Below are 139,721 nucleotides of genomic sequence, written 5' to 3'. Positions count from 1 at the left end.
GGACACCCGCACGAAACGTTTCGGGCCGTTTCCGTAAATTGTAAAAATTAATAATTTGTAAAAAAATTAAAATTATTGCCCACAAATAAAAAAATCTAACTAGTTACCCATAAATTTTACATTCGCATTGCCCACAATACATCAAATATACTTATTTGTGTTGAATTATATTATATTTTTTTATATATTTATAAAATTTTAAATATTTAGTATATTAGAATGAATTATTTTGTTAATTATCATAAATATTTAGATAGTATTTTTATAAATATATCCTTATATTTTTGTTATTTACACGTTTCCCCCACGTTTCGTGTCCTCCATTTTGAAAAACTTTCGTTTCCCCGTGTCCGTTTCGTATCGTTTCCGTTTCCCGTTTCCGTTTCCGTGCTACCTAGTTACTTACCCATTCAAAGTGAACTTTACTTACGTGGCAAAATATATAAACCCAATTGTACGTCCTTTGTGTGTCGATTTTCAAAGGTATGGAGTAGTATTTTGTGTCTGTTTTTTAATGATATAGTTTTTCGTGTATATATCGTTTTTTTCTAGTCATTTTGTTTATGCGGTATTTTAATGTGGCAAAATTCGGTTTAGAAAATAATTTATATTAGCACGTAAGTAAATCTTCTCCCGGAATGAATGAATAATATTCCGCTATATCGAGAAAAAATATTAGGTTATCAAAATATAGCAAATGAAACGTTGGTTACCAAAGTGTAAAAGGCCAATAGTACTTCATTGGTGCAAAATATTTTAACCAGAACCTTTTGCGATTACGCTTGACTTTGAGGCTTCATATATAGTAGACATTAATAGTCAGTTTGTTGAAGATCAAATTGGAGAATGTTAACAATAAGTCATCAATTAGAGTTGCACGAAACATCAGAGGAAGAGATTGAAGAACAAAAATGAGACATCTTCTTCCTGTTCTTGTTCGAAAGGTCTCATCATTTTGATAAAATCGAAGCTTAGTTGTCAAAATGTAATAATTGTTGCATGGATGATTATGATTATGAAACAGCAACAACGTTAAAACATGTTCTTGACATGAAAATTGGGCGTTGTTCTTCAACAAGAAGGAGCTGACGTCACAAGTTCTAAGTCAATCGAATTTTCTATACGATTAAATCCCAGGTGAGGTCTAGTATTCTACCGCATTAATCGTTTCTTGATTAGTACGTAGATGCATTAATTAATTAATTAATTAGTTGGTCCATTAATTTAATTAACTCTATTTAGTCTCTTTTGCAGGCTTTTTGTCAAAGAATCGGAATTGACACTTTCAACATTCATAAAAGGTTAAATGGCATAGTCTACGGTACTAATTGGCTGGCTCAGTCATGTAATCTCTCCATTCCGTTTTATTTAATTGTCCATTTAGTCAAATATATTTGTCTATAATCAGTTGTACATTTAAAATTTTAAATTAACTTTAGCTAATTATCTTTCAAATTTATTCCTCCCTATAACTCAATTTATAAAACATTTATTATATAATAGGGTTATATTAGTATTTGCTTTTATAATTTAAAACAAAAAGCCCACTTTTTTAATATGTACAATTTTAAATAAATAGACAATTAAATAAAAACGGAAAAAGTATAATATAACGAACTATCAACCAACAAGTTTATGCTTTTCTAGATAAATGAGAAACATTGCTCCACAGTTTTGTAATTAGTCAAATAATCATGATTTATTTCAATGAGTAATGAGACAATAATTAATCCAAACTCGTCAACTTTGCTCATTAACAATTTTTATAAACCGAATCAGAAATCGAACCGGCTTTATTGGGGGTTCATGGTTTAACCGGGTTCAACCAGATTTTTAAATTATAATAAATATAAATTATTTAAATCGAAAATATATGTATTATAAATAAAAAAATATGATACAATATTTAAATTAAATTATCTATTAAATTTTTTTATATAAAATATAATTATAAATTATTCATTTTTAAGAATATATAGAATAATTTAAATGAGAAAAAATTAGTTTTTTATTTTGATAATAATAATTATTAAAAAAACTTAGACAATTAAAGTTTATAAATAAAAAATAAGACAAAATATTTAAATAAACTTAAAGTTTATAAATAAAAATATGACGGAATATTTAAGTAGAAGTAATTACTGAACGTGTGAAATACAATTATAATTGATAAAAGTAGTGTATATAGAATAATCATATTTTATGAGAAAGAAAAAAATATAACTTTTAAAAAACATAACTTTTAATTTAACATGTCATCATATTTTAATTTTATAATATTTTAATGTAAGAAATATAATTATAATTTATAAATAATAATATTCAAGAATATACACCAGAATTATTTTATATGAAAGAGATAAATATATTATTTTTTTAATTTAATAATTATCAATTATTAAATTAGAAATATAATATAACATTTTATAAATAAAAAAATGATAACATATTTAAATAAAAAACTTATAATTTATTTTTTATGAAATATTATATTAAATAATTAATATTTAAGAATATGTAACTGTATTAGAAAGAGTGTAGTTATATTTTTTGAGTAAAAATATTTATTAATAAAAATTAAAATGTCATATGAGAGAGAATTAGTGTCTGTAAGAATAATTATTGTGTATAATAATTTATATGAGGGAGAATAAGAGGCATATGGGTGAGAAAAAAATAAAGACGCATGTTAGGGACCACAAAATGTTTTTCTGTAAAAAAAAAGTGTTTTTTTAACCATTTTTTGGAAAACCGGATTCGGACGATTTTTATGCTAAACCCGATTTTTCCGTTTAAATCCGGTTTTTGACCGATTTTTGAGCATTTCGATTTTAATAAGAAACTGGACCAAACACACAGCCGGTTCTCGGTTAACCTAGTCCGACCGGCCGGTCCGGTTCGATTTTCAAAATATTGCTCATAACATAAGTTTTTTTCGACATGTTTGAATTAGATATTATTTTAGTTTTGAAAAAAATTAATTATTTATTTTACTTTTTTAGAAAATTTTGTTTTAAGTATCTTTTATTACCTCCGTCCCAAAAAAAATAGTTCACTTTTTTTTTTCACATAGTTTAAAAAACACAATTAATATTTTATTTTTATAATTTTATTTTTATTTTTCTTATCATACTCTTATTGAATGCTATGACTAACTTATGTTTTAGGATAATGGCATTAAATGGTAAACTTTAACCAAGACAACATAAAAAAAAATCTAACATTTTAAATTGTGATTTATTAGAAATATAGACAACTATTTGGGACAAAAAATATGGACTATTATTTTATAATGAGCATTTGTTATTGTAATCATTATACTATGTTTAGTATTTTATTTTACTTAATGATATTATGTTAATAATTAATATATAAATTACAACAATAAATTTTTTATTATTATAAATAATAAAATATTTATTTTTGTTTTTTATTAAAAGTGAAAATAAAAAGCTAAAATTTTAAAATACTTATATAGCTATTAAAGTATCAAAAATATAATTTTATTTTAATCTAATATTATTGTTTTGAAATTTAACAAATTATTAATAAATTATACTCCCTTCGTACCAGTAGAGTTGTCAACTTTGAGACATTTTTTTGTCCTAAAACTCTTGTCCACTTTAAAAAAAGTAACTAATTTTTATATTCAAATTTTTTATATTTCCCTATTAAAAATCCCCTAAATGAGTAAATTAAAATAAATTGTAAGTGGACCCTATATTAAGGGTATAACAAGAAAAGTAAGAATTTTTTTTATAAAATTCATAAACAGTAATTATTTTTTTAAACTCTGTGATAAAAGTAAAGTGGACAACTTTATTGAAACGGAGCAAATATTAAAAGTAAAAGTAAAAATTTTATTTTTGAGAAATTATTAATATAAACTAGTTAATTAATTAAGCAATTACATAGGCAGAAAAGAAGTATGACATGACAGTCTAAAATGCTGTCACGACTTGAATTGTCGATTACTAATCTTAATAAGTAAAAAAAATACATTACAACAGCCTAAGAGACTACCACGAGTTAGGTCGTTATAAATTACATGAGTCTTCATAACAAACATCGATGAAAACATTATGCATAATTGATCTAAGTTTGTTACGGTGTAGTATCTAAATCAACTATCTATATCAACATGTTGAACATACATAATTTGTATTTTATCAATTATTATATTTGAAGTTTATCTAACTGAGACTTATTTTGGTGAAACAATTAAAACTCTTAACTGCATCATTTATATATATCAATTGTAGTCGAGTCTGTTTAGTTGATCTAACTGAGACTGATTTAATTCAAATGATAGCTATTGAATGAACTTTTTTTTATACAATCCTTTTATATAAAAAATATTAATTAAATAAAAAAATTAACATTTGGAAAGCGACACCGTTTGTAAAACCTCGTCACTAAAACGTCCCACGTGTAGTTTAAAGTATTTAAACCACAAGCGGAATACGTATGAGCAGAGCCAAGCCCAAGGGCCCAACAGCAAACAACAACAACTGACATTTTCCATTTTGGTATTTATTAGTAATTCAAAATAATTACGAATAGACGCACCACCCATATGACCGTTGCCTCAACGTTAAAAAACAACAAAATATTTGAAAAAGTTGAGCTCCTTTTGCCCCTCCCTCCTACTTACCGTTGCCAACGGCAACTCACTAACCCTACCCCTCTCTCCTTCATCACCACACCAGCCATGCAAACCTTCAAAGAAATTCAACTCAAAATCTAACTCACTTTCCCAACCAACCCAAAATCCCTCATTTTCTTTCCTGCATATTTCTTGATTTTCGGTTCTTGATTCTTGATCGAACGGCTTATATTGGGTTTTGTAATTCTTGAATTTGCAGCTATAATTCAAGAACGATTTGGGGAGTTTTCTCTCGTTTCTTGATTAAACCAAATATTCAGGTCCTTGACTTCTTTATAAGCCATGGCGGCACTGGCACCTGGAATTTTGTTGAAGCTTCTAAATGGGATGAACACAGGGACAAAACCCACAAGTGAACACCGGAGTTCACTTCTACAGGTGACTGATATTGTACCAGCTGATCTTGACGAGAAAAATCTCTGGCCTAAACATGGATTCTACATTAAAGTCTCTGATTCTTCTCATTCAATCTACGTTAGTCTTCCTTCTGAGCAACATGATTTTGTTCTTAGTGACAAAATGCAGCTAGGCCAATTCATCTACGTGGACAAACTAGAGCCAGGGTCACCAGTTCCGGTTGTTAAAGGCGCAAAACCACTCCCTGGGAGACACCCTTTTATCGGTACACCGGAGCCGTTAATGGGTCTGAGAGAAAAGGGAGAGAAAGCTGAGCAAAGCCTTAATTTGAGAGGTTCAATTCACAGAAGAGGCTCTTGGGGAATTGGAGGGGAAAATGGGGTTTCGTCTCCGATGATTATAAAGCCAGTTCCTCTAGACTTTGAACAATGCACGCCGGTTAAAGAACGGATAAGCTTTGGAAAATCAGCTTCTCCGATGATTAGAGGGCGAAGTGCCAGTGCAGGAATTAGGTGCTCATTTGGCGGTGGTTTACTGCATAAAATGGGTGATGGAAAAGCAGAGAGCCCTGCAGCATTACTTAGAAAAAGCTGTGTTATGGCAACTTCTGCATCAAAATTTCCGAGAAGCAAAAGTGTGTGTGAACGTGAAGCTAGAATCCCAATTAGTCCCTTCAACTCATCTGTAGGTACATTTTCCTCTATTTATTTTTTTGATAATGTGATAGATTATGTACTGTTCGAGTCTTCGAGACTTCCAATTGTCTGAAGATGATAAAAATAATTGTTGCCTTATAGGAAAAGAAAGGTTCAACTCCACCGCCAAGTATGAGGAGTGGAAGGGTTGTAGCTTGCCTCAAAATGGGCGGCGGAGATTCGCTGAATTCCAACTCAAACCCTGCACCAGAATTCCAGTCTCAGTCTGGTAATACAGCTTCAGATGATAGCACCAGTTTGCCCTTCAGTTTGCCGGGAAAATTGAGCATACTTGGCAAGGTGAACTCAAAACTCCTAACATACATTTTAGGGAAAACTACTATCATTTCTCCATTTCTAGAATTAAAATTATGGTTTATCTTTAGGTATGATAGCTGAAACCTCTCACAAGTGGATTCCAGTTAAATGGAACTAAATTATCAAATATATTTTTAACCATACTTTTTAAGCTATGTAGCACGTACACCATATGAGGAAACGGGACATGGCAAAATAGTATTATATTTGAAGTTTCTTTCCCGAAACGCCAAGTTTCCGACACATTTCCGAAAAGGAAAACATTGATTGAATGAAATGTCATGCTACTTAGTTTGAAGTAAAGAGACTTTGTTGTTGCTTTGCTCTTTTTGCTAATTTTTCTATATAACAGGAAGCTGTGCAACAGAGAGAAACAGCTCAGAAAATAGCCCTTCAGGCACTAAGAGAAGCTCAAGCTACAGAATCTTTAGTTCGATCTCTCAAGTACTAATTAATTAAGCTTCTCTTATTCTTTATTATGATCTTTCTTGAATCTTGGTGTTGAATTTTGAAATTAAATTGAATTACTATTTGCAGAATGTTTTCAAATTTGAGCAAGTCAGCTAGACCAGATGCTCCAGCAACCTGTTTCGACAAGTTCCTAGAATTCCATAATCAAATTGTGCAAGCTGTTACTGATGTGGTCTCAATACAAGCAGCTACAACTTCAGCTTCTGAGATTGCACAGAATCTGAAGCTCGAACAACAAGATAACAAAAAGCTTCAGCCTGAAGAGGAATTTCCCATCTTACACGAAATCATACACAACTCTATGGAGAATCAAGCCAAGAATTCAGAACTAAGTTCGTCGAAAAGAAGAACAGCTTTATACAAATCAATTGCTACATTTCCTGAAAGGTGTGAACAACAGAAGGCAAATTTCGGAAAGCTCCTACGGTCAAGTACTACTATGCAAAAGGCGGAGCGAAAAGGTTCATCTACGCCGCTTGGAAAATTTCCGCTTGAGGCAATCAATGAGAATGATGAAAACAAGAAACCTGCAGGAAATTGCAGTTTAAGCAATACAATAAGATTGGGGAAACAGATTGAAAGTGAAGCAGGAAATTGGTTTATGGAGTTTATAGAAAAGGCATTGGAAAATGGCATGAAGAATAAAGCCAAAGCAGTAAAAAATGGAGATGGTGATGCTAAGAAAGTTCCCCAGTCTCTAATCCTGAAAGTAATGAACTGGGTTGAAGTAGAACAATGTGACAGCAGTAAACGGCCAGTTCATCCTAAGGCGGCGCAGATAGCGCGAAAACTGAGAATTAAAATGAAGAATCCTTGAAAAAAAGAAGAAATATATTTGCAACTTGCTTAAGCCATTGTTTTGTGGAAATTATTTGCTGAACTTGACATTATTTGCACGTATAAAGAAGTAGAATTGCTGCATTATTTATTGATTCACAAATGTATTTTCTTGCATCAAATTTCTGCTATAAAAACAATGTCTGATTGGGTTCCTGCTGCTGATCTGTACTATCTTCTCTATTTCATCTACTTCCTCACTCCTATTTATTTTTTCACCAACCAGTCTCATGAGTATATAAATAAGCTCATTAATAATGTGAGAAACATAAAATTTAATAATTTATCCTATTTCAAACCTTTGACATAGATTGAAAAATCTATCACCACCATCCATAAATATTACTAGCTACTCTCTGTCCTACACTCCAGCAGCATTTCTATATGAAAAATATATATATTTTAAAAATTTAAGTTATTATTGAGATATTATTAGATTCATTTGTTGAATTTTGTTTTTATAATATCTCAATATAATTCAATAAATAATTTATTAGATAAATATGTATTTGGAAATTTAATAAATATTTCCTGCAGTCTATAATATTTGCCTCTTCACTTTATAATTTTAAAAGAGAATTTATTGTTATTTATTCAAATCTATCTCTTATTAATTTATTGAAAAATAATAACAAAATAATTATAAATGTCAACAAAATTCTAATATAGGATTAATTAATAGATATATTTAAAAGTTGAGATATAGTTATTGTTTTTTAAATTTATATATCAAAAGTTGTCAATTTTTAGGACTTAAATAGCAATTTGCCCCTTCAACTTGTAAACAATGGGCAATTAACATACAAATTAATTTTGTTGGCAAATCAGTACACGAACTTGTTAATTATAGGCAATTAGCCCATTTTGGCAAATTAACTTATAAGTTAAGGGGGCAAATTGCCAATTTAAGAGACAATTAACTTACAAATTGAGGGTGCAAATTGCTAAAATGGGGTAAATTGCCCATAATCATTAAGTTTGTGTACTGATTTGCCCACAAAATTAATATATGTGTTAATTGCTCATTGTTTGCAAGTTCGGGGGCATATTGCCACTTAAGTCCGATTTTTAGTATTGGTAAATTTGTAAGCTTGGTTTTTGAAAACATGTGTTCTCCATCTTTGAGTTAATTAAGGTTTTGTTTTGATTTTCTTAATGGCTAATCCCCTTAAAAAAACCACCACCTTTTAACCCTAATTTAATTGCACTCTCACGTTGTAAAACTACCAATTTTATCCAAATTACGACCTTTCGCTTTCAATTGCACCCTCAAATTTAAAAATTCACAGCTTTTCGTTTCAATTACACCCTCAAACATCAAATTAACCTTTTTTCCAATACTTCAAAGTTTAGCAAATATTATAAATAGTCCTTAATGTTATTTTTAAAACAAAAATACCATCTTTTCTAAAAAAAATTAAATTAATAATACTTTATTTAATATCCACAACACAAAAAAAAAACGGGTTCGGCTTTTCTCGTCTTCTCCAGATCGTCTTCTCCAGGTGGAGAAGACGACGAGGAGAATGTCGTCTTCTCCAAATGGAGAAGACCACTCGTCTTCTCCTTCTGGAGAAGGCAAAGGTCTTCTCCAAATGGAAAAGACCAAATTCTTCTCCATTGGAGAAGATGAATTGTTCATCTTTTCCAATGGAGAAGTTTGTCTTCTCTGAGACGAACTCAGATCTGAGTTCGTCTCGGAGAAGACGAGTGACGGAATTTTTTGCCGGGTTGACAGTCGGAGTACGAATAGGCGATTGTGGAAATAAAAATTTTAAAATTATTTATTTGGGATAAAACCGATTTAATATATTGAAATTTTATAATTAATAAAAAAGATACTAATAATTTGTTAGCATAATATTATTTATATAAAATAAAAAATTAGTATTAAATTTTATTATTTTTGAAAGAAGTGTTTTTTTATTCTAAATATAACATTAAGCATTATTTAGAATACATGTTAAAATGTAAAGTATTTATTTAAATATTTTCTAATGAAAAGAGGTCGATTTGATATTTAAGGGTGCAATTGAAAGTCAAAGGTTGTAATTTAGGTAAAATTGGTGGTTTTGCAACGTGAGGGTGAAATTGAATTGGGCTAAAAAATGAGAGTTTTTTTTGAGAGGATTAGCCTTTCTTAATTCACTTCTATTTTTTTGTTTAGAAAAACAGTGGATCCATTGAAAAAGTAATTGCAGTAAAGCCGTAATCTTAATAAACCTTATTCACGCCGACATGTCGTTTTGATATCACCTCGCCTTAAGAATTTCTCTTCAAAGGTTCTCCTGATAAGCCCTAAAATCTGTAATTCAGCTCAATTAAACACAAATGGATCATCTTCAATCATACCAAAACGACGACGACTTAGACAACGATTCCTCTCCTTCCTCACCGGATTCGTCACCACCGCGTCTCCTCCCATCCAAATCCGCAGCGCCGAAAGTCGACGACACAACCCTAGCCCTAGCAGTAGCACAAGCCAATCAAATTCTTTCCAGACCAATAGATCCCGTACAACACGCCATCACTTTTAATCCTACCTATGACCAGCTCTGGGCTCCAATTCAAGGTCCCGCACATCCGTACGCCAAAGATGGAATCGCACAGGGCATGCGTAACCACAAGCTCGGCTTTGTCGAAGATGCGGCTATTGATTCATTCTTGTTCGATGAGCAGTATAATACTTTTCACAAGTACGGCTACGCCGCCGACCCGTCTGGTTCCGAAGGTAATAATTATGTTGGTGATTTAGATGCTTTAAATAAGAATGATGGTATTTCTGTTTATAATATTCCCCAAAACGAACAAAAGAGACAAAAGATTGAGAGGAAGAAAGAAAAGGAGAGTAATGAAAGTGCTGATGATAATGCTGTTGATAAAGAGGTGTTGAATAATCCTGCGAGTGATGTTTGGTTAGCGAAGAATAGGAAGAGTCCTTGGGCGGGTAAGAAGGAGGGTTTAGAGACGGAGTTGACGGAAGAGCAGAAGAAGTACGCGGAGGAGTATGCCAAGAAGAAGGAGGAGAAGGGAGCTAGTGATAAAGGAGAGGCTGTTGTTGATAAGAGTACGTTTCACGGAAAGGAAGAGAAGGATTATCAAGGGAGGTCGTGGATTGAGCCGCCGAAAGATGCAAAAGCGAGTAATGATCATTGTTATATTCCAAAAAGACTTGTGCATACTTGGAGTGGACATACAAAGGGGGTTTCTGCTATTAGGTTTTTCCCTAAAAAGGGGCATTTGATTCTTTCTGCTGGTATGGATAGTAAGATTAAGATTTGGGATGTGTTTAATTCAGGCAAGTGTATGAGAACTTACATGGGCCATGCTAAGGCTGTTAGAGATATTTCGTTTTCTAATGACGGGACTAAGTTTTTGTCTGCTGGTTATGATAAGAATATTAAGTATTGGGATACTGAGACTGGTCAGGTTATTTCGACTTTTTCAACTGGGAAGATTCCTTATGTTGTTAAACTTAATCCTGATGATGATAAGCAGAATATATTGTTGGCGGGTATGAGTGATAAGAAAATTGTGCAGTGGGATATGAATACAGGGCAGATTACTCAGGAGTATGATCAACATTTGGGGGCAGTAAATACTATAACTTTTGTGGATAACAATCGGAGATTTGTGACCTCGAGTGATGATAAGTCTCTTCGGGTGTGGGAATTTGGGATCCCTGTTGTTATTAAGTATATTAGTGAACCTCACATGCATTCTATGCCATCAATTGCAGTACACCCCAACACAAATTGGTTTGCAGCACAGAGTTTGGATAACCAGATTCTCATCTATAGTAGCAAGGAAAGGTTTCAGTTGAATAAGAAGAAGAGGTTTGCAGGGCATATTGTGGCTGGTTATGCTTGCCAAGTCAATTTCTCACCTGATGGGCGGTTTGTCATGTCAGGAGATGGTGAGGGCAAGTGCTGGTTTTGGGACTGGAAGAGTTGTAAAGTTTTCAGGACTCTTAAATGTCATGAGGGGGTGTGTATTGGAACCGAATGGCATCCATTGGAGCAAAGCAAAGTTGCTACATGCGGCTGGGATGGCTTAATTAAGTATTGGTAAGCATTATCTCATGCTCTAAATTTTCATGCTTAATCTGGTTGGATGTGTATCTTCTTGTATTGCTAATTTATATTCCCTGTCTACTTATTAATGCTGTCTTTGTATAGTGAATGTATCAATTCTGCGGCGCATATTGTCATAAGATTATAGTTAACAAACCTAAATTTAAAAAGGGTATTTGAATTTCAAGGAAATTGAATTGAAAGTTCTATAGTTGTCTTTTTTCTGCTTGGCTGTAAATCCGTAAGGTGGTTTTTAAAGATGCATTGAAGATTATTATCTATGGAAATCATGCATATGCCCAAGATTTTAAATATTTCATTTTCAGGAAAAAATGATATGAATTTGATGTTCACCTTAGCTTCCTTCTACTACTTAGTCCAGTTCTTTGTATTTGCTTAATTATTTATAGAGGAATGTTAGTTTGAAGCACCGAAGACAAATTCAAACACCTGCACTTGCATTTGTTTTAGTAGATAGCTTCAAGTTCCTTTCAAGTCTCGTATATTGTTAGCAGATAATGATGTACCCCTTGTTCACACTTTTGATTGTTCAATATCTACCCTGCCAATTTTTTTATGCTTAATTGTGCTGTATCGATTCTTGCCATATGTGAACCATTCTTTGGTTTATTCTCTTGTGTAATTGTGCTGCTAGATTTAGCATGCGTGATTACTTGTCATGTCTAGTTGAGTTGACCAGCCCAATGCTACTGCTTTCTACTAGTTTCATGTCTTGGCTGAATTCTAAAAATCAGTCACGCATCTGTAGCAGAAAATAGAATTTTAGGGTTCAATACTGATGTATTTATCATCAGGCATTATCTCCTGTAGTTGCGTATGAAAAAAGGAATTTGATCTGTTGTTTTATGAGATATATTTGGGAACGAGGGATGTATTTGTATTTGGTGGTTGATTCTGGACTTTCTATTTTATGTATGAGTTGGTATTATGCTTATGCTAATTGTTCTTGTGCATTGAATTGGACTTCTTAGACTTTAAAAAAATCAGTTCGAGTAACTTTTCTTATCTATTCAAGTGTTCAATAATCACCAATGCTTGCTTCGTTTCCAATTTATATAAAAAAGAAGAGCTGGTTTGTTTTTATGAATGCTTGCCTGCATTAATATATATGTGTTGGTTTGTGTTTTTTCTAAAAAGCTAACATTTCATCTTTGGCCGTCTGTTCTGCAGGGACTAATTTCTTATTTCGCACGTGGCCTGTTGCTTTCACAAGTTAAATGAGCATCGGCTCACATTAGTCGTCCAGATAGAGAAAGGACCATGCTGCTCAAAAGAGTACATGTTACATACAGAAATCAGGGCCGCCGTAGAGGAATCAAATGTTGTTCTTAGTTCTCAACTGAATTTTATGTGCCAGTTGGTGGAATTTAATTACTGTAAGATCTCATCATCTCACTGTATAATACATCAATTGCGAAGAACCTCGATTTGAGGTTTGGAATACTGTTAGTGTTAGTGATGTTAGATTTGATTAGAGATTACGTTTATCAATGAATTTTGCGAGCTAGTTTTGTTTTAAATGTTAAAGAGGCCTTCTCATGTTGTTTGCTGTAAAAGCATGAAGCCAAGCTCGAATGCTTGATGGGCACATTACTTAAATCATTTCTGAGTTATTTTGCTAATCCGTGGAGTATGCTGCTAATAGTTGTAGAACTGCCTGCAAATTTGAGTCCTGGTCCAATACACACCTGAATGATTTAATGGCATATATGATACGGGTAACGACTATATACACTTCAATAATGGTTTATACACTTTTTTTTATTGTATATTACCATCTTTTAATTAAAAGTAAATTATTATTATTAGGTTCTCCATATATGCCATAATTCACATTTTTGTTTTTTCTGTTTAAAATTCAAATGATAGTCTTTCATTTTTATTTTGGTCAACGATTTGGTCCTTCTGTCCACTTTTGGAGTTAGTCAACTGAGTTAGTCAATTGAGCCAAATGACTAAATTTAAAAGAACGACATGGTTTCCCACTTTTGAATCTGTCAATGATTTCGTTCCTTATATTTAACAATTAATTTTTCCCTAAATTCTTTACTTAGTTGACTAACACTGAAAATGCAATTGAATAATATAGTACCGGACGAGGGAATTGTATTAAGCATTATTTGTGCTTGTGCTCAATTAGGTGCTTTGGATAGTGATATTTGAGTTCATAGATTTATGGAAAGATTAGGATTGCATTGCAGTATCTATTAGATTACGGGTCTAATTGATATGTATGCGAAGTGTGGGAATGTGGATTTAGCTTAAAAGCTGTTTGATGAAAAGTCTCAGAGAGACAGTTTGTTGGAATGTCATGATTTCTGGTCTGGCAATGCATGGTGATCCAGTGGGTGCACTTAAGTTGTTTACGGAGATGGACGAGGCTGGGTTAAGCCGGATGATGTTACATCCGTAGCTATTTTTTCTGCTTGTAGTTATTCCGGCATGGCTTATGAAGGTTTAGGAGTGTTAGATAAAATGTGCAATGTGTATGGTATTGAGCTCAAGAGTGAACACTATGGATGTATGGTAGATCTTCTTAGCCGAGAGAGCCTCCTTGAAGAAGCGAAAGAAATAATCGAAAGAATGCCTACATGTAACAGTTCCTCTGAAGAAGCAGTAGGTTGGTGAGCATTGCTTAGTGGCTGCTGCAATCAGGGACAAGCCCAATGGCTGAGGTTGCAGCTGAGAAACTTGTGAAGTTTGCTCTGCTTTCAAATTTGTGTGCAACTACTGGGAAATACGAGGGATTTACAAGTTACCAGACTATAGTTCAATCAAAATTAATGGCATAAATCAAGAGTTTGTTGCAGGAGAGAAAACCCACAAACAATTATAAGCAGTGGAGCATAATGTTTGATCTACTAAATTAATCGACTAAATTAACACAAACAATAATTAAGAAGAAATATTAATTGCATTTATATAGCTTTCAATTCCATACAACTTGGTAATTATCTTTTGATATAGTAATAACTTAATGATTATTATTTTTCTCTCATTAGTTTCCGGTTCATAATTATTCTGAGTTTTGTGAGAGATACTTTTCCCTTGTCGTCCTCTTTGATCTTCAAGGTTGACAAGTCTGAAACGAAAAAATCAGACATTATATAAAAAAATTGCTATCTATACAAAATTATGCATGTAATTCATTAGGTTCAAATAGTTACCTAGCAAGTTATAAGTGATGAAGAAGATTTGAATTCACGACCTAACAGACGTTTATATCATTTGAGTACTGATAATTTTTGTGCAATATTTAAACATGGATGACTTCATAATTTGAGAAAATCGGTTCTCATATGAAAAATATTATTTTTATTATATTGGGCTCTTTTATCATTTATTTTTGTTTATTTCATGAGTAATTTATTCGGACACTTCTAATATTTATTCCTGAATCAAATGATACAGTTTTTAAATTTAAATTCTATTATTAGTTAGAGTGTTTTTTGAATGAAAAATCGGTAATATTCGCAGTTTAAAGAAAAAAAATAGAAAACCAACTTGTGAAATTTTTCTATGTAAATGATTTAAACTATTAATGAAGTTAATAAAGTATAGATTGTGGAAAAACGCTCTCCCCTCTCTCTCAAATAGAAACCCTAGCCGTCAAGCGTTTCTTCTTTTGTTTTTCGCTTCGGCTGCCGTCAATGGTTTATTTTTGCCGTTGGCGGTAGCCATTTCTTTTTTATTGCTTTAGAATAAAATAAATGACCGACTCCTTTTCATCTTTTTCATTTTGGTTGGTAAATCTATCGACGAGGCGCATCAATTTCAATATATATACAAATAAAAATCAGAGATGGATTAAGACCTTTCAAGATTGAAGATGAAATCGTTATAGGTTATATTAGTTTTTTTTTATAACTATTTTACAGCGATTGTCTTTCTTTTTTAAAAGTTTGCTGTTCTTTCTATATGAAAGATTTGTTGTTTTTTATGAAGAGTTTGTGAGTGTTCTGTTAGACAGAAAAGGATTGGATCTTATTGTGTTAGAGCAGTTATGTAATTTATTTTGTAAGGCGATCTGCGAATCAAGGTTTATATTTTGTTCCATGTCAGGTCATTAGAAACGGTTATACCCTTTCTGAATTCTTACACCTGTAATTGCTCTTTATTATTAATGAAAGATTTCGATTGTCAAAAAAAAAATTAATAAAGTATAAAATTTATATTAATTGGTAGCGGGCAGAAATTAATTAATACTATTATATCTTTTTTTAAATAGGTAAACTACGGTCTGGGAGAGTCGGGGTTAAACTCCCGACTGATAAGCTAATAAAATATAATTATTTATTTTATTTTAAAAAAAAATAAACAAAGAGTAACGGCAGATAATTATTGAGTTGATAAAAAAAACCAAGCAAATAATTATTGGAAACAGTAACAGCGTTTTCCGGCGACAGTGGAAGTGAAAATGGAGACGATGGGTTGCATATGGATGAGGCGACTGCGAATTTTAACTGCTACTGCTTCCTTTTCACTTCCTTTTCCTCACCTCTCTCTAAAACCACCTCCTCTCTTCTCTCCCCCGCCGCTTCTCGCTCCTGCTTTCTCTTCCACTCGCAGCTCCTTTTCCACCGCCGTCGCCGCAATTTCATCACCTCCACTTCCTCACATGGGTGTTCCAAAGCAAGGTGGAAAAGTAGTTGTTAAAGGAATGAGCTACCCTGAGCTTGAAGTATGTTTTAATTACCATGTTCTCTTTATTACGGCCCTTTTTGTAATCGACTTCGAAAATAAAGTAGAATTCTCTTTTTCTTATTGTTTGCCAGAACTGGGTTCAGTCACATGGATTCCGACCTGGTCAGGCTATGATGCTGTGGAAACGCCTTTATGGGAATAAGAACACTACTTTAGCGCATTCTGTCGATGAATTACAAGGTCATTGCTTGTCATTTTTTATTCAAAATGCTACTTATCTTTTGCTATGCGCTATTCAATATCTTACCTTGTGCAGGTTTGAATAAGGATTTTAAGAAAATGTTGGGTGAACATGCCGAATTGAAGGCACTTTCTTTGGAAGATGTTCGGACTGCATCTGACGGGACTAGAAAGGTAACACTAGCCATTATCAGTTCAATCTTTGCTCTCTTTTCTGTACCAATTTCTCGTTGTCTGTATAAATTTTGCAAACTGCATTATCTTCTCATTGATTTTGAAACTCGCAGGAGCTTGCAGATTTTATTTAGGTTGGACGATGAGCTCATAATTGAGACTGTTATCATACCTTGTGATAGAGGTAGGACAACAGTTTGTGTTTCGAGTCAAGTAGGCTGTGCCATGAATTGTCAGTTCTGCTATACTGGCAGGTCAGCCTCTTTACCGTCATTCTTTAGGTTTATTTTATTTTACTTATGCTCTTGTTTATTTGCAAGTCATGTGTTATAAGCTCATTCATCCAATCTGTAGGATGGGTTTGAAGAGACATCTGACCACTGCTGAGATTGTAGACCAGGTTGTATTTGCACAGCGTCTGATCTCAAGTGAAATCGGTGCCATCACAAATGTTGTGTTTATGGTAAGTGATGAGTAAGAGAGTCTTTCAGATTATAAATGCAGTTCCAATTAGCTTTGGGAAAATTTGACGCATTGCATCTTATAAATCTGCATCCAATTGAATAAAATTTCACTATTAGGTGTAGAATTAAGAGGTCTAACTATCTAAGAATTACTATTATTGCACTGTTTATCAACAAAAGGAAAAATGATGACTTTAATTATTAATTGTTACTAGATATTTCCTGGTCAGTGGAAAAATCATGTGTATGATTCTGAGAAATCAAGTACCTGTGGGCTGTGACCTCACTATTTGGTCGGAATTCCCATTCATCCATTGGACCACCCTATTATTCTATTACTTATTAAATACTGCATTGGCATCTATATTAACTAGCCGTATCCCTGCTTTCCCTAGTCATTCTCATTTTTCAATCAAGAAATGGAAGTTCAGTTTATCCGGTCTTCAAGTTCTTCCCATTTAAGAAGAAGATAAACTAATCCCTCTTCTATTTTCCATAGATACTTTGATAAGTCTGATTTATAAATGTTGGAACTGAATTATGTATTTGCAGGGAATGGGAGAGCCACTTCAGAATATTGAAAATGTCATCAAAGCTGCAGGTATAATGGTGCATGATCAGGGTCTTCACTTCAGTCCTCGCAAGGTCACTATTTCTACAAGTGGGCTTGTCCCTCAACTGAAACGCTTCCTTCGTGAATCCAGTTGTACTTTAGCTGTTAGTCTGAATGCCACAACTGATGAGGTATTATGTATTCACCTCTATTTTTGTTTGTTGGATAAAAATACACATTTTACGGATGTCTTTTTCACTATTATATATGAAGGTGAGGAACTGGATTATGCCAATTAACCGGAAGTATAATTTATGCTTGCTTCTTGACACCCTTCGGGAGGAACTACAGTTCAGGAATAACTACAAAGTTCTGTTCGAATATGTGATGCTTGCTGGAGTAAATGACAGGTTAGATAAACCAATTTCTTTCTCAATTTCTTCAATATTGGATATTCTTTTTTTGGGTTATTTGTTCATTGGAGTATACTTTTTGTGTTATTGACATTATATAATTGAAAAGCATGATTTTTCCAATAGAACACATTTAGGAATTTTGGTTTGATTGAAATAATTTGTTTGATCATTGAATAAGTTACAGGTCCATCATTGAATTATCATTCTGCACTAATTAAAGATCTCCATTTTTTAATTAATTTTAATTTACTACTAATAACCTCACAGCACTTAATAGATTTTTTGATAAAATATTGATTCATATACCTAGTTTAGTTGACTGTATTGCAATTTCCTATGTTTCACTAATCAGTAAATTTAATTAATTAAGTTGAAAGTGTTGTTTAGGCAAGTTTAGTGAAATTTTGTGCCTTATTTCATAATGGCAATATCAATTAATTTGATTTCAGCTATGAGGATGCCAAGAGGTTGATCAATCTTGTTCAAGGGATTCCATGCAAGATCAATCTCATTCAATTCAATCCTCACTGCGGTTCCCAGTTTATGCCAACCAGTAGAGAGAAAATGATAGAATTTCGAAATATTTTGGCAGAGGCCAAATGTGTTGTTTTCTTGAGAGACAGTAGAGGTGATGATCAGATGGCTGCTTGCGGCCAACTCGGCAAGCTCGGGGATCTTCAAGTTCCCTTGCTACGCGTTCCGGAGCAATTCCAAACAGCTGTAAACGCTTAATGTGATAAATTAGATTTATATTTGATACAACTAGAATAGGCTTGGCAACTTAATTATTAATTTGATACTGTTCTATTTACAATCGTATGATTCAATCTGAACTTTTGAGCTTAGGTATTTTATTACCTGTTTATGGAGTAGGTTTATTGATAGCCATTAGCAGATTTACAGTATATTTTACTGATATTCTTTATAGCAGAAGATAAGATGTATATTTGGGTAGTCCATTTGAATTTCAGTTGCAAGCACTCATATTGACTTAAATGGCAATATACCCCCTGAACTTGCAAGGAATGGGCAATTAACACATATATTAACTTCGTGGGTAAATCAGTACACGAACTTGATGATTATGGACGATTCGCCCTATTTTGGCAATTTGCCCCCTCAATTTGTAAGTTAATTGTCTCTTAAATTGGCAATTTGCCCCCTTAACTTGTAAGTTAATTTGCTAAAATGGGCTAATTGCCCATAATCAACAAGTTCGTGTATTGATTTGCCAACAAAGTTAATTTGTGTGTTAATTGCCCATTGCTTACAAGTTGAAGGGGCAAATTGCTACTTAAATCCACTCATATTTTATGCATTACTGGCCAATCTTATGAGACAATTATGTGAATCTATGAGATGCCCCCTCCGGTAAAAATGTCATGGTTTATATACATTTTTATTAAACTGTTCATATTAATTACAATTATTTCTATATTTTATTTATCATTGAGGAGAGGGCGTTTGTGGGATACTATTTTTTAGTTTCATTTAGTTATATATTGAAAGGGATGAATTTGAAAAAAAAAATTATCTTTTAATATGACAAATGTTATGAACCAATTTTTTTTAAATACGATAAATATTATAAATCGCGGGCGTAATTACTTGTAGGTTGTGTATTTATTTGCAGGATAATTTTAAATACAATAGATGTGCTATGTCATTCATTCGTGTAACAAACCAATAAGATGTTTGTAATATTAGAACATTGAATCATAAAAAGATAAATTATATTTTAATATTATAAATATTTATTAATTTGTTATAAAAATAATGAGGTACAACCGTTGAGTGAAATAAATAGTGATGTTTGAAAAGTATTAAATTGAATGAAATTTTAAAGAAATAATTTTAAAAAAAAAAATTGAACTGATTTAGACTTGTTTATTTTTTATTTATTTTTTGAAACTTTTAGACTTGTTTAGTTACTTTCTTGATTCGGTTATTTTGGTTCAGATTTGCACTAAAATTTTGAATTTATAAGCTGCATGGTTTTGGTTTGGTTTGGTTTAGCCTTGTGTTTTGGGTTTAATGGTAAAATTTTATGAGTCAGAGTTCTTAATTACTCTTTAAAGCATTTTCAGTTAATCCCCTTCTCCAAATTGAATTAAAAATTTAAAACCGTACACGAAATAAAGAAAGAAACATCCAGTTTGTTTGTTTTTTTTTTTTTTGAAATCCCAGATATAGGATTGGCTCGTGTATAGCACGCTCATGTAAGAGAATGATTATATTGTTTTGGTTTAGTTTTGGCGGCAGGCATCAGAGCACTTTCTTTTCATATAAAATGCCCTCTTCTTTGTTTCTCTTCATCCTCACGCAAACTGTAACTGCCTCTCCTCTGCTCTCATTTTCAAAACCCTAACTTCTTCCTTCATTTCTTCATTACTTAGCTTAGCTCAACCATGACAGCTGTTTCAAATGGACTGAACCACCACTGCGCTTCTTATCTCGACCGTCGATTCTCTAAGCAAGTTCGCGATAATGTCCATGGCTACATCTATCTGGATCCGGTATCGCTTTCCTCTTCTTTTTATTCATTACATTTCTTTCAATTTTACTGTCAACATTATACTATAATACTTGTTCCTATGTGTTTCTGAACTGGATTTTCATTTTTTTTCAATTGAGAACAAGTTTCAGTCTAATGCAAGGTTATAAACGTCATTGTTTGTAGATTCCGAGTAAATTACAAATTAGAACAGACTGAATCTGATGCTTCTATTTGTTAAGCATCTCAAACATAAAGCAATAAAGTCACGAGCATCTGAAATAGGAGAATCTAGACATAAATGTTAGTAACCTATAGGTCTTTATTGACGATATTCTATAATTTTAATTTGCAAAGTAATTGCGGTTTCTTTTAGTTAGTAAATTTATGATTAGTGCTATTCAATCAACTGACTTATTTTTCTTAACTCGTTTTGTTTATTTTTTTAGTATTTTCGTTAAGTTTTAGTTTCATTGACAGTATGATGGTGTGAATATTGTGATTGCTGGAAGTAATTGCTTTTTGTGTGTGTGTTATTTCAGCTTTTCCTCAAGTTTGTTGATACTGAAGAGTTTCAGAGGCAAGTCAGTTAATTGTTTCTCTTGAGGAGTTTTTCACTTGTTATCATATACTTGATTTCATCTTCTGATAAGTTTGCTACATGTTGCAGACTTCGTGATCTAAAGCAACTTGGTGAGTTTGATCGTTTCTAGATTAATTAATCTATATTAAGATACTATGGAGTTTTAATAATTTATAATTTCATTTTATATACATGTTTTACATTTCTTAATTAGCATCCAAGATTTTATTTATATAGTTTTGTTGATTGTTTGAATCCTTAATTTACATTGACCGTATGGATTATAAATCTGCTTAGAGTTAGAGATGGCCTTATTATGATTCTACATCTAGCGCCTTTCATGCTCTGCCTTTTTCTCTAAGTTTTCTGTAAATGCTACATGCATATTATCTTAAGCAATAAACAAAGGTGTAACTTCCGTTTCGTGTAAAAAATAGAGCGAAGATGTTAAAGCAGTTATTAGGGTTGAATTTTTGGTAGTAACAACTTGACAAAATTTTGGAATTTTTTCCCTCAAAAATCAGTACAACTTGATGCACCTTTCAGCAAATGTTGGCTGTCACTGATTAATACATTGCGTTACTGGTTTTAATTAGCTTTAACTCCTTTCCTGTTCAGAGCATCACAAAATTCATCTCTGTAGTGCAAAGATATCAAACATTGAACATTATTTTTATGAATTGGATGTAATTACTGAAGCAAATATACATCTGTGACTGTGCAGGTCTAACATACATGGTTTATCCAGGAGCTGTACATTCACGGTTTGAGCACTCACTAGGTGTATACTGGCTGGCCAGTGAAGCAGTTCACAAAATTAAAGCAAACCAAGTAGGATTATATCTTTTCCCTGGTGATTATCTTTAGGATTCATAATTATGAGAATGTTCATTAGGTGCATACTATCCTTGTAGGGCTCAGAGATTGATATTGATGACTTGGATATAACTACGGTGAAGCTTGCTGGTAATGAACTGTCCTTTCTTTTTTTTTAAACTGGAATTGTGCTTGGTATTGGATTGCTTTCTTCCAATTTATTCGCTTCCCAATTTTTGGTTTAGGACTATTGCATGATATTGGACATGGACCATTCAGCCACTTGTTTGAGCGCGAGTTTCTCCCGAGGGTTTATAATGGCCTTAAATGGTAATCCTCGCATCTTTTCTTGACTTCCTGTTTGACCATTCATCAGAAGTGAGGACTTAGGAGTGTTGTAATTTTTAACATTGTAATTATGTTGATGTAAAATCTTCCTTCCAGCCTAAAATTATAATATTTTAAATCTAAACTTCCAAAATTTAAATTGTTGTACAATCAGATCTATTTCTAGATATTTGATGATCATAACTTCTATTCCTGTAGTTAATAAAGCTTGTGGATTTAGTACATTCTGTTGAAATTCTTCTTATTGAATTGTTTTCCATTATGGTTCATTCATAATTGCTTGCAGTCATGGATATGTTTATTCCTTCTCATCAATTATTATCAGTTAATTTTTATAGCAGTCTTTTATTTTCCAGGTCTCATGAGGATATGTCTCTTAAAATGATAGACTTTATTGTAGACTCGCACAATATTGACATTGATCCTGAATGCTTGAAGAAAGCCAAGGTTGTACTTCTTTTGTCTTTTAAAAAATCTTTTTTGACATTCATTATAGCAGTGAAGTCTCTTAGCCTTTAAAACAATCAGTGAGGCCATAGGCATCCCAGATTGCAATTCTGTGTTTGTTCTTTCATCTTTATCAACACTCATGTGCTCCCTCGGTCCTTTTATAAAAAAAGTTTAAGTTGATAAAAATTTAAGTACTTTTCATTAATTTATATATTCTTTTAAATTATTTTTTAAAAGATAGAGTCATTCCATTATATATTAATAAGTACTCCCTCCATTCCATAGAGATAGAAAAAGGGAACCCTAAACAGAAGAACAATTCTGTCGAAAAGGGATAGAAATTTTTCTCTCTGTTAGTGACATCCAAAACAGAAGTTTTTATGCAAAAGAGATGGAAAGAGTATATGATGATATACATTGTTGTTCTCTTTGCAGAATATGGTCGTTGCTAGCACGGAACATGCTTCTCAAAAAGTAAGCCATCTGACATTAATCTGACGACTTCTTGTCTCTGGTTTACATCTCATTTCGTTTTGAATTTTTTTCCTTTGCAACATGCCTAAGTTTCACTCACTTCCTTTGTAGACTGTGAATAATGAAAAGCGATTCCTCTATGACATTGTTGCAAATGGTCGAAATGGAATAGATGTGGACAAGTTAGTTTGATCATTTATTTTCCTGGACTGTTTTTGCTTGTTATTTGTTAAGAATTTTGTGTATTCAGGTTTACTCCAATGCTGGTTGAAAACACATGTTTGGTTTCAGGTTTGATTACCTTGTCCGTGACTCCCGGGCTTGTGGTTTGGGGTGCAGTTTCCAATTTGAGAGGTATATACGATGATGATGTAAAGGGTTTACTTTCAAGTATTCTGTCCTTCAGAATTTATTTATAATCAAATAAATATCCATTAACAAGCTTCCTTTTTCTGTTCTATCATCCAGATTACTGGATACCATGCATGTTATAGAAGATGAGATATGCTACCGCGCTAAGGATTGTCAGTTTTCATTGAAGCTCTGTCTTATTTCAATGGTGGTAATCTTCTACTATCTAACTCAACAGTTGACATTATTTTCAGATCTCACAGTCCAAAAGTTGTTTGCTACTCGTGCTGATATGCATCGAACTGTCTATACACATGCAAAAGTAAAGGTGCAAATTTGTTTGACATTCTTTTCTCAGCAGCATAGTCCATTTTTGTTATCCAAATTAGTGATCGGAGTAAATCTGACAATTTAGCTATCAGGCAATAGAACTCATGGTTGTTGATGCTCTGTCAAAAGCGAATGATCATCTTGGAATTTCATCCTCAATTCAGGAGCCATCTGAGTTTTGGAAGGTTTTCAGCATAAACATTAATGAATTGGTGATCCTTTTAGTTCTATGTTTTAGAGGACTTAAATTTTCCTTCTAAAAACTGCAGATAGATGACTCTATACTGAAAGTTATTGAAACAAATCCCAGCCAGGAGCTGAAGGAAGCAAGAGAACTGATCCAGCGGATTAGAAGAAGAGATTTATACCAGGTAAGCTTATTCATTATGACAGGCAGAGGGTTTACGCATATTATACTCGAATAGCTTTTCAGCACATGAAGGTTGTGCATTGTATTATGCAGTTCTGCAATGAGTTCTCTGTTCCAAAAGACAAGCTAGAGCATTTCAAAGACATCACAGCAAAGGACATCATTTGCTCTCAGGTCCTAAAATGATACAATATTAGTTTTACTTTCCTCAGAGAAGCAGAATCATTTTCTCAAAATATCAACTTTATAAACCAGAACTCCAATGGCATTACACTGAAAGAGGACGATGTTGCTGTGAGCATTACTAAGATCGATTTGACGCGTGGAAGGAGCAATCCTCTTGAAAGGTAAATGGCTAGGACCCAAAGCGTTGCTCCATTACTTGTTTCTTTTTATGGATTTGCTTCTGCTCTTCTTAATTTGACAATAATTTGTCCTTCATGCATGTATTTTCTTATCCAGCGTCCAATTTTTCCAGGTACTAAGATCATTTCTACTGCTCTTTTGCCAATATAGATTTTTACAACTTGTGTGTATATCAGGATTATGAAAGCAAAGTGAAATTCCCAATAGAAAAAGATCTCATCAGTCACTTGCTGCCTTCTTCTTACCAAGATACGATAGTGAGGGTTTATGCTAAGAAGCCTGAGCTGGTCTGTGAAGAATATACTAATACATTGCTTGAATAAATTACAAATGTAGGCTTGCTGCAATCCAGTTAACCAATGTATGTGTACAATGCATGCAGGTGGATGCAGTTTCTGTGGCGTTTGAGAACTTTCAGCATAAGATGTATGGAATGACAGCCCAGGTGCATGCCACTCCTAACAAAAAGCGATGCAAGCGATTGATTTTCTCGTGATCTTTCAGATTTATCGCATTACCTCTCTATATATATACCCCTTTATGTTAGAACTTGTAGGTGTTAGTATCAATTGGAAAGCCTAAGCGTTAATGCACAAATCAGCAAGTGTATAAATTCACAAATTTTGCATGTGTGTTTGTCCCATGGTTGGGAGCCCTCGACGTGTACATGTTTCTCCAAACAGGCGTGGATTGGTCTACTGATAAAGATGAATTTGGGAGAGGAACAGAGTATTTTTTTTCAAGCTGCTATTCCTAACTGGCAAAGAGTCACTGATGAGATTAAGAACTCTTTATTTTTGCTGTTTGCTGATTTGTTTAGCATAGAGATTATGAGTGTGGATAAGGTGGGGAATCTTATATTTTGATTGTTTAATTGTAGTCAGTTAGGCTTGCAGGTGTTTTGTGTGTGCGCAGATGTACTATTGGTGGGTATGCTCAGCTCAGTTTTTGCAAATTATGTTCGTTAATGCAATTTGTTTACCTACAATTTTTTTTTAAAACTTGCATATCAAGCGTAAGGGACGATAATTATAACGTAAACTGTTATTTTTAAAAAAAGAATAACTATATAGTGGTGGATAAGATTGTGAGCAGGACTGATGCAGGCGAGTTCTCAAACATTGTTGCTGCCATTCGAGAGCTTATGAACCGTGACTGGGAGGTTCAGATTTTTCACATTTTCAGAGAAGCGAACTTCGCTGCGGACCATCTTGCGTCTCTGAGCAACGACAACTTTTTCGGGTTAATCTTTCACGATAACCCTCCCCCTAGCCTGGTTCCCTGGATCATGCATGATCTTCATGGGACTTCTTATATTAGAAGAATTGTGTCTTAAGTGTTTTTAGGCTTTGCCTCTCATCCTTGTACCAAAAAAAAAAAAAGAATAACTATTATTTGGTAAATGGATGATAAATTCTCGTAAGCAACTCATCATTTAAAAAAGCAATGCCAATTGATTTTTTTCTTCATAATCTCACTTCAAATTTCTTTTGAATTTGAGGCCATATATAAGAGATTCTTAAAACAATTTTTTTAAAAATGATCTAAATTTATTTGAATATGGTAGTAAAGTCGGCCCTCTAATAATTAATACATAGGGTGGATTAAAAATTTATTAATTATTAGACTTATTAACTTATTGAATATTATATAAAACGTAATATTAAAGTTGGTTCCCTAAAATTTTATTAATTATTAGAATTATTAATCTATTAAATATTAATTATTAGAGGGTCCACTGTACAACAATAAAACATCACATTTGTTTGTTATATGGATGATGTGGCATAAATATTGCATTGTATAGTTATTTCTTGATTATATTAATTTAAATCACTTGTAAAAAAAGATATATTGATTGAACAATTTATGATGTAAAGATTGATTAAACGTGGCCCTAACCCTAATCCTTTAAAAAAATGCAGTGCAAATTGATATGATCTGACTTCAAATTTGTTGTGCGCGTGGTAGTACATAGTTGAAGGAGCGAGTGGGCTTGAGGCTACACGTGACACGCAGTCCTTTTCCTAAATGCGACGCTTTGCAAGCTGAAACAAATTCCGGGAGCTGAAACAAAAAAGAAATACTGAGTCGATCATCGACATTGGTTTCCTTTTAACTATTTTTTTTGCTCTCCTTTTGCCTTTTCAAGTAACAAACGACCTTTCTCCTTCAACATTTGCTTATTCAGCAAGCTTTCCAATTCCATTACTTCCTGTGGTCAAATGACGTCAATTTTTGTTACTATTTCATTCTTTTTTTCTTATATTTTGAAATACAAAAATGATATTAAATTCTTTTTTTACTTTTTGCTCAGGCATCTTCTTCGGCTACTTCTCCAAGCTCTTTTATGGTTCACTTTGTGAGTATGGGATTTTCTCAAGATTTGGTGATTCGAGCCATCCAGGTTAATGGTAAACTCTCGTTTACTTCAACAAAACCTTTAATTGTTAATAGGGGAATCTGTTCTGGAATTTCTTTCGGCATACTCTGTGAGATATCTTTTTTATTTATTTCTCAACATACGCACATCCTTTTGTTTTTATAGCATGTAAAATGATATTTTCCTACTATGCTCAGGTAACCTCCTCGCCCAGATCTTCAAGCTCCAAGATGGTTCATCATTTTATGAGTATGGGATTTTCTAAAGACTTGGTCAATCAAACCATCCAAGAAAATGGTACACTAAGTTTTATATTTACGCCAACTTCCCCATTTCATCTTTTGAAAAAAAAAAAATCAGTTCTAACTTATTTCATTGGTTGTTAATAGGGGAAAATGAAGCATCTGTTTTGGATTCTCTTCTCACATATTCTTCAAATGTGAGTTTCTTTCGTTATTTCAATTCTATGTATGTATACTATGATACTCATTTCATGCAATTGGATATAGAATATAACATTACTACAACATTAGATGCTTGATGGACTGTTTTTCACAAATCACATGTTAGAGCAGTTCTTGTTTTTATATATTGGAGTCACTGTAAGGCATCTCCATATACATCCATATATTACCTTTCACATGCTTTCATGTAAGATTAGATGGTGAATTGGCTATGAATTACTTTGATAAACTTGCTAGAGAGTTATATGATTGTTGTCGATTATACTTGTGAAATTAATTGTGCAGCTTCTTGAGCCTACTACTGAATCTGAAGACATAACCAATTTTTGTCAGGATAATTTTGATGAAACGAATTCGTCTAGTATTGGCGTAAGTATTCTTTATCTTTTACATGATTTTCTAGAGAACTGGCTTTGACAACTTCATAGTTGTTAGAGGCGTGAGGTGCTCTTAGGCACAAAGAGATCTTAGTGCTCGAGGCGCGAAGGAAGGCACACAACTTTTGGATGTTATTAGATCCTAATGTACAAAAAAAAATTAAACTCACTATTATAAAATCAGCAACTAAATATCATATTGTTGAAGGAGCTGCACTAATCAATAGTGGAGAGGAGTGGCTGCTTCTCTTATTTTTCTTGGTGCATTATTTTCTTTCTATTTTTTGTATCGGCTATATACTTTAGGTTAGTTTTTTTAATATTTTTGAATAAAATCAAGTGTCAGTGGGTGTATAAAAAATTTAAAATAGGATTTTGAGATTGGCTGTTTTATTTAATTTTAAAGAAAGGCACGCACCTTTTGATCTGGGAATTTGAATCATGTCTGTAGAAAAATTTGAGTCTTTTTGCACCCGTTTTACGGGGACAAATTATTTTGCTTGGGAATTTCAGTTCCAAACGTATGTCAAGGGAAAAGAGTTGTGGGGACATCTTGATGGATCTGTTTCTAAACCAACAGATGTTACAAAAGGGGCTGAGTGGGAAATAAAGGATGCACGTATTATGAGTTGGATCTTGAGTTCTGTAGAACCTCGTTTTCTTTTGAATCTCAGGCCATATAAAACATCCAAAGCCATGTGGGATTACTTGAAACGAGTGTACAACCAGGATAATGCTGCTAGAAGATTTCAGTTGGAATTTGATATCGCCAACTACTCTCAAGGAGGCTTGTCTGTGCAAGATTATTACTCTGGCTTTGTTAACATGTGGACTGAATATTCAGATCTTGTGTACGCGGAAGTTCCTATGGAGTCGCTAGCTGCAATCCAAACAGTTCATGAAATCAGCAAGAGAGATCAATTTTTGATGAAATTACGTCCAGAGTTTGAAAATACTCGATCTAATTTGATGGGTCGATCTCCAAACCCATCTTTGGATGCTTGTTTGGGTGACCTTCTAAGAGAGGAGCAACGTGTTTTTACACGAGCAGCAATGGAACAACAAAGACCGATGGCAGATTCTCCTAATGTGGTTTATGCGGCAAATGAGAAGCAAAGAGGTCGAGACATGAGGAACGTTAAATGCTACAGCTGTAAAGAACTTGGCCATATTGCCACTCATTGCTTAAAGAAGTTTTGCAATTATTGCAAAGAAAAAGGGCACATCATCACAACATGCCGAGTTCGACCACCAAACAGAAATCATAGAGCTTTTCAGGCTACTTTCCAGAATACGGATGCAGATTGTACCACCACTATGCCTTCACAAAGTTCACCATCCTTAGCTGCTGATCCAGGTTCTCTCACAGCCGAAATGGTGCAACAAATGATATTTTCTGCATTTTCAGCATTTGGTCTTTCAGGTAATAAAAAATCTTCCTCCAATTTTTGGCTTTTTGATTCTGGAGCTTCAAATCACATGACCTATTGCTCCAAGAACCTTTCTAATGTCAAGAAAAATAATGGTAATATGGGAATTCAGACGGCAAATGGAGACTCTTTATCCATTACAGCCATTGGTGATGTCTCTTCTTCTCTAAAAGATGTTTTTCTAGCTCCTGCCTTGACTAGTAATCTTTTATCTATTGGACAATTGGTTGAGAATAATTGTGATGTTTTTTTTTCTGGAACTGGTTGTGTTGTGCAGGATCGGGGGTCGGGGAAGGTGATAGCAAAGGGACCTAAATGGGGGCGCCTCTTTCCTTTACACATACCAGCTGCTGTTCGTGATTCTAATTTCTTCTCTTTTGTTTGTACTTCTACCAAAAATCAAAGTCAGTTATGGCACAATCGATTAGGTCATCCAAACCCAAAAATCTTGCTTCATGTACTCAATTCTGGTTTACTTAATAATAGAAGTTTATGTTCCTCCAAAGATGTTGTGTTTGATTGTTCTAGTTGTAAGTTAGGCAAAAGTAAAATTCTGCCTTTTTCTGCTCATAGTTCTTTATCCACAAAATGTTTTGATCTAATTCATAGTGATGTTTGGGGCATTGCACCTATCATTTCTCATGCCCAGTACAAGTATTTTGTCACCTTCATAGATGACCACAGTAGGTTCACATGGATCTACTTTCTTCGATAAAAAAATGAAGTATTTAATGTGTTTAAGATTTTTCTAACATTCATTGAAAATCAATTTTCCACTTGCATCAAAGTTTTAAGATCTGATTCAGGTGGAGAATACATGTCTAATGAATTTCAAGAATTTTTAAAACCAATTGGTGTTAAGTGGAGGTGCCCAACCAATATATAAACACATGTCCACTCACACACACAACCAATGTGGGATTTCCCACTTTAACACTTCCCCTCACGCGTAGCGTGTACGGGCCGAGCAACAAAGTCCCCCCTCACATAAATCTCACGTGGGCCGGGCCAAACTCAAATTGTGTGAATGGACAAGGCTCTGATACCATGTTAGATTCCATCTTAAAACCAATTGGTGTTAAGTGGAGGTGCCCAACCAATATATAAACACATGTCCACTCACACACACAACCAATGTGGGATTTCCCACTTTAACATTTAGCCTCTCAATGTCTAGCACAAGGTTGTACATAGTATATTAACAACTATGGAAGGCATTTAGCCTCTCCAAGATACCATTTGTCAGTCACAAATTACAATATACTTCTTGCTCTTTCTGCTGGAACAGTTTTCAGATAATCTAAAACAGATTTGCTGGTCTGTAAATTTTCAACCTTTTAGAAGTCTTTATTATTTGTTTTCTATTCCATCCTCAGATAAACTCGCTGACTGATTCTTTAAGCTCCAAGTTGCTTCGTCTGTTTGTGGATATGGGATATTCTGAGAAGTTGGTGATTGAAGCAATGGAGGAAAATGGTAAACTATATTTTGCTTTAATCAAATCTTCACATTTTAGTTTTTTTTTTAAGAAGATTAAAGATGATTAAAGGATTTCAGCCCTACCTATGGTGACTTGTATAAGACAAGGTTGCTGAATGTTTTTGAAATTGTTTTTTTTTTTAAGTATAGCAAGAATAATTGATATAATTACAATGATACACTAATATAAATTTCCTATATTTGTAATATGAACATGATTAATTTTCCTTGATTGTAGGAGATGATTGATAAGATGATTGTTGATTTGTTTGACTGTCAATATTGGTAAGGATTTTCTGATTTGTATTGATATGGTTAATACGCCCCCGCAAGATGGACGTCCGATGCGTGAGTCCAATCTTGGTTCGTAACTCATGATATGAAGTCTTGTGCAGCGGTTTGGTGAGAATGTCAGCCAGTTGATCTTTGTTGGAGACATGTTGAATGTGAATTTGGCCGAGTTGAAGTTGTTCTTTGACGAAGTGGAAGGAGAGAGCCATGTGTTTCATTCTGGAGTGAAAGACTGGGTTCTTGGCATAAAGCGTAGCTGAAATGTTGTCACAGTAAATGGCTGGTGATTTGCTAACGATGATGTGAAGCTCGGTGAGTAGGTTGCGGAGCCAAAGTGTTTCAGTTGTAACGGAAGCGACAGCTCGGAATTCAGCTTCGGTCGTGGAGAGTGCTATACCCCTTTGTTTTTTGGAGGACCAGGAAATAGGATTGCGACCGAGGTAAATGATGTAGCCTGTTGTGGAGATGTAGTTGTCTTTGTCGCCTGCGTGATCAGCGTCACAAAATGCATGAAGACAAAGTGGTGAATTACGATGCAGTTGGATGCCGAAGGTTTGAGTCCCTTGCAAGTAGCGAAGTAGACGTTTCAAAGCGGCCCAATGAGTAGTTGTGGGGTGATGAAGAAATTGAGCTAAGCGGTTTAGAGCAAAGGCAATGTCGAGCCTAGTTAGAGATAGATATTGTAAGCTTCCGACTATGGCGCGATAAGTTGATTGGTCGTGAATGGGTAGATGGTCTTCGCGAAGCAGTGATGGAGAGGTAGCCATAGGTGTAGTATTTGGTTTGGCTTCAATCATGGTGTATTTGGTGAGGAGATCGTGAACGTATTTAGATTGGTTTAGGTGTAGGCCGAGTTCATTTGGTATAACTTCTAAGCCTAGAAAGTACGACAGTGGTCCAAGATCTTTTAAGGAAAATCGCTTAGATAATGTTGTAATAAACGTTTGTAGGTGTGTTAGATTTGGTCCGGTGATGATAATATCATCAACGTAAACTAGCATATAAATACAAGTGTTAAATACAAGTGTTTTTGGTTTGTAAAATGAATAAAGATGAATCTGAAATAGATTGTTTAAAACCTTGGGTAAGTAGATGGGTTTTTAATTCTGTGTACCAAGCTCGAGGAGCTTGTTTTAGTCCATAGATTGCTTTATGAAGTTTACAAACATAGTCGGGTTTTGATTGATCAACAAAGCCGGGTGGTTGAATCATGAAGACATTATCGGTCAAATTGCCTTGGAGAAAGGCATTGTTGACATCCAATTGACGAAGAGGCCATGACTTTGTAACAGCTAGAGATAAAATAAGACGAACAGTAGTTGGTTTTATAACAGGACTAAATGTCTCAGTATAATCGATACTCGGTCGTTGATGGAAACCCTTAGCAACAAGTCGGGCCTTGTGTTGTTTTAGGGTGCCATCCGGGTTATATTTGTTACGAAATACCCATTTGCAGCCAATGACATTTTGTGATTGAGAGCGAGGAACGAGGGTCCATGTGTGGTTTTGCTCAAGTGCTTGGTACTCGTCGTGCATTGCATTACGCCATTGGGGAAGTATTAGAGCCTGTTTTACGGTGTTGGGAAGATTGTCAGGAGACGGATTAAGGGTAGCAACTTTAGCGTATTTTGGATTGGGTTTACGAATGTTGTTGTTGAGGCGAGTAGTGACTGTTTTGGCAGGTGGCGGAGCAGTGGACTTGGGTAGAGGGCAGGTTTGGATGGGCTGTTGATGGATAGAGGTGGGGTCTAATAGGTTCGGATCCGAGGGCGAAGAGGGGTTGGATGTAGCTTGTTGGTTGGGAGAAGGATTTCGACGAGAGTAAACAATTGTAATGGGTGGTTTGGTGTGAGGTTGATCATTGACGGATGGGGTCGAGGGAGGTGCAGGGTTTGCGTTAGTAAGAATGGGTATGGACATGGTGCACCAATCATTATAATTAGTGTGAGGCGAAGGGGATGATGGTGGTACTGATGATTTACGAAATGGGTACTCGTCATCGACAAATTTTACATGTCTTGAAGTGTAAATGCGATAAGTTTTTGGGTCAAGACAATGGTATGCGCTTTGAGTGGTGGAATAGCCAACGAAAATGCATGAAATAGAGCGGTCTTCTAATTTATTCTTAGTATACGGTCTAAACCAAGGGTAACAAAGACATCCAAAATTATGGAGTTTTGTGTAATTGGGTTGTTTATTATGTATTACAGAATATGGTGAGTTACCATTTAAGGTTTTGGTAGGGAGTCGGTTTATAAGATAAGTTGCTGTACTAAATGCAAATGGCCAATAAGTGGTCGGAAGACCTGCGTGGTTTAGGAGAGCTAGACCGGTTTCCACAATGTGACGGTGACGCCTTTCGGCATATCCATTGTGTTCAGGAGTATGAGGTGGTGATGTAGAGTGGGATATTCCATTTTCAAGAAGTGTTTTATTTAATTTAATATATTCACCTCCATTATCGGAAAAATATGTCGAATCGGTTTTTGGAAATATTTTTCCACTAATGCCTTAAATTGAATAAATATTGTCGTGGTGTCGGATTTGCGTTTTAATGGATATAACCAAATATATTTACTAAAGTGGTCTACGAATACGATATAGTATTTGTAGTGATCTCGAGATAAGACCGGGCTGGTCCATAAGTCCGAGAATAAAAGATCAAGTGGTGCATTTGACTTTAGCGAAGTATTAGAAAAAGGGAGCTTTTTGCTCTTAGCAACACAACAAGAATGACAGTGTTCATAATCCAATATTGGTGAAGATAAATTTTTATTAATAATCTTAATTACATCATAAGATGGGTAGCCTAACTTATGATGCCAAGATATTGGAGCAGTTCCTTTGACAGCGGTTTGAGCAATTGGTTGTTGAGGACACCACTCGTAAATTCCTTGCTTAACTCGGCCCTGGAGCAGAATTCTCCCCGATGATATTGCCTTTAAACAAAACAAATCAGGTGAGAAAAGTATAAATGCATTATTATCTTTACATAATTGCGAAATTGACAGAATATTGCGTGAGATGGTTGGAACATGCAACATATTATTGAATTGAAGAAATTGGAGAGTAAAAGAACCTATATTTTCAATCGGGAGAGTTGAACCGTCTCCGATAATGAGATCGTCCAGTCCGGTATAAGGAGAATGAAAAGCTAAAGTGTCCAGATCGTGGGTGATATGATTGGTAGCGCCGCTGTCAAGCAGGAAGTTTGGGTTCGGTGGTGGTTGATTATAGCGAGTAGATGGTGGCGCCAGGAAGACAATGGTTGGAAATAAGGGGCAATTGGCAATGACATGGCCTGTTTGACGGCACCACTGACATCGCCCTTGGAAGGGTCGGGGATTTGGATGGTTGTGGGTGGTGGTTTGTGGGTAAGGAGAGTTGGGTTGGTGGCGGGAATAACTACGATTGTGGTGCTGGTTATTCTGGCGATATGCAGGATTCGCAGATGGGGTGAAATGATTGGTGGTTTCTTGGTGTTTGACAATCAGTTCGTGTTGAAGTAGTTTTTCATGTAATGCTTCAAAACTAATAGGTGTATCACGAGCTCTAATGGCATTGATGACGGGTTTATAGAGCTCATAGTTAAGGCCCTTTAAGACCTTGGAGATAATATCTTCGGGATCAAGGACTTTGCCCATAAGGGCGAGTTGGTCTACACACGCTTTAATCGAGTGCATATAGTCCGAGATGGTTTGATCCGTTGATTTAACAATGGAGTCAAATTTGTCTTTAAGTTGCATAATATGCGCACGCGAGGGGTTTGCGTAAGTATGGGCAAGGATGTCCCAAGCCTCCTTAGTGGTTTTAGCCCTTACAATTAAGGATTGGAGGGCAGAAGAGATAGTACCCATTAAGGCACCAAGAATCAGTCTGTCTTGCTTGAGCCAAGTCAAGTAGGCGGGATTGGGTTTTTCATTTGTCTCAGAGTCAAGGACGGTGGCAGGTGGTGGAGACTCGGATCCATCCAGGAAACCGAGTAAGCTAAGCCCGAAAAGTATATTTGTTAACTGAAAATGCCACGAGGAATAGTTAAGTGGTGTCAACTTAATGACATGGCTTAGGTTGAGAGCAGTTAAGGGTTTTGTGGTTTCATGTGAGTTGGGAATCAGAGTTTCTTGCACAGTGTTTGTCATGGTGGAACGGGGTTGAGGCAAGGGTGGGTTGGTGCGCTTGAAGGTGAAGCGTTTTGGTCGGAGGTTGTTTGTTGCGGATCGTTGATGGCGCTGTGATACCATATAAGACAAGGTTGCTGAATGTTTTTGAAATTGTTTTTTTTTTTTAAGTATAGCAAGAATAATTGATATAATTACAATGATACACTAATATAAATTTCCTATATTTGTAATATGAACATGATTAATTTTCCTTGATTGTAGGAGATGATTGATAGGATGATTGTTGATTTGTTTGACTGTCAATATTGGTAAAGATTTTCTGATTTGTATTGATACGGTTAATAACTTGAATCCAAGTACTATTGGTCTTAGGTGTGCCATTTGAGCTAATCCATCTTGTCACATTTTAGACTTAATTTAAACATTGTTTTTCTTTAATATAAATAGGTGAAGATGAAGATTCTATTCTCAGTTATCTTCTTACATACTCTGTAAGTCACAATCCTCATTTCTTATTTCTTAATTTACATCTACTTTGGAAATTTTTGTTTGGTGACAATCTGATTTTTGCATTGAAAACTTTCAAGGAGGATTTGCCTTGTAAAAAGAGAAAACTTCTGAATATTCAAAATTCGAATCGACAAGTGAATGTGGATATGCTAGTAGAAGACGGGTCTAATTCCATTAATATGCCTAATCCAATGGTCGGATTTGGAATTCCCGATAGACCATGTCAAAGAACAGAGAAAGTTTCATCCCCTAGCTAGAGGCCCCCCATATTTTTACTACGAAAATGTTGCTCTTACTCCTAAAGGCGTATGGAGACAAATATCCAGCTTTCTTACTGATATTCATCCAGAATTTGTCGATTCTCGGTATTTTTGTGCAGCCGCAAGAAAAAGAGGTTACATCCATAACCTTCCAATTCAAAACCGGTTTCCTGTTTTGCCAAGACAGCCACTCACCATACAGGAGGCATTACCTTCAATGAAAAAATGGTGGCCTTGGTGGGACGAGAGGACAAATGAACTGTCTTTTAACTACCTATGGAAGTGCCAAGCTTACACAAAGGATAAAGAAGGCCCTTGAAGGTTGTGATGGTGAGCCTACACCAAGTGCCAAGAATATGTTATGGAGGAATGTAGAAGATGGAATTTGGTTTGGTTTGGGAAAAATACGGCTGCACCTCTTGAACCTGATGAGATGGAGATGCTTTTGGGATATCCAAAGCACCATACCAGAAGTGGTGGTGGTGGTAGGAGTGACAGATATAAAGCTCTTGGAAACTTTTTTCAGGTCGGTGCATTTATTTATCTCTTCCTTGCTCTTCTTTTCTGTCATAATTCAAAGTAGATTCAAATTGAATGTAGGCTCAACTTGGATTTGCATATCGAAAAGTCAAGTTCGGTTGAACCCAATCCGAACCGTAAGTGATAGAAATAATAAAACCATAATTGGAATCAACTAAAAAGTTGAGCTTTTGAGTAAATAAGCTGTTTGGTATGGTATTAGAGCATCTATAATCAAAAGGTCTAGAGTTGGTAATTATCATTTAATTGAATATATTACTTGAGCATAAAAATAAAATGATTTTATACCTATTTACTCATACGCGTGCTGAAATGTGTTAAAACAATAAAATTATAGTTGAAATCTCACTTAAAAGCTTGAGATTTTGAATGGACTGATGATTTTATCATGTAGCTCTTGAGTTGAAATGCTTGAGCAAGATTTCTATGGAGCTAAATAGGGAATATAATAGGTGGTTGTCTAAACGTGTGTAAAAGGGAGTTGCTGTTACAGTCAATTGATGAAGTTCACACAGAAAAGATTAATAAATATATTTCAATTGTTTTTTTAGTTTTATGTCTTCAAATTTCAACTCGTAACCATCTCCAGCAAATCTAATCAAGTTGGAAGTTATGGTTTCAGGTTGACACGGTGGCATACCATCTTTCTCCCTTAAAGAATCTGTTCCCTAATGGAATTAATGTTCTCTCACTTTTCACCGGCATTGGTGGAGCAAAGGTGGCCTTGCATCGACTTGGGATACCGCTAAACAATGTTGTATCTGTTGAACTTTCAGTAGTGAACAGGTCTATTTTCAGAAATTGGTGGGAGAAAACTAATCAGAAGGGATCACTTACTGAAATTGAGGATGTCCAAAATGTAAATGCTGCTGATATACAAGAATGGATGAAAAAATTCGGTGGATTTGATCTTGTGATTGGCGGAAGTCCCTGCAATAACCTTGCGGGTGGGAATAGACACAGCAGGGATGGACTTGAGGGTGAACACTCTTCTTTGTTCTTTGATTATTATAGAATCCTAGAGCTTGTTAGGTCTGCAATGTATAACAGATGATACTTGCAAAATTTCAACTATACACAAAATTATGAGCAATTATGATTGAGTTTTAAAATTTTACAAGCAATGGAATTCTCTTGTATAATGTAGTTGTTCTTTACTATGTTTACCGTTTTAGAAGAAGAGATCAATCTTACCAAACTATGTTACCTGGTTTCCAAAATCAATACGCTTGACATGTTACTATTCTAAATTTACATTCAATTATAAATGAAAAATAAATCTTAATTTTAGTAGTTAAGTGAAGTAAACTCTTGGACTCTTGCAAAGGGAATAATATATAACTATGCAAATAGTCAAATTGAGATTGAATTACAACTCTTCATATCATGTGTTCATGACAATTAGCACTCTTTTAATACATGACATGCAAATAATCAAATTGAGAACAGATTACAAAACTGCTCTCGAGCCAAACAATTAATTCTTTCTTTATGTCCTTTTTTGCTCTTTTTTTTCTTCTGAAGTGTCCATTCTCTCAAGCCAGGCAATTCTTTTACTTAATGTCCCTACCTTTTTCTTCTTCTTCTTCTTCTTCTTCTTCTTCTTCTTCTAAAATGTCCCACTGCCACTTGAAGTTTCTTCTTCTTCTTCTTCTAAACTGTTCGACTGCCACTTGAAGGATCTATCGGATCATTAGTAAGTACCCGTGTTGTGTCAACAAGTGCGGGAGGGAAAATTGAGGACTTCAGGTAACGTAGTTACCAATAAGAGGAAAGCATTACACGGGAGCAGAATGCCAGCCATTTGATGAACTCTCATGTGACAATGGTATGAAGATGAAAGACTTGATAATAAGGTCATCAAGATTTGGGAAGTATTTGTTTGAAAGCTATTGAGAAGTATGTGCCTCCTGCAGTTTCCTTTCTGAAAATGAAATGAATGAGTATTCATATTTCATGTTTATGAAGTATAATTGATCACTTCACTTTCTACAGTCAGAATTCCTAGACTAAGCAGTCAATGAGCTGAATGAGCATTAAATTGATTGATTAGCATACTGGCATAGCATATTCAAAGTAACGATCAGCACCATATCTTACACTCTCTAAAAGGTATGGAATACGATACTGAATATCCTAAACTCGGTCAATATATGTAACCAATGAATAAATTACATACGTATGCATGATCCAAAAATTCAGCGGATCTGATTATTCAAAATTATTGAGGTGAGATAACACTAGTTTAACGGAAATAGCATTAGCAGCTGAGACTTGTCTAGAAAAAATAAAATAAATTAAAATAAACTTACAAGTGCGTAGCGAGATGAATTATGTCCATCGCAGGAGTTTGCACTATATTCTTCTTCTATTGTCAACTCGTGTTTTCTTCGGTACAGGGCCAGCTTGTAGATTTTCGGTGCTTGATTGAATCTAAAATAGAAGCCAACAAATAAGTTTTTTTCTTCCTTCAATAAGATTGAATAACAAAAGGCAATTGCAAGAATAGATGCATAATAATCACCACCTTATTGAGCTTTTCCCTGACCAAATTAACAGTCTGATTCATAGACTGGGAAGGAAAATATTCCTGCAAATGACCACAATATCAAGAATTTTGAAACGAACTAGCTACACGCATTCTCAGAATTTATAACACGATAGACCAGCTTAACAGCATTCCACTACATTGATAATTTAAGCAAGCATTCTCAAACCAGAAACAAGTAGTATATCTAAACATCCCACTGAAAGTAACGGTGAACCTGATTAGATGAAACCCGTGTGATAGGAGGTTCAATTAAAGTCGACTGATTATGTTGTGATCCTGCACGCTCCCTAAAGAAAAGTGAAATACAAGAGCTCACATCAAAATTCAATAAAATCAAAATCAAACCCGTTTAAAACCAATCTTTCTATACTAAGGAAATGGTATTAGTGACTCACACAGCTGAAAGCAATGAAGCTTCACTTGAATCACCTGAGTTGTGAACTGTAGGCCGCCCTTTAGATCTTCCAGCTAACAATTTAGACGAAGATACAATATCAAAACGCCATTCATCAAAAGAACAGTTATCGAAAAAATAAAGAAAAGGCGCTTACGGTTTAATCTCGAAAACACCTCCTTAATTCTGCCTTCTAACTTGTCCTTAGTATCAGAAACACTCTCAAATTGAGGCGCATAGGAGACCTGTAATTTATTCCCCATAAAAGCATACTCATCCAATTTTCTTTTTGCATACCTATATTCCAATTGAATCAAACCAAACTAAGAACAACTACATATTAAATTTAATACCAGACCATATTCCAATAAATAAATAAATTTGATTACCTGGCATTGCTGACCAGACAAAATTGAATCCAGTATACATCAGTAAATTGTTCACAATCTTCAGCATCCATTGGTTTAAAGCTACAAAATTGGAATAAAATCAAATATAAAGAAAATTAAAAAACAAACAAAATAATTTGAAGTTAAATGAATTACTCTTGAATGTCACCATAGGAGGCGAAAAGTTTCAACAGATCGTCGCCGCAGCCTACAGCTGGAACGTTTCTTACTATCAAATATCTGGACTCGTCGCACACTGTGTACACTCGAACCGCTGCTGCTTCGTCTTTGTATCTACGCATTTTCTCTTTCTAAAACAAACCCTAATTTTGGTTAGAGTAAAATTGATTTGGTTTTCTGATCAGCCAGCAATGTCGTTTCTTTGCCACATCTGTCGTTTACAAATGAGTTAACATTTGTAAACATATGCTCCCTCCATCGGTATTATTTCAAAAAAAATTATCTAAATTATAGATATTAAATATTTATTTTATTAAATAATTTTTAAATATATCCTCATTAATTATAGAAAATATTTTGAAAAAATAATAAAAATTACAGCTTGTCACTATATTAAATGAGGGTTACATATGATATTTTTTTTTATATATGAACTCACTTTAACCAAATAACATAAAAAAAATTAATATCTGTATTTGACCTAAAATGTCTATCAATCTAAGACGGAAGGAGTATTAAAAAAAGTACCTAGTATTATATATATTCATTTCTTATTTAAAAGAACAATTATAAATTTAAAAATATTTGTTTAATTCGATAAAATAAATTAACATTTGTAAAAGTATAATATTTACTTTATTATTATTTTGTTATTTATATTTAGCATTGTCTTTAATGTATTTAACTATGATTAATAGGAGTATAAATAACAATTAAATATTTAAACAATAAATAAAATGGATAGAATATATTTTCATAATTTTAGTGTTTACCCTAACATCTAAAAGGCTAAACAAGTGATGAGTTATAATTCAAATGATATAAACGTAAAACAACAAGCTGCTAGGTCGTGAAAACTGTTCTCTTCTCATAATTATAAAAAAAAAGTATAAACATACATTTCTCGAGTCATCCCTTTATTTTTTTTTCCGTTTAGAAAACTGTGAAACTTTAATAAGTTGGAGAAAATGGTGATTTTAAAAGCAAAGTTGTCTTATCTTGACAAAGATAAGTAGATGATGAAGATTCCTTAATTGATAATGTGGTACCTAATAATAATCAACTCCCACCATCCACACACACCCTCCAATATGCACATTGCACATGCACAAACACATAGATGGTATCACCAAAAGATAATCACTCAATTTTTGTTTCTTTTTTTTTTCTTTTAATGAAATAGAGTTACTTCTCATACAACTCATATTTCAACCATACCCCCCACAAACTTGCATATTTACCTCACAGCCCTCAGATTTTCATATTTTAGGACAAATACACTTGAACACTTGAAGTTTTGATCAATTGACATACTGGACAAACACCAATTAACATATCACATTCTCTACATAAACATAGATGCCTACATGGCATTAACAGCATGCACACCTCTTTTACTTTGCAAGCTCTACACATCATATGTCCTTGATGATTCCGTCCCACGGGTCTTCCGGAACCAACCGGCATGTTCAAGTAGTTGTTCGGGTCTATGTACGAGGCAGTATCATCGACCTCACTGTCTCCGAACCCTTCTTTCCCTTGCTCGGCTCCCTGGGAAATAGCTTGTTGAAGATTGTTTTTCAAAACGTTCACGACCGACTCATTGTACTTTGCTCTGTAATGCCAGTTCTGCGCTTCCATTGCCACCTGCTTTATTCTCTCCATCAATTCCTTGTTTTTACGGTTAACGTTCTCCAACTCAAGTTCTTTCTCCCGCATTTTCTTGCTTACGCCTTTCTCGATGGATGCAAGGAAGGAAGCCATATGTCTCTGCTTCATGTCCCTCACCCCCTTAGCCAAATGCTCCTCCTGTTAAAAGACAAGTGGATAATTAGAATGGTTATACACACGCAGTTTACAAATCGACCTATGGGAGAGCGGCAGCGGTTTTACCTGAATCTTTATATATTGATCAAATTCTTCCTTCTGCCGATCAAGCTCAGTCTTAATATTTTCACCGAGGGACATGAGAATTGATGGCGGCGCTGTCATGCTTCCACTTGCAGAAGTTACAGATGAGTTGCGCTCATCATCATCATAAGATAACCGTAACCCAGTAGACACAGCATTTGGGTTCGGAACACTCCCTGAGCGGTCAACTTCATCTTGACATATGTTATAATTTAAGGAAATCTGCAACTTTTGCTGTCTGCTGAAATCTTCTGCTTCCCTTCCTCTTTTATTGGGCCGAAGCATAGGAGTCATATGCTCGTTCCCAAAATAATTCACATGATCAACACTACATCCAGCTGGAACTGATACAAAATTATAATAGGTATCAGAACTATCCAATAAATTAGTATGAAGAAGAAAGGAAACTAATGGCAACAAGAGAGGGGCATATAAAATGGGGGCATAAATACATTTCAACAAAAAATCAAAACCAAATAAAATAATTTTTGGCTAAAACTCCTGTTTTCTTGCTATTTGATCCTCATGAAAGTAAAGATATCTTTGCAAGTTTTCATGAACAGTAAGTACCAAAGCAATGAACAAAACAATTCAGATAGTGTATTCAATTGCAAACAAAGAATTCAGATTTCTAGTTTAACAAACAATGTATAATTCACACTATCAATCATTCATGACATAAAACTGAGCGCACATACTGAAGCAAGGTACAGAATACCAAATGTTTATCATGACATAACCCAAATCAAATAAAATTTATGATGTATACAAATGCACATGATATCTCGAACACTTCTGAAACAGAAAAAAAAAGACAAAAACCTCATGTACCTGGAATAAACAGTAAATAAAGCATTAATGCGTCGATGAAATGAGACAAATGAACTCACAATTATTAAATAATTGAAGCTGATTTGAAGGGTTAGGTTGATATGGTATGCGATTATCGTCCACAAAAACAGGCAGCAGAGGATTACTGTTGTTGCCTCCCAACATTTCCTAGTTCACGACGAAATAAATAATTTCCCAAGAATGCAAGAATGGTACAACACCAGTATAAATATATCTGCAAATACACACTAAATATCATCATTCACAACAAAGTAATAGCAAATTTGTAATGATAACTAAAGCCTACTTAAAATCAAGTTTATCTTTAACAGCCTAAACTTCCAAAGTTCAAATCTTTAATAACATAATCAAAACTTTCAACGAATTCATCGGAACACAAGGAAGAAGCCTCATCAGTATCATCAATTGCAAAGCGCAAAACAATTGCCCCCAATTTAAATACGAACAAGGATTAAAACAAAAGTTCATGTACAACATAGGAAACAAACACAAATTCATAGGAAACTCCTAAATAGCATTACAACAACAATCCAATATAACTGAACCTTTGCATGATTTAGGAAACTAATACAAACTCCGAAAAAGGAACGTCGGGTTTTCACTTGATAAGGAACAAATATTGAAAAATTAAGATCATAATAATAGAAAAAAAGGGTTGTGTAGATATGCAAAATGATGTATCTAATTAAAAAGAGTCAACATGTGATGCTTAAAGGCTTCTTGTAATCCGATTGCTCAAAATCAAATGCCACAAAAGGTAAGATTTTTATGTTATTTGGATGATGATGATTACGACTAGATAAGGAAATGCAAGCAAAATTAAAAATATTTAGATCCCTACACATCAATCTATAAACTTTAATCAACCCAGAAGTTGTTTTATGTTTATGATTACCACCCAGAGTTAAAATATTTGCAATCAAACAAAAAATTAAAAAAAAATGAATCAAACCTTAATCTCACTTTTTTGAAGAGCACAAAAGCTCCGGCAGATCCAAAAGAAAATAGCAACATCCGATAAACAAAACAAGAAACCCAAAAATTACCTCAAGAAAACGTAAGGATGAGAGCGATGATGAAGGATCTAAAAGTGATGGGTTTTGGAAGAATGGAGAGTAACGGAAGATGGGAAATAATGAAGAAAATAAATGACTGACAACCCAAACCAAAGAAACAAAACAGTCTGCTGCCAAAAAATAATATATGGTAAGTGGGTAGTTACGCTAACTCTGTTTTTTTTTTTCGAATGGTAAAAAAACGGGGAAAAGCTTAAAATATTGGGTTTTGCATTTTTGAAATTTCTGGAATATTGAGATGAACAGAAAAAGGAACCACCACAAACAAAACAACCAACCAAAATCAATTACTCATTTTTCAATAATACTCTCCATTCAATTCTTTTAGTATTTCCCACTCACCTTCCATCACCTTATTATTCCCACCACCACCACCAAACTAGTATTCAAAATTACTACTTATTGTGCATTTCAAAAAATTGTTTTCATTAATTGTAATTTTATAACTAAAGAGAGGAATGTTTTTGGAAGAAATTGAACTCGCAAACTAACATTTGCTTTTTTCAATATGTATTTTATTTTTTGTTATAAGCATTTTTATTTATATTAAATTATACGTTTTAATTTTATTTTTCCTTTTAAGAATACTTGGGTGGGAGATGGAGGAAAATAAAGTTGTTGTGTATATCATGAGAAGGATGAGAGAATTAGATTACATTAATAATTTTGAAGAGTTTTTATTTTTCCTTTAGGTCACCATTTATAATTTAGTTGTCACATTCAAATAGTGAATTTTTTTTATATATTGATTACTGAAATTATATAGTGATAAACGGAATCAATTATACTATGCTTATGGATTTGGTATCTATTGTTATGCTAGATGCCTTCGTGGTGGCATCACATAGTTGGAAGTTTAGCATTAAGGGAGGTTATTTTTTTCTTCAATTTTTTTCTAATATTTCATCGTTTATTCTATTAAATTTTAAATCTTTTCTATTTATTTCTAATAGTCTAAGACATTGTACTTTTGTTCCATTTTGAATAAGGCACAGGTACTTTTTAAAATCAAAATTTTACATTTTTTTATCAATTACGGCCAAATTTTTTTATTTTTATAATTATGTCAAATTTAAAAGTTTTTTTTTCAATTATCTCTGAAATTTTAGATTTCATTTTTAAAAATTCAAATCTCTGTATATTTTATCAACTACAAATAAATTAATTTAAAAAAAATTGTCCAACTTTTAAAAAGAGTTACTATGAAAAGTTTGATCCCAATTGATAAAAGACATACATTTTTGAATTTAAAAAAAATGAAATTCAAGATTTCGGATATAATTAAAAAAAAATCTTTCAAATTGCAAATAATTATAAAAACTAAAAGACTTGATTATAATTGATAAAAGATGTAAGAATTTGAATTTAAAAAATAGTTTAGCCTTTGAATGATTGATTTAATTTTTATCTATTTTACATAAGTAGAATAATTAATATTTAATAAATTAATTAATTATATAAATAAACTAATACTATTTTTAGCCTTTGAATAATTTACATTTGTAATTTACAGGGCCGAAAGACTCGCGTAATGATGTGCCATTATCTTAAATTTTTTGAAAAAACTTGCTTAATCGAACGATATAATGTTCGACCAAGTAATATTCTACATTTCTAAAAAAAAATTCTAATTACTCCGCTCGCTAACATTTTATAATGAATAAAATTTCATCGATGCTCCATCCTTTAAGATGCTGAATATATTCATTAAACAATAAATCAATTATGAAATTCTGCATTTGGCAGTAATATGCTCCCTAATGTTAATTACACGCATTGAATATTATCCATTGTGAAAAAATGATTGTATAATCAATTTAGAATTCTAACTCAAACTTTCTATGTCAAATAAAAGACAAAGTATTTGGTGATTATACTAATGACATGTATATAATACACGAAACTACCTCTAATTTGCTAATAATTAAATCCATTGATCATTGCCTTCTTATATGGATAGTTGAAAATTTAATAGTATAAAATTTCATCTAAACACAACCAACTAAAATTTAGGGTTAGTTTGTCCACTTATACAAGACTTTAACAAATCTCTACGCATCGTTTTGTACTACATGCACGTTACCTCCTACTAAGCCCAACTTTATTTCATCCGCATAAATAATTAATATTCATTTTTATGTTTTCTTTTAATATATAAACATTATTAAATATCATTAGAACATCATGATTGTGATTGACACTAATATATAGGTGGATAAAAATCAAGTTCAATTATTTTTAAAAAAAACTTGATAAAATGGACAAAATATTTTAGGAATTTTTAAAATAAAATACAATCATAGATACTTTTTTTAAAAAATAAGAATAATTATTTTAATTCATTAAAAAAATTACATTAAAAATAGCTAAGATATTTTTAAAGTATTTATATACGAGAACCCTCGAAATATAATATTTCCTTTAGTTAATAGCTTATTTCATTTTTTTATTTTGTCATTTATAAAAAATAATATTAACTGTAATGTAATTTTAAGTATTATTTTTAACAAATAATCACTTCCATAAACATCATTTTATAATTGGCACATACGTTAATTAAATAATAATACGATTTTACATTACTATACATAAAAACTAAAACTTATATCATCAAGAGTTGGACTTTCTTAATTTAATTTTTTTCTAATTATTTACTTATTTGACAATGCTTTCTATATATATGTTCTGAAAAATTTAAATTTTTTTTGAGAAAATAACAATAAGAAAGGATGGATATTAATGAATATAAGGTGAGAATGATGAGAAGATGTTGGGGTGGTGGTCGGTACGAGGCCCATCATAAAAAAAGGGAAATTTAATAAGAAGCGGGAAAAGGAGATGGGATTGTGGGTCCCACTTTCTTGTTTGTTGGCGGGTAAATTTGGCGGGTAAGCAAAACGACAGAGTTTTATCGGAGACTCTTAATGAGAAGATGTCAAGCCATTAATTGATGTTCGTTCGTAGTGTGGTCCTTGACCATGATTCCCGGTTTTTAGATATTGGGTTAAGAAAATAAGATTAACAAATTCCATTACTATTATTGTTATTGTTATTTTTTAATAACTAGAATCGGAAAATTTGTGAGAGAAATTGAATCCATAATTTAACAGTTTATTGTCGAACATGAGATATAATGTATTGGTTTACTATTATTGTTATTAGGATTCCTAATTTTATTTTTATATTGGATGGTCATCATAACTAAAGTACATATCAATAAGTAGTGAGTGATGACTATAAATTACAGCTATATAATACAACAATCAATAACAAAAAGAAATCAAAAAAACTAAATAAATAAGAAAAGATAATCAATGATCGACAATAAATAAATGGTTGTCCATTTTATCTTATACTTTTGTTTTTAATAAAATTTAATGGTACTAAAAAATTATACTTCCTACGTCCCGTTTAAAAAGGAATATATTTCAATTTTTTTGTCCTATTTAAAAAAGCCAATTCATAATTTTTGTGCCATTTTATAAAAAGTTCTCTCTTATACCCTCATTTTCTCTTTTTATAGTTAAAGTTAAATACTATACACACAAATTACAAAACAATAATTAATAGGGATAAAATAGAAAAAGCCAAAATTAATTATTACTCCCTCCGTCCCACTCTAATTGACAAAATAACTATATTTCAATAACCAAGACAAGTTAATAAATGACATAGAAAATTATTTATATACCCTTCTATTGATAATGGAGCTAATTAATGCTATTAGTATATATTAGTCAAATTTTCATTAAATACTCACCATTTTCCATAAAAGACATGGTTTTAAATGAGGGTAAAGATGGAAAATTAAAGAATAAAATTATAGTTATGTTAGTTTTGTCAATTAGAATGGGACACCAAAAACTCCATATTTTGTCAATTAGAGTGGGACTGAGGGAGTATTTTCTTAATTTATGTGCATAAGGGCTATCCCTTCTTAAGTGGGACGGAGGAAGTATTAACTTAACACTCTGAACGTAATTCATTTTCAAAAGGTTTATTTTTTTTTATCTCATACAATAATTTTTATATTATTAGACAATGAAAGGTAATATATTTTTTTTTGAGAATATTGTACACATTAATTTAATATCATATACGTAATTCAGTATCTTGAAATTCTATGGGTGAAATTCTAATGTAGACTATGAAAATTGGTACCTGTAATCTCTTTGATACATGGATTGGATAGATATCAATAATACAAATACTAACTTTAAATACCATTTCTTTTTAAATTTAAAAGATAAAAGACGATGTCAATCTAGAATAAGTATTTACTAACTTTTATTAGTTTATAATAATGTATTTTCATCAATTGAATTTTTGAAGTTGGTGATCTTTGTTTTGATAATTTTTATTTATATTTTATAAACTAATTGGCAATGAGTATATTAATGTAAGATATGAATAAGTTTACACATTTGGCCAAATTTAATTGACCTCGTGACTTAAAGCCATCATTAACATGTAAACATGCATGCCTCCATTTTCGCCGGCTAATGGTTGAGATTTTTGATTTTAACATTTGTCTATAGCAATGTTTGGGAAGATATTACCTAAACCGGTTCATGAAAAATTCATAAACCTATGGTGTTAGAGAAATGAAAAAAAAAGAAAATAATGAAAAGAGAGAGAAAATTATATTAAATTTTTTAACACCTCATTGGATAGGTGCATGGAAAATTCATGGACCGGAATTAGGTACGAATTTCCCAACAATGTTTCTAACTAACATTTTACTTGATTATTATATATTTTCAAATTAAAGGATTTTAAATAAATAAAATTAATCACTTGATAAAAAAATCAGATTTAAAAATATATAAAAGTTAAAAAAATCATTATTTTTTAACACAAATCATTTGAAATTCATCTTTTGGATGGAATAAAAAAATTAAATTCATTTGAGAAATAAATAAATTAATAATCTATGATTTTAAATGTAATTTGACGATATAATCTTTAAATCCTTATATTTACATCATGTAGATTTAAAAATTCTCAATACAAATAGTGGATTTATGATATAAAATTATGGTCGTGGATAAAAATTAGGCTTAATCACCAAAAAACTCCCCACCTTTTAGTCCCTTTTTAAATGCATCCTAACGTTGCAATTTTGTTAGCTACACCCTAATGCGTACCTTTAGTTTTCAATTCCAACCTCAAGTACTAAATTGATCTCTTCTCAATTTGAAAAAAATTAAAATAAGTCATCCATTTTTAACTTTTTGTGTGGAAAAGAGTTCAAACGAATACTTTATAAGGGTTTTTATAAAGTTTTCCCGAGTGAAAAAGAGTCCAATTTGATTTTGAGGATGAAATTGAAACCCAAAGGTGCGAATTAGGGTGCAGCTGACACAATTGCAACATCATGGTGCAACTGAAAAGGGGTTAAAAGATGGGGTGTTTTTTGGTGATTAAGCCTAAAAAATATAAACTAAAATACCCATCCAATTAGATATTAACAATAAAATTTGGACAAAATATTTTAAAAACACTCATCTCCTTAGGGGTGAGCATTAAACGGTCAAAACCGAATAACCGAACCGAATTGAATTAATCAAACCGAAATATAATTTGAAAATATGGTTCGATTACGGTCCGAATTTTTAAAATTTTGACTATTCGGTTCGGTTTATGGTTTTTATAAAAAAATAACCGTAATAACCGAACCGACCGTATCTAAAAATTACGTTGTTTTAAACTTCCAAATACTCACATTTATATATTAAACTTGTTTAATTTTATAGTTTTATAATAAAAAACGATAAATATAGATTTAATTTAAAGCACATGTACTCTTTAGGTTAAATTTTTCCATTTTTTTTTAAAAAAAAAATTGTTTTTTTTTTCTTTCTAAAAACCATACAAAAAATATTACAGTTTTCGACCGAACCGAATCGTAATATTTCGGTTTGGTTAATACGGTTTTGATATAATTTGGTTAATACGGTTCGGTGACCGAAATTTTTAAAAAACCGAACGGTTTTGAATTTTTGGACGGTTCGATGACCGAACCGACTGTTGCTCACCCCTACATCTCCTAACCCTCCTTTAATTATACCATAATATTGTGAAATCGATCGTATCCAAAATTTTGTAAAATAGACTCTTTTTTACTCGAAAAATTAAAATTTAAAAAAATTTGTATGAATGAGTTATTTGAATTTTTACTTTAAAAAATTGAAATGAATGACTTATTTGAACTTTTTCCGAATAAAAAAAGGATCAGTTCAGTATCCGTGAGTACAATTAAAGTGAAAGGTGGAAATTTAAACAAAATTGGCGATTTTATAAGGTAATGATATAAATGAAAAAGAGTTAAAAATTGATATTTTTTAAAACAATTTGTCTAAAATTTAACTATGATAAAGAAATATTCAAAATTATTTGAGGTGAGATTAACTAATTTAACATCAAGCTAATCATTTTTTGGGTAGGTCAGAAGAAAGGCAATAATAGTCATGATATGTGGCATTAAACACGTCTATTGATATTGAATTGAATTGAAAACTTATTCAATTCAAAGCACTATTATTATTTAACTTATTCAATTCAAAGCACTATTATTATTTAAAACGATTCGTTTCTCGTGAACTCTTTTTCCACAATATTGGATTCAATTCAAAGATTTTCTTTATCTTTTTCATTATTTTCTCAATTTATTATTGTATGCAATATCTTATGAGTAGGGAGAACGCACGAATTAAAACGAAAACTACAAGTATCAGATTAACACCATTTTAATAAAATATAATAAGTAAATCTATATATTATTCTCATTTATAAAGTGAATAAAAAGCCATTTCAGTCTAAACAAAGTTATTTGGATACTTAAATTTACTAAGATAGGTTCATAAAAAATTATTTTGGCCTACTTTAATATATTTTAAAATAAAATAATAGACAAAAAATCAAAAATCACATCCAAGCATTTCAACTAAATTGACACCCTATTAACAAATACATTATTTTGCTCGCTATTAAAAATAAAATAAAAGAAAATAAAATAAAAGAGGAATACAAAATTTGAGGATTACAAAATAAGTAAATCGACAAACATGCAAATAAAACACACTAAACTTAATCGTAAAAAAAAAGGACACTCAAATCTCGGCAAAACAAAAATCAAAAGTTTAAAGCTAAAAACGAAACAATGTTGATCAAGTGACCAGAATAGCAGCTCATTGAACAAATGCAACTACCTCGAGCGTCAAGGATGTAAGAAGATGTCTCAAGGAGGAGGAGGAGCTCGACGAGATGATTCGAAGAAGTGAAACAGCTCGACGAGCCAATAAATCTATTATTTTTATGACCAAATTATCAAAAATTAAAGAACCTGTGAATGGAGAATAAAAGTTCTCACTAAAATCACCATTATCTAAATCGGATCGAGTCAAAATATATGCAACTCTGTTTCCCTTTTTGAAAATATGATACATGATCAATGTCATAGATTTAAGTAGTTAAAGAAATAGACATCAAAGAAAACCCTAGACATCAAAGATAAAAGAAAACATCAAAGATAAAAGAAAATATAAACCCTAGACATCAAAATAAAAAAAAATCCTAGCCGTCAAGCGTTTCTCCTTTGTTTTTCGCTTCGGCTGCCGTTAATGGTTTATTTTTGCCGTTGGCGGTAGCTATTTCTTTTTTATTACTTTAGAATAAAATAAATGACCGACTCCTTTTCATCTTTTTTATTTTGGTTGGTAAATCTATCGACGAGGCGCATCAATTTCGATAGATATACAAATAAAAAATTAGAGATGGATCAAGCTCTTTCAAGATTGAAGATGAAATCGTTATAGGTTATATTAGTTTTTTTTTTTATAACTATTTTACAGCGATTGTCTTTCTTTTTTGAAAGTTTTGCTGTTCTTTCTATATGAAAGATTTGTTGTTCTTTATAAAGAGTTTGTGAGTCTTCTGTTAGACAGAAAATGATTGGATCTTATTGTGTTAGAGCGGTTATGTAATTTTGATTTTGTTTTGTAAGGTGATCTGCGAATCAAGGTTTATATCTTGTTCCATGTCAGGCCATTAAAACGGTTATACCCTTTTTGAATTTTTATACTTGTAACTGCTCTTTATTATTAATAAAAAATTATTCGATTGTCAAAAAAAAAAAAGTAGTTAAAGACATTTAAGTAAGCAAACTTGAAGCTTTCAAAGGACATCCTGCAATCTAAATCGGAACATAACAACAACATAAAAATAATTCATAATCATCCAAAACTAACCAATCACACATATGTGGGGTTAAATGCTATGTTATCGAATTTTCAATTTATTTCAAAAAAATTATTTAACTTTTCAGAAAGATTACTGAACTTTAATTTTGTTTCAAAAAGGACATCGAACTTTGATTTATTTCGAAAAAGTTATCAAATTGTTCATTTATTACAAAAAGAATATCAAACATTTTTTTTAATTTTTAAAAAATACCAAAAGTTAATATTTTTTAATTATCTATATCACACAAGACAATTTTAGAATAATTATTTGCCACATAAACTACACGTGTATAAATTCTCAATTTAATTAAAAAAAAAATCTTTCATTGATCAAAAAAATTAATATTTAGTAACTTTTTAGAAATAAATAAAAGTTCGGTATCCTTTTGAAAATAAATTGAATGTTTAGTAATTTTTTTGGAATAAAATTTGATATCCTTTTTGAAAAAAATTAAACAGTCAGTAACCTTTTTAAAATAAATCAAAGTCCGATAACCTTTTTTTTTAAATAAATTAATAGATCAATAACTTATCAAGTATTTAACCCAAAATATATTTTTGTATTTTTAAGAGCACATACAAAGTAATCATGGAAATTTTATATCTAATGTCTTATATCAATTCTAATATATTTGCATTCAGAATCTATACGGTTGCTTATACAAAAGTTTAGAGATCAAAATAACCCTCTTAAGTGGTCGACCGACCGATAGTTGAAAGCTAGTGGAGGATTGCTAGAACTTGATGATCACAAATCATATACTTGCTGATGAAAATTAACCGGGGCATTATTTATGTTGGAATAATGCCTAGAATTTGCTATTAATCAACCATGCTATTTGAATTTGGCTTCTATTTGTAAACCTCCTAAAAAAACGTCACTTAACCTCTAAATTTTGCTAATTGAGCCAGTAAATTTCTTATGAACCAAAATACCTCTAGCGTCTTTATTTTATTGGTAAAATGTCACCACTATTAAAACCCGAAGGCCATGGCTTCTTAGGAGAAAGCGCTTGCTCGCCCTCGAAATGCGTTCAATTAAATAAAATCAACCCCAACCAATCAAATCTAACTCAATCCTATCTAATCTAACTACTCAACCCCTCACCGCCACCTACTGATTTCCGGCCGCCTCCACCCAGCGCCAACCCCAGATTATGATACATGTGAGGATTTTCAAAATAAGTTTGCTCAAACAAAACTTTATTATTAGAGAAATTATCGAATAAAAATAACCTGAAAAAAGTGAATGTATAATATACGTTTAAAGTATTGGGCCTTTCTTTACTCGAAGAAATTTTGGCTGCCCTTTCTTTAACCGTTTCCTTGACACTTCTGCTCTTACCCAATTAGAGTTTGTGGGCCCCACTTTTACTTGGAGAAGAGGTTCCCTTTTTCAACGCCTAGACAGGGGTCTCTGCAATCAGAATTGGTCGAAGGATTACCCGAATGCTATCATTCATCACCTCCCCCGTATTCATTCCGACCATAGACCCATTCTTATCAAGCTCAATTCCTCCAACCATATTGATACTGGGTAGAAGCATTTCAGATTTCTGCTCCTTGGATTGCTCACAAGGACTTCCCTCAAGTCGTTCAGAATTGTTGGAACAATACTTCTCCTCTTCAGGACAATATTAAAAATTTCATCATGAATATCAGTGACTGGAATACGAGTACTTTTGGTAATAGCTTCAGATAAAAGAAGACCATTCTTGCGAGGCTCAATGGTATTCAAAAGGCTCTGGAAAACCGTAACTCGGTTTTTTTGACTACTTTGGAAATTCAACTTCAAAAAAATCTTGATGAGCTTCTTTTGCGCGAGGAGGCTATCTGGTTACAGAAGTCGAGGTGTGACTGGATTATGTTTGGTGACCGGAACACTTCTTATTTTCACGCTAAAACCATGGCCAGAAGAAGGAAAAATCACATAAGTATGCTGAAGTGTCACGACCCGATTCCCGGATCGAGACCGGCGCTAGGGAATGGGAGTGGTTGCTCCAAAACCCGTAGCAAGCCTTAAAATAAAATCCATTTTTCCATTAAAAACGATTTAACTTTTCTTTAAAAAGTTTTCTCTTATAAATTTGTTTCGAAATTCACTATAAATTTTTCGCGGAATAAAATCATACATTTTAAATTCCGAAACGTAAACATTAGGTCAACCATTCCACGAGACCTCTTTTCCATTTTCACAACATGTCAACTTTTATAACCCTTTTTCAAACGTTTTTAGGGTAAGACATGCAAATCTCATTTATGCCACGTCGGGCCCACATATACATTTCGTCTCGATGCCAACAGTTTCTTTTACTGTTTTCCACCTTTATCTCGGTATCTCAAATACCCGAGAGGCATCGCAATATAACCATAACAAGCATGCATATATAAATATAATAATAACAAAGCGATGATAATTAAACAGAGTATTATCGTGGCAGTTCATCGCAAATTAAAGCATGCTAAAGAGTTCCGTCTAGCTAGACATTACTACTGCAGCGCTAAGATAGGAAAAATATTTACAAAATATCACATCGCCCAAAATAGAGACTTCATGAAACAAGAATATGAAGCCTCACCAAAATGACAGTCTACGTACCTGAAAAATTGGTACAACAACGGGGTCAGATTTACTGGTGAGTTGACATCTTACAAACACACATTAAATAGTTTAACTCGTTATAAAATAGATATATTTAAATATTTACTACCGGTTCAATCACAGAAACGTAAAGCTTTTGAAATGATATGTTATTTCTAATCCATATTCCTCTAAGTCTCCTTTCAGACTTAGATTAATAAACTAGTCGGCTGATCCCGTAGATTCACTCGACTCTAGTTTATTTTCCACTATCCTTTACAGTCCTAAACTTTTGTTTAGACTGTTCCCAACTTTTCTTATGAACTCAACGACCGATAACATTAAGTGTTCCATGACGCCGTTAGTTCTTAAATCAATCGGCCGAACTCTAACGTTCCGTCACCGTTAACTTGTTCGGGGTTCTAGACCGTCGTCTTAGAAGCTCTCCCGCAATGTCTGGACCGTCGTCTCAGACTTCTAGACCGTCGTCTAGATTCACACAGTATTTTCCACTTTACATAAAAATAAACATGCATGCAATAACTAGTGATCACATAGTCCTATTATAGCCCAAATAGGATGGCACGTTTCGTAGACTCATTCCATAATAATTTTATTTACTCAAAATAAATATACGATATTGATACAGGTCGATCTTTAAAGGGTCGCCCGTACTGTTTTTCCTGCACAAGTAACAAATATAAGCTCAAAGGACCTCAGGCTTGCTCAGCCTGAAAGCCACTCCGATGCTTAAGTCAGGGAGGGTTTTTTGGTAGGTAAATGAATGTAAGAGTATTTAAGTCTGATTTTGCTTACCCTTCTCAGCATTCGGTGGCTTCCTTTTATAATGAGTTCAAGGCGGTGGTTATCTGGTAAATCGTGGGTTTGCCCCACGATTATTGATAATGGTGAAGGCACGTTCCCGATTATCCCGGGTAGTGGGTGTCAGGGAACAGAGTGGATGAGGTCGCCTAGATGGCAGACCTGGATGAGTCCGCCCGAGACAGACATGGGCGATGGGAGATTTGGAGACCCGTTGGGCGAGCATAGCATTCGTTAGGCGATGCTTGGAGTTCGAATATTATTAGGTCGGTATCAGATGTCCCCCCCTTATAATCTTGCTAAGTCAAAGACTTGAAGCGCCAATTTTCAAAATTCGAATTTCCGAAATTTTCGAAACAATTTGAATTTCAAACGTTTCCTTCAACGGTTACGAATCTGAAGCGTTTTTTGACTATAAAAGAACGCGACTTTTGGTTTTCCATTGATTATTTCGAGGAGTTTCCTGCTGTCAAGCATTCGAGTGTATAAAAGAGGTACATATTCTTTAATTTAAAAGTTTTTTACTCTTAATTTTTCTCTCTGATTCTTTGTTAATTTTTCTCTCTGATTCTGTATTTCTGTTGACGTATTTCTCCAGCCAGGTTTTCTTCGAGTTACATAGCACCAGACTTTCTCTTTTAATCAGTAAGTGGCTTAGCTATTTTTGTTTGTCTTCTTGTTTCCTTCTTCTTGTTTGCCTTCAGATAGTATATTTTTAGGATGTCTACATTAAGGATTTCAGTGTCTTCCCCTTCTTCTTCCTCTTCTTCTGAGAGTTCTGCCAGTGACCCTACTTACCCTGCTCCTCTTGCCACCCTCGTTGAGTTGTCATCTGACGAGGAAGGGTTGTCTCAGAAGGTGATCCCTGATAGTGAGGAGGGTGTTGATGATAGAGGGCCAGAGGGCGAGGCTCCCCTTGAGGACGTTGGTGGAGATGAGGGCGGAGATGGTGAACTGGGTGATGACGAAGGAGACGAGGAGGATTTTGTTTTTAAAAGACGTAAAGTCTCCTCTGGGACATCTTCTAGTAATAAAAAACCCTTGTCTGAGTGGACCATCGATCTGGGTCAAGAGGTCCTTGTATGGATTAGGGCGAGGTACGAAATTCCTCCGTTCATTGGCCTTCGGATTCCATCTGAGGGTTCGGCTGTTAGCCAGGTCTTGAAGGATGACGAACAGTTGCTCTTTGTTGAAGATTTGGAGGCGGGTTTAAGGCTACCACTCGATCTCTTCACCCAAGAAGTGTTCGATAATTTTAAGATCCCCCTAGGTCAACTCCATCCTAACGCCCACCGTCACTTGACAGGAGTTTTTATTCGTGGACTCCAACTGAAGAGACAGGTGGGCTACGAGATTGTTAGGGCGATCTATTCTTTGGGGAGGAAGAAAAGCGATGAGTTCTTCTACTTGCAACCCGGAAGATCTCCCTTCACTGGCCTTCCCAATTCTTTGAAGCGGTGGAAGGGTTCCTTTGTCATCGCCAAGAAGGAAGGGGGTTGGGGTTCCATTCCGAATGTTTTTGTGGAAGGACCCATAAAGCTGGAAAAGGCGAACCTGAGCGAGGTTGATAAAGAGACGTTGCGTCTGCTTCGAGGTGGCGCTAAGGTGCACGTAGTGAATCTGATAGATTCCTACTTTGGCTGGGACCAAAGTGTTGCCTCCAAGAGAAATAAGAGAGTGCAGGGTGGAAAAAGGGGGAAGAGGAAGAAGAGTGAGGATAGGAGGGAGACATCGCCTGATAATGGAGACGAGTTCCCTGACATGGGCGAACCACTTCTTTCTTCCCCTCTTAATATTTCTTCTATGCCTCTTAGTCCTTCTGGTACCTTGTTTGTACCATGAAGCTTTTATTTCCTTTAATTTTTGTGAAGCGTTTTCTGAATCTTGTTTACTTTGATTTTTCAGTGCCGAACTTCAAGGAGCTTCAGCAGAAGGTCATGGAGGACAGGAAAGCTCGCCGGGAGGCTCGAGAGAGGGAGGCCCTTCCCCAGGCTATTCCCAAGCCGACTTCTGAGGCTAAGAAGGCGTCTGCCAAGAAAGGAGGCGATGTTCCTTCTACGACTGGAAGCAAACCCCCTTCTTCTCAGAAGGGTGATGAATCTGCCCCTACTCCTAGGGTGGTGCTGCCAGGCTTCCAGATAAAGGAACCTGTCACCAGCCCTCCTCCTCCTGCTGTTCCCTCTTACACCGGTAAGGGGAAGGATAAGATGGAGGTTCATGCGAAGGAGAAGCATGCCAGATCCCTTCCTTCTGCTCCCCAAACTGCCCCGGCTGCTTCGACCGGCAGCAAAAGGCGAGCTCCTTCTTCAGGGGGCGAAGATACTGAGGGGGAGGGACCCTCTATGAAAAGGCCTAAGAGGGATGTGATGGTGACTCAGGTCGACCTGCTCCTTCAAAAGTATGGGGCCGATGCTACTGTGCGTTGTCCTGCCGTTGCCCACGACATCTTCCGGGGTTCCTGCTGCCCTTCGGACGTTGACTATTATTTGAAGAGGCCGGACAACGTACTGATGGACGATTGTTTTTCCAACCTGGCAAAGGTGATTATTTTCTAACTTTATCATTTTGCCTTTTTCTTCCTGTTATGGTTACTTTCTAACTCAGTTTTATTTTATGTTTAGGTTGCCTATGCCATCCGTCAATACCGCTCCAACCGTCTTAACGACGATGAGATGCAGGTGAAGTTAAAGACGGAGTACAAGCTGCTGAAGGGAAAGTATGACTCCCTTCGCAGCGAACATGGCGGGTGCACTCAGAAGCTGGACTCTCTTCGTGCTGATGTGGATAGATTATCCAGAGAGAGGGAGAGTGCTGTGAAGCAGCAGCGTGTGCTGTCTGAGGAGGTCGCCCGCCTTAAGAAGGAAAATAAAAATCTGGCGGCAGAGGTGGTGTTGAAAAGTACTGATTATGACGATCTCAAGAAGGAGTTCGACACCACCGTCACGGCCCTTAACGATAAAGTCTCAGTTGCTGAGAAGAGGCTTTATTTGAAGCGGGGCAGGCTGATTCGTGAGAAGGAGAGGCGTCGCCGTAACACCGCCCAGCTAGCCAATGATCTGACTGACTTCACTGAAGCCATCGTGGGTACCTACTTGGAGCGTCATCCTGATGGGGACGTTGAATTCTTATATGGCTTTCCCGAGGGGGTTAACAGTGAGAGTGAGCCAGATTCTCCCCAAGACTTGTTTGTCTCCATCAAGTCTGAAAATGGTGGAGGTGCTGCTGAGGTTGCCGAACAGTCTGCCCAAGGGGTCCAAGAACCTGCCAAGGCTGGCGAGAAGCCCCTTGTTCCCGGTTTGGGAGGTAGTCCTGAGGAGAAGGACTTCGGCTTGCTTATATCTTCGGAGCGGCCTTTTGCTGCTCTGGACTTATTGGATCGGCCTTCTGATCTGGAGTCTATCCTTCCAGGGCCCGATCCTCTTAGTCTTGCCGATGTCCCTTCTCCCACCCGTTCTGGCAACATTCATGTCGATGCTTCTTCTTCAGCCAGGCGGGATTCGCAGGAGGGGCTATCTGTCCCAAATATTTTGGAGGGGAACAAAGAGGCTGCCCCGGAGAAGGTTGAGCCAGAGATCATCAAGCTTTAGATTCCTCTTTTTAGTTTTTGTATAGGAAGAATTTTCCTTTCTTTTTTTTTTTGTTATGTACTTTGTACATTTGTATCTTTTCTTTTGTTAGGAATTTTACTTTCCTTTGTAATTTTTGTGGGGCATTTGCCCTCTTTTTAATATATATCTTTTTTGCCTTCTTTATTTTTGAGACAGTTAGCTTCTATGTTCTCTTTATTTTAGGCGATATATATATTTTGACTGTGTATTTTCCTTTTTTGGGAATGAACTCGTCAGTTCTCCTCTTTGGAAATATTTTAAGTAATCAGTAACTATGGTAAAGAGACGATATCTGTGGAAATTCCTTGTCCGAGCAAGGGTAAATTAAAATACTTGCATAAATTCAAATACAATAATGTGATGAAATATCACTTGTAGAAATTGAAACACAATGCTGTGATTAAACATCACTTGGAGGAATTGAAATACAATTTTGAAACTAAACACCGCTTGACTAATTATGCTACTTCTTAAGGAATAACTAATCATGTCTGATGGCGACCCATTGTGACTAAATTTTTCTCAAGTTGTTGGCGTTCCATGTCCTTGGTATGATTCTTCCCATGGAGTTGGTGAGTTTAAATGTTCCTTCTTTAATGACCTCGCTGATGGTGTAAGGTCCTTCCCAGTTTGGCTGCAGTTTTCCACTTCCTGCTTCTCCTTTTTTGACTTCGGTTTTTCGCATGACTAGGTCGCCTAGTTTGAATTTTCTTTTCTTTACATGGCTGTTGAAATGTTTGGCCATCTTTTGTCTGTAGGCTTCCATCCTGATGTCTGATCTGTTGATTTTTTCAACCAGGAGATCCAGATTGTTCCTGAGCTCTTCTTCGTTTTCTTCTAGGTTTAGCTGGTTGTCTTCTGTCCTTGGCGTGGGTGCGCCGATCTCTACAGGAATTACAGCCTCCGTTCCATAGGCTAGGGCGAATGGAGTTTCGCCCGTTGATTCTCTAGGGGTGGTACGGTAGTTCCATAGGACGCTGTAGAGTTCTTCTACCCATCTTCCTTTGCACTCGTCTAGTCTTCTTTTTAGTCCGGCCAGTAGGATTCTGTTGGCCACTTCGGTTTGCCCATTCGATTGTGGATGGTAAACCGAAGTAAACCTTAGGTCGATCTGATACTCGGCACAAAACTTTCTAAAATTTGCTGAGTCGATCTGCTTTCCGTTGTCTGTGATCAGCACCTTCGGTATTCCAAACCTGCACAAGATAGATCTAAAGAAAAAGTTAGTTATGCGTTGTTGGGTGATTTTTGCCAGTGGTTCTGCCTCTATCCACTTGGTGAAGTGGTCGATTGCCACTACCAGGAACTTCCGTTGTCCTGTGGCCAAAGGGAGAGGTCCCAGGATGTCCATACCCCACTGGGCGAACGGCCATGCACTGCCGATGGGTTTCATTTCTGAAGCTTGCTTTCTTGGTACCAAGGCATGTTGCTGGCAAGGCCAGCATCCCCTTACTAGCGTTGTAGCTTGTTCTTTCATCGTGGGCCAATAATAGCCTTGTAGCAGTGCTTTCCTGACCAGTGTTGATGCTCCGTCGTGTGCTCCGCAGGTCCCCTCATGTAATTCTTTCATGATGTACTCTCCTTCTTCTTTGTTCACACATCTTAGCCAGGGATGGGTGAATGACCGTTTGTACAGCTGGCCGTTGTATATTCCGAACTTTGATGAGAGTATCACTATCCTTTTGGCTTCCTTCTTATCCTCGGGGAGTATTCCATTAGCCAGGTATGCTGTGAGGGGGGACATCCAGGTTTCTTCCCCTTCTACCATCAGTACTTCGCCTTCCTCAATTTCTTCTTGAAAGCTAGGCTGTCGTTTGATTTCATGAGGAATGTTTCTCATTGAGTCGTAATTCTTTGTTGCTGCCCACTTTGCCAATTCGTCTGATCTTCCATTCATTGCTCTGGGTATTTGCTGTAGCGACCAGGATCGCCCATTATCGGCAAAGAAGGTTTTGGCCTGCTTGGCGTACTTCTTCAACGTAGCTTCTTTTACTTCGAAGTTCCCCGAGACTTGGTTCACAACCAGTTGTGAATCACTGTAGATCTGGACTTCGGAGATGTTGAGCTCTTCGCATAATCGCAACCCTGTTATCAGCGCCTCATATTCCGCAACATTGTTGGAAGCTGGAAATCCGAGTCTTGCTGAGTATTCCATGTGGATTCTTCCTGGTCCTTTGAGCACGACTCCGATGCCTGCTCCTTCTCCGCAAACTGCTCCATCGACGTGCATCTCCCAGGGAGTCGTTTTGTCCTCCATGGGTTCTTTGAATGTTAATTCAGCGAAGAAGTCGGCTAGTGCTTGAGCTTTCAGTGCTTTCCGAGCTTCATAGATAACGCCCAGACTTCCTATTTTGACGGCCCATTCTGCTATGCGTCCACTTGTCTCTGCCTTCTGGAGGATTTTCCGTAATGGTTGGTCGGTCCGTACAATGACTTGGTGCCCTTCGAAGTAATGTCGGAGCTTGATGGTGGCGGTGTATACGCACAACGCCAGCTTCTCCAACTTCGGGTATCTCAGCTCCGCATCTCTGAGTACTTTGCTAATGTAGTAGATCGGGTATTGTTCGCCTCCTTTTTCCGACACCAATACTCCTGCTATTGTTTCGTCAGAGCAAGAGATGTATAAATATAACACGTCGCCCGGATCCGGTCTCGCCAACAGTGGGGGCGAGGATAGGAAGCTTTTCAATTCTTCAAACGCCTGCTGGCATTCTGCGGTCCATGTGAAGTTCTTGATCTGTTTCAGGGTTTTGAAGAAAGGCAGGCATCGTTTTGCCGAGCAGGACATGAACCGACCTAGAGCCGTGATCCGGCCGTTGAGCTTCTGGACTTCATGTATGCTCCGTGGCGGTGTCATTTTTAAGACCGCTTCGATTTTATCTGGGTTAGCCTCGATGCCCCTCTGAGAGACCATGTATCCCAAGAACTTGCCTGCCGGTACTTCGAATACGCACTTTTCCGGATTGAGTTTTAGCTGGTATCTCTTTAGCGTCTCCAGGACTATCTTCACATCTGTTGGGTGGTCTTCAGCTCGGATGCTCTTAATAATCATGTCATCCACATAAACTTCCATGTGTTTTCCTATCTGATCTCTGAATATTGAGTTCACCAGCCGCTGATATGTGGCTCCTGCGTTCTTCAGACCGAAGGGCATCATCTTGTAACAAAATAATCCCTGGTCCGTTATGAAGGCCGTCTTCTCCTGATCTTCAGGTGCCATGGGTATCTGGTGATATCCCGCCTTGGCATCTAGGAATGTATAGAGGGCGTGACCTGCTGTGGAGTCTACTAATTGATCAATGTGTGGAAGTGGGAAACTATCTTTGGGACATGCTTTATTCAGATCTGTGAAGTCCACGCACATTCGGTAAGTGCCATTGGACTTTTTTACCATCACCACATTTGCTACCCACTTGGGGTAATAGGCGTCTTTGATCACGTTTGCTGCTTTTAACCGGGCGACCTCTTCTGCGATGCGAGTTGTTTTTCGGGCGAGTGCCTTCTCTTCTTTTGTATCACTGCCTTCGCGTCGGTCGCTATGTTTAACCGATGACATATGACGTCCGGGTCTACGCCGATCAATTCGTCTGTTGTCCAGGCAAAGGAGTCTCCAAGCGATCTGAGGTTTTCGGTCAGAGATCGTTTGATTTCTTCTTCTAGCTCATCTCCCACTTCTATCTCCTTTCCTGGGGATAATTCGATTTTCTCAGTTCGCCCATAATGCTCCGCCCTTTCCTTCTTCTCTGGAGGTTCCATTGTTAGTACTGGCAAGGTTATATGTACTTTCCTGAGAGCTGTAAAGTATGCTTCTCTGGCTGACTTTTGGCATCCTCTGACTTCGGCATCGCCTTCTCTGGTTGGGATTTTCATCAGTAGGTACCTCATGCAAATGGATGCGCACGTATCGTGCAAGAGTGGCCTTCCGAGAATTGCGTTGTATGCGAAATCCATATTGACCACCATGAATTCTGCTCGGATCTCTTTGTAGATCTCTCCATCCCCCAGTTGGATGTTTATCTCCAGTGATCCTTCCACCTGTACAGATTTGCCTCCTAGTCCCACTAGTGGAGTAGAGACATGTGTCAAATTTTCTTTCTTGAGTCCAATTCTGCCGAACACCTCCATCGTGATCATGTTTACCGAACTTCCCGTGTCTACGAGCATCCGAGATACCTCGAAATTGTTGAGTCGCCCCTTGACAACTAGGGCGTCCTCATGGGGGACTGATAAGCCATGACTATCGACCTCCGAAAAAGATACGCTTCTGAATTTCTTAGCATTCGGTGCACCTGGGCTAACCGAGTAGACTGTTCTTGCAGCTTTCTTCCTTGTAGTATTGCTGTCTCCTCCAGTCGATCCGCCCATTATTACGTTAACCACGCCTGCTGGCTCTGGTCTGGGTCTTCTGGCGATTTCTTCTTTCCGCTCTTTCTTTCTTTCTGATTCCGTCTCTCTGGCTTCGGTGTCCCTTTTTACGAACTGGGAAAGGGATCCCCTTTCTATCAGCTTCTCTATCTCCTCCTTCAGGTGCCAGCATTCATCTGTGGTGTGGCCGTTGTCTCTGTGAAATTCACAGTATTTGCTATTGTCTCTTTTGCTGGCTGATGCAGCGTTCATCTTCCTTGGCCATCTGACCTTCTCTCGGCTGTCTTTTACCCAAAACAGTACGTTGGTTCTGGTTGTGTTCAGGGGCGTATATCGCCTATCTTCGTCTTTTTTCCTTTTATTTCTGAAATGGTCGTTGCCTTTTTCTCCGAACCTCTTTCCTATGGGCGATCTGTCCCCATTTCTTCTTTCTGCAAACGTTCGTTCTTCTACCCGTCCGAGGCGATTCTCTATCTCTCTTTGGCCATCATCCACTCTGATCTGTGTATGTGCGATGGTCATCAGTGTGGTAAATGATTTTGGTGATTTAGCTAACAATTCCTTTCGTAGGTCGGAGTTGGTAGTTCCATTGAGTAATGCTGTGTAGGCGATCTCCTGGCTCAGGTCTTCTATCTGCATCGCCTCCTTATTGAATCTTTCTACATACTTCCTGAGTGTCTCTCCTTCCCATTGCATGATGGCCAGCAGATCTGTGGATAGCTTCTTTTGAGGGATGCATGCTACGAATCTAGCCTGGAAAAGTTCCTGAGAATTGTTTGAACGTCAGTACTGATCCTGGCTTTAAACTCTGGTACCATTCCTGCGCCAGACCTTTTAAGGTAGTAGGAAAAAGTTTGCATAGTACGTGATCCAAGTTTGTCTGAACATTGATCACCGCTTGGAATTTGTGAATATGGCTCTTGGGACAGCCTGTTCCATCGTATGACTCCAAATTTGGGGGGTATCTGAACTTTGTAGGGAACTCGTGAGAGATGATGAAATCTGCGAGTGGTGAGTCACTTCGAAGAGAGATGTCCACGTCTTCACATCTTATTCCAAGCCTGCTCATGACTTGGCGGACTTTTTCCTCCAGATGCTCTTCTCCGCCTTTGAGGGTGTGTTGTTCATCCATCCAACGTTCTTCGTCTGGAATTACGATGGGGGCATTTTGTTTCTTTGCAGAATTTTCAGGGGCATCTTCCTCTCGCATCGGTTCTTTTCCCTTGTCCATGGTTGACGTTGACTTCTGTACTGGTGATTTCGCTGATCCCTGCTCTGGCGATTTTAACGAGATACTCTGTTTGATGTCTTTGAGTAGACTGGTGATTTCTAGGAAAGCCTTGAACATGGCTTGGTTGTTGATTGGCTCTCCATCAGGTGCTATGGCTATCGGAGGTATCGTCTGTCTTATCGCCAGGGGGTCGCTGGTTTCTCCTTCTTCGCTGGTTGGGGGAAACAGATTTAGGGCCGGTGGTTCTGTTTCCCTGTCTTCTCGGTTGGTAGTTGGTAGAGTATTATCTCCTGGGGGATCCATTCTTGAAAAAGCAAATTCTGAAAAGTATCTAAAAGGAACGACGAAACTAATAAGTTCCACGCTCACCGCACCAAATGATACAGGTCGATCTTTAAAGGGTCGCCCGTACTGTTTTTCCTGCACAAGTAACAAATATAAGCTCAAAGGACCTCAGGCTTGCTCAGCCTGAAAGCCACTCCGATGCTTAAGTCAGGGAGGGTTTTTTGGTAGGTAAATGAATGTAAGAGTATTTAAGTCTGATTTTGCTTACCCTTCTCAGCATTCGGTGGCTTCCTTTTATAATGAGTTCAAGGCGGTGGTTATCTGGTAAATCGTGGGTTTGCCCCACGATTATTGATAATGGTGAAGGCACGTTCCCGATTATCCCGGGTAGTGGGTGTCAGGGAACAGAGTGGATGAGGTCGCCTAGATGGCAGACCTGGATGAGTACGCCCGAGACAGACATGGGCGATGGGAGATTTGGAGACCCGTTGGGCGAGCATAGCATTCGTTAGGCGATGCTTGGAGTTCGAATATTATTAGGTCGGTATCAGATATATTTAAAATGCTTTATGATATTCATATTCCACATTAAAGTAATAATAGTAATTTTATTACTTTAATGTATGCATGTAATAATGCAAACTCACAGACTGTCGTTCCACTTACCTTTCAAGTCCACCAAAAATCCATTTAGGACATATTAGTCCTTATACTTTCAAATCTTACCTTTTAGTCCCTTTTAACCAATTTTAAATTATTACTCACCTTTTTAACTTTTTAACTTTGGGTCCAAATTATTTAGTTAAGTCTAAATAAATGTCCAAAGTTCTAAGTCCGGGATCTAATTACGGTTTCGGCCCCTCTTGGCCCCGGTCCATTTTGGTTCGGTTTCAACCCGACCAAATCTTGGCTCGGTTAAACAGAGACACCGTGCTCCGTTTACCGGCCGGTAGTGGTTCGCCGACCACCACCCCACTCTCTAAACCACCTATACCAAAATTAGCCAATCAATTTCAAATTGAATGAAATTTAACTCTACTAAAATATTTAATCACACTTGATTAAATATTACAATACTAACCACATCATAAACAATTAAACAATCACACACCATATAGCCATCTATTCGGCCAACATACCAAAATTACCATATATCACAATTTCTAACAATTAAACATTTTCATGGCATGATTATTTACTCAACTATTACTCAAGAAATTTAAAAGTACAATTTCTTTTAAATCATAGACTTATTCGGCTTCTAGCCAAAATTATCACTTCAAATATTTAACCCACATAACATGTAGACATAACCTCAATCTCATCTAATCACCAAATAACATGCCATTTAAACAATAAAAATCATTTATTTGCATTTTCCATTTATTCGGCCAACAATTATTTATCATTCAAACATATTTCCAAACATTTGCATCCTAGGCATATTTTACACCATTATCAATCAAATTTAACATGTAAATCCAATATATATATTTTCAACAAATACCTATTAACAAATTTCCACAAATTAAACATGCAATTCCAAAAACCTATTCGGCCAACCAAAAATTTTACAAACAAAATTTATAAATTCCTACTATCAAACATATTTCAATATCCCATCTACACCATACACATAACATGGAAATTTCTATAAATCATTTTACAATAATCATAAAATCACACATATAAATACATTTCGGCATACCCACTAAATAACTTTCATAATATTTTCATGCCATCATAAAATTATATTCGGCCACATTAAAAATTCCACTACACATTTTATCAAAAATTATATCATGCATCACATTTAAATTGATCTTTTAAACAATCTAAATAATCATGCAAAATCATAATAAGCACAACAAATTAACAATGAATAGAAAATCATGATATCATTCGGCAATCACAAACAAAATTACCCACAAATCTTTATTTCAAAATTTTAAACACATAACACACATATTCACCCATTTAACAATTTTTAACCCAAAATAATTTATCTCATAAATATTTCTTTTTAATCTCATTGTTTTCGGTTTCAAGGAAAAATATTAAAATTCTTGCACCTTGAACTTTAAAACCATCAAATTTTCTTAAGAAATTTAAAACATTTTAAATCATAAAATTTTAAAACCCTATTTCATGATTATTCATGAAAATATTCGGCCTTTTAACACCACAAATTAACCCTTTAAATTTTCCTTTTAAAACCCTTAATTTTTCTCAAAAACCAACCTTTTAACACTCAAAACACACATTTCCAGTTTTTTAAACTTAGTTCATAAGACTTGTTCAAGTTTGAAACAAATTTAAAACATAACTACCTAAAAAAAATTTTAAATCTTTCAAAACCAATCTTTACCCATGTTTTATTTCACTCTTAAAAACCACAATCCATGATTGCATGTAGGTTTTAAACTCTTGAACCAAAATTTTATTAAAACCGAAATTTTTCAAAAACAAACAACACCCAAATATTTGATCCTCTTAAAAACCCATATTTTAAAAGAAAGATCATATTTAAAAGCTTTGATTAAAACCTCCCATTCAAGCATGAAACCGAAGAAGAAGAAGAATAAGAACCCACAAAAATAATCACATAACACCCATTTAAAAGTTTTTAATCTTACCTTTTCAAAAGCTTGAGTTAAAATTTAATGGGGTTTGTTATTTTTCTTAGAGTGTGGTTCGGCCAAGACAAGAAAAAGAAGAGAGTGACTTTTGGTTTTCTAAAAAAATATACTTTTTACTCCTAAGAAAATGGAGAAGAAAAAGATTTCCTCTTATAGCAAATTTGGATTGAAAAGTTGTGGGGTCTAAATTGCCCTTTTTAACTTCAATCATTAGCTCCACTCTTAGGCTACATGCATGTTGACAAGTGTCCAACATGTGTCACCTCATATTCACTTGCTTTCTCCCCAAGTTAAGTTAATGTAGCTTATTTAATTATTTTTACGGTTTTCGAAGTTCCGTAAAACTCTTTCTCGAAAAACGTTTCCGTACTAAATTAATCTCTCATAAGATCAATTCTTGAGCAAATATATTTATAACTTATTTTTTTAACGTTTTAATTATTTAAATCGGTTTTATCAATTAATGGCCGAAAATTACAAAAATGCCACTCATGCACAATAAATCAATTTTCGTAGCCATGCACACGTAAACATTTAAATAATTAATCAAACATCGCAAATAAATCAATCACATGCATTTTAAACACCGAAAATTAATTTCTAAGCCGGTACTCTACCGCCGCTAATTTCCGATTCACCGCATTTTCAAAAATTCCATATTTTGAAAATTAGGGGTATTACATGAAGAATATGGAGGGAGTTTGGAGCACTGACGAGAACCAATTGCGTGAGCAAGCTACCTCTTTTTTTATAGATCTTTACACTGAAGACGAATATACCAGACCTGTTTTTTCTGTTAAGGGACATTTTCCTCCTATCGACTCTGATATGATTGGTTCTCTTAACGGTGAGATCAGCAACGTGGAAATTCATCGTGCTTTATTCCAAATGAAACCTTGGAAGGCTCCCGGCAACGATGGTATCCCTGCCGCTTTCTACCAAAACCAATGGCAGGTTGTTGGTCATTCGGTTTGTGCTCTTATCAAGCAAATCTTTGTGAATGGGGCTATGGATCCGAACTTAAACATCACCTTGATTTCTCTCATTCCCAAAGTTTCTAAGCCTGAAAGCATTAAGGATTTTAGGCCAATTAGTTTGTGCTCGGTTCTTTATAAGCTGGTCACCAAAATCATTACTAACAGACTCAGCCCTATCATGCCTCTTCTTATTAATCCTACCCAAGTTAGCTTTATAGCTGGTCGTTGTGTTACTGACAATATTATTATTGCGCAGGAGGTCATCCATTCTATGCGGTCTAAAAAAGGAAAAAAGGGGTGGTTTGCTATCAAAGTGGACTTGGAGAAAGCCTATGATCGTTTAAATTGGAATTTCATAGAATATACTCTTAAGGATGTTGGCTTGCCGGATTACCTTATTAGTATCATTATGCATTGCATCTCGACCTCTCATATGAAATTAATTTGGAATGCTTCTGTTTCGCAGGAATTCAAGCCTTCTAGGGGTATCCGTCAGGGGGATCCCCTATCTCCCTATCTTTTTGTTTTATGTATGGAGCGCCTTTCTCAGAGGATTTGCCAAGCTATTCAGAAAGGCGACTGGCTTCCAATTAATTTGAACAGAAATGGTCCTGATATTTCTCACTTTTTTTTGCAGATGATTTGGTTTTATTCGGTAAAGCAAAGGAAGGTCAAGCCGAAATTATCAAATCTATCCTTGACGAATTCTCAACTGCTTCTGGTCTTCGTGTCAGCCTGAACAAGACCAATTTTTTTTTTCTCCGAATGTGGAGAGTCGGAAAGCTAATAACATCAGTTCTGTATTTGGCTTTCAACAGGCTCAAAATCTTGGGAATTATCTTGGTGTTCCTCTCTTACACTCTCGTGTTACTAAAGGAACATATTCTTATATTTTGGATAAGATAAAAAACAAACTAACTGGTTGGAATGCTAGTTTTTTATCTTTTGCAGGTCGCATTACTCTGGCTAAGTCGGTGTTGATGACTATTCCCGGCTATACTATGCAAATGACTTCTCTCCCCAAAAGGGATTTGTGATCAAATAAACCTCCTTGTTCGTAACTTTGTTTGGGGTACAAAGGATGGTAACCGCAAGATAAATTTGGTCAAATGGGATGTTATGTGTACTCCTTGCGATAATGGTGGAAGCGGGATTAGAGATCTCAAAAAACAAAATAATGCGTTTCTTATGAAACTTGGTTTCTCTATTCTTTCTAAACCCGACTTATTTTGGGTTCAAGTTTTGAGAAGCAAGTATCGATGGTCTCGCTTTGGCAACACTTTTAAAGCTAAGAGTAGCAGTTCTAGTCTCTGGAGGAGCATCTCTTTTCTCTGTGACTATATTTTTCTAGGAACTCATTGGTCTATTGGTGATGGTTCGAATATTAATTTCTGAAAGGACAACTGGCTTGGCAATCTGGGTCCCCTTCGTTTGCTTTCCTTTTCCCCTTTATCAGATGTTGATTTGAACAAAAAAGTTATTGATTTGGTTATTAATGGTAATTGGGACTGGAGGTACATTTCTAACTTATTACCTCACTCTGTGCTCCTTAATATTGCAGCTATCAAGCCTCCTACGGATTCTGAAGGTGTGGATCAAATGTATTGGGGTCTTACCAATTCTGGAAATTTTAGTATCAAATCAGCTTATCAACTCCAGGAGAATGACAATTTGGATGAGGAGCAAAAGATTTGGAAGGTTATTTGGAGTTGGCCTGGTGCTCAGCGAACCCGTGCTTTTCTCTGGCTTGCAGCTAAGTGATAGGAGTAAAATTACTCCTATATTCCAAGTCGTTTATAAGCGTATTTAATCACTTTTATCGTATTATGCATACATTATTTAGTATTTTTATGCTTTATGGTGTGTGTTAGTGTTTCAAGGATTATTTAGTGATTATGGAGCATTTTGAGCAATAAAGAGTATAAATCGTGGATTAGATTGAGGTCGTGAAGCTTGGGAATGAAGAAAGCACATTTGCACACATGAAAATCTGACCCCGGCGCATTCATTGGCAATTTTGGAGCAGATAATGACTTCAAATGACTTTATGTTCTTCATAAGAAATAAAGTAGACATCCTAAGCTTTCCAGCGGTTCAAGAACCGACTCATTTGGAGTTTTCTACATCGAGTTATGAAGTTTTGAAGTTTGTAGTTTCGCAGCTGAAATTGTGTCCCGAACGGAAAAGCCTTGTCCCGTTCGGGACTCAAGAAGGAATCTGATATCAAAGCTTTCGGTCTACAGTTTTTTCGAACGTGAATGGTTTGTTCCGTTCGGGAAAGAAGAAAATTGGGCATGTCACGAACGGAACTACAGTTTTCCCGAACGGGACAAGAGTAAAATACGCATGCTTCAGGATTTGATTTGGAGTGAAATTCTTCCTCAACTCACAATTACAACTCCTATTACAAATTGATTTGCAATACGAATTAGAAGACTCCGGAACTTCTCCTACTATATAAAGACCTTGTACTAGACTCAATTTAAGATGTAGAATAACGTAGAATAATTTAGAATACATTAGTTTTAATTATTTTCTCTTAGATTAGCGTTTTAGTTTTCTGTTTCTCAGCAGTTTATAAGTAGTTTATAATTAGTTTCTGCAAGACGATTGTTGAAGATTTCAAGCTTAATCAAGACGATTCTTTCCGAAATTGACAACTCCGGTATTTATTGTTTAATTATGCTTTCTTCTTCATCATCCTTCTTGTTTTGTTTCAGTTTTAATATGAGTAACTAAAACCCTTGTTCGAGGGTTGACATGAACTTATAAATTAGTAATTATTTGGATTGGATGGATTAGTATTAATTTGTGTCTTAATTATTAATCTTATTGCTTGGATTAAATTAGCTACTTAGTTCATGATTTTGTGTTTAATTAACTAATTGAGAGATTGTTAATTAAATAGACATAGATAATTAAGAACTTAGAGAAAAACGCCGTGAGAGCGGGTTGGAATTTAGGTAGTCATTGAGTTTGCTTCATAATTATAATTTGATTATTTAATTCAGTTTTAATATCGTGAGAGCGAGTTAATAATTGGTTAGGTAATTAGGTTGTGATTTTATTCGGATCTTTGAGGCTTGAGAGGGCGGGATTCGGTGCTTTAGAATAGCTCGATTCGCGATAAAATCGCTAAGAAATCCTATTCCATAATTTTACTTATTTATTTGGGATTATCAATCCTTGAGCTTTTTAATCTTATTGTTTTAAACCCTATTTTATTATTTGTTTTCAGTTTAAATTAGTTTAATTAAATTACAAAACCCTATTGATTTTTCTAGCTAGCCGATTAAAGAATATTTGAAATTAGTGATTAAGTCCATTGTCTCTGTGGGATCGATACTTGGTCTTCCAAGTTATATTACTTGAGCGATATCGTACACTTGCGATTATTTGCCAACAAGTTTTTGGCGCCGTTGCCGGGGACAATTGCGTATTTAATAAATTAAGAGTATTATATTCTTGATTGTGTTAGCTTTTATTTTCTGTTTTTTTTTTTTTTTTTTTGTGTTTATTGGATTTTACGTGGGGTGTTCTTGTTTTTGGGTGTGCAGGAAATTTGATATTTGTTGGTTTTTCCTCAATTTGTTTTTGGTGTACCTATTTTGGAAAGAGTAATGGCATGGAATCAAAATTATATGCAGTACCAAAATTTTCAGTATAACTGTGAAATTTGTGGGGATTTTGGTCATAGTCGAGCTGACTGTCATGTACTCTATCCAGATTGGAATGGACATGCCAACTATATGGGTGATCAATGGCAAGCTAGTGAAACTTATGGTTGGAACGATACTTGGGAGAACTTCAATGAAAATTTGAACTTTAATTCAAGTTATCACCCACATAAAAACGAATGGGATTTCAATTCCAACTTTGATAATGAACCACAACAATCACCGGATTTTCAGCAAAATTGGAATGTGGATGAAGGAAGCAAGATTGACGAATTCATTGAGGAGATGAGAACCGGTTTCCAAAATCAAGCCGCGGTCAACCACCGTCTTGAGACACAAATTTCTCAATTGGCTATTTTGATTCAAAATATAGCTCAAGATGGTCTACCATCTACAACAGAATCAAATCTAAAAGAGCAAGTAAAAGTAATTGAGCTTCGAAGCGGAAAATCACTTGACAGTCCATATGTTACGAAGGTGGTTCAAGTTGACGATGTGCCGATCAATAGTGACGATGAGATGGCTGAAACTCCATATGTCAATGCCTTAGTTGGACATCATCAAATTTATGTACATGTAGAGGTCGAAAAAGAACAGTGTGAGGATGGCGAACTTGAAACTCCGATGTTCCACCCAATTACAACATTCATGAGCTTAAATAATGAAAGTGGAGAGCAATTTGGTATTACAGTACTCTACGAGGAATTCAACAAAACCTTTGATTTTAAAGATCCATTCTTAGAAGGATTTGATTCCGAGTATGATGGAAATAATACTAAATATATAAATATGCTTCATACTCCTCATGTTCCCTACTATAGAGTACAAGCATACTCTATATCATCCGAGTTTTATTTGAAGGAGCCAACAAGGAAAAAGAGGAAGAATATGCTACCAAGACGGCTTCCTCATGTTAGGTTGTATTTTTAGCAACCTTACGCGAAGAGTCAAGCTTTAGACTCTAACTAAAGCGCACTTGGGAGGCAATCCCAAGAGGTATTATTTTTCTTTCATCTTACACTCATGTTTTTCAATTTTTTTTATTTCATTACACTGAGGACATTGCATGAAATAGTGTGAGGATGGGGGAAAAACATATCGTTTAGTTAGGATTTTTTTTTATTATTGTTTGTTTTCTTAGGTTTAGTTTGTTTTTTTTTAGTTTGTTTTTCTTGTGTTTTCATGCTTTAGTAGATTGTATTAGAGTGTTTTAGGATAGTCGTAGTTTTTTACAATGCCTTGTATCGCTTTAAATCTTTGTCTTTCAATTATGAAAAAAAGTGTTAGTTGATTTGGTGTTATCTTTTAAATTTGTCAATTTTAGATTTTCCCAAATCAATGAATGTATAAACGCGACTTCTTAATTCGACAATTGATAAGTGATGCTTGCTTAATAACTTAATAATTCGTTGACATAATCCGATGAAATAAGGGTGAATTCAAAATTTAGACTTGTTCAAATCGTTGAAACATAATTGAATAACTTGATGCGGATTCATGACATGTTGATTGTTTATTTTTATAGTCGTTTTTAAACTTTTGGCATGAGTAGCATAATTTAAGTAGGAATTGAGTTTATGGCATAACACTACACACTTTTGAGAGTTTTGAGCTTAATTTCCTTGTTGTGAGTGTTGATTTCATGTTTTATTCCTAGAACTTGCTCGGTGTCCGTTTAAAGTTACACGATTGAGTTTTCAACAATTAGATGATTATGGCAATTAGGTATAACCTTTCTTTTAGACCACTTAAATAGACTACCCTTTATCCCTTAGATTACACCAATTTGAGCCTTAAACCTTTTTATTGTTTTTACCGTATTTTACCCTTTACCGTTCTATGTTTTACTCTTTTGTTTACCTTATCGACTTGATATATTATTTGTTATGACTATGATAAATATAGTTGATTAATAAATCAAGATTAGTGAAAAGAGAAAGTGAACTACATTGTGCTTAAAAGATTAAGATTGCGCCTTGAAAAAGATTGAAAGAAAATAAAAAGAGATAGAAATTTGCAAGCAAAAGCTTCAAAAGAAAAAAAAATTCTGAGATTGCAAAAAGCAATGAGGAGAGCGTAATTCAAAAAGAAAAGAAAGTTATAAGTTCACATAAACGCAAAACCGGAGTTAGATCAACCTAGAAGTTAATAGTAGTAATAAATAGTGTATTAAGTTGATAATTAGCCTTTGTTTAACCTTTTTACCTACCCTTTACCTTAGCCACATTACAACCCAATAAAAGACCATATGATTTTTGTTGATTACCGAATCAAGTAGCGGAGTCCGGGACTATGAGCAAGCTTATGGTGAGTATTCATGTTTTCAATTGTGAGCTTTCTTTGTTATATACCCTACTTGTTGAAATATTGATGCCATTAGCTTAGTTTTTACTAAATTGTGCTATGATTTGCCTAAGTGAAAAAAATTGATTATTTTCCATGTCCCGCAAGTGATAGTGAAGCTTGAAGTGTGATTCAATTTGACCTTGTACTAATGAGTTAGTAACCGTTGTTATATTGAATTATGTCATAAAATTATTATTGTTATTTGATTGCATCATTATTTAGTTGTCGGTTTTAGAAGTTTGTTTTTCATATTGTTCATAGGTTTGGGGATTTCTATTATTGATATATTTTCAAGATTGTGCTAAGTTTTCTAACATGTTTTATAGAGTAAGATTTATTTCTTGCTTGAGGACAAGCAAAGGGTAAGTGTGAGGATGTTTGATAGGAGTAAAATTACTCCTATATTCCAAGTCGTTTCTAAGCGTATTTAATCACTTTTATCGTATTATGCATACATTATTTAGTATTTTTATGCTTTATGGTGTGTGTTAGTGTTTCAAGGATTATTTAGTGATTATGGAGCATTTTGAGCAATAAAGAGTATAAATCGTGGATTAGATTGAGGTCGTGAAGCTTGGGAATGAAGAAAGCACATTTGCACACATGAAAATCTGACCCCGGCGCATTCATTGGCAATTTTGGAGCAGATAATGACTTCAAATGACTTTATGTTCTTCATAAGAAATAAAGTAGACATCCTAAGCTTTCCAGCGGTTCAAGAACCGACTCATTTGGAGTTTTCTACATCGAGTTATGAAGTTTTGAAGTTTGTAGTTTCGCAGCTGAAATTGTGTCCCGAACGGAAAAGCCTTGTCCCGTTCGGGACTCAAGAAGGAATCTGATATCAAAGCTTTCGGTCTACAGTTTTTTCGAACGTGAATGGTTTGTTCCGTTCGGGAAAGAAGAAAATTGGGCATGTCGCGAACGGAACTACAGTTTTCCCGAACGGGACAAGAGTAAAATACGCATGCTTCAGGATTTGATTTGGAGTGAAATTCTTCCTCAACTCACAATTACAACTCCTATTACAAATTGATTTGCAATACGAATTAGAAGACTCCGGAACTTCTCCTACTATATAAAGACCTTGTACTAGACTCAATTTAAGATGTAGAATAACGTAGAATAATTTAGAATACATTAGTTTTAATTATTTTCTCTTAGATTAGCGTTTTAGTTTTCTGTTTCTCAGCAGTTTATAAGTAGTTTATAATTAGTTTCTGCAAGACGATTGTTGAAGATTTCAAGCTTAATCAAGACGATTCTTTCCGAAATTGACAACTCCGGTATTTATTGTTTAATTATGCTTTCTTCTTCATCATCCTTCTTGTTTTGTTTCAGTTTTAATATGAGTAACTAAAACCCTTGTTCGAGGGTTGACATGAACTTATAAATTAGTAATTATTTGGATTGGATGGATTAGTATTAATTTGTGTCTTAATTATTAATCTTATTGCTTGGATTAAATTAGCTACTTAGTTCATGATTTTGTGTTTAATTAACTAATTGAGAGATTGTTAATTAAATAGACATAGATAATTAAGAACTTAGAGAAAAACGCCGTGAGAGCGGGTTGGAATTTAGGTAGTCATTGAGTTTGCTTCATAATTATAATTTGATTATTTAATTCAGTTTTAATATCGTGAGAGCGAGTTAATAATTGGTTAGGTAATTAGGTTGTGATTTTATTCGGATCTTTGAGGCTTGAGAGGGCGGGATTCGGTGCTTTAGAATAGCTCGATTCGCGATAAAATCGCTAAGAAATCCTATTCCATAATTTTACTTATTTATTTGGGATTATCAATCCTTGAGCTTTTTAATCTTATTGTTTTAAACCCTATTTTATTATTTGTTTTCAGTTTAAATTAGTTTAATTAAATTACAAAACCCTATTGATTTTTTCTAGCTAGCCGATTAAAGAATATTTGAAATTAGTGATTAAGTCCATTGTCTCTGTGGGATCGATACTTGGTCTTCCAAGTTATATTACTTGAGCGATATCGTACACTTGCGATTATTTGCCAACAAGTTTTTGGTGTATAAGCTGCTGACCAACCATGAGCGATTGAGACGCCATTTGTGTTCTGATGCTACCTGCAATACTTGTGGAGGCCTAGTGGAAGATGTTGATCATGTGCTGCGGCATTGCGTTCTTGCTAGGAAAGTTTGGCAAAAACTGATTCAGCCTAAACATCATGCTGTGTTCTTTAATTCTGTTTTTAGTGATTGGTTTCTTGGTAATTTGCAGGATCATTGTGTTAACCTCAAGGATAATTGGAAGGTGGTCTTTGGCATAACATGTTGGAGTTTGTGGCAGCAACAAAATAACTTCATCTTCAACGGTGAAACTCGCAGTTCAGGTGAGATTGTTCATGCTATCAACCGTATGGTGAGCTACACGGATGAAGCTCAGAAATACGCCCTCCTCAACAACCCAGGCTTGGGTCCTAAGAAGGAGCTTCTTGTCAGTTGGACTCCTCCACCTTTAAACTGGCTCAAAATTAACACAGACGGCGCGGTTCGCTCTCCCTCAAACAATGCAGCTTCAGGAGGTGTGGCTAGGAACATCAATGGAGATTGGGTCTTCGGTTTCAGCAGGTTCATTGGAGTTTGCTCAGTGCTCCAAGCTGAGCTTTGGGGCGCTTTTGATGGCCTAGAATTTTCTTGGAGTAAAGGTTATCATCATGTCATTTTGGAAATGGACAGTAGTCTTGCGGTTGAAGCTCTCCTCAGCAATAAAGCTACTTCCAATGCTAATACTTACCTGCTTTGTAGCATCAAGAATATTCTGAAGAGGAACTGGCAAGTTTCTATCCAGCATACATTTAGGGAGGGAAACCGCTGCGCTGATTGGATGGCTAATCTTGGTTTCGAGCATGGTCTCGGTCTGTTTTGCTATGATACTTCTGCTGGTCACATTACAAGTCTTCTTAGGGATGATATGCTTGGGGTCTCCATCCCTCGCATGAGCAGAAATTCTTAGGCCTCTGATTTTTTTTGCCAGCTCTCTTTAAAAAAAAAAAAAAATATTGGGCCTTTTGTTATTTTTGATATGAAAATTAGTAATCACCTACATGGAATTGAGTCACATGCTCACAACTTCAGCGTATAAAATGACCTGTTAAACAAAAGACAAATAGTAATACAAAAACCTATTGAATAACAAATTATCAAAACGGACCTTAAAAACAAAAAAGTGAAAATACAAGGGTCATTTGATGGATTAAGCCATCAATGCCAATTTCAAAACACCCTAACAATGGCTCTGAACAAAACACCCTAAAACCCTAATAATGAAAAGAAAATAATCAATAAGCAATGCCAATTTCAAAAGTGTCTCTGATAAACCGTAGTTTCAGTTCAGTTGGAAGAAAAATTCCAAATCTTTCAAAAGTACCATCCAAATACAAATCCAAGGCCATTAAAGAAGCACAGCTAGCCGTCACCGAGTATTTCCACTCCACACGCTCAATACCTTACTCTTACGCAGAGCATATCAGCAACAACTCATTCATTTCCATTTCTAATCTCATCGCCAATGTCGACTGGAGCCACTCCAATTTCTCAAGATCCGTGCGTAAATTTCTAAGTTACCACCCAATTAATGAATTTCAATTCTTTTATGAGAGTATTGGGATTAATTACAATGAGGTCCCTCATTTTTTGCCTAGAAATAAGTTTTTCTTTTATGAGGATAGTACTGTTTTGAATGCTGCCTGTGCACTTGCTGTGTTTGGGTTTCCTTGGATAAAGTTGGGGACTTTGTATAGAGAGGATAGTTTTCTTTTTAGTAAAGAGCCTCAAGAATTGAAGTGTAGGCTTGCTTGGTTTAAGGAACATTATGGGTTTAGTAATACTTCTGTTATTGGTATTTGTTTGGCTTTTCCTTGTGTGTTGAGTGGTGAATTGGGTGGTGAAATTGATGGCTTGTTTGCTGATTTGAAGACGGTATTTTTGGATTTTCATTTGGGCAGTTGTGTTGAAGGAAATGTGGATGCTTGGTTTGCTATTTGTGTGAAAATTAGGGTGTTTTATGATTTGGGTCTTAAGAAAGGCGAGGTTGGCAATATTTTAGGTAGGAGTAAAAATGTATTTGTTGATTTTACGCTAGAGCATTTGATTGAAAAGATTGAGTATTTTTGTAGATTTGGTGTGAGTAAGGAAGATGTTGGTTTGTTGCTACTTGAAAAACCAGAAGTTTTGAGCTTTGATTTGAATACGCGTTTGATCTCCGTCAAGGGAATATTGAAATATTTTGGCCTTAGTGATGAAGGATTTGAAATTGTCTACGATAAATACTTTCATGTATTGGGTAGAAATAAAATGGCTAATTTACCTCATGTGATGAGAGCTATGGATTTGCAAGTATGGTTTTTTCATAAAATCAAGGATGGAGATCATAAACTATTAGATAGTTATACCATGGATGACCCTGAGGAAGATTTTGATAAGTCATTTTCTGATACTTTAGAGATGATTCGACTTTCAAGAACACCTATTCATACAATGTCGAAGGTGAATTTTGCGCATGGGATTGGATTTGGAGAAAATGCTTCAAATGTTAAAGTGTTAGCTCTTTTGCATGGTACCGGCAGTGAGTTACAGGAACGATTTGATTGTCTTCTTCATTTAGGGATTGAATTCTCAAAGCTATGTGTAATGATAAGAAAAATGCCAAAGATCTTAAGCCAAAAATCAGATATACTGAAAAAGAAAGTGAACTTCCTCCGCCAAGAAATGGGATTTTCTTTGCAGGAACTGGATAGTTTTCCTGCTTTTCTCTGTTATAACTTGGAAAACCGGATTAAACCGAGACATAGATTCCACGTGTGGCTTACAGAGAAGGGCCTGAGTGTACAAAAGTATTCAATTGCTAGTATGGTTGCAACCAGTGAAAAGCAATTTATTGGCCGTATATACAGAATTCACCCTATGGCTGCAAAACATTGGTTTGAGTGTTTCATGCCCAAAACACCAGCTACTGAATGAATGCAGTAAACGGAGTGGTTTTGAAGACCATGATGATATGGAAAATGGGAACCTAATGGTTAGTTGATCTTTAGTTTAATATTTTATGCCTTATCGTCGTTTGTTTTCTTACAATTTGAAGGGAATGAATTTATAATATGTTTTAAAAACATGACAATCAACAAAATTGAATTGAATTGGATGTTTTCTGATTTTTAGAGTTCCGAATAAAAGTTATATAATTTGATGGAAAAGCTGTTTACGACATGTTATGCTATTCTCTTGTTAGCTGAATAGTTTTTTCCGTAGGTATATCGACTCAGTCACTAATGTCTAGTTGTTATTCTTCTTTCTTCAGAGATACATTGAAGAATCTCACACACCATAAGGACGAAGATCTTCTTAAAGGTCAAGCAGTCAAGAACAAAAAGGTACAAGTTTCCTCTTAATTTTCATCATCTTGTATTTCTGTTTCTGTTTTAACATATTTTTGATTGCTTTATCGACTGAATGACTATAATTGCTACCATCTTAATTAATTACTTTTAATCTCTGTTGAAGGCTCTCTGGGATAAAATTCTTGAGTTTAGGTTCTTACTTTCAAAAAGCATTTCGGCTTCAAATAGATTGCCACAGGTGTGCTCTGTTTATAATTCTATTTTTTGTTGAATAATGTCTTGAATATTGAAGGTTTAATATTAATGGAAACTTTTGCAGGATCCAGTTAGTTCTTTTTGTGACTCAGATGGAGGCGTTGGGTCAGCTTATGCTGATTTGATTTCCTCTTCCCATAAGACTTTGGAATCTTTGCTGGGATTACAGGAGGTATTATATTTTTCTAAACTACCTGTTATGCCACCTTGTTATTGTGGCTACTCTATAACAGTAAGTTTCTTTGTCTTTTTCAGGCTTTACTCGAAAAGAATCCATCTATTTCTCAATCTTCCGATGGTATGTAACAAACATCATTGCACATGTCAATGTTTGTTGTTTGTGATTGCTGCCTTAGTCAATTGTATATTAAAAGCAACAGGTGTTGAATATGTTGATTTTATACTTTGCATTATAGTATATATCATGACATTGGTGATGTGGATTCAAGAGTTCTGCTGCAAATCTTGTTTACTTCTGTTTATTAACATTTTATTCTGTATCTTAAATCCTTGCCAGTATCCATTGTTTTACTGCGAAGTTCACACGTTATGTCTATGTCATGAGATTAGGATTTGGTTGATTTGAAAATTTTCTTGTCTCTGTTCTTTTCTTTAGTTTATTCTGGCGAGAAGCATTCACAAGATTCTAAGAAATCAGATGCAGAAAGCATAGTTATTAAAGAGGCGCGCCTCAGGCGAGAGGCGACTCGGGCGATGTCAGAAAGGCGCGCGCCTCAGGCGGGAGGCCAGAGGCGCGCGCCTCTGTGACTTCAGGCATTTTTTTCTTTTTTTTTAAATTAAAACCTCTGTTACCCAGACGAAAAAGAAAATGAAGGAAGAAGAAGAAGAGATCACTGACGTGCGGCTGCTGTGTCTAGGGTTTGGAAAATTAGAATAGGTTAGGGAAAGAGAATAGAGGTTCCCCTAATATTTTATTGGGCCTCCTTTAACCTGCCCAAGACCTATGTTATACATTGAAAGGCTTTAATCTAGGGCTTTTTATATAAAATACAGAATTTGGGCTAGACTTTACTTTTATACGGCCCAATCCATAGACTTAATTAGACAAAACACGGGCTTAACTCAAAATAATAAGACAAATACGCTGCTTAGTTTCATTTTAGAGAATTACATTTCCTTCCTTTTTTTTTTGATTTTTATGCTTTCTAAATTAGACAAATACGATTTTAGCAGTATTCTCCATTTCTTCTTCTTCCTCGGATCAGCTGAAAAGAAAGACCAGTGCCGTGCCGCCATACATCGCTGACAGAGCAGAAATCGTTGTAAGTCCGCCTCCTACGGCAGCCCTCCGCCATCATTGGAGCAGTCAAGCGGCAACCACAGAAGCAACCACCTTGAATGTCGCGTTCTCCCTCTTAAACAATCGTCACCAAACCATCGGCGCCGTCGTAAGTCTGCTGGCATCGCCGTTCATGAAGAGATTGCCTACGTTTCCAGAAAATTACAAATGTTTTTTCCACAGCAGAATCATTAAAAATGGTGAAGGAAATTAGGGTTCATGGGCGGATCCGAAGTTTGATTTCAGTCTAATCCTTTGTTAATGTGAATATTTTGGGTTAATCACATTTTGTGTGTTGTTTAATCCATTTTTTTATTTTTATTTTGTGAACGATGTTGTTGATGAATGGTGGTTCGATTTTTTTGTGTTGTACAGCATGTTGCACTCTAAGTGTTTGAAGAAATGCTTATGAGAATTGTAATATTTTTTGGGTGTTGGGTAACCAATGATTAACATTGGGTAAACTGTTAGATAACCAGTCATTTTTGTTTTGAATATATCATTAATAAAATCGTTAGTAAACAGTTGTTGAATTTTATGTTTGTGGTTCGATTTTTTTGTGTTGCACAATATGTTGCACTCTAGGTGTTTGAAGAAATGCTTGTGAGAATTATAATATTTTTGGATGTTGGATAACCAATGGTTAATATTGGATAAACTGTTAGGTAACCTATAATTTTTATTTTGAATATATCGTTAATAAAATCGTTAGTAAATAGTTGCTGAATTTTATGTTTGTTGCTAGTTAACCAATGGTGTACTAATAGTGCACCAATGACCTTGTTTTTAGTACCTTGTTGGTTAACAAATGGTAAATCAATAATTTTAGATTTTAAAAAGACGATTTAGGTTTTATTTGACGATTATTCTTGCGGTGATGAAGGCGGAGGGATTTGTAATAGAATTTTCAACTAGTTTAATAAAGATGGAGGTTTGAATTTGTAATAGTTTTATATGTTGGTTAACCAACGGTGTTAATATACCGTTGGATAACCAAAATCGTATTCCTGAGATTAAAAAGGATATTTTTGAGAATAACAAAAGTTATTTTTCAAAAAAAAAAGTACAGATTGTATTTTTCAAAAAAAAACATTGAGGTAGTATTCTTGAGAATATTTTATCTTTTTTTGGTATTTATCTAAAAAACCCCAATCCATATCTTTACTTTTCACACCATCAATTTTATGAAACCTAACCTTTTTTGTTTGATTTCTTTCTTTTTTACCGTCTTCTTATTTTCCTTCTCAATTTGCGGTTTCTTCATTCTTCTCCGCCATTTTCGCTTCTCTTCTCCACGATTTTGCTGTACGTTATCTCCATTACTGCACGACTCCTCTTACTTCACTCATTTTCATCTCTATTTCATCATTATCTCAACCGTTCTTACTTATATAACAGTAAATTCTTTTGAGTTGTGAAAAAAAAATTCACGATTTCTACTCCTTCGCTTCCGCCGTTTCGCCTCCGCTGTTGCGCCTCCGCCGTTTCGCCTCCATCGTTCCGCCTTTATCTCGCCGCGCCATCTTTCTTTTATCTTTTTAATTTTAGATCTGAAATTTTTTGTTCTTTTTTTTTATTTTCAGATCTGTAATTTGTTTATTTTTTACTGTTGATTCACCATTAAACATGTATAAAGAGTATCTTTAAAGAATTTAATACTTATTTCATGTTATATAGAATAATTTTGTGATTTTATATAATAAAATTCTGTTATTTCTGCATTTTTTTGTGTTTTGTTGTATTTCTGTGTTTTTTTTATTGTGCAGAACGATTTATTGATGATGATTGATTGCTGAATTATTATAATGTTACAGTGTTGTTGATTTTATGTTGACTTTATGTTGATATTATGTTGATATCTACTGATTCTTTTTATTTTAACATTGACAAATAAGATAATATTGTCTGTGAAATAAACTTTCGTTAGATGAAATGAAACTGTATCATAACCGTCTTTGTCGAAATTTAGTTAGGTATGAGAGGTGGAACGCAAAACAATTATACAAGTGATTTTGAAGAAACTGTGCAGCTGCAAAGAGAATTGAGGAAAAAAAAATATTTTCAAATAGATTTCTTTAATTTGTGAACTTTATATTTAATATTTTTTTATTTTTATATGTAAAAATAATTTTATTTTTTCATTTGAATTATTGTCGTTGTTATCAACATAATGTCAACATGATATCAACAATTAATGCTAATTTAGTCAAGATGTTTGTAAAATGAGAACATCGATTAATTTAAGTCAAAAACAATCAACATATTATCAAAAACATATCAACAGCTCATCAATACAGCAATTTAAGCCTAACTTTACTTTTCTTTTAATGATTGAAAAATCAACATGTTATCAACAATATATCAACAACATGTCAACATAAAATTGAAAATAAAAAAAAGTTAAAATACTTATCAACATAATGTCAACAATAAATCAACAACGAATCAACAATTAATGCTAATTTAGTCAAAATGTTTGTAAAATGAGAACATTGATTGATTTAAGTCAGAAACAATCAACATATTATCAAAAACATATCAATAATTCATTAATACATCAATTTAAGACTAACTTTATTTTTCTTTCTATGGTTGAAAAATCAACATGTTATCAACAGTATATCAACAACATGTCAACATAAAATTAAAAATCAAAAAAAGTTGAAAACATATCAACATAATGTCAACAATAAATCAACAACGAATCAACATAAGGAATAAAATAGAACATAATTTTTTGAAAAATTGTGACAAACGATAAAATATCAACAAGAAATCAACAATATGTCAACATAATAATGCAAACATATAATTATTTAGTCTCGGTTAAATTTTATTTTATTTAGTTTATTTCGCTGACAAAGTTATCTAATTTGCCAATTTAAAAAAAAAAACAAATTTTCCAATGTTAAAATCAAGGAAATACCAACTGATTATCAACACAAAATCAACAACAAATCAACAACACTGTAACATTATAATAATTCAACAATCAACCATAATCAAAAAATCGAGCTGCAGAATAAATAAACACAAAAATACAACCAAACACAAAAATAAAACGCAGAAATAACAAAAAATTATTCCATATAACCATAATTTTATATTACATAACATGAAATTAACATTATATTCTTGAAATATAATCTATATACATGTTTAATGGTGAAAAAACAGTAAAACAATTGTAGATCTGAAAATAAAAAAGAAGAAAAAGAAGAAGAATGAATAAATTGTAGATCTGAAATCAAATAGATGACACGACGAGCAGAGGAGATGGTGGCGTTGGCGAAGATGACAACGGAGACGGAGGAGCGGAGGAATAGAGGACGGCGAAGCGGAAGACGACGGAGAGGAAGAGAGAAGAAGATGAGCTGAGAGGAAGGGAGAGAAATATGAGTTGGGAGGAAGAGAGAATTGAATGATGAGGAGAGAGAAAATAAATGAAATTATGATGATTGTGCTATTAGGGTTGAATATATAAGATCCGTATAAAAGTTATAATCAGCTCCGTGTATGCTAGTTTAGTAAGTGAAAAATATGACATGTATAAAAGTAAACAATTAGCCAATATAGGTTGTTTGTGTAAAAAGCCCTTTAATCTATAATAAATGTTTTTTTTTAACATCAGTAATGGTTAAGTTTTCAAATGACTCTCTTCTTTTTAGCAAAAAAAGGCTAATTTAGCTTTCTAAATGTAAATTAAAAATATATTTAAGTTCATAAAATAAAATTTAAACTATTAAATTAGTAAATAGAAAATAAAAATCATATAAATCAGTTGACTAGTAAAGGTATATTTTAATTTAATTTTTTTTAATTGGTCGCCTTTTGTCCAAAAAGCTTTCGCCTCGCCCCACCCCTTGCGCCTCAGGCTTTTGGACCCCTGTCGCCTCGGGTTGCCTTTCGCCTTTAATAACTATGGCAGAAAGTGAGAAAGAGTGGTTACAAATTTCCAAAATGCACATGAGGTATTTCGTCCATCTATGATGCATTCTTGTTTCCTTTTTATTTACATTAGTAGGAAGTTCTCTAGTCTTATTCCTATCCCACCAGGGCAGTTTTATAATAGCTTTTCGCTCTATCTCTGAGAATCAGCTTGCACTCCATGTGTATCGTGTCATGTTGGAATTTCAAGTTCACTTCATCTTGTTCATTTTGATTAGTGACATCTTTGTTTATCAAAGAATCTAGTTGTTTGTTTTACTTGTATAATGCTTGTAATTCCTTGTCCAACTGAATAGTAGTTTTAGGAATTCTCTAATTTGTTTTTGATGTGCAATTGTGCTAGAAATATTTGCTGCATCAATCAGAATACTACAACGGATCAAAAATTTGATTCTAGACAATTTCATGATGTAAATTGCTTTTAAATATACTGCATGGATGAATTATATTGACGATCTCTTTTCCTTTTCATTTCAAATTAGTGCCTTGCATAGGAGAATTTGTTTGGTTAATTTTCTTTATGTTTGGTGAAGGGGCTTTATAATTTGATTTTTTTTTTTTTTTGAAAAGCGAATTTCCATTAACTAAAGAGCTGACTGATCAGCCAAAACAAATTTCAAGATTTCCGGAGGGACACACCCCCTCCAAATTTGATAAGTACTAATTCCTCTCACACCTATCCTTGCCAAAAAATGGGCTACACAGTTTGCTTTTCTGCTAACAAAATTAAAGCCCAGGCAGTATATATTGTTTACTACTTCTGCCATATCTTCAAAAATCAGGCTCACTTCATTACACGGCACTTCTTTGTAATTGAAGGTGTCTACTACACTTTTAGAATCTGAGTTGACTCTGAAAGGAGTTAGGTTTTCCTTCATGGCCAATGCAACTCCGTCTCTGATTGCCATTGCTTCTCCCACCTCCACATTTGTTATCCCGTTATACCTTCTGCAGCCTGCTAGCACGACTTCCCCTCTTCTATTTCGTATCACCACTCCAGTGCCCAAGCTTCGGTGTCTTTCGTCTATACTAGCATCTACATGAATGCTGTATGTACCTTCGTCTGGTGGTACCCATCGCTGATCCTCTTCCCTGCACGTCTCCTTTCTCTGTCCACGCAGCCTGTCATTTTGAAAATCAGCAATGTAACTTATTGCCCAATCAAGCAAAGCACATTCAGATTTAACATTTTTTCCAAAGAGACGACAGTTTCGATTATTCCAGACTAGCCACAACATGACGCCAAAAACAGTGAAATCACTTTTTTGCAGGCACGTATGGGCATACAACATCAGATCTTTGATTCCCCATCCCCTCCCAGGCTTGATATCGTCAAACTTCTCCCATCTTTGCCAGACCTCTCTCGCCTTCTTGCAAGACCATAAGGCATGCATAATTGTCTCTGCTCCAGAGTTGCAAGATGCGCAGGAGTGATCTACTTTCATCCCTCTACTAATAAGGGTCGTGTTGACTGGGAGCCACTCGTGGAAACATCTCCACAAGAAGATTTTAATTTTTGAGGGCAGGTCTAGCTTCCAGAGTAGTTTCCACCATCTTTGTGTTCTGTCCAGGTTTGAAGAGGATTGTATTTCCTTCATATCCATCGCTACTCTATATGCACTACGCACCGTGAAGGTTCCCCTCTTATCGTAGTGCCAACGGATTTTATCTGCAATGTCAGTTCTAGCTAGGGGAATGCTGAGTATAACTTCAGCATCAAAAGGTAAGAACACTTCATTAATTAAATCAGCATTCCAGACACCCCCCTGATTTATGAGGGTGCTAACCGTTGCGTTGTAGTTGATATGGGGAGGGTTATCAGCTTTGATAGGGCTGATTACTTGGAAGGATCTCTCTCGTGGAAGCCATTTGTCTTGAAAAATTCTGATATGTTGCCCATTCCCCACACGCCATCTTAATCCAGCCTCCAGGACATCCTTGGCCCAATAGATGCTTTTCCAAGTGTATGATGCTGTTCTTGGGCAACCTGCACTTAAAAATGTAGCATCTCTATAGTATCTGATTCATAGCATATAATCAAATAATAGTCATCATATAAATGTTAAAAATTAAAATTGTTTATTTTCTTGTTAAAACTAAGGCCTAGGTGTGGCAGATTTTGTTCTTTAAACAACATGCATTTCCTTATCTGCTTGCGTTGATATCTAATTTTTTATCGTTTGACAATTGAAACTGAAACTTCAAATACATCTTTTCTGTAGAATAGCCTCTTTCCGAGACAAATCAATTGATAAATGGCAGAGAAAGGACACGGGTGACAACTGGTGCTGCTGCTATTAAAAGCAAATTGCAATCCTTTAACCAGGTCTGCTTTATGTTCAACTGAAACGTAGGCACATATTTCCAGTAGTATAAAGAAATTCACATGGCTTTCCTTTTTCAGTCACAGGATATCAGTGCACAGGTTGCTTCTTATCTGAGGGATCCAAGTAGAATGATGAAGCAAATGCAACTAAGCAGATCAGCAGTTAGTGTATTTGGAACAGTAAGTTAATCTAATACCTCAATTATTGTTCAGTTTTCTAGAGCAAATTCATGGCATGAGGAGATTTAGATTTATTCAGTCATATTTTTTCTCTTCAAAGCACCTTGTCCTGATTACTGACATTACTAAACACAGGTTCTTGAGAAGCCAGGGATTACGAATGGAGAGGTAATACATTTCAGTGAAGAGCTATTATTCCCGCTCATTATATACTGTCATGGTTGAATTTGAACTTATTCGGGGCGAGGGTTGGCCTATCTACTGATGCTATTGAAATATTTATGCCCATATCTTTTCTCTAGATGTGATACGCTATGTGCTTGTTCTCATGTGTATTTTTAATTACAATTAGTGCTTAGCTCAGTTAAAAAATTTAGGAGCATTGATGGGCATGAGAACTTCTGGCCTAGATCTTTATATCTATTAACAGGAATTCTTCATGTCCTAATTAGGAATCAATCCCTGATGGAGATCCTGAACTTCTTGACGATTCTGAATTTTATCAACAATTGCTAAAGGAATTCTTTGAGACATTTGACCCCTCATCTTCTGGTTAGTTCGTCTATTTTTCATCTTTTTGCATACACTCGAGAGTATTTCCACTCAATGAATGTGTGATATTAACTGGTTTGTACAGTGAGCTCTACTTGCATTTTCAACTATTTTATAACTTGCTACTCATTGACTTCAGAGATGGCTTTCCATGCTATGAAAAATTTGCGAACTAAACAGAGAGATTGTCAATAGGCGTGCCTCTAAGAGTCGCAAGATCAGGTAGATAATCATTGAGCCTTTTAAGTTTGAACATTTTATTAGTTATATCAACTTTTATTCAAGTTGTTCATGTCGTCTAACTTCAAAATGATAGTGTAGGTACAATGTTCATGATAAAATTGTTAGTTTCATGGCCCCTCGACCCATGAACCTTCCTCCTCCTTCGGCCCCAAGTTTTTTAAGAATTTGTTTGGACTCAAGACCCAACAAACAGCTTCTGCAGTTAAATTGTGCGCCCAGCTATGGCTAGATATCTGGTTTAGGTTCTGTTTTGCAAGTTTTTCTAATGCATTCAATGAAAGCTAAAAATCTAATGTATTCATCAAAGCTTTGTAATCCTGCTATACATCTGAAATCAGAAAAGAAGTTTAAAACTCGTGATATATCTGAAATCAGAACAGAAGTCGAGGGTTTTTGACACAATTGCCTCTTGATGTTAGTTCTTTTGACAAGCAACAACGGCCACGAAATTTCGTATCTTAAGAGATAACTTACAGTGGCTGTTGAGCTTGACCGTCACCAGATTGTTGTACCAACTGTTCATCTACCCCCTGCTTTGCCAGTGCTACCCATTTCACATGAAAATCTATTTGAAGCTGCATATATGAACAATGGACGCAAGTGAAACCAGAGGGTTTTATAACAGAAAATCGACAGTAAGCATCCAAGCCATGACACTCAAACCAACATATGCATCATGCAGTATAATTATTGGCTCTCCGGTATGGCTCTTTAACAAGAATCTAAAATTTAAAAGAAACAGAGACCCGAGAGATGACCGCAAAAATAAAAGTTTAGTAGCTGCTGAGCAGTTGCACCAAATTGTATACTCGTATGTTTTCTTTCACCTTTTCCAACATGTACCTTCAAACAAAGACATTACAGAAACTCATTTACAATTGCGTTTGTGTTACAACAACTTTAACTCAAGGTCATAACATGACATCTGATTCTCCACCAGCCTTGATTACAGCTCCGGACTCATTTCTAATCCTTCATATGTTCGAGCCGCATCAAACCACCCATCCTCTCCAGGGTTACATATTCAGCTGCAGGATTGGTTGTCCTAAAGATGATTTGTTATAACACAATATTAAAACTTGATACAACCACATAACGTAGCAGTTGCAAGATAAAAATTTTCTGTGATATAAGAAAAATTAAACAACCTGAACTTGGGTCAATATATTGTTCCATACTGCAAATTAGATGAGCTGCCAATCACCTATCTGGGGCTTCCTCTTTCTGTAAGAGCTGTTGGACCTAAGTTGTGGGATCAACTGTCCACTTGGAGAGGTAATCTTTTGTCGCCTGTTGGTTATTAAATCAGTTATGTGTAGTCTGCCGGTTAACCTTTGTACTTTTCGCAACCCACATTCAGTAGCCGTTTCTCTTGAACGTATTATGAGAAGATTTCTTTGGAGTGGTAATGTTAATAGTAAGGGATTCAGTAAAGTTGTTTGGGGGATGTTTGTGTTCCTTTCTCGGCTATAGGTTACTCCTTTGCATACTAAGAATCATTGCGTATTATTGAAGTGGATATGGAAGTTAATGGATTGTGACTGGAGCTCACTTTGGTTCTCTTTTGTTTCGCGTAGTTCGTCCATTACCTCGTGTTATGATATTGAATCAGTAAATGTTTTACAATTATCACACATTTGGAGATGTATTTTCTAACTTTGTGTTAAAAATCATGATATCTGGAGCTGTTTTATGGGTTCAGCTACTATGGTTTTGGGTGATGGAAATGGGATTCGTTTTTGGAAAGACAATTGGTTTGAAGCCCCGCAATTGGCAGCCCTGCTTCGTCTTGTGTTCCCAGACTTGTTTCATCTCTGTTATAAGTTAAACTTGAAATGAATTAAACTAAGAAACGTAATTAATAAAACTTAGTTTAAGTTACCATGTATTAAGTGTTAGGTTATGGATGTGTTATGAAGTTACTTGCATTAAATCTATAAGTTAGCTTTATATTAATTAAGCTAAAGTTAAATAAACTTTGTATACGTTGATTTACAAAGTACTATAAATAGGCATGTAATGTTTCATATTAAATCAAGAAAAGCAATTACAAATACAAAGAGTTAAATATATTTGCTTTCTCTTCTTTTATTGTGTGAGTGTTTTGTGAGTGTTTTAATTTAAGGGCCTACCATCTTCCAACAAAGTGGTATCAAAGCCATAATAGCGAAATGTCATCGAGAGGGAATTCTTTTTCTTTTCAATACCCACAACTCACTAAAACCAATTATGAGAATTGGTCGAATAGAATGAAAGCTATCCTTGGTTCACAAGGTGTGTGGGATATAGTTGAAAATGGTTTTGAGCTGGTCGAAGATGAGGCGGCACTAAATCAAGTCCAAAGAGATGCTTTGGAGAAAGAGAGAAAGAAAGATCAAAGTGCTCTCACAATCATTCACCAAGGTTTGGATGATGATATGTTTGAAAAGGTGGCTATTAATACTACCTCGAAGCAGGCTTGGGAGACTCTTCAAAACTCTGTCATGGGAGTTGAGAAAGTAAAGAAAGTTCGGCTTCAAACTCTAAGGGCTGAGTTTGAATCACTTTTTATGAAGGAGAGTGAAACCATATCAGATTATACCACAAGGGTTTTGGTGGTAATTAATCAGATGAAGAGACTTGGAGAAAAAATAGAAGATGTTCGTGTAGTTGAGAAGATTTTGCGATCTCTCAATATGAAATTTAATCATGTTGTGGTTGCCATTGAAGAGTCAAAAGACACTGAGACCATGACAATTGATCAATTGTGTGGATCTTTGTGTGCACATGAAGAAAGAATGAATCGTGGAAAACAAGAACATGTTGATCAGGCCTTGCTAACAAAATCCTTTAGCAAATCAAGAGGTGATTCTTCTACTAGAGGTGGTCGTGGACAACTCCGTGGAAGAGGTCGTGGTCGTGGATATGGACGTGGTCAAGGAAGAGGTGAACAAAACTCTTTCAATGAAAATAGAAATCAAAATTTTCATAGAGGCCGTGGCAGAGGAAGAGGAAGAAATAATTATGGGGTGTACGAGAGGAAAAATGATAAAACTAGAGTGCAGTGTTACTCTTGTAGTAAGTATGGCCATTATTCTTGGGAATGTCAAAATGAAGCAGTAGAAGAGGAGACAAAGTTTGTAGAACGCCAAGATGATAAAGCAGATCAAGCTTTATTCTTTTCTAGTAAGGAAGAAACCATGACTCACAAGAGTGCTTGGTATCTTGATAATGGTGCCAGTAATCATATGACTGGAGATAAAAGCAAGTTTGTGGAACTCAATACTAAAGTTAGTGGCAATGTGCGATTTGGCGATGACACAAGGGTGGAAATTCATGGCAAAGGTACAGTTTTATTTGAGACAAAATATGGCAGTCATAAACTTCTCCAAGATGTTTATTATATTCCAAAATTGAAAAGCAATATTTTGAGTATTGGTCAGCTTTTGGAGAATGGTTGTAAAATTAATATGGAAGGGCGTACTCTATGGCTTAAAGATCGTGATGGTAATCTTATTGCCAAAGTGGCGATGACAAAGAATAGAATGTTCATTCTAGATATGAAAGCAGGTGAAGCTATGTGTTTGAAAGCTTGTGTGGAAGATACATCATGGATTTGGCATATGAGATTCGGGCATTTGAATTTTGAAAATCTGAAAGATTTAGAAAGAAAGAAATTGGTGAAGGATATTCCGGTTATTGATCATCCGGGACAGTTATGTGAAGCATGTTTACTTGGAAAGCATTCAAGAAAGAGCTTTCCAAAGCAATCTGTCTCCAGAGCTACCAAGCCACTCCAGCTTATTCATTCAGATGTTTGTGGTCCAATTAATCCTCAATCGCTTGGTAAAAGTTCTTATTTTGTGTTATTCATTGATGATTATACTCGAAAGACTTGGATTTATTTCTTAAAGAATAAATCTGATGCTTTTGATTCTTTTAAGAAATTCAAAGCTCTTGTTGAGAAAGAGAGTGGTTATGAGATAAAATCTTTGAGAACTGATAGAGGAGGAGAGTTTACTTCTAATGAATTTGCAAGTTTCTGTGAGTTGCATGGAATTCGGAGGTTCTTAACTGTTCCAGGATCACCCCAACAAAATGGAGTTGCAGAGAGGAAGAATAGAACGATTCCGAATATGGCGAGATCAATGCTGAAGAGTAAAAATATGCCAGAGGAGTTTTGGGCTGAAGCAGTTGCATGTGCTGTGTATCTTTCAAATCGGTGTCCAACTAAGAGTTTGAAAGATGTGATCCCTCAAGAAGCCTAGAGTAAACAGAAGCCTAGTGTGTCCCATTTGCGAGTTTTTGGATCTGTTGCTTATGTACATGTTCCAAAGCAACACAGGACCAAGCTGGATGATAGAAGTGAGAAGTTTGTTTTCATCGGTTATGATGAGAACTCAAAAGGTTATAGATTGTTCAATCCTGACAATGGAAAGATAGTGACTAGCAGAGATGTCGAGTTTAATGAAAAACAATCGTGGGACTGGAGTTCACAAAAGGAAGGATCATATGATTTCCTACCTTACTTTGAAGATGAAGAACCAATAGTTCATGAAGCTAAAGTCACACCACCAACTTCACCAGCTCCTTCATCCCAGACATCGACATCAACATCACCTTCATCAAGTTCAAGTGACAGGCCAAGGAGATATCGAAATCTTGAAGACATTTATAATGAAACTGAAAGGTTAGATGACATGAACTTATTATGTTTTCTTACTGATGTTGAACCTTTAAGTTTTGAAGAAGCTAGCAAAGATGAGAGGTGGATTCAAGCCATGAATGAAGAGATTCAGTCTATTCAAAAGAATGGTACTTGGAAACTTGTTTCTAATCCAAGTAATCATCAACCAATTGGAGTTAAATGGGTGTATAAAGTCAAGAAGAATGCTAAGGGTGAAGTAGAGAGATACAAGGCTAGACTTGTGGCGAAAGGGTACAAGCAGAGACAGGGCATGGACTATGAAGAGGTTTTTGCTCCTGTTGCTCGTATGGAGACTATCAGACTGTTGATTTCACTTGCAGCTCAAAATCATTGGCAGATTCACCAGTTGGATGTCAAGTCAGCATTTCTAAATGGGTTTCTTGAAGAGGAAGTTTATATTGAACAACCCGAGGGGTATGTCGTTGAAGGCTATGAAGATAAAGTGCTAAGACTTAACAAGGCTCTGTATGGGCTCAAACAAGCACCGAGAGCGTGGAATAGTCGAATTGATAAGTACTTTCAAGAGAATGGATTCCGCAGATGCATGCATGAGTATGCTCTTTATGTGAAAGAACAAGATGGAGATTTGTTGTTTGTTTGTATCTATGTAGATGATCTAATTTTTACAGGTACTAATCCCAATATGTTCAATGACTTTAAGAAGGCGATGGAACGCGAATTTGAGATGAGTGATATGGGACTCATGTCCTATTATTTGGGAATTGAAGTGAAGCAAATGGAAGATGGTGTTTTCATATCACAGGAGCGCTATGCAAAAGATATACTCAAGAAGTTCAATATGTCAAACTGCAAGCCTGTCAGCACCCCTATGGAGATTGGAGTAAAACTTTCAAAAGTGGAAGAAGATGCTGGGAGAATAGATTCAACTTTGTTCAAAAGTCTCGTTGGAAGTTTGAGATACTTAACGTGCACAAGACCAGACATCCTGTTTGCGGTTGGACTTGTCAGTCGGTTCATGGAGAAACCCACAACTTCTCATATGAAAGCAGCCAAGAGAATTTTGCGATACTTAAAAGGTACACTTGATTATGGAATTTTTTATTCAGTGTCTGATGATTTCAAGTTGCTGGGTTATTGTGATAGTGATTTTGCTGGAGACATTGATGATAGAAAAAGCACTAGTGGTTTTATATTCTAAATGGGAAATAGTGCAATTTCTTGGTGTTCGAAGAAGCAACCAATTGTGGCACTTTCATCATGCGAATCTGAGTATGTTGCAGCTACTTCATGTACGTGTCATGCAATTTGGTTACGAAGGTTATTGAAAAAACTTCACTTAGAGCAAGGAGAAGCAACCAAGATTATGATAGATAACAAGTCTGCTCAAGCACTAGCAAGAAATCCAGTGTTTCATGACCGAAGTAAGCATATCGATACAAGGTATCATTTTATCCGTGAGTGTATTGAAAATAAAGAAATTGAATTGGAGTATGTGAGAACCGATGATCAGGTTGCTGATATTTTCACGAAGCCTTTGAAATACGACAGTTTTCAGAAACTGAAAATGATGCTTGGAGTTACAAGAAGTTCAAGTTTACAGGGGAGTGTTATAAGTTAAACTTGAAATGAATTAAACTAAGAAACGTAATTAATAAAACTTAGTTTAAGTTACCATGTATTAAGTGTTAGGTTATGGATGTGTTATGAAGTTACTTGCATTAAATCTATAAGTTAGCTTTATATTAATTAAGCTAAAGTTAAATAAACTTTGTATACGTTGATTTACAAAGTACTATAAATAGGCATGTAATGTTTCATATTAAATCAAGAAAAGCAATTACAAATACAAAGAGTTAAATATATTTGCTTTCTCTTCTTTTATTGTGTGAGTGTTTTATGATTGTTTTAATTAAAGGGCCTACCATCTTCCAACAATCTCTGCCATAACAAGGAGGCCACGCTTTCTTTAGTCTTCGATTTAGATTTGCAGCAGTTGTGCAGGTGTTTGAATTCAATTCTATGTTTGGTTATTAGCGCAGGATAATATCTCTTCTAATATAACTTTGTTCAGGAGAGGTGTTCTACATTCTGATCAATCTTCTAGTTCCGTTTGCTCAGAGGAAGATCCATATTGTTCTTCACTGTCAATTTGCTTGGAGGTTTTGGTGTTTTATTTTATCGAAGTGTAACGTTAGATGGGCTACTCCGAGGTTTCTTGAGGACTTATTCAGTGGATTTCATTATCTGATGGCAGATATCGACAGCTTTGGAAGCTTTTTTGGTTTTATGGAGTTTGGCATTTATGGAAGGCAAGAAATAGATGAGTCTTTGATGAGGAATCAGTGGATATTCCATTGATCATTTATCCAAAGAAAAGATTAAAATTCTGCTCCATAATTTTTCAATTTGTTGTCTTCTCGTTTGTTCAGAAACAGCGCGCGACTCTGGTACCAACTTGAAATTCCAAATGCGAGGGGGTGTGTGAATTAAAGTTGTTAAGAAATTAAAAATTTAATTAAGAAGTTGATGCTTAAGAGATTGACAAACATGAGTTTAGAACTATTACCTCCATGACAAATCTCAATTAATCGTCACAGTTGGTATTAATATATTAAACCACATCACACAAGATCTAATATATATATATATATAGCAAAGAGCTCATAGTTGTGGTTAGAAATGACATTTTGTCATATAGTTTTGATGCCAAAAAAGCGGAGAAATTGAAAACATGAATAATTTGCAAAGGTGTAAAAGGGAGCAGTCCACATTAAAGAAGTAGGGCCCCAGAAAATAGGGAGAAGAAAGCAAAGAGCAGTGCATTAGTAATTAATGAGAAGCAAGCTTCAAGCTGTGGCTATGGAGTTGGCCACGATTTTAATTTATATATAGCACTGCTTTGTCTCTTATCTGATGAAGATGAGGCATTTGGATTTCTTGTGCTTTTTTGGCCCTTCACTTAGATATCTATTGGATAACACTCCCTCTCTTTACTTCTTTTGCTCTTTACATATATAAATGTCACCTTACAATTTGCCCGATCGTTTTTTGTCTTTTAAAATCTTTCGGATTTCTCTTATTTTGTCGCATTGATCGGAACCAAATAAAAATAATTGAAGAATGTGTGATCACCACCATGATCTTCTTCCTTGTTTGCATTGCCACCCACACAGATACATCACAATGGTAAGTTCACCGCTCCTTAAGTTATGTTGCGCGGAAATAAAAATACTGGAATGGAAAATGAAAACGATCAAAGGAAAAAGAAAAAGAGCGAAACAAGTTTTTTTTTTTATTTTTTTTTATAAAAATATAGAAGTTAAATGCTAAAATGTAAAGTTCAACTTCAAAGTTTTCAATTCTTATGTGATGATCATCAATCATGGTGACTTATATATGTTGTGTTTGCATGGACATGGATGATAAAACAGGTTCATCATCTTATAGAGAGATGCTTAATCCTTCACATGAGTAGAGATCAATGTGTGAAGGCATTAGCAGAACATGCCACCATTCCTCCTCTGGTTACAATTACAGGTTTATCTCAATATCTTTCCCTATTAAATTTCTCTCTCTCTCATCGACTTTACACTTCTCATTGCTAATTATTGGGTTGGTGTTATGAAAATATGTTCTTGCAGTGTGGAGAGAGCTTCAGAAAGAAAATAGCGGCTTCTTTCGAGCATATTATAAGAATCTAATATAAATATAGAATTTCGAAATTTCAATAGAAACAAAATAATATTGAAAAGTAAGGCTAAACAACTTTTCATTCAATAAAATATTAGATGGAGAAGTAAGAATATCAGGTAGGTTATTGTACAATCTAATAAAGTATGATGATCATATGAGATCTCTAAAGGGTTTGTATATATTAAGGTGTTTCTCATGTGTATGTTTCAATAATATAATGTAAGGTATAAAATTCCCGTTTTTTTTCTGTAATAATTATTATGTTTATTAGGATTCAATTAGCATATGAATAATTTCCAATTTTAAATCATTTTTGCCTGCTTAACAATCATCAAGTAAAATGATGTCAGTGTTTCACAACTTGAAGTAGTAGAGTAATAACCTAATTCCCAAGAGCATCTGTCTCTAAAAGACATATGATTCAGAATCCAAGCAAAACCCTAGAAATGGAACATTTTTCTTCTTATATAAGCTTATAATTATTCACTCAAATGGTATCCTTGCCCATAAGGAATGCCTTGGAGCCTTTCTTTGATAGAAATTGTTGCCTTCAATGTCCACCTGAAACTTTTCAACACAAAATCCCATTCAAATGCCATAAATTACTACCAACATATTGAGTAAAAACAGTCTTTGCAGTGCGCTGAAAACATCCTTAAAAGGCTGTTTCATAAATTCTGAATTTAATGTACTGCTTTGTCTAGGGCATGCAGAAAGTGACTGGCTTTCAAATTCAACAACTAAGATCACCTATTTTTCATTTTACTTGTTTTCAGCATAACCAATCATTTCTACCCGGCCACTTTGACTACAAATCTTGAATCATATAGTATCTCTTATGTTGCGTAGAAAAACACCGATACGGATATGGAAAACACTGAAATGATGAAAAACCGTGAAACCGCACTTTTTATCAGAATGGACTATAAATATAAAATTTTGGAGTATTTTCAAAAATGAAAACGAAACGTCAAAATACAGGACTCAACAAGTTTCCGTGAAGCATATATATATTGTATGGCATATGTGATCATATAAAAAATAATCAAGTTATTGCTTTCTCTCATGTATTTTACCTCAGATACATTATGACTCCATATCTCCTTCTCTTCTTCCAGGCCACAATTTTCTCCACCATCTTTATAATGAATGGGAGGGCAATTGGCCCACTAAAAAAATTGCAGCATTGAGAGTAAACATTATTAAAAATACCTGTTTTAGGTACATAATGTTCATTATTTTGAAAACTCACATTTTTTGCAGCTGTACTGAAGGCTTCTTTGTGAGCCATGCTAGGATTTTCAGCCTTGAGCCTTCTGATCTCATCTCTGCCGATGAACATGCGAATATAATAAGCTAATGTATATATGCATAACCCAAAAGCATTACAAATTAATATAATGTAGTTCTTTACTTGATGAAGCGATTATAAGCTGATGGTGCTCTTTGCCTTTTCTCTGGAGCTGTACACGAGAGAGTTCAAATATATGGTTATGAATGAGTAATATGATAAACTACACAGTTAAGCTAATAAATTCAACAAGAAATTAGGGTTACGTTTATTAATAACGCGATTAACAGGGTTGTTATCCTCTTCCCATTCATTATCAGAATAGGCAGCCGTGGGAGATGATATCTCCATGTCCAAGGTTTTTCCAGCATCGACGTGTTGTGCATTGGTTTCTTCTTTTTGCTGGAAGATCGTAGAGAAAAATATCACAAGCGTTAATTAGTGATAATAAATCATCAATATATTATAACATAATGTTTCATAAATAGAAATAGGTCTCAAGAAAACAAAAAAAGTAAAAAATTAGATGAGAATATATAGATTCCAGAAACTATATTGTATGGAAAAAGTTCTCGAATCTTATGTTTCGTCATTTCATTTATATTTTTGAAAATATTTCCAACACTTTCGAACTCTATAGTATCGTTTTCATTTCCGTGATGCGTAATCTAGAGATATTGTAGACCTGATCATGGCCGAGAGAAGCTAAAAGATGGTGGAGAGGGACAAAAGAGAGTCTCATCATGTTGACAGAGAGGAGACTGGTGCAGTGGCCACATCTCACAGTCACCACCATTGATAAATTGCTGCATGGAACGCTCACCTATACTTAAACAAATTAAAATATTTTAAGTAGATAAAGAAATAAAAGGACAAAAGAAAATGTGTTCGAGTGGTGTACTTACCAGTAGAATGGTGTCACAAAAACCACATTGTACATAGCAAATCTGCTCTGGGAGGTCAAAGAGATGGTTCAGTGTTGTTGACATTGTTGTATGGTTGTGTGTTTAGGGTTTGAGAGAGAATGTTTGAAGCTGTGGGTCATCTTATTTATAGATACATTCCAATAATAATCAACTATTTTGTGTTTTTATTTTATGTTTTGTTGTGCCAAAATGGTTGAGTTTTCTCATTATTGTTTATCAACAAAAACAAGTATACTTAACTCAGCTGTCAGGAATTAATGGTCCAGTTTTTCATAATGTTTTAATGATTTAATCTTTTATTCCAACTTATAACTCATCAAAAAACAGGTTAAACTTATTATATATGATGAGTTTCTTATGCATTCATTTTAATTTATCATTTGTTAATCTCATGTTATCTTTTCTTAAATTAGACCCTCTGCCTAAGGTTTGAACTCATAGTCCACGTTTATTCTTTTAGAGGTTGGGGATATTGATAAGACCGAGAGCTGATCATATGGTTGAAATAAAACACTTTAAAATTAAAATATCCAAAAAATTACTAAATTGTTGGAGTGGCGGAATTTAAATTTTGACTCCGAGTGAAAAAATTTACTTCACTAAACAACCTTTTGATTTTTTTTTATACTTTTTTAGGTCAAATAACATCTCGTTTCACTATTTGTTTTCTCATTATGTAATGCATTATAATTAATTTTTTATTATAAGAAAATAAATAAAAAAACAAGAATTTGATAATATTCTTAGTTACCAAAATATTTTTAAATAAATGTGTAAACTGTAAATTAAGGACCTCCAAAAACCTCATATTTTTTTTTTCTTCTTTTTCTTAACTAAATCCTCAAGCCTCTGAACCAAAACATGTCCATAATAATATCAATTCTAAAATGATTTTAATGCAATTCTAATTACAACATTTTCCATTTGGAAAATGTTGAGAAGAGAGAGCGCTTGCGGGAAAAATTGAAACTACTACCTACCAATTTGTTGTCGATCTAGCTTTTATAATATTTGAGTTATAATTACTCATTGGTCGATCATAACGTATATTATCATGCATATAATTTCAAAAAATGCATGTCTATTATAGGGCTTAAAATAAGACTTGTAAGGGCACAAATTTCTACGGCAGTAAAGAAAAAATAGACAAGTTCTAATTTGTCCCATATGTTGTTTTCTCTACAATTGAATCACCCAAACTCTTCGAGTCAGCTCTCATTCATGAGAGTGAAAGTGCACTGAAATGCTACCATAATTAGAAGAAGGGAAAGTTCCAGAAGAGTGGACATAGAAGGAAATTAGGCATCTTAGAATTTGTTTTTGGTGAGAAAAAGGTAAATAAAATTGACCATAACAAGCCATCAATCCTATTTACCACCCTATTATTTACCATCACTTAAATGTTTAACATCTACTTTCTCAGCTGTCATTTTTTTTATCTTTGTTGCTGTTTTGTTGACTCAACCAACCATGTGATTGCACTTATAGTTTTATCAGATCAATATTGAATTGTTGTGATTGCGCTTTAACTCTAATTAAAGTGACATGTATATATGAAGTTAGGGTTTAATACTATCTTGTTATAAACCATAAAACTCTCATATTTTTCATAATGCTCTTCTCGGGTTACTTTACTCTTTTAAACGCAAGTTTAAATCCCTTCGGATCCAATTTAAACCTAATATTTAATCTCGACTGATTGGGTAAATGAAAAGTGATGTGAAACATGTCAGATTTCACATATGCATATTGAATGAGAGAGTTCGTGATGGATATGAGAATTTCGCAAGGTCGTGATAAAATTGAAATAGCTATAAAAACTTATGATTTAATATGCAGTTATCAGTTAAAGTTCAATGGATTTTAAACTCGTGATAGATTTGATTTTTTTGTTTTTAAATAGTGATTTTATATGACAACTTTTAAAGAACGTGGTTAAATTGGAAAAACAATGCAACGATAGTGATTTAATATATAACTAGTCCTATTTCATATATAAAATTAAAAAATCAAGTATTTTTTTATAAATTTCTCTTTATTAATCATCTTTGTACCCATATAGTGTATGAATATTTAAGAGTGTACAACAACTCAACGAAATCAATTCAACAAATTTTATTCTGTTTTCTTTGAGATTTTTTTTTTAAATTATTCGGCTTTAAAAGAACAAAACAAGTCGTTTCACTTCTAATACAAATCGAGCCAAATCTAGAAAAGCTAATTGAACTAATTTAGTTCGCTTTGATTTGAAATATTTAAGAAAATTAATATAATCAATTAATATTAAAATGGCGTGACGAAAGAATGCACTCTCAATTTTGAGCTCGAACAAAGTGAGAGGAGAGGATGAAAAGTAAACCATATTCTGTGATCAAAATATGCCAACTTAAACGCCACAAATATATATAAAAAAAAGGTCAAAATGCTAGGAACTAAAGAAGAAAAAAAACATGACAAGGAGGCCGCAAAAGAAGTCCCATCGAGATAAATGCAATATTTCAAAAAACAAATGTGATATACATGGGCACTAATCTAACTGCGCAGACGTTTCTTTTTTTGTATTTGTGAAGTTTAAATTTGCATTTTTAAACAGCGCATTTGGGAAGTTAATCATATAGTAATAAAATAGACTTTGATAAAAATCATGTGATAAAAATCATGTGATGGCCATGTTTGGTTCATGGAATAAAATAGCATGAAATAGAATAAAATATCATGTGATAAAAATCTTGATATTTTTCTTATCAAGAACTTTCAGAGCATGCGCGCATAAAATTCCTACAAAAGTAAATTTCATACAACTACACTTAACAATTCTTGTTGACATTTCTAAAGAAACCAAGTGCTCTTGATCCTTTTTACCACATTGAACCTTGTAACTAGTAACAAATTCAGATTTGTCAACTCTGTGCATAACACAATCCAAAACCTTCATATACTCATCTTGGAACATTTTATATATAGCAGGAGTGTATATTTTTGAAGCATGCCTTAACATCTCAACATTAACCTGTAAAACTGGAACCCTTTCTCTCATTTTAAATTCTTTTAACAACTCATCATACCGTCTATCTGATAGCAACCTGCTATAATTATCAAAAAAATGCATAAAGTTATTTTTTGCATCCAAGTATTTCTTTAAAACACTATTCATTGATTCACTCCGTCGAGTGCTCTTCATATCAGCTGTAAACATATGACGTCCGTATACCATAGCCCATTTTTTTCTTACTTCAAAAATTCCACTGCACCATTTATTATCAGTAAGCATATACTTATTAAGCATATTATCCCAAGCTTGAAGCCATTTATCTTCTTCTTCATAATCGTATACACATGAGCTAAAATCATTTGCAAATTGTTTTGATGAATGAAAAACATGGCTTAAATTTTTTGGCAGCATTCTGATAAATATGCTACACACATAATCGATGATGGGTTTGAAAAAATACCTCCTCAATTGCTTTGGCCATCGCTGCACATTGATCTGTAAATATCGTCACAGGTTGTTTTCCGGACATTGCACTGAGAAAAGTCTCAAACAACCATTTAAAAGATGATATCGTTTCATCATATAGCAAAGCTGCACCAAAAATAATACTTTTTTTATGTTGATTAACACCAACAAATGGAGCAAACGGCCTAGCATACTCATTTGTTCTATAAGTTGTATCGAAACATACAACATCTCCAAAGTGTTGGTAATCAATAATTGATCTGCCATCTGCCCAAAACACATTTAATATAGAATTATCATCATCATCAAGTTGCACCAAATAGAAATAAGAAGGATCTTGTAATTGCATTTTATGAAAATATTCCATAATAGCATGACCATCTTCCTTAATCATCTCTATTCTACGCTTGGCGGATATATAATTTCTAAAATCACTGTCCAAAAATCCATTAAATTCACGACCTCCACTTTGTGTAGTCAATAAATTAATAGTGGATCTAACAGATAATCCAGCCTTTGCAGCATCATCAGCGACAGCTTTATGAGCTGGTGTAATTTGTCTTTGTGATCTTAACATATGTTTCATTGGTGTAGGAGTAAGTTCATGACTATGATCTGCCTTAAAAGAAACAACTTCAAACATACCGTCCGATTTGAGTTGACAAGTCATTTGAGCCAAACAATTTACTCGGGAACTTTGATGCTCAAATTTCACTTGTTCGCACCTTTTATCAACACCTTTCTGACCTTGTTTTGAACAACAAAAAGTTCTTCTTTTTATCTGTCCATCAACACGCTTCAAATATTGTTTTCTCACACTGAATCCCAATTTATGAGCATAACTTTTATAAAAAGTATATGCACTCTCTTCACTGTCAAATTTTTTACCAACACAGGGCACCTCGATATCCATAAGTCTGATATTTAAACAAAAAAAATTATATTAGTATTAAATTAATAATTAATTGGATTACAATTGATATAAAATAAATATATTTATAAAATAATAATTTAAATAAAATACCTTATTCTTTGTGAACGACAATGGATACTTGAGCTATTAATAAAGTTTCAAAATATTAGCAACTGAGCCTTGAAAAAGGAATGAATAGAGAAATTGAAATTATGAAGTTATAATTGATTGAAGTTAAAGATTTGAATGGAAAGAAGATGTTTATATACTGTTAATCTGGGGTTGCGTATTCATCAAATTAAAAAAAAAAAATGCTAGGGCTGCGTGCGGGACGTTTCTGTCATAAATTAGGAATACTTAGGCTAATTTTCCAGTTCAGTCCTAGAATTATTAAGGACTGAACTGGACAATTTACCAGTTTGGTAAAAAGGAAAAGTCTGTGAGGTGGCAGCTTGTCAGGCTGCCACCTCGCAGACTGCAGGAAACTCCTGCTGCCCGGGGCAGCAGGAAAATTTTCCTCTTCCACAAAATCATGGAATAGCAATTCTTTGAAATACCTATCCATGAACCAAAGCAAAGAATTGTCATTCTATGCGGAATAGCTATTCCATTCCACACCTATTTCATGAACCAAACATGTACTCTATTAGATTTTAGTCTCAGTGAGAGAATACATCCAGAATCGCTCTTAGTTTCAAGTTCAAGATATGACTTCTTGTTTCCTCTAATATTCAAAAAAATTACAACTGTGTTAATATGTGTTGCTGATTTGAAAGGCTTAGTTGCAACATGATTGCAAGGAGAGGAAGACAATCAGCACGAAGGAAAATCCACCACTTGCGACAATTGTAAGGAAGGAAATTGTTGAATACTTGACTCATTTGTTCAACTATCGGTCAAAGCAGAACTCCTCTTTTTATTAGAGAAATTACTACAATGTCGGGGAATTATAAACATTTACAAGCAAATAAATTGTTTCTCACCCTCCAAACACTACTTATGCCTTCAATCAAGCAACTTCTAATGAAGACATAATCACCCAACCCAAGTACATTAGCGTGCACTATTTAATTATGCCACCATCTTCGATTAGCTAGACTTTATTTTGAAAGTGCCAATTGCAAAAAAATAAAAAGCCTTGCACAAGACAATATGCTTCAAATGGGTTCATTACCACCTAAAGCAACAGCTGATCTAGTAATTTACATGGTGTAATGTAGTTAGCAATTGTAATTGCCAATTCTAGAAATCACAGACCAACCAAGATGAAGATCCTAACATTATAATGCATATGAATATTTTGATTTCTAAGAACTATTAAGTTGAACATACAAGTATGCTCAACGTAAACAGCATATAATCTTCAAATTCAAACCATGACATAGCTCATAAATAAGCTGTAACATTATCATAAGTATCGAAATAATGAAAAGAGTAAGCCCGCAAGAAACTTGTACCGGCACTACAACATTCCAGCTATACATTCATCACCTACCGTTTTAGTTCCACTAAACAAAAACAAACACTGAACCTCTCCAACTATAAAAGCTACTGGAGCCTTACTTTAATCCAATACAAATTACTAGATTCGATAAGCAAAACAGTATACGTGAATTTTAACATAAGAAAACAGCTTGTAGGGCTCTCCATTCACCAAGAGCAATTTTAAAACAAAACAGTCTTTTCACAAGCTCTCAATCCTAATGGCAATCTCATAAAATTTTCAGCAGCTACAGCCTCTCTTCGAAAATTATCCTATCCTAAAGTTCAAAAAATTACTTGGTCTCTCATCAAATTCTTAAGAGAACTCATTTTCAATTCCAAGTAAAGTATTTATACTCATTACCAACCTATGTAGCACAGAAACGAAGACAGGAGAACAGGAAAAAAATTGCTATTTTAAGGTTTATTATGTTAAAAATAAAGTTGCGTGTACAAAATGCCAAGTTTATGACGATTGAATGAAGTGTACGTGCTACTTACCGACAACATTTTTCCACCCAATGTAATTGAAGAAACAGCACATCACAGAAAATGCTAAGAGGTCATTTGGTTTACGTGATTATGAAAGGAATAGACAATAATTTATATTTGATTGGAAAAATTAGACGAGATGGAAATGAGATTACTCCACCAATAGATATCACACATTCCCCTTCTCCACTATGGAGATGAACTTCATTTTCATTTTTCTATTTTCATTCCTATTCTCTATTCAACCAAAAAATATTGTACATCACCAATCATTTCCATTCCCATTCTCTCTCATTTATATTCCAATCCACAATCATATTTCCATCCTTGAACCAAAGACACATTTAGCTACAAATTCAGGTAACTGTATGAATCAATCAAAATAGACTGCAAAACCATATATTAAAAACAAAATATCCAGGTAACTATATTAAGCAGAATACCATTTTGATAATATCCATCGAAATAAACTCAACATACCCAAAAAAAGTACCAAAGTTTCAAAAAAATTGAACTGCCATACAACCCTAATCAACTCAACATCATCAAAACTATAACAGATCAATCAGCACCAGGCTTGTTAAAGACATAAGTCAAGCCACACTTACCACAATAATGCCTATCAAAATGATTAGCCATAAAAGTGCCAGCTCCACACTCACCATTAGGGCACTCCTTCCTCAACCGCTGCACCTTCCCATTATCATCCGTCTTGTAGAACTGAAGCACGGCCAGCTTCACCTTCTTCTTCTTGTGCTTGATTTTCTTGGGCTTAGTGTACGTCTTCTTCTTCCTCTTTTTTGCCCCTCCACGTAGGCGGAGAACCAAGTGCAGAGTGGACTCCTTCTGGATGTTGTAGTCGGCGAGTGTGCGGCCGTCCTCCAGCTGTTTTCCGGCGAAGATTAGGCGCTGTTGATCTGGGGGGATGCCTTCCTTGTCTTGAATTTTGGCTTTGACATTGTCGATTGTGTCCGAGGATTCTACCTCTAGGGTTATTGTTTTCCCCGTTAGGGTTTTCACGAAGATCTGCATTGTGAGGCTGCCAGATTGAAGTCAGATGAGGCTCATACACCAATTTATATACTGTGGCGTCTGCGAGATTTTTAGGGTTTTTTGTTCATTTGTGAGAGAATTTCTACTTAAGTCACAATTTGCCCCAAAAATTGAAAGTTATGATCAATTAGTACATATCTTAAAATTTTATAATCAATTTAGTAATAAATTTAATTTAGTTTTTATCAGTTTGTCTCATTTTAACATCATAATAATTATTGAAAGTGAGCAATACGCTTCGAATCAAGTGTGAATTGAGGTAAATTGATTAAAAAATAAACAACAAATATTAGACTAAATTGATCATAATAATTATCCATTGTTGCTGAGTTAAGAGGCAAATTGCCACTCATAAGTTTTATGGTATGTGTTTAATAGTTTCAAAGGATTATATTGCCTCTGCAACAATTAGAACGAAAGATCGAATAAGATTAAATTCATATTTTCGAATAAAAACACTTTTAAAATAAATATTTTGGATAAAAACACCTTTAAAATATTTATTTTGTCTCGTTTTATTCTTTTAACTCTTGTCTCCTCGCCTCAATTGTTCCAATCATCTTCTACCGCCTTAGCTTTTGGGTAAAATGAGCCAAATGAAGCTCTAGGTTATTTGACAAAAAAAAGTTGTAGGTGTTATTTTTTTGAAAAAAAAGACTATAAATCTATTTTATGTGAAGTTGAATGGGCAAAATAAACCTTTTTTGGTTTAATGGCTTACCATAAAGTTGGCACTCCAAACGGCGTCGCGTGAAGTATTTAAAACCTCAGAACCAAATTATCCATACGACATCGTATCTGGGGAACGACGGCGTTTATGACTCGAAAAAATATCAAAATCATATCTGTTCATCGCTCTTCTCCACCATCTTCTTCCTCATCGCTGAAGTACAACAGAAAAACCAGAAAACAGAATTAAAATCTGAATGCCAGCAGTAGACTATTAATGGCAATTTTAGCTTCTTTACCAGGTATCAATCTCTTCTCTTCACTCCCATCAAACCCACCACCACAAAACAATTCTCCACCACAACCGCCAATTCCCATCCCCAAATACCCACCTCCACCGCCCAAAACCCCACCTCCTCCACCCAAAAACCCAGCCTTCAAGCTTCCACACAATCGAACCAAGTACTACAAACCAATCAAACAGGACGGCGTCATCTCATCAGACGGAGACCGCTCCGTCATCGTTAACGAAAATGGCGTATCCTACAAGCTCCCCGGCGCACCCTTCGAGTTTCAGTTTAGTTACTCCGAAACTCCTAAAGTTAAACCGTTAGCAATCCGTGAACCGGCTTTTCTGCCGTTTGGTCCTCCTTCAATGCCGCGTCCGTGGACCGGTAAAGCTCCGTTAAAGAAATCCAAAAAGAAGATGAAGTTTCCTCTGTTCGGTAATACGCCACCAGAGAATGGTGAAGATAACGGAGCTAAGTATTTTCAACTGCCGGAGAATTTTCAATTAGGATATTATCCTGACCAAGTTAGATCAAGAAAAGAAATATTAGGAGCGCCGTTAAGTAGATGGGAAATTAAAAATTTGATTAAGCCTCTCGTGTCTGATAATCGTCAGGTTAATCTTGGTATGTCTTAACTTTAGTAAAGTTTATTGCTTTAATTTCAATTGTCTTAGTTTGTTTTATAATGTAAGTAAAGTTTGTTGCTTTAGGTAGGGATGGATTGACACATAATATGTTGGAATTGATACATTCGCATTGGAGAAGGAGTCCGGTATGTAAAGTTCGTTGTAAAGGCATTCCGACAGTGGATATGCGAAATATTTGTCGTAGTTTGGAGGTACTTCCTCTGCGTTTTTATGTATGTTGTTCAATCTTGTTAATGAGCTTTACGGTTGCATGATTTTGTTTTTGGTTTTATTTGAAGGAAAGAACGGGAGGAAAGGTGATATATAGAATTGGTGGTGTGGTTTATCTTTTTGCTGGAAGAAACTATGATCATAGAAATCGTCCACGAATACCTATAATGCTATGGAAACCTGCAGCTCCGGTTTACCCAAAACTTATACAAGATGCTCCTGAAGGATTGACTAAAGATGAAGCCTATGAATTTCGGGAAAAAGGGAAGGAACTATTGCCGATATGTAAATTAGGTAACTCGTCATCATTTATATCGTCGTTGCTCCTATTGCAAGTAACTAATGTTTTGATTCATAAATGATTGCAGCCAAAAATGGAGTTTACATTACCTTGGTAAAAGATGTTAGAGATGCTTTTGAAGGAAGTCCACTGGTGAAGATTGACTGCAAAGGAATGGATCCAAGTGACTACAAGAAGTTGGGTGCTAAACTTAAGGTCTAGAAATTCCCATGCTTTACTCCTTTATCCTGTGCAATTTTTTTTTTCATCAATTGCATCTTTCTGAAAAGAATCATCAATAAGGAGAAAAAAAAATCGCATATTTGGCCACTTTTTTAGGTTGTCGAAATTTAGAGCTATGAATTTAAACAGTAGGTTTTTCACGAAATTGCAAGTATATACAAGAAATCGGATGCGTTATTAAAATAATGATCTATCCTTCTTGCTATTTTCAAAATGAGGTGATCGATGCAATCCCATATGACTCTCTCCTTGTTAATGCAGACGTATATTTTAAAATCGTATGTATATATGATTAAACTTTGGATGAAAAGGGATAACAGGGTTGCGCTCTCAAAATATTGATGTTTAAACTATCTTATATGGTTCTCAAGTTTGTTAGGTCTTGCACAAACTCACCTGCAAAGGGACACTATGCTTGTGAGATTAAACTCTTCAAGATTTTACAAAGCTAGTGTCTCCTGCATTTTCTTCTTTGGATCTTCATCTCCACATATAGATTATTTTTGAAATTTATCAAGGATATCATTGTTTGAAACTCCATGCCCATAACAAAAAATGATATCCTTAAATCATTTTTCACAACTGCATTTTCTTCTTCGGTTCAGAGTAATCTCAAAATTTATCAAGGATATCATTTTTTGTCATTACTATGAACCAAATTGAGTTTTTTCCTTTGTGCATTGGGCATTTGTGAAAAGGCCATTGGGCCGGCCATATAGGCGATGCTAGTTTCATGCTCTATGCTGAGGCGACTCAGTGAGCCTGCTTCACAATACAGGTTGAGTTATGGACCATGGTAATCTAAAAATTCAAGAAAAAGTTTCAAAAAGGGAGAGTCCAACAGGCTTTCTGGAAAAAGTCTTACCATTTTAGGGCCTGCTTATTCGAGAGCATCTGCTCCAATTATGATTCATTTTGGCGAATATTCATTTTTGCGGTTACCATAGTATAGTGTTTTCACATGACAGTTAATGGCTTTCAAATTTTTATATTTTGGTAACCAAACTTCAATTTAACCAACAATGGCAAATGTCACTAAATAATTTCCGGTAAATTTTTGCTTACGCAGACAACGAAGATAAAATGTACGCCAAATTGTATGTACTTTAGGGTTACCAAACTATATACTTTATTTTAAATTGTATACTGATTTTTAAATGACATGGCAAAATTAGGAAGACGTGCACTTTTTTGTCGGCTACGTAAGCAATTTTTTGCCTGAATTCATTTGAAAATTGGTAACCGTTCTGTAAAAATACTATAATTTGATAACCGCAAACAATTTTAACCTAAGAAAAATACTGGGATTAGTTTCGCTTCTGTCCGTTCTCAGTTATCCAAACTCTTAACGATAGACTGGGAGGAGTAAAACAGTTCTTTCAGCTTAGTTTAGATGGTGATTTATTTCAGTTTGTGTGCCAAAGATTAACATAGTGGTGTTTCAAACATTCCGGAAAAAATAGGGTTATGTTCCCAAAACCCCAAATGAAATTTACAAAATGTTGAAAAAATTGATGAATATTGAGCATCTCTGTGTTTTGCAACTTCTATCCTATACTGTTTGTCCTGAATTATTCCAGAAAACGTAGCTATATTTTTCTAAGCATTTTTCTGTAAACCGTGTAACAGGAATTGGTCCCTTGTGTACTTCTGTCGTTTGATGAAGAGCAAATCTTGATGTGGAGGGGGAAAAACTGGAAATCATTGTATGGAGAAGTTCCCAGCAAAGCTGATATTAAAATCGGTTCAGATGACTCAGGTATGGAGTAACCACGTTGCATTTGCATGTAATCGGGGTGTACATTCGGTTCAAATCAAACTGAATCGAACTAAAATTTTGATTTTTCAAAACTAAACCGAGTTTATTAGAATTTTAAAATTTCAAACTGAACCGACCGAGCCAATTGGTTCTTTTTGTCAGTTTGGTTTGCACCCAAAATCCAAAGTGGAATACATATATTCTAAGCATATACCTAGGACTCACCAATTGCAGGGTCTTAAATAACTCAGCTTGTAACCAATGGGATATTTTGAAAAAGTACGAGGAAGCTTCACTTGGCCCTTAGCATAAGGCCTTGTTGGTTCATGTGTAAAAGGTTGAAAACACCATATCAGATGTTGTGAGAAAGTAGTTTCCTAGAAGCTGCATTCTTCAAAGATTCCTTTACTGTTTGCTGAAAAGGGGGCTGCTTATTTTGTCAAGTTTCACTATATATATGTTCCACTCTGTTTTTTGTTATCTTAAGAGTTCCAAATGTTAGTTGAAATAGTATCAAGTTCAAGTTCGACTCGGCTCTAAAACTTGAAACTCAAACTCGATCGAATTTTATTTTAAGAGCTCAAACTCGAACTTAGTAGAATAATTAAAAATTGGATTTGACTCAACTCGACTCAACTCAACTCAATTATCTGTATATAAATTTCAAACTAAATTTTAGTATAACAGTAAGAATATTGTATTATAAACATGTATTGTTATTAAAAAATAAAAAAGTAAATTAATCAAAACTCGATTAAACTCTCGAGTATTCTGATGTTTGGACTCGACTCAATCAACATCGAATAGCTCGAATCCAAACTCAACTCGATTAACATCGAGTAGCTCAAACTCAATCTAGACTCAATTAACATCGATTATTTTTCGAGTTAAATCCGAGTAGTTTGGAAGTTGGCAAGTTGGCCGACTTGATTATACCCTGAGTTTGAACATTAATATATTCCATAATATTGTAATGTTTGTATATCACATCTGTTTCCTTGATATTTTGTTGCAACCATAATATTGTAATGTTTGTATATCACATCTGTTTCCTTGATATTTTCAGGCAAGTTTGATGATGAATGTAGTAACCCCGATGCTCATTGGAGCCCGAAAATGACGTCCCTGTGGAAACGCGCTATTGAATCAAACAAGGCAATTTTACTAGATCGGATCAATCTTGGTCCTGATGATCTGCTGAGAAAAGTAGAGGAATTCGAGAGCATTTCACAGGCAACTGAACACTCATATCCAGCTGTAATTTCGGCTAGCGAAGATGGTGCCAATAATGCAATGGAAACATTCGGATATGATCCGGTTAGTGAAAATCTTGCTGAGGACGACACAGATAATGACTATGAGTATGAAGATGATGAGTATTTTAGCGACTCTTTTGAAGAGGTAGATACTGTAGTTCCTCGGGGATCATTACGCATTGATCTTCTAGCAGAAAAACTCGATCAAGATTGATAAATCTGCTAAAAGTGCTAATTATTCTTGGCGAAGTTTAACGCGCTCTATGCATTGTAAAGATCAGTCATAGAAGAGTCATTTCGGTTCATAAAGTTATGTAGGTTAGATAAATCCAGATGTTTTTAATTTCAGGTCAAATGGACTCAAATTTCTAATTATTGTATCAAATCTATTTGACTTGATTTTAGAAAGTTTTGGATCTATTTGATCAAATTGAATGTAAATTTATGGACTAAAATGATCTATTTTTCAAAGATCATTGTACATTTGTAGGATATGGAGTAGCAAATAGCATATGTACTAATGGAAATTCACCTACAACTATGGATTAAAGAAACTATAACATCAAATTAATGTGATCCCACAATACAAATAAATTGCATTTTACACCGTAAGTACTATAAATTAGACTCCTCAAGATTCGGATATTCTATCTCTTTATTTTGGTGTACCAAAATAAGGCCAATTTAACCAAAATCTAAATTAACTGAATCCTTCTGTGCGAACTAATAGTTTTAATTAAAATTGAATTAATCAAAATTAACGAGAACGGATTGAATTTATTCGGTTAAATCTATAGGATTATAATAAAAAAAATATATAAAATTTTCAGTTAATTTAAAAATATTAAACTCTTAATCAGTCAAATAAAAATCAGAAGAAACAAAATTTTCCGCAAGAAGAAAACAGAAAGAGAAGTAGAGTGGAAGCAGGGGAAATCAGTTGAGAGTCCACCAAACCAATCGAGCTGGACATTGTTATTACAATAAGCAAAAAATAAATTTTTAGTTTCTAGTTTGTGCACTAAATTAAAGAATTAATCCTTAATTTTTGTATGGGAAACCGTGTCAAACTTGCTTCTCTTTTCAGGTCCCACTGTTTGATATACACTCAATTTGTGTTTCAGTTGTTGTCGTTTAAGGGTTTTTCTCTAGAAACCCTTCACCTCTCATCCAATCCCACCAATCCACCTCATAATAACAACAATTCAATCCTACCCTTTTTGTTTTTCTATCAAATAATAATACCCAGAACTTCAAAATTGAATCTTTATCACCCCTATTCATAAGGGTGACTGATAAACAATTTTCATTCAAGAAAAAGTTGTTTATTTTGCTCTCTTGTGAGAGATTAAGAGAAGCAAAGCATCTTCTTTTTCTTGATTACCATTCATTTTTATAACCAGTAAGTCTCAAGCTTTTGTATTTTTTTTTATCTTTATGATTTTTTTACCTTTATGGGTTAATGGCATTTAAAGTAAAGAATCTATGTTTTGTCTTGATGTGCTGAAATTTGTCAGTTTTAGTATTTATGCCTGATTGTGTTTCATTCAAGGAAGTAAAAAAGAAATGAGTGGTGAAACAAAATGTTAATGCTTGTCAATGAGGGTTGAGTTTCCTGATGGTGGTGAAAATTGGCATTGTTGTTTAGCTAATTCTAACACTATTACACTGCTCAATTTGTGTCTTTTATTATTTAAAAAAAGTTTTATCCTATGTCATTCATTTGCCAATGTTTGTTGTTTTACCCTTCTTTTGTTATTTGGTTTCTTATTTAGTGAAGTTTGTAAATTCTTCATAACAGTTGTTAGTTGAACTGTTTGAGTTAGCTATGTAAAATTTTCTTCCTCTGTGATCTGTTTTATGTAATGAAGTAGTATTTTTTTTAGTGACTTTTACATCTTCAATTGAATTTGTAGTCACATTAAGGTGTGGATAGTCATTTTTAATTCTAAAGAAAAGCAAGCATTGGATATTGATTCATAAAAGATGGTGCTTGATGTAACAAGTTTAAATAATTTATACAGTTTCTTATCAGGAGGATCCTCAAAGCACTCTTGGCAGCCCGTCATGACTGCCGATACAACTGCTCTAAGTTATTGGATGAACTGGAGGTTCTTCCTATGTGCAATATTTTTGTTATTTGCTATGATATTTGCCGCATTTCTAATATGGAAGAAAGAAGGATCCAAGAAATCAAAATCTGGAAGGATAGAAAATCGGTGTGAAAGGGCAGGGTCTTTATATAAGGATGAAGCTTGGAATACGTGTGTGAAAGGAATTCATCCCGCTTGGTTGCTTCTGTTTAGGATAACTGCTTTCATCATTATGTTATCATTGATCACAGCAAATACCGTTGTTGATGGAGTTGGAATATTTTATTTCTACACGCAGTAAGTTATCGACAAATACAGCATTTTTCGTGTGCATGATCATACATAAAAAGGTGAACTTAGCATGGTTTAAAGAGGTTATGGAAATTGAAAGAACTTTAATTTTGTAGTAAAGCAATTAAAGGTCGACTCATGTCTTTTGTTATATTTGAAATTGAGGAATAAAATTGTTGTGTTTGCTTATGAAATTTGTAACTTTTCCCACTTTCCCTTTTGCTGCACAGGTGGACGTTTACTTTGGTCACAATATATTTTGCGGTATGTTCTCCATACAACTCCGATAATGCATCAATTTAAGGTTGTTTGAGGAATGAATTATTTTTATTTCCTACCTTGAGAATCCTAAAGCACTGTTGATTTGTCATATGTTATAAAATCTTCATAAGATTTTTGAAGCGGGACATCTGTATAAGAATTTGATGTTATTTTGCTTAAGTTGCTTATGTTTTCAACTTCAATATGTAGCTTGGATCTTCAATCTCCATTTACGGGTGTTTCATACATCGCAATGGATTCAATGCTGATCAGTCTTATCTTGAGAATTTAGATGCAGAACGAGGCAGCTATACAGCTCCCTCACTTGGGGAAAGTGATGATATATCTGACTTGCCCAAAAGTATAGATATCAGTCGAGAATCTCATCGCCGGGAAACTGCAGGTGCCTGGGGCTATCTCTTTCAAATTATTTTTCAGGTATGTTTTCGTTTGAACTCATTGATTCTCGATTTTGGAGGATTGGTATTAAGCTCTTTATTATTGTGCATTTTATTTCTTTAGGTGCCTTTTTACCTCGTCGTCTTTTTTTTTTTGATAATAAAATGTGTTTATTAGAGACTGATCTTATTTATTTCGGGCAGACATCTGCAGGTGCTGTGGTGCTAACTGATATTGTATTCTGGTTCATTCTTTATCCATTTCTAATGGGCAAAGATTACAGTCTTGATTTTGTAAGTGGGAGCTCTATTCTATCATTCCGCTGCATATTCACTTCAATTTTTTGGATGATGCTTATAGGATCAAAATAGTGTTTGTGAGGCCATATGAGAACTAAGTTAAATTTTACTAATAATTATTAGACTGCAGAGTGGAACTTTTAAGTCGACTATTGGTACTAATTACATGCACTGCACTGCAGAATAATCTTCAAGTAAAAACTTGTGATTTCTCATGGTGGTTGTTCCAAATCTTGATAGCCATTTACGTTAGCCTTCTTTTGTAGAGCTGTTTTCGGCTTCTCATGTCAATGAACTGATGTATTGAACCGCCTAGAACCCGGAAGTAACCGTCCGGTTCCAAACCGGCATGGAACCGTCACTTAGACGGTTCCGGGACGGTTCCATTTTTTCTTGAACCGTGACCCGGCGGTTCCGAACCAGAACCGCCGGGTTATGAACCGTGGCCACCTCTAGATGTAACTTAAGTAATGCAGTACCCTATAACTCAATTCTCTCAGCAGTATATTAAGCTACCATGCCAAATAAAGATGCAAACAACTAGCACAAAAACTTGTTTTACATTTTAGATGGATCTTTATATTGAACAAAAATAACTTTAATCAATAAATTATATTTTTGTTATCTTCAACTGCAGTTGAATGGCTGTATGCACTCGGTCAATGCCATTTTACTCCTCGGGGATACAGTGTTAAACTGCTTGGTAATTCAAATTGCTCAGTGTCATTGCTTTTCATTTCTAACACTTCTATCTAAAATTATAAATTTACCTCTCTTTCCGTTCCAGCGGTTCCCTACATTTCGGTTCGCTTATTTTATTTTGTGGACAAGCTTATTTGTCATCTTTCAGTGGATCATCCATGCTTGCATTTCGATGTGGTAAAGTTATATTCTTTATTTTCATATTATTCGTTTTGATGTTAGTCTATGGGCATAAGACTTTCCCGTTTTTTACAGGTGGCCGTATCCATTTCTGGATTTATCATCTCCATATGCTCCTCTATGGTATGTATAAAAGTCGTCTTTATACTGTCATTTTCTGAACATGATCGAGTCAAGTTGTCCAGTCTCGGCGGCATAGTATATTACTGTAAATGAACTAACTGCTGTGTTGCTACTGTGGACTAAACAGGTACATGGGAGTAGGGATGATGCATATCGTGTGTTATGGCGTATTTGCTTTGATAATTAGGCTGAAACATTTTTGGTTATCAAGATCATTTCCAGAGTCGTATCAGGGTTTCAGGTGAAACGGAAACTGCCTTGCTGTCATCCGTTCACCAAGTAACCATATTCGCCAACAGCTACCAATTGTTATTTTTTGATAGTAACTGGGCGGATTGGTGCTGCTGAGGAACTTCATTATTTTTTAGAGGAGCAGCTGAGAAGTAAAGATTGTATGTGCTCTCTTGTTAAAGTACATATATTTTCATGAAACATTGAAAATGTTAATTTTTTTGAAATGGTAAATATATAAAATTATTTTACTGTTGCAAGCTTACCAAGAAAGCAAACCGTGAGGAAGTTCAATGTAAATATGGCTGTGCTTGATAATGTTTATCATCTCTCCAGAAAGAAATAAATTTCATCAAATAAAATACTATGATTTATGGTGTCTTTGTCTAGCATTATACTATTCATTGCTGCAAAATATATATATTTATTTCAAGACAATAAGCAAACTTTAAATATGAGCTAATGAAGTAGATGATCAGTCATCCTGGCAATGCAGTTCAAAGAGATTTAAACCCAAAAGAAGTCATTATCCATAGAACTCTAAAAGAAATATATCAAGTTATCAACAATTCTCTTTGAACCGTGGTTTCAATTGATCACGCCGCTCCGACAAATCAAGATGCACATCTTTATCTCTAATTTTCTTTCTATCAACTCTACTTATGTTCTCCCGGCAAGTTCAGGTTGCACATTTTCGCTTACATGAGGTTTTCCGACAACCAGAGACAACATTGACCCGCTCGCAAAGCAGATACATCAGATAGATCACTAGCCTAGGGTTTTACATGCTCCCTAATAAACTGCTCCACCTGAGATGTTTCGCCAGTCAAACCAGAAGACTCTGCAACGACAACTTTGTTGCTACAGTGAGAAAAGGAAAATGCTTCTCCCGGGATCCCTAGAGTAAAGTCATTTGCAACATCAGCTTCTGAGATTGCACTTCTTGATGCCCGTAACTTGTCACTGCAAAATTACAGAAAATTAATCGGCTAACAGCTGCACAATAAATAGCTGCTATAACATTAACTGGATTCACAAGTTATGATGATTTTGAAGTGAAAATCCATGGCTGATTGGGAGTCTGATCCCACCAATTTTGATCACAATAACACCAAATTCATTAATCAGAAAAAGAGGAACTTTTACATTTCTTTCTCGAGTTGTTTTCTGATGAATTCCTTAGTATGTGCAGTCACTTTGTCTGTCTTGTTGCAACAGATCAGAACTGGAACTTTCCTTTTGACGACACTTGCCTTGGTCAAAATATCATACAGATATCTATCACACATACAGTATATCAAAATATTAGAATATCGCAGCATTTATAGTTAAAACTGTGAATGTGCGAAAACATATGTTAATAATATGAAACTATTTGAAATTTGTAATTACTCTGAAACTTCACGCAAATTGGGTAAGAATTCCAAAGCATCAACAACAAACACTATGCCAGCAGCTTGAGGCAAAAACTCATCTAGTTTGGGTCGAAGGCGAGAGTGCCCAGGAACATCAACAAGGTGAACAGGCTTTAGTTTGCCCTTCTGTAACATCACAAAGAAGTAGAAGCCATAAATTCAATTAAGTTTTTATTCAACACAAGTAAAAGAACAAACAAAATTAATAAACCAACTCTAAGCATGCAAAGCTAAAATAAACACCTTAGAGTTTTCAGAATGAAGGATGAAAGTGCCCTCATTTTGTTCCATCGATGTAACAGTGCCCTGATGTGAAGAACCATCTCGAAGCTGGCATTGGCATCAATATAGAAAATTAGGATAAATGTGAGATGCACAAATAGGACAATCTGATAAACTTAGTGTTCATTGCACTCATCACAGAAGAAACTTGATAACCAGAAAATACAATATAGACCAATTGGGTAAAGCTATATACCACATGGCTCCAAACTAGGAAGTATTGCTTTAATAATTTAAGTAACCAAAGTAAGAATTAAGGCCTTACTTGATAGAAAATGACAGTTTTCCCGCTCCCACTGAGTCCAGTGAGCACAATGGTATTAGATTTAGTGCGTTTAAAGAGACGAACTGCAAAATAAAGAGAGTTAAAATAGCAGAAATGACTGAATACTAGCATTGAAATTGTAATACAATGTCTGAAAATTCATTAGCAGTTTTCCTTAAAAGTATGCTAGACATGAAACTCTAGGTTTCTAGTTTGACCTAAGAAAAAACCTTACTTACAAGTGATGAAAATCAAGATTTTAAATAGCAACATAGAATCTAGCAAGAACATAAAACCAAAAAAAAACACATTACTTCAAAATGTATATAAATTACTAATACAAACAGTTGAAATCAGTTCAGAGATGCCGAGTTTACCCTAATACGCCAAACCAGATCAAGAATGCTCATTGACTCTACAAAATCTAAATTCTTAGATAATTAAGAACCCAACAAAAAAAATGAAAAAGAATAGCAAGGATTTACTGATTAAGAGTAAAAGGGTAGTGAAAAGCAAGACAGCAGCGGCCGAATAGAGCTGGGTAGGTGGTATTTCTTTGGCAAATTCAATTCCTTGTTGTATCCATTGTTTTGCCTCACTTTTCCATTGCTCAATTCCTTCCATTTCCAAGATTCTGCACACCAAACAAAACTATAAACTATAAACTCGAAACCCAATTTCAAAAAGTTCAAAAAATATATCTGATATTGAATTCACAAACCCTAAAAATGGTGGAACCAGAAGATGATTGAAGAAACAGGCTAAAATGGAGAGGGAGTGGATTGGATTAAATGGGTAACTTTTGTTTCCTTTTTTGAATTGCTAATTACTATAAACATTCACTCATATGAATCAAAATAACTCAAAATTGTTTTTTAATTTTTACTTTACTTGTGCCCATGCCGGGCTTAACTCAAAAGCCCGAATCTAGCTAAAATTCTAAGATTTTCCGTGGTCGTTGGACTATGGGCTAAAAAGTAGGGGTGAGCACGGTTCGGGGGAGTCCGGGGATTGACAAATCTCCGGAACCAAACCAAAAGTCGGGGATATCAAAAATTGGATATCCGGATCCGTACCAATAATCGGTTTGGTTCGGTTAGAAGATTTTATTTTTCGGTACGGTTCGGTACGGGGATTCGGTCCTAATGGTTCGGTACGGTTCGGTACGGATATCACTAAAACCACGGATATTATTTTATTTAAAATGTGATCTCTACTATATTATAATATATTATTTTGACTTTTAAAATTAATTAGCTACTTATTCATTCATTTTTTTATATTTTCAACTATTACAAGTAAATAATCATCAATAAAATAAAAAGGCACAACATGTATATTATCGTTCGATTTAATATTAATTTTTTGATTATTTGATAAGGGTACTTTTAAATATTCTCAAGTCTAAAATTATATCGTTTTTGTTAAAACTATGTAATTTGGTAAATGATAGAAAATAATGAATATGTGTTGTTCATATTAATTTATAAAAAATACTTTTAATAATTATTAAATATTTGATAAATTCATATAAATTTCATTGAAATATATAAGTATTTTGTTTTTATGTAAATTAATAATTTTTTTTATATATATAGACTAATATTTTTAATATATATTATTTAATTTTATAAAACAATTTTAATTTTTAGTAATTCAAAGTTAATACAAATATAATAATCAAATGAAAATTGGAATAATATATATATATATATATATATATATATATATAATTTCGGTTCTTCGGGTATAAATTCGGTACTTCGGTACTTCGGTTCGGTACGGTTCGGTTCGGTTCTCGGTACGGTTATTTATAGAAGATCCAGAACCGTACCAATAAAATTTTCGGTACTGTTCGGTTCGGAGAAAGTCAATGGTCAACGGATATTTTTCGGTCCTGGATATTTTCGGTCCGGTTTTTGGTTCGGTTTTGGAGATATCCAGGATCCGTGCTCACCCCTACTAAAAAGCTATTTAGTGGGCTGGAAATCCCTTCAGGTCCGGCCCATTTAAAAGCCTTGGATATATATAAATGTTTAGAATATACCTCCGCTACTGAAGGTATCCAAACTATCGTTTTGTTTCACCTTGATTATTAAAATTTAATTTTATTTAAATGGAGATTTTTCAGTTAAAATGATGATTTGGCAGCCCATGTGACAATTGTATTTTTATGAAAATGTGTCACTTATGCATAATTCCAACTCAGTGGGAAGTTTTTCGGCCAAATTATACATACATGTCTAGATTTTAATCAAAAAAAAAGTAAAAATCGGCTGCCCACATATGTTTTTTTACAGAAAACCTCTCGTTGGAACACAATTAAAGTTTAATAATTAAAGTAAAAAAATAAAAATTTAGTAATCAAATTATAGCGAACTTAAATTTAGTCACCTAAGAAAATGTAATATTTTAAATACCTCCTCAATCAATTACCCAATATACCTCGTTTACACTTTTTTATTTTTTAAAAAAAATACGCTCTCTCATACCAATATATGGTTTCAAACTTTTTATTTATAAAAAACACTTTTAATAAAGCATACTGAAATTCTACCCAAAAAAAACTACTAAAATCATATTTTGTAAATAAAAATAAAAAAATGCATTTTTTATAAACCCACCCATAAGAAAACATAAATAAAAAACATAAATATAGCATGTTCGGACCGAGTTAATCTCCTTTCAGTCTCACACATCTCACGTGGACGGGGCAAAATTCAAATTGTGTGGATGGAAAAAGTTTTGATAACGTATTAGATTATATCTTAAAACTCATTGGTGTTAAGTGTAAATACTCAACTAATATTTAAACACGTGTTCATTTATATATACAACTAATGTGGGATACTCCCACTTCAACAGAAAGATCTCAGGATTCAACGAAACCACTACAACGACTCTATCATGCAAAATTTTATGTCTTTGATCGATATTGACGAATGGAATTTCAAACAAATAAATATATTTAAATGGATACATTTAAAAAAAGGGAAGTAGAAAAGCAAATGCTAATTTAATTTGTAAAATTTAGTTAAACAATTATGTATTTTTTTAATTTATTATGCAATCTGCTGTAACGTCGTTTATTCAAACATATCTGTCAAATTGATATTAATATTTTCTAACAATTGTAACTGTTATATTTAAAATAAAATAAAATAGACTATGTCAGAACTGGAAAGTCAAGTTCTATAGAACTCACTCTCAATAGCACTTGCTTTCATAATACATAACTAGTAAATTATGACTTTAAATTCTCATATTTGAGTTGAATTACTATTCACAAGTGCAATTATGACTTTAAATTCTCATATTTGAGTTTCAATTAATGCATTGCCAAACACGGTTTGACTAAAATAACCATTATAATTCTGTAAATATTTAGATCAACTGCCACACAATTATTCTAATTTAATCAAAAAGTTTGAATTTGAATTCTAAGTATTCAATAGTATTAAAAATAATAAAAGAATTTTTGTTGTTCATATAATTATATCCTATGAGAATGAAAATTAGTGGGTTTAGTATGGCGATTGGAAACCCATTAATTAAACAAAAATAGTAACAATTATTTATAAATTGTGCAAATTTTTCTTAGTGAAGTTTAGTGAATTATATAATATAATAATAAAGTGATTGTCATTAGAGAGATGCAGAAAATTAATATAAAAAGTTTATGCAATTGGGGAATTAAAAAGGAATATTAAATCTTACTCACCAAATTAAAAAAAATTGAGATACACAGTGAATCTGTAATTAATTAAGTATAAAATATGCTTAGTGAGTGCAAGTTGCATACAAATAAATAATAAGTCAATGTGTAATATTGAAATTGTGGGAGAGATCAAATATAAAGGGTTGACCAAAGAGGTTGATTAAGTACTTTTATGAAATTTACTTACCAACTTTGATTGGACTTTGGTAATAAGGTTGGCATTTTTTTTTTTGATGAAATAAGATTGGTATAAGTTACTATAAAGAGTAAAGTCAATTTATCGAAAAAGTTGATAGATTGATAAACTTATTAATTTACAGAATTGATTAGTTTTTCAACATCATTTAAAAAAAAAACTATACTCAAACTTATGGCAGGTTTCGGTCTTTCTAAATTAAAAATGTGTATTGATTTTAAACTTAATAATTCGAACTGAAATTTTATTATATGATCAAATGAAATAAAATCGAACTGGCATTAATTATTCAATATAGTTCGATTTTTGAACATGCCATACTCCAAACCTACAACCTCTAAACCAACATAATATTTATATATGGTTATTATATAATTTTGTAGATAGCATATATCTTGAAACTTCATAATTAAAAGGTTTAATTACTGAATAAATATATGCATGTACAATGGTTTTTTTTAAATATGTGTATATCATTGGACAAGTGGCTTTAAAGATTAAACAACCAAATTAAGATTTGAATATCTTGAATGATACACAAACGTGTTAGAAGGTCAAATTCTTATGTTTTGGACTTTGCATGTAAGAGCATCTCCATTGCATGTTGTATTTTTTATGCTATTTTTAACACAAAATAAGATAAAATGCTATATATATTACATATTATTGAAATTTACTCCATTGCAAAATGCTAAACTAAATGCTAAATTTATAATTTTATAAGTGATTATCATTATTAATGGCAAATCTGTAAATAATTTAGATATAAACAAATTTGGCATATGCTAAACTTTCTAACAAATTTGGCACAATGTTTAGCATATGCTAAATTTAGCACATGAAATAGAAGTGCAATGGAGATGTGTTTTTTATATTAAATGCTAAATTATAGCATTGTGAGGTATTTTAGCATTAGAGTGGAGATGCTCTAATGCGCACAAAATGTTAAGAGCACAAATTATTTTGTAAAGTAAACAATATTTATTATTGCCACTGTTATATATTGTGTAAACTAATATTTATTTGACCATGAATTTTATCAGTTTTTGCAAGTCTCGTAAAATACTAATCAAACAAAACACTAATGTTGTTTATTTTAATGTTATTCATAAAAGAACACCAATTTATAAGTTTTAATGAAACAATGCATAAAAGAACAAATATATCTTGAATATCCACACAAAAGAATAAATGAATCAAACAGTGATAGGAATCCCTAAAATGCTGACAATTAACACAATCAATTTCCACAAAAAAATGGAAAATTTATTTTACCTCCCTAAATATAATCACCCATGAATCCTAAATCTTTATATTTTCAAAAGGTTAAGTAATTCTAAGATAGCAAACGTTTAGTGAAAGTTGTTGTTATATTCCAACTTTTAAATAATATTTTCATTATAATCTGAATGATAATATATTGTTTTAAAATGTCCACGATTAAAAAGGCGTCTATTGTAGTTAATTTAACAAATACTTCGGTTTGATTCATGATAGGAGTATAATACTTCTACTAATTGAGTCGGTTTTGCATCGGTTTTCTATTGTTTTAGCATGCGTTAATGAGTGTTTTATGCTTTATTACATGTGTGAGCGTTTTAGGGTAGGGTGTAAACGTGTTGGGCTACTCGTGAGTTACTCGAGATCGACTCGAAAAAAGCTCGAGATCGGCTCGAAAAATTCGAGCCGAGCTCGAGTATCAATTACCGAGGCTCGTGAGGCTCGCGATCCTAAACGGGCCTAAACGAGCTTGTTATAAAATAATAATAATAATAATAATTTTATTATCACCTCTAAATTTAGATATGCATCATAAAAATTGATGTACGTTTTCGGTTACTACATGTTTGTTAGAGAGTATCAACGCTTTCATCTTATTATTATCTCCATTTTATTTCAACGTTTTTATTGTAAATTAGTGATTAGTGTAGTTAATTGCTTTTGTTGAGTAGAATTCGGTTTCATTTTAGTTGTTTTATTGCTTACAATTCCCTTTTGTCGTGTTACTAACCGAATGAACGATTAGCTTGAAATTATTCTCATTGGACACCGTTGACTCCGTGGGATTTGATCTCTGGACTTAAAATCCATTTTATTACTAGTTGTGATACCGCATACTTGCGGTAAATGACCAACAATTCACAAATGGCTAAAAAAGATTTCAAATATCACAAAATGAGCTAAACTAATTGATTTTGAAAAGTTTGGTAATAACTGACAAAATCCACAAACGTTTAATATTTGATTGGAATTAACCTTATTTTCATTGAATAACGTTTGATAACACAACTTAGTTCAGAATAATTTAATAAACTAAGTTAAAACCAATTAAAATAATAAATTAAAATATTTGACTTCAAATTTCTAATGAAATGTTTGATTGCTACTCCTGGACATGTAATTTATAATACCAATCAATAAAATATCTTTTTCTATCTCTATATTCTTTAATAATAGTGTTTATTATTATACCCTTACACTTATATTTGTATATAAATATTAAATTGTGATTTAATAATTATATATATATATATATATTATAAAATCCAAAACAATAAACTAAAATATTTTTTTATGAAAAAACACAACATTTTCAGTAATAAAGTTATTAGATAGATTACGACATTCAACACTTAAAAAAATTAGTAATTAATATATTCATCTCTTAAATTTAACAAATAATTTTTCAAGATTAATTTCAATTTTATCAAACACCACCTAACCCAAATTGTACAAGAAAATAAAAAAAAGTTGTTCTATTTTTTAGAAATATTTATTTTATTCCATGAATCAAAATAACGTTAGCAAAATAAATTAAATTCCATTTAGAGAATTTAGTTAATCATATTTTTATTTTATAATTTTATTGTCCCTGTCGTAAATGTTTTTTAACTCTGTTAATTTTTAATGATGTATCATCTGACTTGATAACTAATTTGATGACATGCAATCATGTAAAATCATATTACACTCATTAAAATATTAAAATTAATATTAAATTTATAGAATTGTCCAATAATGAGAATATTTTTTGATTTTGAAATTTTGATAGATTCAATGAAAAATTTGAATTTTTTTTGGTTCAATAAAATTTTTCATCAAAGATTATATCAGTTAAAAAATTCATTGTAGGAACTAACAAATTTATGAATTAATTTTTATTTGGTTTATATTTACCATTTTATTTGGCGAAAAATAACATTTTTTTTCTTACTTGATTCATTTGCATCATTCTACTTCTCATGAAGTTGAGGGGTTGACTTTTTTTTTTTTTTGGTACAAGGAAGAAGGCAAAAGTCTAGACAAACTTAACAAAGGATATTACGATCATACGTAATTCCTTGAACATCATGAATTAACCAAGGGCCGAGACTCGTAGGAGGTTCATCGTGCCAATCTATACCAATCTCAGAATTAGGCATTAAAGAAGCCAAATGATCCGCCACAAAATTTGCCTCTCTATAAACATGAGTAACTATAACTTCCCAATCTTTGACGTAAGAGGCCATGAATAGCTGCTAGGAGGTTGGAATACCCGGCTGCACACAAGCTGGAATTAATCTTCTCCACAACCAAGTTATTATCAACTTCTATAATAACCTTTTTAGCTCCCAAATTCCATCCTAGAAGGAGACCATGATAATAACCAAGGGGTTGACTTTTCTTTAATTAGGGAAATAACTTTCCTAAAAAAACTTAGATAAGTTATACTTTTCTAGTTAAATTGATTAAAAATAATTATATAACACAACTGTTGCGCCATGTCATTCGTGTAACAAATCAATAGTGTGTTAGCCATATAGAATATTTAATGACAAAAATATTAAATATTAAATTAAAAGATTTCCTACACAAATGCTCATCAATTTGATGTAAAAATGACATGACGAGACGATTGCATGAGATAAACAAACAAAAAAATATCGATTTCCACCACACGAAAAGTATATTTTCCAATAATTTTTCCAATATCAATTAATTTTTCGAAAAGTATATTTTCCAATAATTATGCACTTTTGAATCAAGCGAGGTCTAAATACAAATTACTTTAAAACCTATGTTCATTTAACTAAAAAGTATCCTATCAAATCGAACATTTTGAAGGAATAATTGAATTAATATCAAGACAAAAGATTGATTGATTAATTTTAAAACTACAAGAACTCAAATATGATTAAGATAATAATATAGGAGCCTTATGGTAAGAATCCCAAATAAAAAAAAAAGGAAGTAATGGTTGAAACGTTGATTATGGAAGGTAGAAGGTGTGGCCTACCCCATTGCACCTTACCATTCCTTCCCGCTAACTAATAACGGAGTCTCATTTCTTTATTTCAACAAACCAAACTTTTATTTTTCTTTTAAATCAAAATAAAAAATCTCAATTTTCCACTATAAATAAGCTAAAACCAGACCCCAAAAGATCAAGTCTTTTTTTCGTGTGTTTCTTGATTCTTGTTCAAGCTCTCGCATTTCCAACGGTAATGTCTTAAATTCTAACTGTAATGTAAGTTCAATTGATTAATTTTTTGAAATATTTTGATTAGACTGTTCTATAGATTCATGCATGTATTATAGTTCAAAGACTCTATCTTTGTTAAAAAAAATGAAGGGGAAATTTGAGGGTTTTGGTCATTATTTATTGGGTTTTTCTTAAATGTTTGGTTCTGTTTTGGTAAGACTGTTGGAATTTGGAAGTGGGTAGTTGTAGGATTTGGTTGAGTTTGAGTTTGTGATCTGGTAATGTTAGATTAGATCTGTGTTGTATATATTAATTGATGTCCATTTCTTTTGGTTTTGGTGGGTATCAGGTGAAAACAAATGGCACGCAAGAAGATCAGAGAGTATGATTCTAAGAGATTGTTGAAGGAGCATTTTAAGAGGCTTGCCGGCTATGAATTGCCTCTCAAGTCTGCCCAAGTGAGTGGTTTCTCTTAATTTGAGTTTGATTCAAGTTTGTAGATCTTCTTTTGATTTAATGCGTAAGTTCTCGGTGAGATTCGGATTTGGTTTAGTTTTTGTTCATTGAGACTGATTAAGTCATGCCAATATCGGATTCTGTAGTTTGAAACACTGGTTTTGTTTTAGTTGATTGATTTATAAGGTTTAAGTTTGGTGAATTTGATCATTTCCGCCATTGTAAGCCGGGAATTGGGTGGTATTGTGGAGGAACCAATGTGTTAATATGATCCTATCAAACTAAACTAGTATCTGCCTGGTCAAGAAAGCATATCTCGGATGCTGAAACTAGAAACCAGGATCCATATTAGCCTTATTCATATTCTAATATTCTATGCAGTTTGTAATACTAAAGACTTGACTCTCCGAAATCAACATCTCCGATTATGCAAGCTCTACAATTCTATTTTCCCATGTTAAATCACTTATCATATGTTTAGGTTACAGAATCGACTGATTTCAGCGAGCTAGCTGAGAAGGAACCTTGGCTTTCATCCGGGAAACTTGTTGTAAAGCCTGACATGTTGTTTGGCAAGCGTGGCAAGAGTGGTCTAGTTGCTTTAAATCTAGATCTGGCTGAAGTTGCTGGTTTTGTAAAAGAACGCATTGGCAAAGAGGTAGACTTTTTTCACCTAATATAAATATCTCTTGCTTTGAGTAAATGAATAATTTATTTATCCATAAAGACTTTGACTTTTGGATTAAAGCCATGTCTCTTGGTTAACAGGTTGAGATGGGTGGGTGTAAAGGACCTATAACAACATTCATTGTTGAGCCATTCATCCCCCACAATGAAGAATTTTACCTTAACATCGTCTCAGAGCGACTAGGATGCAGCATGAGCTTTTCAGAATGCGGTGGAATTGAAATTGAAGAGAATTGGGATAAGGTGCTCATTGAGACAAACCGCATAAGATTTTTAATGTTAATCTGGTGCACATGATATTTATGCATGTATTTGTTCCAGGTCAAGACTATATTTGTTCCAACAGGGACATCATTTACATCTGAAGTTTGTGCTCCACTTGTTGCAACCCTTCCATTGGAGGTAACGTTGTGGATTCTGTTCTTTGTTTGACTGCATTTGTTCTTTTGTTGTGGCTTAGCTGCTGTTTTAGGTCAGCGTTATTAATTAAATGTTTTGACATAATATCAGTCAAAAAGCTAGACATATTCTACCTTCTGTTGATTTCAAAATTCAATTTTTTTTCTTGAGCAGATAAAAGGAGAACTTGAGCAGTTTATTAAAGTTGTTTTTGCTCTATTTCAAGGTAAATTGGTGACTTTTTACAGTTTATATTCTATTGAAGCTCTAAATTTGCAGTTGACTTTCTTGGCCTTAAAAAATTTTCTTCTAATCTTCAAATTTTATGCTTATCAGATCTCGACTTCACTTTCCTAGAGATGAATCCTTTTGCTTTGGTCGATGGGAAACCGTATCCATTGGATATGAGGGGCGAGCTGGATGACACTGCTACCTTCAAGAACTTTAAGAAGTACATTTCATTTGCTTGAATGATTTTTCTCCTAAATTCTTTTGTAATTATAACAATGCAATCCATCTATTTTATAAAAAAATTACCGTTTCATCTTCGGTATTCCCTTACACTATCTTTTTTTCTCTAGGTGGGGAAACATTGAATTTCCGATGCCATTTGGAAGAGTTATGAGCCCCACTGAAAGCTTTATTCATGGACTTGATGAAAAGGTATTACTTGAATAGTTCCTCATGGGGTGAAAAGATACTTTTACAAGCCACAATGCTCTTATCAACTTGTTTTCTCCAATGTGGTCTCGTAACCTTTATTTGTTTATCTATATCTATATTTTCTTGCAGACAAGTGCATCACTGAAATTCACAGTTCTAAATCCAAAGGGACGAATCTGGACTATGGTGGCTGGAGGAGGTGCAAGTGTCATATACGCAGATACTGTATGGCTCTGTTTGTTTATAATCAGGATTTCGTTGAAGATTATTCTTCTCTTTTCATTTCCTCTAAGTGCAAGCTTGTAATGTTGCTCCATTACGCTCAGGTTGGTGATCTTGGTTATGCTTCCGAACTTGGGAACTATGCAGAATACAGTGGAGCACCCAATGAAGATGAAGTATTGCAATATGCTAGGGTTCTAATTGATGTAAGTTTTCACTTTCCATAACTTTGCTGTGCCAATGGTTGTCTATAAGTGTGTGAAACCCCGTTTTCAATTTGTTCATCCGTCCATTTTTTTTCTTCTTCTTGAAGTAGACTTACGAAGTAAGTGGATTGGAAGATAGGAATCCATATAGCAGACTCTAATTAACTTGGGATTAAGACGTAGTTAGGTTGTAAGATAGTGCCCTGGGATAACATGCTGGATCTGCTACCGCGGAGGTGGATCAAATTTTCATCATGCGAGAACTAATCTATTATTACTCTTTCTACAGTGTGCTACTTCTGATCCTGATGGCCGTAAAAGAGCCCTTGTAGTTGGAGGAGGGATTGCTAACTTCACTGATGTGGCTGCTACATTCAATGGCATAATTCGAGCCTTAAAGGAGAAGGTAAGTTGGTTAATTGTGTTTTTACTGAAAAATCATCACTTTTTCTGTAGAACACAAAATTTTGTATGGCTGAAGTCCAAAATCCTCAACTTCATCGTTGTGAATATTTATACACGTACAAAAACAGGCTTTGTGAAATTAAATTTTATAAAGCACAATCATAATTATAGTGGAAAATTCATAGCGAATGGTGTAATCGAGTTGAGTTGAGTTGGAACGCTGTTTGAAACTCAGACTCGAACTTGGTTGAGTCAAGATCGATAGAATAATTGATGTTCGAGCTTGACTTGATTATTTATTTAAATTTTAGTATAAACATAAGAGTATTATTATTATTATTATAAATATTTATAATAACAAATGGATAAATAAGGAAATTAACCCTCGATTAGGCTCGCAAGCTTGTTGAGCTAAATAAATTGATGGTTGAATTCAATTCAGCAATTGACTCGAGTAGCTAGAACTTGAGCTCCACTCGATTTCCATCAAATTGATTTCCAATATTTTTCAAGTCAACTCCGAATAGCTAGCGAGTTGTCTCAACTCAAGTTGATTACTCTCTTACTGATACCTCCAGTATTGTTGATTGAGTTATTGATATTTTCAGGAATCAAAGCTTAAAGCAGCAAGGATGCACATTTATGTGAGGAGAGGAGGCCCTAATTACCAAAAAGGCCTTGCAAAAATGAGGACACTTGGAGAAGAAATTGGCATTCCCATTGAGGTACAGCTGAATCATGTCTTAAAAGCTTTGTTTCACGTTAATACAATATGAAGAAAATAATCTCAAATATACCCCTTGGGCGGTTCCGGACCGGTTCCGAAAAATGGCCAGGGCTACTTTCACATATTTAATTATTTATTACTTTTTTGTGTTTATGTTTTGGTATTAGGTTTATGGTCCTGAAGCAACAATGACTGGTATATGCAAGCAAGCAATTGAGTGCATCACTGTGGCTGCGTAAATGGCAGACTCCTGAGATTAATCTTTGTTGTTGTTTCTTCTCTTTTTTTATTTGCATGGGAAATTTAATTTGAGTTTTTTTTTTACAACTTTAGTTCCTTACTTTGTGCTGAGAATTAATTAAGAAATGTTAGTTGTTCTTCACTTATTAAAGAGCTACTTGCTTGGTAACCACCTATTAGGGTTTGGTTTAGTAAAATCTAAAACCAAATCATATTTGAAGAGGAAAAATAAACCAAATCACACTAAATATTTATACAAAATTTCGTTGTGGTTAACCAAATTTAACCATTGTTTTAGTTTGGTTAATATAGATTTAGATAAAAATTATACATAATAATAAAATTAATATATATTAATTTATTGTGTATTAGTTTATAAATATTATTTTCATATATATGTATATACACATTTATTTTATAAATATTTAATAGAAATGATATTATTTTAAGGTTCGGTTTTTCGGTCAATTCGGATAACCAATAGTAAAAACCAAACTAAAATCAAAAACTATAATTTTTTATAATTTAAAAAGAAGCAAATCCATTTTAACCAGACCAAAATAAACTTTGAATCGGTTTAAATCATATTAATGGTCTGATTCGATTCTATCAGTCATGGCTAGCTGTGTGCATTTGGTTTGAACCAGTGTTTTAAAAACCGAATCGATGGCCGAACCGGTGAGGCCACAGGTTTCCGGTTCAACCGGTTGAACCGGTTCAATGACCGGTTCAACCGGTTTGATAAATTTAAAAAAAATAAAAAAATTCTGATTCGCCGGTTTTTTACCGGTACAATCCGGTCCGATCCGGTTCAACATTCGGTCTTTTACCGGTTTAATCCGGTTCAATCAGTCCAACCCGATCCAACCAAAAAATCCGGTTTTTCGCAGTTTCAGACCGGATCACTGGCCGGTTCGCGGTTCAACCGGTCCGACCGGCTAGTCAGGTCCGGTTTTTAAAACACTGGTTTGAACCAAATAAACTGAATTGAATCAAACTAACCATAATATAAAAAAGTATGCACATTTAGTTCGACAAGGAAAAGTAGAACTAATTATATATAAAAAAATAGAACTGAACCGGTCAATTTAGTTGATTCTTTGGTTCTATTTGATTTTCAATTTGGTTTCTAGCAAAATTAATTTGAATTTATTTAAAGGTTATTTGAAAGAAACAAAAAGTATCGTCTTTCACCTTTGTAGTATTTTTAGTACGTTTTCTTAAGGTACATGGCATGGTCTTTTTTTATTATTTTTTTAGCATTTCTATTTTAAATATATTATTCAATCGATTTTTATGGCCTTTTAATACTGTGAAAGGTTTATCTAAAGGATTTGCAATTGAAAAACGGTGTCGTTTCATTCATAAAAGGTTATTAAAACAGCGCCATTTGATGGAGAAAATAATAATTTTAAGACAAAATCCATACAGAGACCCCTCTATTTTATCATTTTTGTTCAGTAGCCTCTGTATTTTTTTTTTGTTCGTAAAGTCCCTCTACTTATCTTATTTGTTTTTCCAGTCTTTCAAATTATAAATTATAATCTTTTAAGTCATTTTTTGTGTACCGGAAAAATCACAAATTGTAAGTAGAGGGACTAAAAAAACACAAAAAGGGATAGCAAATTTGCAAAGTATAAGGATCCAGACGTGACGAACTTTGGTGTAGGGACTTCTCGAACAAAAATGATAAAGTAGAGGGACCTCCGTATGGATTTTATCTAATTTTAAATAAGAACGACTAAAAATAAAGGAATAGTTAGACAAATGAGCTAATTACGCTTGTTACAAAAATACTAAGCGGCCTAATTGTTTTCATTAATGCTAAATTTTCGTTGACATTAAAGGGGTAATAACAGTAATTACTCACATCAAGTACATACTTCATCCTATTGATTCACGTGGTGAGCTGATTAAAATAAATAAACAAGAGAATACACGTATAATTTGTTGTCTTCTTCTCCATTTCATATCTCACCATTTTTTTTCTTTCTTTCATTAACTGCCATTATTTCAATCTTTGAATTTCAAATTTTTTTTTTCTTACTTTCATCAACATGCACATCTGCGATTTTAAATTTATTTGAATCAACATCTTTTTTCTTTTCTTGAATTTTTATTTTGGATAATACGTTTCTTTTTTGCTTAACGTCTAAATAATTTTTAATAAAATGGATAGGTGGAGCAGAAATATAAGGAGTAGAACAATTACTATCAAAATCATAAGCAAAATACTGTCTACGTTCTTGGGTAGAAAATATACAATTTGTTTTGCCATTGTTATGTCTTTGAAGGTTTGTGTTGAATTTTTTTTGGATTGTGTTGAGTTACTGAGAAAAGCTGCAGAAATGAATGATAAAGATGATTATGGTGAGTGTGAAATGCTGAATTATTTAAGGAGTTAGGAAAAATTATTGAAATTCCCTTAAGATTATGGTTTTATATCTTTTTCAGAGCCATGGTTTTTTCAATTGTGTCATTACTGAAAATTGTGCATCTTATCTAAATAATTTTTTAGATTTAGTTGTAGTACATTTTAAATTTTTTATCAACTTGTTCTTAATTAAATGATGATAATAAGTAACTACTTCTCAAATTACTATAAATATTCATGCCTTTTTTAAATTAATTATTGTGATATGGTTTTTTCAATTTCAATTTTTATCATAATTTTAAGTTGATGTCATACTTTTCTTTTAAAATTTAATTATTGATAAATTAATTAGTAACGATAGTCTTTTGTAAACTAATCGTACTATAATACGTTTTATTTATGTATTGAGAATACATCATATTTTTAAAATATTTCAGAGATGTATCATGGTGTATTAGGTGGTATATATTTGTATTTTACTATTTGTGTATTTTTCTATGTTTTTTTTCATTTTGTTTATAGAAGATTAGTGTTTTAGTTATAAGAAGTTTAATGTACTGTTTTTTTATAATCTATCTAAAATGTTTTGTAGATGTATCACAACTGTTTTTAAAATCTAAATTTTTATGTAGAAACGAAAAAATAAAATGTTCATATTTTTTTTGTTTACATATCTTCATATATTGTATCACATTTTTTGACATATGCATGAGTAAAATATAATTAGAGATCCATAAACAAGTGTTGATCTATATTGCGCCCGCAAAAATAGCAAGAACAAGGTAAACGTTCGTTTTTGAAACGAACCTAAATAGACCAAAAAAATATTAATTATATACTTGAGATGTATCATTAAACTGTATTTGATATGTATTGTTTGTGTATTTGAGATGTATTTATTTAAATATTAATATGTATTATTTTGTATATTTGAGATGTATTATTAAAACCGTATTTTTTTTATATATGAGATTTATTTATTTAAATTTTACTTAACATGTATTTTTAATATATTTAAGATGTGTTATTAAAGTTGTATTTAATATGTATTTTTTGTACATTTGAGATGCATTATTAATTATATTTAATATGTATTATGTGTGTATTTTCAAATTATTGGGTATAAATAATATATCATCTGTGTATATTGTAGGAATTTTATGATAACTACTGGTATGTGTGAATTATAATTTAAGAAGAAAAAAATGTATAATATTAACAAGTTTATAGCGTATTTTTGTAAAGTGATTTTTTAGAAGTTTTATAGTTTTTTCTCATATTATATTTTTATAAACTATAAAATAGTATATTAGTATATAGTAAATTTAATAATAAATTATTTATTATTAAATAAAAAGTAGACTATAAATAGTGGTGGTGTATAATGGTGATGTGGCGCTATGTAATTGGTGCATGTTTATTGATTGAAGAAAATAATGAGATTCACGTATTATAGATTTGTGCGGATCAAATTTGAATTTTTGTTGCTATATTTGCTAAGTGCGTATCAATTCGTTGGAAAATGAATTTCACATCATTTACTCTCTTTCCTCTCTTCATGTGACATGTCGGGCTGAGGCAAAATACATATTATTTGTAATTTACTCCCTCCGTTTCAATAAAGTTGTCCACTTTGTCTTTATCACATAGTTTAAGAAAAACAATTATTGTTTATGGGTAATGTAAAATTTTCCATATTTTTTTGTCATATTCTTATTTAATATCGGATCCACTTACAATTTACTTTCAATTTATTTATTAGTGGATTTTAAATAGGGGTACTATAAGTTGAGAGTAAAAATTATTATTTTTTGAAAGTGGATAAGAGTTTTGGAACAAAAAATTTTCTCAAAATGGACAATTCTATTGGGATGGAAGGGGTATCATGTTTTGCAAATGTTGATATAATATTTTTCAAAGTTTCTATTTTACATGCCAAACAGAAATAGACTCCCATTTCAATACCCTACAATCATAAATTATTAATCTAACCGAAGACAATTAATTTAACTCAATTTAGGACCACCTAATTTCCAAAAAAATGTTTTTTTTGTTTGTTCATAAAATTGAGGCAAACGTATAGGTAGTAGAATCAGTATCATCGATCTTCAACCAGTGACGGACCCAGTAATTTATTATAAGATAGGTAAGATTGTATTAAATATTTATAAGAAGGAAAAATTTAAAAATTTAAGATGGTCAGTGCTATAAATTTTAAGGCCGAAAAACTATACTACTAACGTGTATATTCATATTTTTTAAAAATTTAAAATAATAAGTTGGTCAACTGCTCACCGTAAGCTTTTCCTAGGTCCGCCCCTGTCTTTAACTATTTTGTGATTATTAATGGAACATAAATGGACAACAGATCATATGGCATAGTAACTTAACCAAATAGAAATAATTAGATTAAACTACTTGATGAGAAAGCTTAGCTCACTCACATAAATGCTAATGTATGCCTAACCCTACCTAATAAATGTTAGTTATAACGATATCAAAATTCAAATAACAGTTCCATGATCTTTTTTACTATAAACTCAAGGATAAACACATTTCTTTCGTTTCAAAATAATTGCCCAACATATTCTCAAAAACGTAAATACATTGATGAAACGTTTTTCTTATTTATATTAGATTGCATATTTAAATTATACTCATATAAACAGTTGTTTAAAATCTGAGGCTAGAATTTTGTATCCCGTAAAAAAACATGCCTTATTTGAGTAACAATTAGTCTGGATATGAAAAATTTAAAAGTATTGTCTCAAAGTTGGTATTCGTCTAGGATACCCGACCTACCTCGTATTAAAAATAAAAACACATCAATTTTGCATTTTTATACGAAATTTAAAAATATAATTAATATTTTCATTTTTTATAAATGTATTTTCATATTTTTATATATATATTTATTAAATAATATGATTAATTCACTTTCTTAAGATAGTAGAGATAAATAGTGAATTTCAAATAAACAAGGTATAAAAAATAATTTATTAAAAATGAATAAATATTAAAAAGAAAAAATATTTAAACATACAAAATATTGCATATCAATATTTTTGGCACTTGGAGTAGCTAAGTCGTCAATGACTGATGCGGTTGCGGAGACGAATTTTGAGTTCATGGAGAAAAGGGAGCGTAAAGTGGCATAATAACAGTTTCGTAATTCTGCCAAAATTGAAAGTGTGCGATTTGAGCGGTTCTGGAGTCTAACTTTATTGGAAACAGACCAATGATCGATACCCATCAGCTTTGCTCATGGCCTACGTCGTTTTTGGGTGATTTCCATCATCTGGGCCCTCAAAATGGCGTTTTTGTGATTTCGACAGTTTTTGAGCTTTTTTAGTTTATTTCGTTTTACACCCAGTTTAAGGTTTTTATTTTTTCTTAGTATTTAAACAACCTTATGAGTTGTTGAACGGCAGTTTTTGATGTTTTGAGAATCGTTCGTTGCGCAATTTGCTGCGGTGTTTGGTTGGCACTCATGTGAAGAGCTGGGATCAGAAATTGTGCCAGATAGAGTTTGCTCATAACCATGCGGTCAATATAGGAGTACCGGATTCAGTCCTTTTCAGGTGGTGTATTTGATCGCCCCCAAAGGTCCGCTGGGTCTTATGCCATTGCCAAGCAATGTCAAGGTGCAGTCGAAGGCAGAGGATTTTGTGAATGGCTTGGAGGAAGTTCATCGGGTGGTTCATGATAACTTATTACAGGCTAACTCACAATACAAACAAGCTGCAGATGGAAAGCGACGTTTTGTCGAGTATGATATAGGCGATTATGTGTGGACTGTTTTGACCAGAGAGCAATGTTTGGTTGGAGACTACAACAAATTGTCAGCCAAGAAGATTGGAACATTGGAGATCATCAAGAAAATCAACTCCAATGCTTACCGTCTGAAATTGCCTAGCCATATCCGAACGGCTGATGTGTTCAATGTCAAGCATTTGATTCCTTTTCATGGTGATTCTTCTTATGACGAGGTTACTGCAAATTCGAGGTCGAATTTTTTCTACCCTGGCGGGAATGATGCGGTTGCGGAGACGGATTTTGAGTTCATGGAAAAAAGGGAGCGCAAAGTGGCGTAATAGCAGTTTCGTAATTAATCTGTCGAAGTTGAAAGTGTGCGATTTGGGCGGTTCCGGAGTCTAATTTTATTGGATATGGGCCAACGATCGATACCCATCAGCTTTGCTCTTGGCCTACGTCATTTTGGGCTGATTTCCATTATCTGGGCCCTCAAAATGACATTTTTGTGATTTCGGCAATTTTTGAGCCTTTTTAATTTATTTCGTTTTACACCCAGTTCAGGGTTTTTATTTTGTCTTAGTATTTAAACAATCTTATGAGTTGTTGAACGGCAGTTTTTAATGGTTTGAGAATTGATGTGTTATTTCCCAAATTTCGGTATTCTTTGAATCAACGATTATTTGATGCCTATTGCCTAGTATTCTTTTATTTGAATTAATAGGTTTTAGAAGTTAATTACTGGCATAATTTGATTATCCACAGCTTTTAAAGTATCTTGTTCTTTGTTGTGACTTCCGCTACATCAATGACATTCGAATCAGTCAGGTATAACCATTTAGTTAATATAGTTTGATAATCATTTTAGTTAATTTAATTTAAAAGTTATGTTTGATTAATTTGATTGTTAATCATAAATTTAGCTAATTAATTCAACCAAATTAGTTGACTTATTTAAACAAACAAATAAATTCATTTAACCATCTTATAATTACTACGTTTAATATATATAAAAAAATCACATCATATAAAGAAATTGTGGTATGAATTTTTTCGTATATAAATATTTAATTTTATTATTAAATCAGTTGAATGATTTAATTAAATAAATACATTATAATCTAGTCGTTTAATTTATTTTCAGTCATAACCTGAATATAAATTTAAAACTATATCAGTGAATTAGATTATTTTTTAATAATTTAATAAATAAAAATAATTTTAAATAAAAAAATACCATAGTTTATTTATGCGTATATGTTATTTTATTATATTTAAATTAAAATAAATTGAGCAATTAAACTTTATTTTATTTATATGAATTAAGTATATATTATTAAATTATATACAATCTTTTATTAATAAAATTAGATATTTTATTTTCTATAAATTCATACTATACATTTTTAATGATGTAAAACAATTTACAAAAATATTTGTGTAAAATTCAAAGTTATAAGATAGTTAAATGAACACATCGCTTTAGAATAATTATTCAACACACAGTGTTTTTATCACGTCATTCATATATCAAACTCATAAAAAGTTTGATTTTTTTTGAGAAGTATGAGATCGCTACAATTTTATTAATAATAAAAATAAATAATAATTATATATGTACATTTTAATAACTTATAGTAAAAAAGATCAAAGTTTCTCTTTTTTTTTCTTCTAAAAATCTCTATCCACCTATTAATTTTTTTTATTTTTCTTCTTCGGCTGCGTCAATATTTAAATTTGTTGCCGGCAGTAACCATCTTTTTTTTATATTATTTTAATTTCATAAAATTTAATAAATAGCCAACTCTTTTTCATTTTTGTTTTTGATTGGATTAAGAATTGACGAAGCGCATTAATAAATCAAATTTATTACAAATCAAAAATTAAAAATAGATTGAAGACCTTCTAATAATAAAGATGGAATCATTTATAGGGTATGCTAGTATTTCTAATATTGTTTTTTATTGTGTGTTGTCGTTTCTTTATAAAAGGTTTGTTGTTGATTTTTTAATGAAAATTTGGTGTTGTTTTTATGAAAGGTTTGTCAGGTGGTAGTTTAATCAGGTGTTATGGTTGTAGTTTTTGCTATCAGAAATCAATTTGTGGATGTTGAAAAGATCTGATCGGATTTATTAGCAGAACAATTTTTTTTATAAATAGATATGCTAATTAGACAACACATATTAGCATAAATTGTACTCCCTTCGTCCCACAAGATACATCATCTTTTTATTTTTGGCACCCCAAATTATAAGCCACCTTCTATATTTGATAAGCAATTTATGTACTAGCCTTATATATTCCTAATAAATATGTCTAGTTATCCTCAAATGAATTAATGATCTCATGTTTTCATACAAGACTCGTCAATAAACAAATTTGTCATTAATATACTATTTATATATGTAAAAATTATAAAAAAAATAAAATTGAAAAATTGAATAAAAAAACTAATTTTAACAAATTTAGCTATATTTTTAAAATCTTATGTTTGTTCAAATGATCTATTTTTATAGGATGGAGGGAATATGTCTCATGTTATGTTATCGGATTTAATTTTTAAATTTTTTGAACTTTTTATGAATATAACTGTTTCGGATTTGATTTAATAAAATTTAATGAGCTTAAAAAAATTAAATATTTAAAAGTAAACACTTGTTAACTTATTTTGAAAATGAGGTGGCACGATAATTTTTTTAT

General features: G+C 33.9%; 18 protein-coding genes and 1 pseudogene across 27 annotated transcripts; 11 read left to right on the top strand and 8 right to left on the bottom strand.

Annotated features, from left to right (window-relative positions):
• Positions 1–4,577: 4,577 nt before the first annotated feature.
• On the top strand, positions 4,578–7,501 carry LOC126657538 (uncharacterized). The gene is made up of 4 exons (XM_050352243.2): positions 4,578–5,707; positions 5,821–6,018; positions 6,389–6,480; positions 6,574–7,501. The coding sequence occupies exons 1-4, from the start codon at positions 4,949–4,951 to the stop codon at positions 7,322–7,324; spliced, it is 1,800 nt and encodes a 599-aa protein (XP_050208200.1). The 5' UTR covers positions 4,578–4,948; the 3' UTR covers positions 7,325–7,501.
• Positions 7,502–9,556: 2,055 nt separating this feature from the next.
• Positions 9,557–12,977, top strand: LOC126656006 (uncharacterized). Of its 2 annotated transcripts, XM_050350439.2 has the most exons (2): positions 9,559–11,411; positions 12,609–12,977. In XM_050350439.2, exons 1-2 carry the CDS (start codon positions 9,676–9,678, stop codon positions 12,613–12,615), a joined length of 1,743 nt encoding a protein of 580 aa, XP_050206396.1. In that variant the 5' UTR covers positions 9,559–9,675; the 3' UTR covers positions 12,616–12,977. The 2 variants fall into 2 exon arrangements, with proteins under 2 accessions (XP_050206397.1, XP_050206396.1); XM_050350440.2 differs by lacking the exon at positions 12,609–12,977 and having other exon boundaries at positions 9,557–11,415.
• A 2,775-nt stretch (positions 12,978–15,752) lies between these two features.
• Positions 15,753–18,786, top strand: LOC126655129 (uncharacterized). Its single transcript, XM_050349133.2, has 8 exons — positions 15,753–16,119; positions 16,214–16,322; positions 16,399–16,496; positions 16,620–16,750; positions 16,851–16,959; positions 17,513–17,704; positions 17,787–17,923; positions 18,379–18,786. Exons 1-8 carry the CDS (start codon positions 15,856–15,858, stop codon positions 18,659–18,661), a joined length of 1,323 nt encoding a protein of 440 aa, XP_050205090.1. The 5' UTR covers positions 15,753–15,855; the 3' UTR covers positions 18,662–18,786.
• A 1,405-nt stretch (positions 18,787–20,191) lies between these two features.
• Positions 20,192–25,499, top strand: LOC126655128 (uncharacterized). Of its 4 annotated transcripts, none has more exons than XM_050349128.2 (19): positions 20,195–20,445; positions 20,966–21,003; positions 21,094–21,116; positions 21,731–21,837; positions 21,921–21,972; positions 22,068–22,152; positions 22,512–22,617; positions 23,056–23,094; positions 23,206–23,276; positions 23,386–23,448; positions 23,563–23,618; positions 23,700–23,773; positions 23,868–23,960; positions 24,045–24,146; positions 24,239–24,319; positions 24,401–24,492; positions 24,608–24,623; positions 24,688–24,798; positions 24,894–25,499. In XM_050349128.2, the coding sequence occupies exons 1-19, from the start codon at positions 20,338–20,340 to the stop codon at positions 25,005–25,007; spliced, it is 1,431 nt and encodes a 476-aa protein (XP_050205085.1). In that variant the 5' UTR covers positions 20,195–20,337; the 3' UTR covers positions 25,008–25,499. The 4 variants fall into 4 exon arrangements, with proteins under 4 accessions (XP_050205089.1, XP_050205085.1, XP_050205086.1 ...); XM_050349129.2 differs by having other exon boundaries at positions 20,197–20,445; positions 22,527–22,617; XM_050349130.2 differs by lacking the exon at positions 20,195–20,445 and adding an exon at positions 20,618–20,726.
• Positions 25,500–26,877: 1,378 nt separating this feature from the next.
• Positions 26,878–37,482, top strand: LOC126655127 (DNA (cytosine-5)-methyltransferase DRM1-like; annotated as a pseudogene).
• Positions 37,483–37,716: 234 nt separating this feature from the next.
• On the bottom strand, positions 37,717–40,106 carry LOC126654441 (uncharacterized). Its single transcript, XM_050348297.2, has 8 exons — positions 39,857–40,106; positions 39,701–39,781; positions 39,469–39,608; positions 39,313–39,385; positions 39,132–39,204; positions 38,894–38,956; positions 38,679–38,799; positions 37,717–38,290 (listed from the first exon to the last, which is right to left on the bottom strand). The coding sequence occupies exons 1-7, from the start codon at positions 40,000–40,002 to the stop codon at positions 38,722–38,724; spliced, it is 654 nt and encodes a 217-aa protein (XP_050204254.1). The 5' UTR covers positions 40,003–40,106; the 3' UTR covers positions 37,717–38,290; positions 38,679–38,721.
• Positions 40,107–41,017: 911 nt separating this feature from the next.
• Positions 41,018–43,890, bottom strand: LOC126657400 (probable BOI-related E3 ubiquitin-protein ligase 2). Of its 3 annotated transcripts, none has more exons than XM_050352075.2 (4): positions 43,690–43,890; positions 42,682–42,870; positions 41,774–42,135; positions 41,018–41,689 (listed from the first exon to the last, which is right to left on the bottom strand). In XM_050352075.2, the coding sequence occupies exons 2-4, from the start codon at positions 42,785–42,787 to the stop codon at positions 41,147–41,149; spliced, it is 1,011 nt and encodes a 336-aa protein (XP_050208032.1). In that variant the 5' UTR covers positions 42,788–42,870; positions 43,690–43,890; the 3' UTR covers positions 41,018–41,146. The 3 variants fall into 3 exon arrangements, with proteins under 3 accessions (XP_050208032.1, XP_050208031.1, XP_050208033.1); XM_050352074.2 differs by having other exon boundaries at positions 42,682–42,857; positions 43,690–43,888; XM_050352076.2 differs by lacking the exon at positions 42,682–42,870.
• A 15,594-nt stretch (positions 43,891–59,484) lies between these two features.
• LOC126657310 (uncharacterized) lies at positions 59,485–64,569 on the bottom strand. Its single transcript, XM_050351978.1, has 4 exons — positions 64,204–64,569; positions 62,646–64,103; positions 60,248–62,592; positions 59,485–60,169 (listed from the first exon to the last, which is right to left on the bottom strand). The coding sequence occupies exons 1-4, from the start codon at positions 64,567–64,569 to the stop codon at positions 59,485–59,487; spliced, it is 4,854 nt and encodes a 1,617-aa protein (XP_050207935.1).
• A 13,242-nt stretch (positions 64,570–77,811) lies between these two features.
• On the top strand, positions 77,812–79,482 carry LOC126655031 (transcription termination factor MTEF18, mitochondrial). Its single transcript, XM_056103834.1, has one exon. The coding sequence runs from the start codon at positions 77,812–77,814 to the stop codon at positions 79,480–79,482; it is 1,671 nt and encodes a 556-aa protein (XP_055959809.1).
• A 37-nt stretch (positions 79,483–79,519) lies between these two features.
• On the top strand, positions 79,520–89,065 carry LOC126655033 (uncharacterized). The gene is given in 18 exon segments (XM_056103833.1): positions 79,520–79,540; positions 79,751–79,770; positions 79,820–79,892; positions 80,023–80,097; positions 80,179–80,286; positions 80,370–80,412; positions 80,731–80,879; positions 81,290–81,523; positions 85,234–85,385; positions 87,585–87,630; positions 87,632–87,688; positions 87,773–87,868; positions 88,004–88,036; positions 88,321–88,420; positions 88,560–88,596; positions 88,598–88,642; positions 88,742–88,799; positions 88,802–89,065. Coding segments are annotated over 18 exon segments (1,494 nt in total). The 3' UTR covers positions 88,949–89,065.
• A 7,144-nt stretch (positions 89,066–96,209) lies between these two features.
• Positions 96,210–97,072, top strand: LOC126655034 (uncharacterized). The gene is made up of 3 exons (XM_050349034.2): positions 96,210–96,497; positions 96,743–96,848; positions 96,953–97,072. Exons 1-3 carry the CDS (start codon positions 96,432–96,434, stop codon positions 97,015–97,017), a joined length of 237 nt encoding a protein of 78 aa, XP_050204991.1. The 5' UTR covers positions 96,210–96,431; the 3' UTR covers positions 97,018–97,072.
• Positions 97,073–97,264: 192 nt separating this feature from the next.
• LOC126655032 (axial regulator YABBY 4) lies at positions 97,265–99,330 on the bottom strand. 2 transcript variants are annotated; one of them, XM_050349031.2, is made up of 7 exons: positions 99,201–99,330; positions 98,981–99,118; positions 98,562–98,697; positions 98,419–98,467; positions 98,257–98,332; positions 98,081–98,173; positions 97,265–97,571 (listed from the first exon to the last, which is right to left on the bottom strand). In XM_050349031.2, the coding sequence occupies exons 1-7, from the start codon at positions 99,282–99,284 to the stop codon at positions 97,488–97,490; spliced, it is 660 nt and encodes a 219-aa protein (XP_050204988.1). In that variant the 5' UTR covers positions 99,285–99,330; the 3' UTR covers positions 97,265–97,487. The 2 variants fall into 2 exon arrangements, with proteins under 2 accessions (XP_050204988.1, XP_050204989.1); XM_050349032.2 differs by having other exon boundaries at positions 97,265–97,565.
• Positions 99,331–101,934: 2,604 nt separating this feature from the next.
• Positions 101,935–102,624, bottom strand: LOC130014866 (protein FAR1-RELATED SEQUENCE 5-like). Its single transcript, XM_056103832.1, has one exon. It carries the CDS (start codon positions 102,622–102,624, stop codon positions 101,935–101,937), a length of 690 nt encoding a protein of 229 aa, XP_055959807.1.
• On the bottom strand, positions 101,940–105,840 carry LOC126657336 (protein FAR1-RELATED SEQUENCE 5-like). Its single transcript, XM_050352008.2, has 2 exons — positions 103,703–105,840; positions 101,940–103,595 (listed from the first exon to the last, which is right to left on the bottom strand). The coding sequence occupies exon 2, from the start codon at positions 103,589–103,591 to the stop codon at positions 102,638–102,640; it is 954 nt and encodes a 317-aa protein (XP_050207965.1). The 5' UTR covers positions 103,592–103,595; positions 103,703–105,840; the 3' UTR covers positions 101,940–102,637.
• Positions 105,841–105,967: 127 nt separating this feature from the next.
• On the bottom strand, positions 105,968–106,668 carry LOC126657337 (ubiquitin-40S ribosomal protein S27a). Its single transcript, XM_050352010.2, has one exon. The coding sequence runs from the start codon at positions 106,595–106,597 to the stop codon at positions 106,127–106,129; it is 471 nt and encodes a 156-aa protein (XP_050207967.1). The 5' UTR covers positions 106,598–106,668; the 3' UTR covers positions 105,968–106,126.
• Positions 106,669–107,445: 777 nt separating this feature from the next.
• Positions 107,446–112,510, top strand: LOC126656235 (CRS2-associated factor 2, chloroplastic). Its single transcript, XM_050350748.2, has 6 exons — positions 107,446–108,201; positions 108,288–108,415; positions 108,503–108,728; positions 108,803–108,930; positions 110,587–110,716; positions 111,783–112,510. The coding sequence occupies exons 1-6, from the start codon at positions 107,565–107,567 to the stop codon at positions 112,184–112,186; spliced, it is 1,653 nt and encodes a 550-aa protein (XP_050206705.1). The 5' UTR covers positions 107,446–107,564; the 3' UTR covers positions 112,187–112,510.
• Positions 112,511–113,038: 528 nt separating this feature from the next.
• On the top strand, positions 113,039–116,932 carry LOC126655675 (uncharacterized). Of its 3 annotated transcripts, none has more exons than XM_050349925.2 (9): positions 113,039–113,374; positions 114,008–114,362; positions 114,587–114,620; positions 114,828–115,055; positions 115,220–115,309; positions 115,953–116,018; positions 116,103–116,194; positions 116,273–116,320; positions 116,448–116,932. In XM_050349925.2, the coding sequence occupies exons 2-9, from the start codon at positions 114,040–114,042 to the stop codon at positions 116,563–116,565; spliced, it is 999 nt and encodes a 332-aa protein (XP_050205882.1). In that variant the 5' UTR covers positions 113,039–113,374; positions 114,008–114,039; the 3' UTR covers positions 116,566–116,932. The 3 variants fall into 3 exon arrangements, with proteins under 3 accessions (XP_050205882.1, XP_050205881.1, XP_050205880.2); XM_050349924.2 differs by having other exon boundaries at positions 113,997–114,362; XM_050349923.2 differs by lacking the exon at positions 113,039–113,374 and having other exon boundaries at positions 113,984–114,362.
• A 125-nt stretch (positions 116,933–117,057) lies between these two features.
• LOC126655677 (uncharacterized) lies at positions 117,058–119,380 on the bottom strand. Its single transcript, XM_050349926.2, has 7 exons — positions 119,235–119,380; positions 118,999–119,147; positions 118,514–118,596; positions 118,210–118,296; positions 117,944–118,092; positions 117,698–117,829; positions 117,058–117,514 (listed from the first exon to the last, which is right to left on the bottom strand). The coding sequence occupies exons 2-7, from the start codon at positions 119,135–119,137 to the stop codon at positions 117,325–117,327; spliced, it is 780 nt and encodes a 259-aa protein (XP_050205883.1). The 5' UTR covers positions 119,138–119,147; positions 119,235–119,380; the 3' UTR covers positions 117,058–117,324.
• Positions 119,381–126,722: 7,342 nt separating this feature from the next.
• On the top strand, positions 126,723–131,045 carry LOC126656000 (ATP-citrate synthase alpha chain protein 1). Its single transcript, XM_050350430.2, has 13 exons — positions 126,723–126,908; positions 127,239–127,347; positions 127,827–128,003; positions 128,114–128,275; positions 128,354–128,434; positions 128,606–128,657; positions 128,768–128,882; positions 129,013–129,094; positions 129,224–129,319; positions 129,421–129,522; positions 129,812–129,928; positions 130,536–130,652; positions 130,822–131,045. The coding sequence occupies exons 2-13, from the start codon at positions 127,249–127,251 to the stop codon at positions 130,891–130,893; spliced, it is 1,272 nt and encodes a 423-aa protein (XP_050206387.1). The 5' UTR covers positions 126,723–126,908; positions 127,239–127,248; the 3' UTR covers positions 130,894–131,045.
• The last annotated feature ends 8,676 nt before the right edge of the window (positions 131,046–139,721 follow it).

The sequence above is a fragment of the Mercurialis annua genome, linkage group LG7 (assembly GCF_937616625.2).
Source record: "Mercurialis annua linkage group LG7, ddMerAnnu1.2, whole genome shotgun sequence".
Lineage (NCBI taxonomy): Eukaryota > Viridiplantae > Streptophyta > Magnoliopsida > Malpighiales > Euphorbiaceae > Mercurialis > Mercurialis annua.
Note: the sequence above shows the minus strand (reverse complement) of the source record. Positions and strands in the feature narration are given on the sequence as shown.

Excerpts from the sequence above, each read along its gene's own strand:
- LOC126657538 (XM_050352243.2), top strand. The coding sequence starts at position 4,949 with ATGGCGGCACTGGCACCTGGAATTTTGTTGAAGCTTCTAAATGGGATG. Across the intron at positions 5,708-5,820 it reads TTAGTCCCTTCAACTCATCT|GAAAAGAAAGGTTCAACTCC; the intron begins GTAGGTACATTT and ends GTTGCCTTATAG. Across the intron at positions 6,019-6,388 it reads AATTGAGCATACTTGGCAAG|GAAGCTGTGCAACAGAGAGA; the intron begins GTGAACTCAAAA and ends TCTATATAACAG.
- LOC126656006 (XM_050350439.2), top strand. The coding sequence starts at position 9,676 with ATGGATCATCTTCAATCATACCAAAACGACGACGACTTAGACAACGAT.
- LOC126655129 (XM_050349133.2), top strand. The coding sequence starts at position 15,856 with ATGGAGACGATGGGTTGCATATGGATGAGGCGACTGCGAATTTTAACT. Across the intron at positions 16,751-16,850 it reads CAGTTCTGCTATACTGGCAG|GATGGGTTTGAAGAGACATC; the intron begins GTCAGCCTCTTT and ends TCCAATCTGTAG. Across the intron at positions 17,924-18,378 it reads CTTGCTGGAGTAAATGACAG|CTATGAGGATGCCAAGAGGT; the intron begins GTTAGATAAACC and ends ATTTGATTTCAG.
- LOC126655128 (XM_050349128.2), top strand. The coding sequence starts at position 20,338 with ATGACAGCTGTTTCAAATGGACTGAACCACCACTGCGCTTCTTATCTC. Across the intron at positions 22,153-22,511 it reads GTTTATAATGGCCTTAAATG|TCTTTTATTTTCCAGGTCTC; the intron begins GTAATCCTCGCA and ends TTTTTATAGCAG. Across the intron at positions 23,619-23,699 it reads ATGCTACCGCGCTAAGGATT|ATCTCACAGTCCAAAAGTTG; the intron begins GTCAGTTTTCAT and ends CATTATTTTCAG.
- LOC126654441 (XM_050348297.2), bottom strand. The coding sequence starts at position 40,002 with ATGCGTAGATACAAAGACGAAGCAGCAGCGGTTCGAGTGTACACAGTG. Across the intron at positions 39,386-39,468 it reads GGTGTTTTCGAGATTAAACC|CTGGAAGATCTAAAGGGCGG; the intron begins GTAAGCGCCTTT and ends CTAAATTGTTAG. Across the intron at positions 39,205-39,312 it reads GCTTCATTGCTTTCAGCTGT|GGAGCGTGCAGGATCACAAC; the intron begins GTGAGTCACTAA and ends ACTTTTCTTTAG.
- LOC126657400 (XM_050352075.2), bottom strand. The coding sequence starts at position 42,787 with ATGTTGGGAGGCAACAACAGTAATCCTCTGCTGCCTGTTTTTGTGGAC. Across the intron at positions 42,136-42,681 it reads GCTTCAATTATTTAATAATT|TTCCAGCTGGATGTAGTGTT; the intron begins GTGAGTTCATTT and ends ATTTTGTATCAG. Across the intron at positions 41,690-41,773 it reads ATCAATATATAAAGATTCAG|GAGGAGCATTTGGCTAAGGG; the intron begins GTAAAACCGCTG and ends GTCTTTTAACAG.
- LOC126657310 (XM_050351978.1), bottom strand. The coding sequence starts at position 64,569 with ATGGACAAGGGAAAAGAACCGATGCGAGAGGAAGATGCCCCTGAAAAT. Across the intron at positions 64,104-64,203 it reads TTCAGACAAACTTGGATCAC|GAACTTTTCCAGGCTAGATT; the intron begins GTACTATGCAAA and ends AACAATTCTCAG. Across the intron at positions 62,593-62,645 it reads CCCCAGGAAAGGAGATAGAA|ATCGCTTGGAGACTCCTTTG; the intron begins GTGGGAGATGAG and ends CGAAAACCTCAG.
- LOC126655031 (XM_056103834.1), top strand. The coding sequence starts at position 77,812 with ATGCCAATTTCAAAAGTGTCTCTGATAAACCGTAGTTTCAGTTCAGTT.
- LOC126655034 (XM_050349034.2), top strand. The coding sequence starts at position 96,432 with ATGTGTGATCACCACCATGATCTTCTTCCTTGTTTGCATTGCCACCCA. Across the intron at positions 96,498-96,742 it reads CACACAGATACATCACAATG|GTTCATCATCTTATAGAGAG; the intron begins GTAAGTTCACCG and ends ATGATAAAACAG. Across the intron at positions 96,849-96,952 it reads TCCTCTGGTTACAATTACAG|TGTGGAGAGAGCTTCAGAAA; the intron begins GTTTATCTCAAT and ends ATGTTCTTGCAG.
- LOC126655032 (XM_050349031.2), bottom strand. The coding sequence starts at position 99,284 with ATGTCAACAACACTGAACCATCTCTTTGACCTCCCAGAGCAGATTTGC. Across the intron at positions 98,174-98,256 it reads TCAGTACAGCTGCAAAAAAT|TGGGCCAATTGCCCTCCCAT; the intron begins GTGAGTTTTCAA and ends CAATTTTTTTAG. Across the intron at positions 97,572-98,080 it reads GGAGTCATAATGTATCTGAG|TTTCAGGTGGACATTGAAGG; the intron begins GTAAAATACATG and ends TGTGTTGAAAAG.
- LOC130014866 (XM_056103832.1), bottom strand. The coding sequence starts at position 102,624 with ATGCTGCCAAAAAATTTAAGCCATGTTTTTCATTCATCAAAACAATTT.
- LOC126657336 (XM_050352008.2), bottom strand. The coding sequence starts at position 103,591 with ATGGATATCGAGGTGCCCTGTGTTGGTAAAAAATTTGACAGTGAAGAG.
- LOC126657337 (XM_050352010.2), bottom strand. The coding sequence starts at position 106,597 with ATGCAGATCTTCGTGAAAACCCTAACGGGGAAAACAATAACCCTAGAG.
- LOC126656235 (XM_050350748.2), top strand. The coding sequence starts at position 107,565 with ATGGCAATTTTAGCTTCTTTACCAGGTATCAATCTCTTCTCTTCACTC. Across the intron at positions 108,416-108,502 it reads ATATTTGTCGTAGTTTGGAG|GAAAGAACGGGAGGAAAGGT; the intron begins GTACTTCCTCTG and ends TTTTATTTGAAG. Across the intron at positions 110,717-111,782 it reads AATCGGTTCAGATGACTCAG|GCAAGTTTGATGATGAATGT; the intron begins GTATGGAGTAAC and ends TGATATTTTCAG.
- LOC126655675 (XM_050349925.2), top strand. The coding sequence starts at position 114,040 with ATGACTGCCGATACAACTGCTCTAAGTTATTGGATGAACTGGAGGTTC. Across the intron at positions 115,310-115,952 it reads AAGATTACAGTCTTGATTTT|TTGAATGGCTGTATGCACTC; the intron begins GTAAGTGGGAGC and ends CTTCAACTGCAG. Across the intron at positions 116,321-116,447 it reads TCTCCATATGCTCCTCTATG|GTACATGGGAGTAGGGATGA; the intron begins GTATGTATAAAA and ends TGGACTAAACAG.
- LOC126655677 (XM_050349926.2), bottom strand. The coding sequence starts at position 119,137 with ATGGAAGGAATTGAGCAATGGAAAAGTGAGGCAAAACAATGGATACAA. Across the intron at positions 118,297-118,513 it reads AAACTGTCATTTTCTATCAA|CTTCGAGATGGTTCTTCACA; the intron begins GTAAGGCCTTAA and ends TGCCAATGCCAG. Across the intron at positions 118,093-118,209 it reads TTCATTCTGAAAACTCTAAG|AAGGGCAAACTAAAGCCTGT; the intron begins GTGTTTATTTTA and ends GTGATGTTACAG.
- LOC126656000 (XM_050350430.2), top strand. The coding sequence starts at position 127,249 with ATGGCACGCAAGAAGATCAGAGAGTATGATTCTAAGAGATTGTTGAAG. Across the intron at positions 129,523-129,811 it reads ATGCTAGGGTTCTAATTGAT|TGTGCTACTTCTGATCCTGA; the intron begins GTAAGTTTTCAC and ends CTCTTTCTACAG. Across the intron at positions 129,929-130,535 it reads TTCGAGCCTTAAAGGAGAAG|GAATCAAAGCTTAAAGCAGC; the intron begins GTAAGTTGGTTA and ends TGATATTTTCAG.